At 31.8% G+C, this 144,179-nt stretch overlaps 1 protein-coding gene and 1 long non-coding RNA gene across 2 annotated transcripts; one reads left to right on the top strand and one right to left on the bottom strand.

Moving 5' to 3' along the window:
- The first annotated feature begins 35,347 nt into the window (after positions 1 to 35,347).
- On the top strand, positions 35,348 to 83,825 carry LOC111000968 (neuroligin-4, Y-linked). The gene is made up of 11 exons (XM_022270595.2): positions 35,348 to 35,480; positions 59,018 to 59,475; positions 60,801 to 61,018; positions 71,367 to 71,519; positions 74,235 to 74,435; positions 75,174 to 75,672; positions 75,958 to 76,048; positions 78,326 to 78,499; positions 79,142 to 79,293; positions 82,109 to 82,227; positions 82,364 to 83,825. The coding sequence occupies exons 2-11, from the start codon at positions 59,141 to 59,143 to the stop codon at positions 83,335 to 83,337; spliced, it is 2,916 nt and encodes a 971-aa protein (XP_022126287.2). The 5' UTR covers positions 35,348 to 35,480; positions 59,018 to 59,140; the 3' UTR covers positions 83,338 to 83,825.
- Positions 83,826 to 118,104: 34,279 nt separating this feature from the next.
- On the bottom strand, positions 118,105 to 129,221 carry LOC123689506. Its single transcript, XR_006750466.1, has 3 exons — positions 129,211 to 129,221; positions 128,716 to 128,719; positions 118,105 to 118,231 (listed from the first exon to the last, which is right to left on the bottom strand). It is a non-coding gene; the product is annotated as an uncharacterized LOC123689506 (long non-coding RNA).
- Between the last annotated feature and the right edge of the window lie 14,958 nt (positions 129,222 to 144,179).

The raw sequence follows: 144,179 nt of genomic DNA, 5'->3' as shown, positions 1-144,179 counted from the left end.
TTTTCGTCAAACATTCCCTCACGTAAGAATTCAATCAATTGTAAAGAATTTTCTTTCCCCTTTCAAAGCCGTGTGCTCGTCGCTTAAACCAAGTGAATCAATATTTCTTTGAGGTTTTGGAAATAAATACATGTGAAAGGTACAAAAAGCTATGAAAGGATTTAGTCTCATAACATAAATAAATGCGTTTGCACAACTAAAAGTATAAAATTTTTCGTTTAATTCGATGCATGTGCTTCTTCATGTAGTACCACTGGATAAACTAATTAAAAATTTATATTCTTTTGGCACAATACTTGTCAAATTTTGCCCTTAAATGACTTCATCTACTAATAAACGATTTTCCTATGTTGCCACACTATTTTGAAAATACTGCCTTGGTATGCTTTCATATAATAACAACTGCTTTTATAACGAAATAAATGTAGGAGAAAACATATAGTTATATAGTTACTCAAAAGACCAAATACACTAGCAATAGATGAACACACTGCAGATAAAGAATGTGTATTAGATTTACAACACATACCTAACACTTGTTTATTCCAGCTTCAGCTAAAGTTCCTTGAGAATTCAAACATTCTTTGTTCGTTTAAGTTATCCAGAACTGTTCGCAGCTCTGTAGAATTCCGGAAAAAAACGAATAAAAACTTTTGCTCTATTTTGATATTTTAATTAACTATAGGAGTTGTGTGACAGTACGTCAGTCCCGGATGTGCAGCAATTAATTAAAAATGTGCAAACTTGCTCGTAAAATAAAGAAAAACATTGTAAGGAAAATGGCATGTCATGGCATACAAGGTACCTACCGCCATTAAAAGTAACCATAGACAAATTATTGAATGCATACTAACAAAAAGCAGACAATGAAATAATCGCAGTGTGTCAACAGGAAGCATCCTAATTAAACTTAATGATACACGATATGGTAAATAACAGGAAAATTCATGAAAATTGTGATGAATCCCCGATCATTTAGATAAACTCGACGTATGGAAAACAGATTTGTCTGTCCTACATTAGAGATCATTAATCTTCATCACGTCTACCCTTAACCGGTTCTCAAATTGAGGAGATTGCTAAGTTTTATTTCAATGTTTTTGTTAAATGCCTGTAAATATTGTTACGAAGACGGGTTGAATAAAATATTTCTCGATTTTTCGATAAGCTAGAATGGTTTTAGTAAGCTGTGATATATGCCCTCCAGGAGTGGCCCTATCACATATTAGGAAATTATAATTAGCGTAATGTTACGTACAGTTTTGTATGAAAAAACCTTCTTTGAGCAGAAGGAAAGAGTTTACGAGTTGATAAAATTCTTCAAAATAGCTACAGTATTTTCCGCCTCTTTCTGTCGATTGTGTTTCCGCTGTGAGGAAAAGAGAAATACACTTTTTTCTGTTTAAAACACGCTAAAACTTCTTTATGCCTTATGGATAAGGAATTATGTATATTTTAATATTGTAAATAGGAAATATTTTAATGTATGTAAGAAATATACGCAAAATCACATCAGTAGTTGTGATTTCATAACACTTTTGGGGATGACACAGGCTATATTTATATCCAAAATATTATATATAATATAAATGTCCGAGCGTATGAAACCAGTACAGATGGCTAGTATTAGTATTATATATAAAGCTTCTTAAAGGGCTTAAATTAATGGTATGAATAACAATGTTTTTTTAAATAAACAGTCGAATTTCCGTTTTACTTACCTTGACAAGACTTGCGTGTCAAGCAAATTAAAACATTATTATACCAGAATTAAAACTGCGGGGATAATGTGCTATGCCCATAGCACACTAATAATCTGATGTAGACGATCGATCAATTAATAAAATGATATAATATCATAAAAATATAATATTCAAAACATATGTATATATTATGTTGCCCGTGTGTTAAAATTAATATCAAACTTTTCACATAAATTGTGCGAAAATAACAATTATTAGAATGTTATTTTCATGTTAAAACATTCATAACTTATTTCATGCAAAATTAGACCTTATATAGGTTATATAAGGTTAAAAATCGAAAGTTATCCTTAAACTTTATCATTCGAACCTCGTCTTTACCTGCGATTTTGACTTTGTTTGAGGCATTTAATAATTATACTCGTATGTAGATTATTTTATTTCTATAAATTTCAATTCAGCTCCTTGATATTTTAGAAATAGTTCTAGGTAATTTAAAATTAGATTATTGGCAAACACAGAGATAAGAAAGGGGTCCGTAAGACCCAAGAGCGCTCCATATCCACAGGCGGACTACCATATAACTACTAATAATAATTTTAACGTTAGTAATATAGTTATAATTTTAATAAAATTATAACTATATTACTAACAAATTATAATGGACATTAAGGACACAATTTTTTTATTTAAATTCATTTAAAGTATAGTCTTAAAATAGTTACATTAACTTATAGTGTCAATGCTTGTACGTAGTGTTGTAGTGTTCTTTTTTAAGTTTTACAAACATCACAAACATTTTGTCGGTAGTTTATATGATTCACCTATAACCTACACATTCTAAATAGGTTTTTATCACACAGTGTAATGTGATATGTCAAAACTTTTTAATTCAATTATTTTAAGGTGTGACGCTAGTGTCTAAATCAACAAAATCCTTGTGAATATTTTGTAATTACAGCGATGTGAGAGTGTTATCGTTTATTGAGAAACACAACAAATGTCTTATAAGATTGAATATTAAGTAGCAAAGTGCTTGCATGGCTGACGCACAAACCTGCAGGCCAATTTTGTACGTGAACTTGAAGAAGAAAATTGTTTTTTTTTTAGAATAAAAGTGTGGTTTGTATATAGTAACACCGTAAATTTAGGTTCATTTTTAAGACAGATTAAGTTTTAATTTGTTAATAGTTAAAATTGAAATTATGTATGTAATAAGCCAACGTGTATGAACTATTTCAATACTAGTAATAAATAAAAATTAATAGAGCTGACATAATAGTGGAATTCTGTAATTGATTAGCCTGTAAACATTGCGAGGGTGTGATAAAATTTTACGGTGACAATAATTAATTTTGTTTGTATTTAGAGTTTGGGTGAAGCGAATTTTATTGGGTGATGTTTGTAATTTGATTGAATTTCATTGTTTGTACTCTGCGTATTAAAACATTGAATTTGACGTTTGTAATTATAAATACTTAATTAGTTATTATGAGTTAGACCGTTAATTTCATTTGTAATTGTTGAATTTGACAAATTTGTACACCTTTGTGGTTTTGGTAATTGCTTTGTATTTTATAGGTATTGTTTTTATTAATCGATCTAATATAAAAGTGTTTTCATCCAATTACTCTTCTGTGTTATTGCGTTATTCTATCAAATAAAATTAGTAAGGAAATATTATGCTGACTTTCCTTTTTTTATTATTTTCCAGAGAACTGAACGCAGTACTTCTGAGTTGAATCATGAAATAGATAAGTACTGTAGTAAAAATAAAGGGCACTGTGTGATTAATCAACCACACTACATATATTTTGTATATTTAAGAAAATGAAAGTGAAAGAAAATAGCTGGGCAAACTCGAAGTTAGACTACCTGAATTAGGGGCCAGACCAGGCCTACAAAGCCCTAAGAAAAAAAAACATGATAAACATCACTTAAAGCTCCCACGTAAAGTACGTTTATTTAAATTCTGGCATCCGTCAGAAAAATGTAAAAATATGCGAACTTTCACTGAGCACCAGGTGCGTTTAAAAAAACAATATGATTTACGTTCATCCGGTCAACACACCGGAAGCCACTAAGCTTAATTTATATCAAAATCTGACATTTTCAACGTTGCAGAAACAGTCAGATATTGAATGGGATATTTTGGATTATCGAGATCTGCAAATAACTGATAAATTTTCAAACTAATAGATTCTGTAATACTGTTAAATAGAGTTAATTAATGCTGATTGGAGTTCGCACTGTTGAGGAATAATTTGTTACTTGAAACTACTATGAATGCGATACGAAATAATTAATAGAAACTTCTGTTTGATATAATCGTTATTATATATTATAACTAGCTGACCCGGCGAACTTTGTTCCGCCTTAATGGCAATAAATAAGCAGTTTGGGTTTTTTTATTGGAAAAAATACAAAAAAATTAAATACCTACATTAATCATTCATTATTATTTCTGTATTTTAGTACATAGGTTGCTTTTCACTTAAGTACCTTGTGATACACATTTTTTCATTTTTTGGTTTATTATCAGGCGCAAAAACAAACAACGCGGATGGTCTTCCGACCCGTGAACATGCCACGTATAATTGACCATGGGAAAAACATGAATGTTCTAGATTTAAACCACAAACTTTTAAGGATTGGCCTTGTAATTTGTTGATGGTCATGGCAAATGCAAGACGTATCGGAAATTGAAGTCTTTTAAATTCAAACGGCATATCGGTTGGGATCATCGGGATCCTCGGAATAAGAACTTCCTCACCTTTGAATTTTCCTATCATTATCGTAGCGTAAATTACATTGTTCTTCAATTTTCTAACCACCAAACGCATACCATTATGTAGTTCAGGTCATCTACATCTTTATTCTTTTTCTTCTTTTTTATCAGTAAGCAATGTAACTCTCATGTTTGTTGTCAGCTGCAGTTTCGTCACATAGCGCCATAGATTTGACGATTTGAGGCAAGCGTTTATTTCGTCGACAGCCGTAGATCTTGGAATTACTGGCAGTATTTGGCGGAAATCGCCAGACAGTAAAATCATTGCTCCTCCAAAACATCTCGATTCATTGCGTAAATCTTTTAATGTTCGGTTAAGTGCTTCCAATGCACGTTTATGCGCCATTGTGCATTCGTCCCAGATGATGATTTTCGATGCCGCTAAAACTTTGGCCATTGCTGAGTGTTTTGCAATATTACACGTTGGTTCTCCAATAGTTTGAAGATTTAACGGTAATTTTAATTCTGAATGAGCCGTACGGCATCCTTCTAACAATGTGGCTGCTATTTCAGAAGAAGCAACTGCAACCGCTATGTTGGATCTCGCCCGAACAGTTGCTAAAACTAATGACATGAGGAATGTCTTGCCAGTTCCACCAAGGGCATCTAGGAAATATAAACCACCATTTTCATCATCGTTTGCCTTCATTAAAGTATCATAAACTTCCTTTACTCGATTAAATGCGTCATTCGACAACAACAACAAATAGAAACATTCATCATTCTTTGGATGAACTGTATACATACGACCATACCGAGTTTTATAGTTCTCTTCACTGTTTATACGAATGGGCAATAGCACTATCATTATAATTAAATTGTAAATTGTAAAAATAATTAAACGTATTTATTTAATAGAAATATTTTGAATATTGATTTCTTACAAATATCAAATTGTCATATATACGTCATTACATAGCTGCCATTATACGTCAATTACATAGCTATCATTTGCGTTTTATTATTCCAAGTCTGATTCTTATTTGTTATACCACTTTTTATAGTGACTGACGTTTCATGTCAAGTCCCACGGGAACGCTGTCGAACGGGATAAAAAGTATCCTATGTCCGTCTCCTGGCTCTAAGCTACCTCCATACCAATTTTCACTCAAATCTGTTCTTTCGTTCTTGAGTTATAAGTGGTGTAACTAACACGACTTTCTTTTATATATATAGATTTTAGTACATAGGTTGCTTTTCACTTAAGTACCTTGTGATACACATTTTTTCATTTTTTGTTTTATTATCAGGCGCAAAAACAAACAACGCTGATGGTCTTCCGACCCGTGAACATGCCACGTATAATTGACCATGGGAAAAACATGAATGTTCTAGATTTAAACCACAAACTTTTAAGGATTGGCCTTGTAATTTGTTGATGGTCATGGCAAATGCAAGACGTATCGGAAATTGAAGTCTTTTAAATTCAAACGGCATATCGGTTGGGATCATCGGGATCCTCGGAATAAGAACTTCCTCACCTTTGAATTTTCCTATCATTATCGTAGCGTAAATTACATTGTTCTTCAATTTTCTAACCACCAAACGCATACCATTATGTAGTTCAGGTCATCTACATCTTTATTCTTTTTCTTCTTTTTTATCAGTAAGCAATGTAACTCTCATGTTTGTTGTCAGCTGCAGTTTCGTCACATAGCGCCATAGATTTGACGATTTGAGGCAAGCGTTTATTTCGTCGACAGCCGTAGATCTTGGAATTACTGGCAGTATTTGGCGGAAATCGCCAGACAGTAAAATCATTGCTCCTCCAAAACATCTCGATTCATTGCGTAAATCTTTTAATGTTCGGTTAAGTGCTTCCAATGCACGTTTATGCGCCATTGTGCATTCGTCCCAGATGATGATTTTCGATGCCGCTAAAACTTTGGCCATTGCTGAGTGTTTTGCAATATTACACGTTGGTTCTCCAATAGTTTGAAGATTTAACGGTAATTTTAATTCTGAATGAGCCGTACGGCATCCTTCTAACAATGTGGCTGCTATTTCAGAAGAAGCAACTGCAACCGCTATGTTGGATCTCGCCCGAACAGTTGCTAAAACTAATGACATGAGGAATGTCTTGCCAGTTCCACCAAGGGCATCTAGGAAATATAAACCACCATTTTCATCATCGTTTGCCTTCATTAAAGTATCATAAACTTCCTTTACTCGATTAAATGCGTCATTCGACAACAACAACAAATAGAAACATTCATCATTCTTTGGATGAACTGTATACATACGACCATACCGAGTTTTATAGTTCTCTTCACTGTTTATACGAATGGGCAATAGCACTATCATTATAATTAAATTGTAAATTGTAAAAATAATTAAACGTATTTATTTAATAGAAATATTTTGAATATTGATTTCTTACAAATATCAAATTGTCATATATACGTCATTACATAGCTGTCATTATACGTCAATTACATAGCTATCATTTGCGTTTTATTATTCCAAGTCTGATTCTTATTTGTTATACCACTTTTTATAGTGACTGACGTTTCATGTCAAGTCCCACGGGAACGCTGTCGAACGGGATAAAAAGTATCCTATGTCCGTCTCCTGGCTCTAAGCTACCTCCATACCAATTTTCACTCAAATCTGTTCTTTCGTTCTTGAGTTATAAGTGGTGTAACTAACACGACTTTCTTTTATATATATAGATTATGATCGTTTTAGGATATTAACATTGATTGTAATCATTAAGTATCATTTTTTGAAACAAGATTCGATTAAAAGTTAGTGTGACATAGTTTCAAATTGCTTCAAATTATTAATGAATATGTCGTTATTAATTCCATGTGTTTAAAAAAATATAGAAACTTTTCTATACATTTAAAAACCTTCGTCATATTTTTTTATGCTGGTAAATATTACGAGTCATACTTTTGTAAGGACTAGACATGCTGATGTCGTCACAATATGTATGTACAACATACACACTTGGGTAAACAGGAGGATAGTTTCATTGGTGCTCACCCGGGAATCAAACGCAAGGTTGAATATATCACAATTGCTTTTGAATTAAAAAATTGTATTCTGCCAAATGTTACAAAACTAATTGTTTAAGTTTCATCTTGATATGTCACCTGGAAGGTAATTTATTGTAGCCATTAGCAAACGGGGACAGACGTCCTAAGCTATGTTATGCTATGTTAGCTAAATGTAAGCCCTGTTTTAAGAAATAATATAAATCAAAAATTTATAAACGAAATAAACTAGTTGGTTAAATAAAGACTTTTAACCCTAGCAACTTAAGCGAAGCTCAAGTATAAAAGGAATTTTCGCCATTAATAACGATCATTTCTCTATCCCACTATGGCCCTGTCGTTATAAGAACAACTTAGCACGTACAAACAGCAAATCAGAGGGAAAGCTAAATAAGACAATAATCTACATCATAAACAGTTGTCCACAATGCGGGCGCGTGCGGACAAAGCAGAGTTTTCTAATAAATCATGCAGCGTTGTGGCGGACGGGCTTAGTGGATGTTCAATAGACGGTGGTGTAACAAAACTAATTCATTCAAAGAGAACAAATGCATGTCTTGTCAGGTTATTTAATGAAATTCAGTTAGTAAAGAGCAGTTTGCAGGCAGGTCATTAGATTTTAATTTGTTTACCTCCCTGGCCTGTGTGTAGGCACATTTTCCATTTCTTATATTGTAAAGACAAATATTCTTAAAATAAAATACTACTTCGTCTCGCGTGTTTTATATATATATATCACTACATATAATAAAACAAAGTCGCTTTCTCTGTCACTATTTCCCTTTGTATGCTGAAATATTTGAAACTACGCAACGGATTTTGATGCTGTTTTTTTTAATGGATAGAGTTTTTTTAATAATAGAGAGATTCAAGAGGAAGGTTTATATGTATAATAAAATTCATTAAATAGTGGAGAAGTGCTGTTATTTTTGAGGTTTCTAATGTGATGTCGTAAATAATTACATTTTTTCCGCTTACATTGCAAACGCAGGCTGAAGCCTAGTTTTATCAAAATAATGTACTAAGTATTTCACACATTGAAAAGGTCTTCAGAAAAGTCCGTGATGGTATATGTCTATCTCTTATGAATAACCCACATTTTTATATACAACGTTCACAGATATTCTGTAGTGTATTTAGTATCAGCATTGCACCCGTGCGAAGCCGGAAGAATAATAATATACTTATTATCATCAAAATACTATTTACTTAAATTAAAGAATAGTTTTGACTATTATCTTTAGATTTTCCTACAAATTACGGAAATATAATAAAGACATCATGCATATATATACTCAAAACTATGTTCTAATTCGACTAAAGACCCTTCATACCCTTTTTATCTGTTTCACGACTAAATAAATGTAATCAGTAATCTTTAGCCGCTCATCTACGAGTACAACATTTGCTTGTTGCGGTGTGAGTGTCAGTCAAATTCAACATTACAACTAGGCGGCTTTGTTCTAAATCACAGAAACATTCGCAGCCTCACTCTAAATGTTTGGTTGTTCCAACTTGTATAAACAGACGCTTCAAATTCTCAAATCTGTCTTAATTACTGCCCTAAGTACGCTACTTAGTTACTAATTAAAATTAAAAATATAACTTTTGTGTATTATGTTGTACTTACGTATGTCAGTGCAAAGATGGGGTGGGTGAGTGGATCTCTGGAGAGTATTTTACATTGTACCTTATATTTTTTATGAATAAAAAGCTCTTGTCCTATTCCTAATTACTTTAAAATTAAAACTACTTAAAAGTCTGTGGTACCTACTGGCGAAGTGTTTAGCAAACATTCAAGAAAACTGTCGAATTAGGATTATTGTGAATTAGTTAGCATTCTTTATATTTTACTCTCAGTTTGTATAATATTATTTTAATATATAAATTAAAAAAACTATGTAATATAGAACAATATTTTTTTCCCTTCACTCACTATGGTTGTCTGAAAAAGATCTATCGAAAGCGATAAGGCCGTCAGTTGCTCTCTTTTTCATTTAACTATGTTCAATTTTAATATTGTAATGTAATGAAGTGTTAGTAAAAATAAAAAAAATGAATAAATAAAACACTACTTTATTAGGAGCAGGGTAACAAATGATCCGATGACCAATTCTATGCGTAATCAATCTTAGTCAAATTTGGCAAGAGAGGGTACAATAAATTGAGATTTAATTAAAAACACTGCCGGGCCTTGTCCAAAAGGCGATTAAATAAAAAATATTAAAATAAGAATGTACTATTAGTAGGTTTTTTTATTTGTGTATATAATTTAGAATTATTTTAGATATCAGGGAACTGTGCCTTGTGGCTTCAGTTTGTGCAGATATCTTCTCTGATATCGTAGGGTCGATCCCCGGCTATAGGGCCGTTAGCTAGTTAGTTCTAAGCAGAATTTACTGCAATTTAGACCCCATTCCTGCCAGCAAAAGTAAGCATAGCTCACAAAAATAATAGTACATAGATGTATTAATTTTATTGTAGGAATCCTCGAAAAAATATCATATGAGGCATATTTATGCTATCGAGTTAGGGGAAAAACTCTCTATTCATTATATTATTATAATCTTCCTCCGGCAATTGTCCGTAGATAGCCAATACATAAATTAAAATAAATCTAATTTTGAACGGCATAATCAGGTACGTGATAGTTTTTCAAAAGAAAAATCCAATAAAAGTTAGAAAATCAAAATAAAATTACTTTCTTACCATCGTGGATTAGTCCTTTGACTTAGGAGGTAGGAACGGTATTGTTTTTTTAGTTTATTATTTAATCACTCAGTATATTAGTGAAAACAGATGCCAACGTTTTTATAAAATACTAGCGAATCCGACAGACGTTGTCCTGTCTACACGTCTTTAATTTCAAAATTTCAATTTTTAATAAGCCATTTTGATGAAAATTATTATTCAAATGTTATGACAATATCTAACGATCCAGCACATGGTCACACACGATATAACACAATGATAATAAGATTAAAATTCGAATATTATTTAAAATTTGACACTGCGATGGTAGCGCCGTCTGTCGGATCCAATGTAAAACATTCCAAAATCAACAACAACTAATAAATTGAAAATTAATTAAAAAAACATCGTCCAGTTTTAAAGTATCATCATACCCCTTTTTGTTATTAAAATAATTAAAACTTTATTCATTTCAATTTCATAAAATGATAAAGATAATTTCAATAAATAATAAATACTGTTAATTCATTCTCGTGGATTTAATGTAATATAAGAAATTTCTAACAATCCATTTATCAAATTAAAAAGTTTCCAAATTAATATGTATACGATAATACGTAGTAATATAGGTCAAAGTTAAAGCGGTGAATTGAAAATTTCCGAGAAAACGCAGCTTTAAATCTGTGAAACATTCTAGGAACTTCACTTTGTTTCCGCAGTTTATTTATTTCAATATTGTGTAAGCTATCCTTTTTATTTGATTTTATCACTTACGTAGTGTTCCGACCTGGATTTGACTTTGTATATAGAACTGCGCTTTTAAATATAACTTCAAATAGATCAATATCAGTAATTTTATGATGACGTATAAGTACTTGCCAATTGCTCCGTATTAAGTAGTATACTGTTGATGTCTTTTTTACCGAAGCGGGAACAAAATTGGATATAAAGAGATAAAAGAGTCCAATTACAGAAATTAAATTTTTTCGAATAAGGTTTTTGTAGAAAAGTAATTCTTACTTGGAAATGACACGAATGCTATACTCGTAGTCTCCAATTCTGGATATATCCAATGAGTTATTCTTATGTCAAATGTGCATAGAACATGCTTGTATAGGTAACGAAAAATCGTGTAGGCTGGCATGTCTCACCCAAATGTCTATGGCGTAACCGTACTTGCCAATAGTTCATTATTAAAAGATAAATAAATCTTCGATGTAAGAAAGGAGAACAGTTTATTTGTAAAACATTTATTGCGTTTTGAAGATATCACTTTTATAACACATGATTAAAATTACAAAATTAATTTCCTATATAATTTAATAACTAATAATTATATCAAAATAGACAATATTTTCCAGTAAAACTGTCTTCTATATAATCATACATAATACATTATTTCTGTAACTATTTATCCGTCATGGTCTCATTGCAACAAAAAGCGAGGAACTAGATTACTCCCTGGAGCCCCGCCAAGACTATGACTATGTGACCCAATAATTCTGCATACTGCGTCTTTGAGCTAAGCTTTATCTAAACCATGATAAATCTGACACATGGTTATGAAAGATTTTTAAAAACCAAATGAAAATAATTAATATTAAAATTTATGATATGTTAAAGAAATATTGTCATTGAAATAGACGATGTTTTTGTAGTAAAAATGAAAATCGTTTGCTACCTTGTTTCATCATCAGACCTGCCGTAATATTTGGCGCTGGAAAAGACGTACCTCAAAACATGATATGGACATATTATATGAGATGCAAATTTTTTTAATTTAATTTTTTAATAAAAAAAAATTACTTTTGACGTTTATTTATCCTAGTACCGTGCGTAGGCGTAGTTTAGCTCCTAGGCTTTAATAAATAATAATAATAATATAACAATACTTGATTTTAGACAGATTGAATATCTTATTACATAAAAATAATACAATATGTAATAAGATATTCAATCTGTCAATCAATCAATCAATACCTGAGAGCTGGTACCTTTCTCGAATTAAAGATCAGCTTCGGAAACTTTGTAAATTTGTTTTATTTTTCTTTTTATAATTTTTTTTATTATTACTATCTATGTAGGTTTATAAAATTGTATATAATAATTTGTTTGTTATATTTAGGTTTTAATAAAGGTTATATTTTAATTAAAAAAAAAACAATATAATATTAATATCTACAACTTCGAACAATACTCTGTACTTCGTAACGTACTTCTATGCAAAGTCATTTGAAATGGACGGTGATAAAAAATCTCAACACAAAGTAGTGAGAAAATATCTTCAAGGGAGAGATAGTAATGAAATGACTTTTTGTTTACGACAAAGCACACCCCAGGCTGAACTTCAATAGATGAAAAAACTTTCTCAGGACGTAAATTATAATTTTCTTCTACGAAAAACAAAAATTTCCATTTGCCAAAGCCGCGGTGCTTAAATTCTTCTATAAACAATGCGTCTATACTAATTAAATTAAAAGTTTGCAATGGGCTTGTTACTTTAGTGTATTATTTTTTATAACCAATTTGTTTGAAATCTCGAAACGCCCATATCACATATTCAGGAAGATCATTTCTCCGTCGATTACATGATCATTTTTTAAAGGTAAAAATTTGATGACATGTAATTTAAATATGGATGGTTTGGATCCACACTACTGATATTAGCTTAACCACCAGACCGACGCTGATTAAGAAGAAATTTGATAGCCTGGCCAAATTCTGTTAAATGAAATGCATTTTTTACAATTTTTGATTATTTTGAATTTGGAACACGATCTTAGATTTTGAGCCATTTCTCATATTTTTTCGTGTTCATTATCACATTACAATATACAATGGGGAGAAATTTTGAGTTGAATATTTTTTTATTTTTAGCTAAGACTTTAATATAATAATCATTAGGTATATATTTTTATATTACATTACTTCATAAAAAAATGCATTAACATTAATTTTGAAAGTCATACTTTCAAAACAATATATCCATTATTTTCATTAAACAAACTTTAAAATAATCATTAATAGCAATTATTGTTATGCTCGTAATTAAGAGAAAAATCTAGTCTTACCTCTAACTTTGATTTCATTTCCTTTGAGTAGAGATTCTTAGCCCGAGGGTTTCAAGTGCACATGCGCTAATGAAAGCATTAAGTTGGACCCTGATGACCGAGAGCTGATGATTTCCTCTCTTTTCCTCCCTAAACGAATAAGTATCGTAACACAGCAAGGTAATGCTGTCAACGTTAAAGATGCTGCCACATCAACCAAACATATCGTATTTGTTTTACTTTTATATTAATCTCGTTTTAATTATTATTATCATTTCTATTTAGCTTAAGAATATTATAAATATTTGTATGTTACAAAATTACTGGTTAACATTCCGTAAACTCCTTTCTTATATTTTCAAAGCAATAATTCGTTACTAAAAGCAAAATCCAGTTCTGCTAAATTCCTTTCAACCTTTATCTGTCCAGTTATAAAAGTAGTCATTTTATATAGTCATTAAACTAGACGCCTATTCCATTACGAGAGCTCGGTGTACGTTATGTGCACACGCATTAGGAAAAATTATGTTACTGCTTTATACTGTTGGGTCGAGTACAGAATGACTGTTGGAATACTATCATACATTTGGGTGTATAGTGCCATGCCATATTTCCATATCAAGGAGGGACTTTTTGTTTTAGTGTTTAATTAAAAGGTTTTTCCACATTTTAATCAAACATAGCCCGACTTCAAACAAACAAAAACTTTTGTCTAGATTTTCTCATGTATTCAATGAATTCAGTATGGATACATATACATATGTGTGCAGTGTTATGAATTTCTCCTTCTTATATAAACTTTAGTGATGATGCAAATTTCAGTGGTATTTACATAAAACTAAAGGCACTAATTTGTGACTATTTCTGTCATGAATAAAGTTATTATTATAATATAAACATACTAAACTATTTCTAACAACTATTAAATATTGTTAACTATGAGGAACCAGCTGCCTACTGAAGTATTTCCAAACCATGTTGACTTAGGGCCTTTCAACAAAAGAGCGTACCAATTCTTAAAATGCCGGCAATGCACTCGCGAGCCCTCTGGCAATTAGTGTGTCTATGGGCGTATCGCTGAAAAGCCTTGAACCTCCTGCCCATTTTCACCCTGTTATTTAAAAAAAACGTTATAGAAATCATGTAAGATATGTTTTTCTATTTATTGGCAGAAAAATACTCCTTTACGTTCGTTTAAATAATCCGTAGAATGCATAAGTTATTTTCATAGAAAATCACATTATTTCAGAGTATAAGATTTACTTCAGTTAGGATAATACTACTAAGGCTTACTAAGTTATGTTAAAATAGTTCCTCCTTTAACGATATCATACACTCACCCTTACATTACATTTTCTGCTCTATCTCAAGTGCTGTAATTTTCTTTTGATGAAAACAAAGGATGGGAACTTTTGTTTCTTCCGATTGCGGGTAGTTTTAAACTTGAAACTTTAACATAGTTTGTAAAATGTTATATTTCTTAAGCGCTTTCTCGCTTTGTTGTTATGGCTCGTTACTAAAAAGACAGTTAGTACCTTCCTTTTACACAATGTCAAAATAACAAAGTAAATGCAATAATATTTATGTGATTGGTACACACTTCGAATTTCTGTTTTACGAGGGACTGGCTTCTACAGTTGTTTGGACAATATTATTTACGTTAATTCTATTTATCATTGTTCATTTGTCACTTGAAGTCTTTCAAACTTGCTGGAGTTAACAAATAAATAAAGTCTTTAATGATCCTTCGACAAAAAATAGTAACAGATTTAATAAACCTCAGTTTACTAAAACGTAAAAAAGACATATTCCTAATAAAAATTATGCACTATCTAGACTATAATAAAGTTCCACTCTTATACTATCCAATAAACTTTCATAAGTGCATCAATAACAACCTTAGTAAAATTCATATTTGATATGCCGTTGCTCTACGATTTACATAGTGCGGCCAGTTAATCTCCTCTACCCCTCTTTAGGTTCGAGGAACATTACATGATCCTTCACACTATTTTTAGATTAAATCTTGTTGAAAAACAAAAACAAAACAAAAGTTTCCTTTATTAAGTAAATAGTCTTAAATCTACATTTTAGTACATCCCTTTTAAGTTCTAAAACCTGTGTTAGGGATGAACGCTCTTTCCTATATATTGATAATTAATCTACTTAACAAAGTTCTATAAACAAAACAGTGTAAGTACTTAAATAGTTAATCAAATAAATAACATATTATTAAAACCCAATATCTAACAAAAGTTTATATTAAATCGTAATAACTACACAATAAAAACTAAACAGAAAGATCGCACCATCGCCTTTTGATTTAGTCATGACATGATATGATATGAACTCCAACAGTTATTGAGTCTTAAAATATGCCTAAGTTTGGTGCTTCACGTAATTATGGCTCGCGACTAGAACTAAATAATGGCTTAGCTTTATATCTTTTTGTAAGTTAGTACGGAAAGGTTAAAATAACAGTTCTCGGGACATACTTTACTAAGAAACCTTTCATCCTACAAACTACTGGGGTAGAACCGCACTGAAAGGCACAAATAACAAATTATACGAACATTTATTTAGTCTTTTAGTTAAGTCTTGCAATTTATCAAGACAAACACGAATTTGAATGCATTTTATGATTTTAACGTCCAGTAACATGAATACATATCATAATATGTAATTAACTGTTAAAGTGTGTTTTAGTTTTAATTTAAATAAAAATAAATAAATCGAAATGATTCTATATCATTTCGATTTATTTACTAAGTAAAACTAAGATCCGCAATGTGTGTAGAACACAGTTTCTTATGCATGCAAGATACGTCTTCTACGGTTCGCTAGAGGGAATTTGTGTTTTCATTTCATTAAAGTGCATAATGTATTTAAATAAAATGTGTAATTTAAAAAAATACCACTATATTCAACAAAATTATGAAAATATGGGATATTCAGATATTACTAATAAAATAAATATAATGTTCTTTTTGATAAATAGATCATTTTTTTTAACATTTAGGAGCAGACTGCGGAGCTTAATAATAGAAATTAAATTTGAACAAAATAGGTTAATTAAAAATCTGCTCTATATTAATTAACTAAATTAAATAATTCTATTGAAAACCGCACGGTCTGTAATAAAAGATTTAAATTAAAATAAAAAATTTCTCGTTTCTTTTTCGAGGATGTTAACCTATAAGAACCTTCAAGAGATAATTACCAGATATAAAATTATTCTCATGAGAACTATTAAAATTGTTACGATTTTTTATGTCACTATCTAGTACTATAATATAAACATTCCATGTCCTAAGAATTGTCAAATGCCAAATTGTCAGCTACAATTGAAATTGGTATTTAAAACATGTTTGACAACCTATAGGTTAGCTTTGGTTGACGCACGTGTTAGTGAGATCTCGGTGTTTTTTCGGTGTTTCTGTGATTTTTCAAATCTGAAATAGTTGTTATTGTTGTTATCTAGATAAAACTAACTCTATTGGTGCTGGTAAAGTATAAAATTTATACTAATATAGACGGTAAAATGGATCTAGATCCTGACCCCAAGCCCCCCGACCCGGGAACCATTTCTACGTCTCGCAAACGACAAGGAGAGGAGAGAAATGTGCCTTCCTCTAAAAAAACAATTACGGATCCCACTCAGGCGAACCCGTCTGTTCAACACCTTTATGTCCACCCGTCCTTCTCCGATGGCCCTCGGTCTTACTCTAATGATGATAAAGGCCCGTTCATTATCCAAGTCTCCCGGGAAGTAGAGGATCCATCTTCCGGAGCCTCTTTACGTGCTATTACATTCGGTCAGTTTATGCATAAACACAAAATAAGCTCTGTCATACACGATGGCGTAAAAAACGTAGGCCGTAACAAAATTACAGTTGAATTCTCTTCTGCTGAAGCTGCCAACAACTTTCTGGTCAACCCGATTCTCGGTATGTGCAAGTTTAAAGCTATTATCCCTACTTATAATATCACCAGAATGGGATTGGTCAGGGGTGTACCGGTGGACTGGTCAATGAATGAGCTTGTGGATTCATTAGAGCTCCCTCCTGGATGTGGTGAGGTAGTAAAGTCAAGGCGACTGAACCGAAAATTAGTTACTGAGGGTGTCACCACCTGGGTGCCTACCCAATCCGTCGTCATTACCTTCAGGGGGCAAATGCTCCCGGATAAGATTTACTCTTATCACGCTTCCCTCCCTGTCGAAACCTACAGACTTCCTACCATACAGTGCCTAAACTGCTGCCGTTTTGGTCATATCAAATCGGCCTGCCGATCTAAGGCTAGATGTTACAGGTGTGCTCAGCCTCATGCAGGTGAAACGTGCGAAGTAACCTTAGAAACATCCACATGTTTGCATTGTTCCGGTAATCATTTTGCTTCTGACAAGGGCTGTCCAGAATTTTCTCGACAGCAATCCATAAAAATGGTGATGTCCCAGGACAATATCTCATACTTTGAAGCAGCAACTCAGTTTCCACCTGTCCGACGTTCATATGCTGAGATAACAAAAGAAATGTTTACCCCTCCTGCCTATTCCCCAAGATCATCTCAAAAAGCCCAAACTCCTACCAAAACATCCTATCGCCAAACAATTAATCGCTCTCCTCGTCCACAAGCTCCTCTAACCAAGGGGTACGATAGAACAGCTCACCAGGCTATTGTTGGTCAGTGCTCCTCATCCCTCCCAAACGGTTGTGCTCTCAACAGTAATGTTGACTCCCTTCCCTCTCAAGGCAAAATGTTAGAATTTATTTCTGAGTTCCTTCTAAGTATTGTTGCCCCATGTAGCGAAATTCCCCTACCGCCCAACGTTGCCAAAAACTTATCTCAACTCTTTAAATTATTACAAAATGGACCCAATAACCCTAATCCAATGGAATTGTAAAAGCTTACGCCTGAAAAAACATGAATTAATCTCCCTCATAAACCTCCATAAACCTTCAATTGTTGCCATCTCAGAGACTTGGCTGAGACCTGGTTCCCGATTTCGGGTGCCTGGTTTCTCCTGTCTGAGGGATGACAGGAATGATGGATATGCGGGCAGTTCCGTCTTCGTACGGCATTCCCTCCCTTTCTCCCAAATTCCTCTTCCTACCCTCAGTGAACAGATTAATGCTGTTGCTGTTCGTACCTTAGACATTTCTTTTGTATCTTTGTATATTCCTCACCCTTCTCCTTCTCTTCTTTCCGAGATACAATTAATTTTATCATCCCTTCCCAGCCCTATCATAGCCATGGGTGACTTCAACATCCATCACACTATGTGGGGGTGCCACGCTAGTGATAGGTTTGCTCCACTGTTGATTGACTTACTTGATGATGTCAATCTCTGCATCCTCAATGATGGCTCTCCAACTCGCAGGGTATACCCCAATCAGAATCCCAAATCTGCAGTGGATCTCACAATCTGCTCTCCTAACCTAGCCTCGCAACTAACTTGGAGCGCCCTTGAGTTCACCTATGGCAGTGATCATTTTCCTATAATTATTTCATTTAACAGCAAATCCTTACCCCCCTCTCACCACAACTCCCTATTAAAATATAATCTCAAAAATGCAAACTGGGAAGATTATGCTCAATCCGTTGATTGCATGGTGGACACTCTGCCGGGTTTGGAATGTGGAGAAAATGTCTTGTCTTGCTATGATCAATTTTTGAACTCCCTCATATCTTCGGCCGATTCTGAGATCCCCAAAAAACACTCTCCTAAAAATCATCTGCTTTCCTCTCCCTGGTGGGATGATGAATGCAGTGATTTGTTTCGTAAGAGAAAGGCTGCAGAGAAGGCTTACTCAGCCTGTATGTCTCAGGAGAACTTTAATAATTATCAAAAGCTTGATGCTAAAATTAAAAGGTTAGTATCCAAAAAGAAAAGGTCTAGTTGGATACAATTTTGTGAATCCCTTAGCCCTCGCTCTCCATCCACCATTGTGTGGTCAAGTGTGAGGAGATTCCGTCGTTCCCTGAACCATGTTGATCCTTCTTCAAATAACCCTTCTGGCTGGCTTAACAACTTTGCAGACAAACTGGCTCCTCCTTTCGTTCCCTATGTTGACTCATTTCTAAGTTCTACGCCAGTTTCAGCTACCGATGAAATGGATGCTCCCTTTTCCTTCTCTGAGCTTCAAACCGCTCTTAATGGACTCAAAGATTCAACTCCAGGGGAAGATGGCGTTCCATATTCCTTCCTGACTAAACTAAATGACAAAGCTAAACTTTACTACTTAAAAATAATCAACAAATGTTTTGTAACTGGTATTATACCGACATCTTGGACATCTCAAATAGTCATTCCCATTCTCAAACCTGGAAAAAACCCTTCAGATTCAAATTCATATCGACCCATAGCTTTGTCATCTACTTTAGCTAAAGTAACTGAACACCTTCTTAAAAACCGGCTGGAATGGTTAATGGAAAGTAGAAATATTCTCCCCTCCTCCCAATTTGGATTCCGGAAGGGTATGAGTACCACAGACAGCCTTAGTATACTGACAACAGACATTCGCCTAGCCTTTACAAAAGGGGAGTACCTTGTGGGTGTTTATCTTGATATTGCTTCTGCATATGACAATGTCCTACTTCCGGTGCTCAGGCAGAAACTGCTTAAGCTGAGTGTACCTTCGAGGATGGTTCATCTCATATGCAAACTGCTATTTTGCAGATCTATTCTTGTAAAGCATCAAAATACCTCTCTTCCCCCCAGACTGGTCTGGAAAGGTCTCCCTCAAGGCTCAGTTCTTAGCCCTCTGCTTTATAGCATTTATACCTATGACCTAGAACTGTCTGTTACCAGTTTTTGTAACATTTTACAATATGCTGATGATATTGTCCTCTATCACAGCTCAGGCAGTATAGGGGAAGTATCCTGCCGTATCAATTCTGCTTTGCATTACCTAGGCCAGTGGTTGTTTGACCATGGCTTGTCCCTGTCAGTGGACAAATCTCAGGCAGTGGTGTTTACAAGGAAAAGATACATTCCTACCCTACTCATTTCATTTGAAAATAAAGCAATCAACCTGACAGATAAAGCAAAATTTTTAGGTATTTATTTAGACAACCGGCTGAATGGAATTGCCCATTCTGAACACATCATCAAAAAATGTGAAATAGGTATTAACGTTCTAAGAGCAGTAGCGGGAGTTTGGTGGGGTGCTCACCCCTATTCTTTAAAGTTATTATATAATGCCTTAGTTCGTAGTCATATGGATTATGGTATGTTTGTTCTAGATCCTTTTAACAAATCAGCTTATGAAAAATTAAACAAAATTCAGTATAGGTGCCTTAGAATTATTCTAGGTGCAATGAAATCCTCCCCCACTAATGCTTTGCAGGTTGAGTGCGTCGATCCTCCGTTACACATCCGCCGGCAGTATTTATGTGACCGCTTTGTTAGCAAAATGCTACAGCTATCATCCCACCCTCTATGGCATCGATTATCCCAACTATCCCGTGCTCCTTGCACCCGCAACTCCTCTTCATATCTGCTAGATAGTTATCTTAAGTACACCAGCCTCCCTAACCCCCTGATATCTTTTCCAACAAATCCCCTATATTCTACTCCTTATAAAGCCCTGGTGTACAAACCTCCCATTATCACAGACCTTGGTCTGATCAAAGGTGCTCCAGATACCAACATAAAATTACAAAGTTACATTAATCAAAATTTGCAAAATCACCTTCTTATTTACACTGACGCATCAAAGCTGTCTCCAGATGGCTGTGTTGGTGCTGCCTGTTGGATTCCTCGCTACAGAATAATCCTGCAATTTAAATGTCCTCCCGAGTCGTCAGTGTTCACAGGAGAGGCCACTGCTCTATTGGAAGCAATCCTGTTTGCACACTCCCATAACATACAACAAACAGCTATTTTGACAGACTCCTTAAGTTGTTTAATGTCTATTAAAGAAAACCCATTTCGCAGCAAATCGCGTTTTCCCACTATTCTAAAAATCAGGGAGACTCTTCTCTCTTGCAATCAAAAGGGATTGTCTGTCATTCTAGTTTGGATTCCTAGCCACTCAGGTATTCCTGGAAACGAGGTTGCTGATTCATCTGCCAAAGCAGCTGTTGAGTCAGGTTCTTTAGATTATTTCAAAAATTCAGCACATGATCTTTGTGCTCTTGCAAAGACATATCTGGACAGAACCTGGAATACTTTTTGGAATGACTCAAAATCGGTTAAGGGTAAGTTTTATGCATCAATACAACCAAACATACCAAGACAACCCTGGTTTTGTCATTATCGGAATGCAAATCGCTCGATTACGTCCACAATCTCACGTCTGCGTCTTGGTCATGCTTGCACTCCTGTTCATCTAGCCAAGCTTCGGATAAGGGATCACTCTATCTGTGAGTGTGGCTTAGATGAAGGCACTGTATCTCACATACTATTCAACTGTCCTAAACTAACCTATCCTCTCTATGACGTCCTTCCCCCTAAAGTCCCCCGTCCTTTAAGTGTTAAATGTTTGTTAATGTTTGTGTTTAGTCCATATTGCAGATTTTTATGTAAATATATAGCAAGTAATAAAATTAAATTGTAATATATATATATATAAATTATTCATAAGTAGCAAATAGTATTTAATCATGTTTTTACTCATGTTTGTGTTGTCTGTGCTGTCTTTAAACTAGCAATCGAATTCCAACTATTTTTTTTAGTTTTTTTTTTAATTTTACCGATCAATCTCCTTCGTGCCTTCTCCATCTACACGACACTGGCGAAGTACCTTGCGCCCAGTTGGCACAAATTAAAGCCAAAAAAAAAAAAAAAAAAAAAAAAAAAAATAAAACATGTTTTAAATATTCAACATTTAAAGTCCCAAATAATACTTTTATCGCCTCACACAGCCAGCAGTTAGTGCTACTTAGCGGGAAATTCGAAAACTTGCAAAATGAGATGAAATTTATGCGAGACTGCTGTGACTAGGACAAAGTTATAGAAGCGGATCTTAACATAACTAGTAATAGTTTCGGCTTTGTCCGTAAAATTTATGATATTAATAATTAAACGAAACATGGAAAGAAAGCTATTCGTAGCAATCATGATTTTTTTACCTTTATTCTGACGTTGTTAGAGAAAAATGTTTTATCGACATCAAAAATACCAAACTAATTTTTTTTATGGAAGTAAATTAATAATTTACTTCCATAATTTCAAAGACAAAAATCAAATGGCGCTTCACACTTTTATGGTTACAGATTTGTGCATATTTTGTTGATACACTTATATAGAAAAGAAAGTGAGCGGGTTTTCGCGTCTAACGCAAGTCTTCAATTTGCTTTTTAACGACGTTTCTTTTCAGTATACACGCTAGTTTTAATCACTTAAATTAAAGATAAATCCTTAGTTTACAGGCGATGGCCTTAGCATTTACTTTGGCATTTACTTTAGCATTTTTACCAGAACAGAACAAATAACTAATTCGAAAGTAACGGCAGATAACTTGATAGGCCTTAATGGTTATTTGTCATTGTAAAGTTGTCATTTAATATTATATACTTAAGAGTTAAGTTTCATTAACGATCATATATTAAATATTTAATAAACATTTAATGTTTTTTCATGCCAATATCACTACATTCTAAAAATATTAATATTATTGTAATAATGGTATTGTAATTTCTGGCATGTGCTGTTCAATATACGAAGACTGATTTTACTTGCATGTAAACATTATTCAATGAAGTGCATTATCTGAATGAGGTTAACTCAATATTCATACAGAATATTTTAAATAAAGGTAATATGGAAAATGAAACGAGATAAAATTTTTCAAAATATAATGATTATGATAAGATTGAGAATTGTTTAAAAATAATCCGTAAAAGTGATTTTCAGATTTTTTTATTGATGTATATCTATTATTAATTTAATCGTTTTTTTTACTCTAAAAAAACCATTACGGTCTGGGTTCGGTTTTCAATATCTGTTTCGCCATCATTTTTTTTCTCTATAGTGATGAACCGTCTGACACACGCCGACGTTCTGAGGTCTAAGTCGGTTTCCTAACGATGTTTTCTTTGCCATACAGGAGAGTGTTAAAAGCGCACATGGACAGGAACTCAATTGGTGAACAGCCAAGATTTGGTCCACTATAGATTTTGGTAAATTATGCCGTCGGCCATAAAAACATACAACTGAACCTAGTTTAAAGAATATTTTGGAAATACCAGATTACATTAAAATTCGAATGCTTGTTTAATTTCATTGCAATTAACAAAACGACTGCAGCAGGAATAATAGCGATTGATATGTTTATTAAATAACTTGAAATATAATATTCCGCGCCACAATCACATCGCCGCCGCTCGAAAAATTAAATATTTATGAGGGAAATTCTGTTTTGTTGAAAAACCGATAACGTAGAGTTATGAAATTAACTGTTCGAAAGTTCGCCGGATGTTATAACTGAATATACATATGAGAAGTTGATGAGTTTACCAGTGTTGTTATTAATATCCCTTATTCTGAAGGATCCTCACATCACAAAGGCGTCAACTCAATAGGCAATGTTTATAAAACCTATGATATCAGTATGATGAGCACTATAAAAAGCTCTCTACTGACTGTCTTATCAAGCATTCGTATTGTCTATAATATAAGGTCAACATGAAAAGTGTGATAAGAATCGAATATTATTATGTGACACCGTAAAGAAAAAATACCTTTACATATTCATGGCTGGAAGTCTTCCACGGCTTGCTTCCCCGGACATATTCTTTTGCTATCTAGTAAACAGCGGGATCTACGGCTCGAGATCCTTCTTATATGAGTTGGCCTCCAATTATTTAAAATGAAATCTTACTCCTACCTCAAAGAACGTCAACTAAAATACTACCTGATATAATGGGCTGTGCAGCCTGCTTGTTGGTTGTCCCGTAGGCTTGTTTGATATCGCAAAATAATAAAAAATAGTTTTTTTTAAGTATTAATTATTGATTCTTAGCAAATATTTCTTAATATTTTATTTTTCTGAGCAAATTATTTTATTGTGAAAAGAAACCTCTTGTAAAACTTTGTAATTTTATTAGTTTAATTATGGTTGAGTTAATTGTTTTTTTTTACATAATAATTGAGTACTATTACTTGCAACGACAAAAATGGTACAAAAATAGATTTCTATTATAAAAAGCGTGGCTAATTCGGTCACATCCGTTTTATTACATACGTTTACATATTCTTGATTAGAATTCGGGGGCATCACTTGTTGCAAAAAGTATTCAATCGAAAAGGTCTTAATTGTGCAAAGTAAGGGGAAATGTATTTTTTGCTGACCATGATATTGGGATTTTTTAATCAATTTGTACCTGCAATACAGCTGAATGCTTCACCAATATGAAAATTTTATATTTTCAAAGGGACGTATTAATATGATTATTAAAAAGGGGCTAACGGGTTTTAAGAACTGTTGTGAACTGAACTGAAGTTTTATTTAAATAGTCGCATCAGAGGTAAGCCTTCATAATAATGTTTGAATGATAATTTTCTAAAAAAAAAAATACTTTAATATATAGAGCAAAGGTTAGATCGTGCAAAAAGTTTTCGCTGTTGGTATACCAAAATTATTACAGAAGTAAGCGTACTTATGTACATGTAAAACATGAATTTATTTATTACGAAGGTATCGTTTATAAGTAATACATCATTAATACAATGATCGTAAAAATCCTTGCAGTAGCAAAGTCATAAGATATTCTTTAAGATTAAATATAATTAAAGTTCCTTTTTAACGTGTTTTTCTTTAATTATAACATAATATTAATTTGGTTATAAAATGATTAAATAAAAGTTCGTGTATGTTAAAAATACAAAATCATATTAATATTTTTATCAGTTTTATTAACCACTTTAGGTCTAAACAAAAAAATGCTTCAAGTGATATTTGTAAATCGAAAAACAATATAATAATATAGAACTTAATATTAATATTGATATATATAAACTAGGTCTATATACATTAATAATATATTCATTTTTCGAAATGTATAATAAATAAAATCGCCTTTGAAAAAGTTATTAGTATCGCCCTAAAAGTTTTGTAGCAATATAAAGCTTTTATTTCCAGAAAGAAAAATCTTACAAGACGTAATGAGAGTTGTGATAAGGAGACTCATGTGCAATCTTGAACAAAATCGATAATGGGAAGTACTGATACAGACGACAGGAGCGGAAACCATTCTAAATCACTAGTTTATGTTGCAAGTAAATAGACTATGTATGAAAATCAACCTTTACACATTAAATTATTTTTCACTTTGTATGAAAATATTAAAGGCGAACTTTCTCCATTGGTGTTTTTTTATGCTTCACTGGAGAGCACACAAAATAATTTAATCATAATATTATTAAGTAATTAATTAGGTCTAGCCTTTTATATTAAATCGATTTAACAGTTCCCCGAAAACAAACTTGATTTTTAGCTTGCTTTAATTAATTACGCAAATAATTTAAGTAAGAACCATTGTCTAATAGTAATCACCCAGTAAATAGAATGTCAAAAATATTTATTTTATATCTTCTTTAAGAAGAAAATAATCCAGTAGACTATAATAAAATATATACTTTGAGCTTATATGACGTATCAAATGGTAACAATTATTTACTCAATCGCGAAAGCTCGCAATGTAACACAAGTCTTAAGACGCACCCTACAACGTCCCTGATTCGGTGATAATCGAATTTCTTTGTTGTAGCAACATGAAAAATCTTTATATTACGTTAAACAATTGAAACTTCTGCATAAAGGTACACAAATTACAATCGATAATAAACATCAAAATTACCAAAATTAACGTTAACGAAACTTTGTTTACTCAGAGTTTGTTTTACACTTATATCGATTACTATAATATACTTAAAGGAGAGAAATTACATAAAACAAAGAAATCTTTCTAAAGATATATAAACATCAATATATTACATTATTTTAGTAATCGATTATTCATTATATGTATCTAGTGCTTCTATAAAATTATATAAAAACGTCTAAAAATTCGGAAATCGTATTTTGTATACTCTTTTATATATCAAGTACAGATGCTTATTTCTATCGATGTAGAACTTGCTTAAACTAAAGACGATTAACATAACTCGAGTCAAAATGCTTTTATCAATAGCGTTACTTAGACTTTATATTTGATTCGATATCCTTCGATTCGAGTTGTAAAAATCACTAGTTACACATACAATAAGTCTAATAATATAACTATCCATTTCTGCAGTTCAAGCGTGAAACAACCCCAGCTAATATTAGAAATTGATTTTCAGTTTATTCTATTTGTGAAGAAAACATGTCAATATTATTACTAGTAATATAATGGATACCCAAAGTTTGAATGATAAATCACAAGGTATGGTAGGACATGCCGAGTAGTAAAAATTTGAAATGCATGCTCGGTATAGAACCACGTAGATACTACTTGAGAGATTATGCAATGCAATTAAAACAATTTGCTAAAATATTAAAGTGAAAATATATTAAATAGTGATATAAAAATGGTAATAGGAAAATGAGCAACACAGGGATTCCGAATTATCCAAACTACAAATTTTATAAATTATTTTGATGTTGTAATAATGTAACAACCACTATTCTATATTAAGCTGAAGCATTTAAAGATTTTGTGAAAAGTCAGGGACTTAGTTTATAAAATAAAGCTACCTATGATGAAACACAATGCCAGAACGCGTTGCCGGCTTTTTATGTATTACTTAGCAATTTTCTTCACACGCTTGTGAACTTTTTTATTTCATGCGCATATCCAGTGTTACTGGAAAGTCATTATAATTTAATAATTGCAATTATATATCAATATAAGTTAGTAACATGATTACTAAAATTTTAATATTATATTTATGAGTACATCATCTCTTACAAACAAAGGGTTACAATACATTTCATAGAGCCTAAATCACCCAGTTGTTCAAAGACATCAACAATTCCCATCAGCTTTAAGATTCATTCACCATTGTGCTCCGTAAGGCTCGTTTGTCAAAGTATTTAACTAGTCCCGGACTATTTGTCTATTTGCTTTGTCTTTGTGGAGTGAGGTGACCTATTGAACAAATTGTGTGACCGTATAAACCCGTTTTGTATAAAGGCTAGGCAATTACATAATTGACTATAATACTGTATTTAAAATCTTCTCGCTCCCACAAATGATCAAAGATATTAGAATATTTATTTTAAATGTTTCATAATTATTTTAAAATAATTTAAACTTTAATATTAACAAATATTATTAGTAAACGCTGTACTATTTTAGCTTTATTTCTGATGAGTTTTTTATTGTTGAACATATTGTTTAACATTCGTTAATTTTAATAAGTTTATATTTATTTGATTATAAAATGAATATTGTTTGTTTGTCCTTATTTGTATGTAAACACTTGATGTGTAGCCGTTGGTTATGACACTGTCTTATAGTATTAAGTTCATGATATTAAAACCCTCCATAACATATAAAAAACGGAAAACAGTATAAGAAATAAAAAACAATTAAAATTATACACTTTCATCGTAAGATCCTTATCATCTAAAATAAGATAATTAGATCTGACCAATGCATTGAAAAAAATTAAAGAAAATGGAACAATACAGGGGAGGATTTTACCCAAAAAAAGGACAATACAATAGACAATTAAACAAAAACTTTATTTATTTATTACAACTTATACTAACACAACTAACATTTATGAATATTAAAGTCAGAAATGTTAAATAACCATTTTTTGTATGGATACATTAATAAAGCTGTATTTATAATAAATTGAAATTAACCATTATAATCATTTGTACAAAGGGTTTCTTTAAAACACATATTCTAGTCTAATATATAAAATTCTCGTGTGTTTGTATATAAACTCATTAGAAATAGCTTGACCCATTTTCGTTAAATTTTGTGTGTCTCGGTTAGGTTTTCGAATCGGACCTCGTCTATTTTTCTTCCGCCTAAGGCTGGTGGTAAAAGGTCCAGTCTTAATTTTAATTATTTTGGTGATTTTTTAAATCGTTTTATGACACAGCATACAGAAATACATACAACACTTAACACCACCCAGGGATCAACCCCTAATGTTTAGTTATTTTTATTCAACTAAAAATAAATGTTTCCTACATGACAAATTAGCTATTGCCGGATCAGCTAGTAAGAATATACATTTATACAAAATATGTGAATACATTTTATTTTAGGATTCTTAGGTTGGCAATACAATAGATGGTGAATTAAGAGCATTTCCGGTTGGAGCTTTAGATATAATAACTTATGAGAGGGCCATAAAGCTTGGGGCAGTGCGACCAACAGAGACAGTGATAGATGAGACAATGTTGGGCTACTAATCGTGATATAGTTGTATAAGAAATTTTACTTCCGTTTTTCTTATATTTATTCACTTTGATCGGATTCTTTGCTCAATATTGTCTTTTATTAAAATCACTTTTTTACGGATTAAAGTAACGTATTATTGTATTTAAACATAATTTTAAACAAAAACATAAATTGCCAGATTTACGGATGCCTTAATTAATATATCAGCAATTTCTGATGTCTTTAAATTTTTTGGTATGTGATTGAACGTATAGCTGTTTTATGCAAAAGTTTATATGCATACATTTATATGTAAGAAATTCTGAAAGAACAATGAAAGTTACGGATTTTAAATATTACTTTTAGAAAGTGCCCAGCTTCGAGAGTAGTCTAAATGAATATAGGATTTAATACGACTAAACTTATAGTTATCTATAATGCGAATAATTGAAATCTTAACAAAGACAATTCCTAGTTCTACAAATAACATGTCATAAAAACATAATGGAATTCGATTTAATTCGAAATGTATTATAAAGAATTATAGCAAAAGATTCATATTCTCACTCATCCAACTACGATTTTTGTTTGGTACAACTGTGAGCGACTTAGAATAAAGCATAAATACTCTTTGAAGATAAAAAAAGTAATCAGACAATTAGCACTATTTGAATCCACTGATCTCTATCTTCATCTTAGCGTACTTATGATACAAACAGGCAAATCTGTTAATCTACACACAAAAAGACACGCTAAAACAGAAACGCTTATTGAGTTTTTATGAATTTACGAAACTTGTTACGATCCTATCTCATATAAAGCACACATTGCTTTACGCATTGCGATACGTGATATTGTATTACACAAGAAGGAAACGTTTTATACTAAATAGCATTTAGGAATGATTTACGTTAAATTCTGACAAACTATCGAACTTGTTTAAAATCACCGGCTAAGACAGCATACATGCGCTAATATTATTGCCATATATAATTTGTCGATACAGATTGATAGATGCAAATTCCCGAAATTGATTTGGATGATAGACTCAAATTTAACAGAATTGTGGAATGGGTATGCAGGAAAGCCATTCAGATATATAAGCAGCAGGCTAAATCTTCGAAGATCGAGTGGGGACTAAAGCAGCAAGTAATCAGTGCACTGCCGGTATTGAACCAATCATAATGAATGCGGCTGCGGTTTGGCCTCCGCGACTAATAAAATATGTGTACGCAAGCAAAAAAACCCATTGCGACAACGAGGCCCTTACTGCTCAGCTCGGGCTGTTATGGCGTGCGTAGCTGAGAGATTAACAGAATAATATTATATTAAATCGCTCTTACTACAGCCACAAAAAGTAAGTGTCAGTAAATATGAGTTGGCATGACGAGTGCCAGAAATAAACTGCGCAATTTGCGTCACTTGTTGTTGCCTGAGGGCGTGATATGGAATTTAAGGTACATCGAAAAATGAGTAATTAATTTTAATTTGCTCAAAGCCTTTTATTCTCTGAGGTGAGGCAAATCTCATTAAGTCTGGTAGGTTGTCTACTTGACTATAAATTTTAGCTAGTAATTAAAACATTAACGAATATATTAAGAAGCGACATATTTTTTTACACTATTTTATTGCAACGATAGGAAACTATGACATTATCAAAACTAACAATGTAAACCAGAAATAAATCATTTGTTGTACGTAAACGAATTTACTTTATAATTTTATTATTAATTTTATCCTCATTCATAAAAATATTGGTCGTGCATTATAATAATATAATAAGTAATAAGTTTAAGCACACGAAATATCTCAAAAGATGTTTCGTGTGCTTAAACTGAGATGCTAAGAATTTAATTAAAACGGTGTAATAAGAGTATCTCCGCATCTTCTACCGCATTTACGAAGGAGAGTGTTAAGACAAGTTATTCGGATTAATACCTGCAGCTTCAGACGTTGAGGCAGAATACGATATTCCACCCGTATCATCTTAAAGTCGTTCGAGAGCGTTATTTAAGCCATTTTTGCCTCGAACAACCTCTATGTAGAACCAGCTACCAATTTGTATAAATATGCACAAGCCTTAAAAATTAGCTTTCCAAAGAAGTTTCATTTCTGACATGTTTACTTTGTACGCACGCATTTTTTTTGTGTGGCTTCGATCCACAGGTGCATTTATCATTACCACACATTCTCTGATTACCGAAACGAAGTAACTATGATCTAGAACACGCCGAAAGGAGAAACACTAGAATTCTTTATACAAATTTATCTTGAAAATTTTGTCTTATATCTTGGTCGCACAAGACTTAAAATAAAACATCACTAGATAATATCATGTAAGACAACAAGTGTCGTAAATTTTCATGGACTAGTTTAAAACTTTCTCAAGCTATCATCTTATTTGCATTTAGTGTTTATGCATCTCAAGAGATCACTTAGAGAGGTTCATCTTAGTTTCGATGAGCAAATGGTTAGCTTGTATCAAAACTGAACTGTACGTACCTATAGTTAGTAGTTAGTAGTAGTAGTACCTATATCTTCAGCAAAGCAAAAGACTTATTTGTCCTAGGCTTAGTAGTTAACTCAAATAATAAACTTCACGAATTTAATAACTGTTTACATAATCATTAGATCACATTAAAAATTGTGAACAAAATAATTCTTTTTTTAAGGATTAAAATGGTGAAAAAAGGAACATATTGCAATGTGACGGCATGAGTTGTTATATGGCGGTCTTTCTATATAAAACACATTGAATAATAACGTCTTTAATAAGCTAAAAAATATATTTATTTATGTTAAGAAATTAAGATGTTATAGAGCTGGGTTTATCGGGGTTCGTGTTCCGTCTTTAATATCAGTACCTAAGAATGTAGCTGAAGGCATCAACTTCTGGATAATATATTCCTATATCATATACTTAATAATACATTAGAATGTCGTCAATTGTCCCGCTATATAACTTTTAATAACTAACCTTAAAATGTAATAACGAAAATATATTATAAAAAGGAGTCCCTTTAGTTAAGCTTCCGAAGATACTGACAGTGCTCCCCCTTTGAATAGCTAGACTAATTCTTTGTCCGAGGTAGCTGTCAGCTCTTCGGTCTCCAGCTATGCCCTACTGCTTTCGATTCCTCCTATATTTCATAATCACACAAAAAGTAATTATTTAATATACTTGCACTCCCCTCAAATCCTTCAAATCTTACAAAAGATAACCATAAACATTATCAGACATTTACATAGACATTTTTATAACACTGAATCAAACCGCACATACTTCAGTAAGAAACACAAACTAATATATTATTATCTCTGTAATATTAATGTTCAGGATTTAAACAGTATGATTTTAAAATTATGTTTTAAAAAGCTCTAAGGTTCTCTAAATAAATAAAACTCATAATCATTTTGAATGCTCTATTATAATATCTTTGTAGTTCAGTCGTGGCGGTGATTCCATGCTATTTTAAATTTGTATAGATTTTAATACAAAACAGATCCCTGCTCGATTTTTTTCAATTACACACAATGTAACAGATGACACTTTCATACGTTCTTAATTCGAATATTAATCATTTTCGAGATTGATTCAAAAAGTTTGCAGGCGAAATAGGCTCACACAACTTTAAAATGTAAAACTAAATTATCATACCATCAAGATGAATGTCGCCATTTTTTTATATTTGAACTTTATAAATTTATTTCAAAATATTAATACTATACAGACGAGAGCATCTAATGCGTACTAAAAGTCATCATTGGCTATTGAGAACTTTACATTTTAAATTGAATTTCATTTTTATTGAAGCATTTCCAAAGTTATTTGAAGGCTTCATTGTAGCCTCTAGATTAATTCTATTCGCCAGTGTCGCGAATATTTTACGATACTACTCAAAATTCTAGCGTGGGCGGAATTTTGATGGTGAGCTATTCACGTCGCGTTTTTCACTTTACCTTGCTATGGAGCGAGGCATTTATTTACTGATAAAAGTGTAAATATTTTGTACTATTATATATTTTTTCCATTACATGCAAAATTTTACTAAATATAATATTAATCTATGACATAAAATGCATTACATAAGTAATATATGTGATAATCATAATTATAAAACTTTTATTTACAAAGGTAGTTGGTACAATTACATCGATTGATGATTATAAAAGTCCGCACAAATTTTTATAATGTCATATAATAAGGACATTAGCATAATGTCACAATAATTATTTATAATTGGCGTTCAATTTATTTTTTAAACACTAGTACACGCTAAAAAGGCGCCTTGCCTCTAAACATTTATTCGCCTTCCCATTGCAAGAATTACCTAGAAAAACGCCTATTATATTATTGATCTTCGATTTATAAAATATGTGCCAAAGATAAACAAGTGCCTAAAACTCATGTCCTCAGATTTATGAAATATTATCCCATTCAAGGCAGTGTTAAAGGCATATTAACAGTGAATTAGGCAGTGAAGGAATCGAAGAAAAGCCGGCCTTCTTCCAGCATAGCTTAGACGGCATATCCAGCGGCATGCCTGGATGGATGCCTGCATGCATCCATGCTATCTTGATACCTTACTAACTATCCTCTACTTAAGTTAGTCCTTAGTTCTGCAACAGACTTGAATATTTTTATACTATGTTTGCTAAGACTAAGATAAATGTAAAATGTTTAAAAATGAGTATGTTTATATTACAATACCTTTTTCGGCATCTATGTCTAACTATCTATCTCATTTAATATTTAACTGCATCATTCAAATATGAGAAACTGGGACTGTTATAAAAATCGATCTTTAATCCCATAGCAACAATCCTCAAAGAAAAGAAATAACATATTTCCCGCACAATTTATAACTTTCTCTCATTCAATATGGTTTGTTTTGTTTATTGAATACAATATGCAATAGGTTATGATAATGTTATGATGAATGTTGGGGATAAGTTTTCTATTGTTTTCCAAGCTAGTTTGTTTTTAGACATGTGTGTGATATAGGTCTTACTTTATAAAAAATATTATATCTAAATAACAGTGAAATTTGGTTTGCAAAAATTGTTGATTTTCTTTCTGTTTAATGATCAAATCTTAAGTTTCTATTCTCTGTCTGCAAGTATTTTTTTTTCAATTAAATCATTTTGGTTTTATATTTTTTCTGTTACAGGAGCCAGACGGGCAGGAGGCTCACCTGATGTTAAGTGACACCGCCGCCCATGGACATTCGCACTGGCAGAAGGCTCGCAAGCACTTTACTTAATTATATTCTATAATTTTAGTTCCTTTTACAAGTGATCGTTACCGCCTCCGCTTCAGATGTTACGCACGTTGTGCTTAAACCACGGGTCTTGTTTTTGAGACTGAAACTTGTCGGCTTTTGCATCATATCTCCCTTGAGCAAAGGCCTTTGAACGCACTTATTAAAAATGTGAAATATTAAGTAAAACAACATTTTTGGGTTTGTAGGATCATTATCCTATCCTCGAACAAAAACGGCCAGAAATGGAGGATCATAATGTAATAAAGATTTGAAATTCGTGAACCCTTAATGAACGAAGAAAGAAATACTTCAGCTACGCTTAATCGGAAACAAAGGATTTGTATAATTACTGCAGTATTCCGGCTTAGGAATATTAATTACTTATTAAATTATTCTGTTTCTTTAATAAAACTAATTCCCAAAAGAATCTTAATTCAAAATCGAATTTGTTTATGTTTGAGTATAAATTAATTAAACATAGATGATTGAATTTTTTGTCCTTATCTTGTGTGTACTTTAATGTAAATAAATAAATAAATATATATATATATTTATTACCTCTTTACTATTTATAAATAAATATACATTATAAACACACACACACAATAAATGTATGTGTTTTTAATTCTACATTAGGCTTTTGCAGATTTTCTAAATTTCATAAAGTATATTCATTAATAATCACCCACTGTAACGATATTCATAACTTATAAATCCGTATCGACATATTTGTTTGAACTTAGAAAGCTTTCATCGATATTTATATGAAACAACTTAAAAAACGTTGACAGCGCTCAGATCACACACGCAAATATATCCCTTAGATGCAGCCAATATTTGTGTGTATATTTCTAAAGGCCGTATTTTTATAAGCTCGCGTGTGTGCGTGCGATACGTCACGTTTTGTTTATGTGTGCAACTTCAGCGTTCAACGCATGCGTGAGTATTTTGTAGAGGTTCTATGATTTAGAAAATAGATGTTTGGAAGTTTGGAATAAATTATTCGGTACGGTCGTCTACGTTGTTAGAATTTTTATAACTTTTTTGTGGTAAAATTTTTTTTTCATAATTTTAAAATACTAAAATTGTATTTTGCATAAACAATGTTGAGTAAAATATTTTGTTATGAAATATTTTAGTCAAATATATTCTCACAAAATCTCACTACAATATTTTACTTAAATACTTTTTGATTTATTTGGCTTATAATAACAACGTATTATAATTATAAGCCAAATAAATCAAAAACACTCCATTCATTGAATTAAATATAGCATGACCCGAATTAATATGATATTTGCATACCGAATGATAGACCATCGCCATGCCATTACGTGGTCACACTACCCAGCCTCCAGCGCCCGAAGAGTTTTCATATTGACCTATACGTAATACACACTTTCAGCGATAGAGCGAGATAGCCTGCCTCAAAAGCCTCAGCATCCATACCGTGTAACAGGGACGGACATATACTGAAACGAAACCGGGTTCACGTTGTTCAGTTAGCTTCAAAACCGTCGGATGGAGCGTCGCGTGCTTGACAAGAATTAATCGCGAGTGAATAAACATTAAATAAGTGGTGTGATTTGTACTTATCTGTATAAAATTGTGCTTTGTGTTGTGTATGTTTGTGTCTGAATGGGAATTGTTGCAATGTAAGTAAATTAAAATCGTTTTATATATCACAAGCGGCATTTAAAAATTACACTTTGGCCGATTTAAGAATACTCTAAGATAATCATTAGGGCAGTCAATTGCATACGTCTCCATTTGGTTGGACGTTAAAGTTTTACTAACCAAGACATGCTTCACTAAGTATAAGTAATGTTAAAATATTTAACCTGTATTATTTCATTACAAAAAAGGGATTTTTAGATCGCTTCGAACAAACAACTCATTAAGACTCAAGCCAAATTAAAATTTGATAAAAAAAATTGATCAGAATTAGGCCTCAATCATAGTTTAAATTTTGACTATGCTTTGCGGTAGTCAACATTTTTATTTTTATAGACATTTGCTGAGATTTGATCAATTATCTGTATAATAATTTTAATTAACTATAAATATCTTCAATATAACTACTAACTTTAACATATAAATTCTCATGAAAATGAAATTTAATGTTGGATAACATCAGCCCAAAATTTATATTAAAATTTCAGTCAAGTGCACAATTACCTTGCATCAATCTGAAGATGATTGATGTAATTCTCTATTTAAATTATACTTTGTTTTAAATCTTAGTCCACACAGCCAGTGTGAAATGGCGGTACTTACAGATGACTGAGCTTAATACGTTAACTATACGACTTAATTCGCTATTAAGCGGATATGATGATAAATTGTTTATTTTATTTATCTATATCAGTCCTAGGGCTATAAAAGTACACCTCTAAAATTGCAAAATATCTATTGTATTGTCTATTGATTTGTATTTTCGTTATTCTGATGATATGGTATTTACGACTCAATTAAACATAGTAATTCAATATAACCCTACGTATTTGCAATCACGCTGCATAATGCATTTCACATAAATGATTACATGCAGTAAGTTCAAGTGATTTCAACTCACAGCCGTAATGAATACAGGCAGTGATTTTAAAAAATGAACTGTATGAATTATATTTACAGAACGAGGGGCATGTTTTCCAGTTCCAACATCACCTGTGTCTATGTCGTAATACATAATAATATGACAGTATACTATATTAATTGTCATATTCGATGTGACCTACATTCACAGGTAATAAATTGATGTTGAGTCGGGTCATTGCGATCAGATTTACGTATTGGTAATAAGATGAAGGATAATTGGCCGGATATCAATACATTACGTTCAAATGTTAAGGAGGAAACTCTACTTTCGTATTAAACTTCTCCGGAACGGCTTTCCTGATACCATGAAATTTTGTGTGCATATTGGGAAGGTCTGAGAACCGGACAACATCTATTTTTCATCCCCCTAAATGTTAAGGGTAATCCACAATTATTTTTTTTCAATTTTTTATAATGAATTTTCAACCCCTATTATTTATTTCATTATTAAAAACTTATGTTGTGAACTCTGAGGTTTATACAGAGACAAATTCTACTAAACTACTAAACAGGTAGGCTCAGTAAAATCTCATTAAGGAGAAACGAAGTTCGCGGGGGCAGCTAGTGTTCTTATATTGATATTGATAACAATAATTCCAGTAGATCTCGTTTGGCACAACAACTCAAAGAAATTAGGTTTACAGATGTATGAAAATTTAACAAACGCATCAGGCTAAGATTTTAATAATTGTCGAAACGCCTAATCACCAAATATTTTTATTTCCTTATTAATTTTATAAGTTTTCAATTTGTAAGATTACTATAAAATCTCAAAAATTAACTGAGAAAAAATTCTATTTGTCTGACTTCTACTAACATTTCATTCAATAGTCATTTTTATGCATAAAAGTTTATTTACTTTTGTCACGGCACAAAATACCAGGAAATCTGTAACAAATCTTTAAATCAGTAAATGTTAATAACATATTCTGTCTAATACAAATGTTGTTGAAACTAAACGTAACTATATATACGAGATATAATATATGACAAGAATTTGCTCTTTCAAGCGGATTGAAACTATAAATAGTATTCTAGTTTATTCAGGCTATACAAATCACCAAAGCAAAGCGACCTGTAAACGATCAAATTGAATGAACAAACTCCAATTTGAATTGCGATAGTCAAGTGTCAATAGCTCAGACGGCCTAAAATTGCTTTGACAGCCGTATTGAGAAAGGGCTGCCTCTAATTTAAGGAATTGTCATCGATAAAGCCCTGAAACCGACTTCGAACAGGCCGAAGAAAGGGCAAGGAATTCGGAATATAAATCTTTCCCTGCAAATTACTCACGATAATTTTAAATTGAAAAATTCCATTCGATTTTGCTGATGTGTCTCAATGGGCGGGCGTTTATTTCAATATGCTTAACGATCGAGTTTCGGAGAGGAAAAGTTAAAAAGCTAGCAACGCACTCGGGAGCCCTCTGGTATTGAGAGTGTCCATGGGCGGCGGTGTCACTTAGCATCAAGTGAGCCTCCTGCCCGTTTGCAGAAGAATAGGGGTTTAAAAAAAATATGTTTAACCTAAGAGGCATATATACTCCACTATGTTTATAGCTTACGACATTTTGCTTCAACACTTGAAGTTGAGTTAGAATTATTTTCGTTATTTTCACTTGTAATTAATATAATAATCATATAACTTATTCATACTAAAAAGACTTTTATTTATTAATATCACAGAGATCGTATATTGTTTTGATAAGTTAAGTAGTATATATCACAAGCGCTATAGTAGCTTTTTAAGACCTTATGCATACTACTATATTATGAAGCTACTATATGCAAACATCTCACCACGAAACTCTCTCAATGCATACACACAATTGCGCCCAATAGTAGTTCTATTATATGATATAAATCAATTCTTAAATTATTATTTTTTATGTAAATATTTGGATTGTGTCAAGATTGTTTAGTGTGTTAAGTACACATATAAATATACCCTGTATATGTACAACTATTTATTGAAATTTGGTGGTGTCAGAGAACACTACGAAACGGAGAAAAAATTAAAATGGACAAATAACGAAATATATACTTTCTCCTATGGTCGGAATAGAAGAAGTTTCTAGAAGCTTCATAAAAATCAGGTAGATCGATTAAAGGTAGAACGGATGAAATATCAGGAGGGGACTGGATATTGCAGGCGCAAATGGAGATACGTAGACTAGATCAAGTGTTTACTATCAAGAAAGACGGGTTTCACAATTTCATACTTTAAATTGTAAACTGATATTGGAACAAAAGCTTTTTCAATATATTTAGTAATTTAACTATTTTCCATTTAACTTATCATTTGGATAAATATTAAAAAAAATTATTAACACACGTGATTTAATAAAAGTATATGCCCAGAGGGTATATATACTGGGTTGTGCGAGTGTATTTCTGATTGACGTTAATAATTACTAAAAACATAATTATTTTATTTGTTAAAATCTACTGGCTTTTTGTTTTACCCTGCGGCAAATATATGTGGACAGCTTAATTTATTTGAAAAATCGTTATACACATATATGTACTAAATGACCCCAAGTTCTAATCAATCTTAAGAGATTTATATGTTTAACATATAAGTATTCAAATTTCGAGTCATTATCATAGCACTATCAATTATATGTTACACCATATATGTTTAATTAAATTTAAGTTTTGGGGCTTAAGGTATTATATTAGTCAATTTAACTCGTTTAAAGATGTTTTAATTGTTTTTATTTACTAATGTTTATTTCAATTTATAGCAATTTAATACTGTGTGATTTATACTGAATTAGAAATATGGCAAGATATAATCTAGAAAACTGCAATTTAATAATACTTTTTTGTAATTATGAAATTTTTTTTAATCTTGTAAAAGTTATGTAACTCGGGTTAAATTTATAATTTATACGACACCATATTATAATATTTTATATAATTAATTCCTGTCGATAGAAATCTAACGTTATGATACCAAATAAGAGAAACAAAAGTATTTTTAATGGCTGGATGCTTCATTTTAATGAGACTGTACGGTTCCTTGGTCATGGGTATAATTTAAATTATAGGTAATATGATATTTACTATACCTTCGTTCAATATGTTAGAATGTCTGCGTCTGGTATTCATTCAGTGCATAACTCCAACGATGTCTCGACGATGATGATATTTGTTTTATAATCGACGCGCTTATAAAACAAATTGTTACTTTGTTACATATACCGTCAAGTTATGTAAACTTAAAGAAATAAATAAAAAGGAAATTGAGCGTAGTGCACAAGTCTTAGCTCATACAGAGACCTAATTGAGAAAAGAGTTTTTTTTTATTGAACTCATCTGTTAAGTAATACTGCCACCCATGGACACTAACAATACCAGAGGGCTCGCGAGTGCGTTGCTGGCCTTTTAAGAATTAAAAATTGTCTTGTAAAATGCTCATTTGTGGAACGGCGGACGTCGAGGTGATACGGTTGGAATTTCGTATTTTGCTTCGACGTCCGATGATGAAATTATGATAAAACTGAGCTGTAGGTATTAATCCAAACTACTATTAAGCAAACAACTTTTAGGAAATATCCTACTAGTAACTGTGAATTATTGGTAATTTTTGAATATTGCATATAAAATCACCGTTTTGCTTATATGTAAATTTAATACAAGGAAACCAATTACAGGGGATAGCATGGTGTGGTCCAATATAAATTGGACTTGATCCATCCCTAGTTCCGACCCAATTAGAATTTCCCCATGCTAGGGGGTTAGGGCTGTGCCAACATGTACATGCACTGTATTAACATTTTAATGTTTCCAAAAATTTAGAAATAAAAAAAAGAATACGTATTTTGCTTCTTTGCCTTCGTAATTGTAAAAATAATATAATTGTTTTGTTAATAATTAATAAAATGAACTTAGAAAGAAAAATCGCATCTACACACAAATGAAATGAATATAAAAAATACCTGTCAGGGTTTCCAGCTCTTCAATTACAAACATAATTATATATTCATAAATATATATAATTTAATTACATCTTTTTTTTAATATTTTATATTTTCAATACGTCTTAGTGTATGAGTGAGTGTGTGGGTCATGATAGTGACTGAATAAGTATGTGGGTGCAAGTGAGTGGGAGGTTTGAAACAGCATATTTAATTTATTACAGATATAGCATTTAATATTTATAGTAACAAAACTACGAATTATGAATAATTATTATTACAATAAAATATAATGTCTTATAATGTGCAAATTTAGTTTTACATAAACAAAATGCAATTTTTTACAACCCTACATTTAAATTGCGAAAATTTGCCTCAACTCAGAATTAATCTTAAATAATTTATGATTTTTCCCATCGACCCTTCGTAATCAAACATGCTGTCAAGTAGGCGGGAATTATTTTGACATGAATTCGATACACATTTATCCTCGACATTTTAAAATTAAGTACGGAATTGATAAAGATTCTAGAACTTCGTGTAACTCTGTGAAATGTATTCTATGATTTATGTTAAAATTTGAGACAAGTTACTAAAACTTTCATCTGTCAAATGGCCTTAACTTTGATGAATGAGACAGCCATTCTTAGATTATTGTTAAGGAAGCTTATATATTTTTGATTAAGTTTAAGCTATAAACAACAGACCTCTTTTAAACAACATATATCTTAAGGATATAAGCTAGCAATGAATAAGGATTTTATATCTTTGAATATTAAAGCACCAATGAACATCAAATAAAAGGAATAAATCACGATAGTTCCTTTCAAATAAAAATACATAATAACATTCAAAATCTCTTTTCGAATAGAAAATTGAATTAATATCGCTACAAAGAACACTAAAAGCCCACTTGACCGTTATTCCGATTTTTCGTTTATTTCTAAATATTGGATTCGTTTGAAGAATTTTATCAAAAACTATTCAATAGTGTTCTACTTCATATAATAAACAATGACAGAACGTAACGACTGTGAGTGTGACTGTGATAAGTGGTTTGATGTAAAAACTTTTCGCTGGCTTATTGGAAACAATTTTATAATAAAAATTTTCATTCATTGAATTTCTTCGTCACAAAGTTACAAGAATTCAAACAAAGCTCTGTTATATTTGTTTAGATAAAATTAAGGTAATTTAACCGATCATTTACATGTCTTATTTCCTCAATAATATATACACAATATTGCATCAATCATAATCATTACCCCTTGATAAAGTTTAATTAATTTTGCTTTATTTTATAAATATTTCATTTATAATTAAAAACTAATTATGACTTGTATATACAACACTTTATGTTTACAAAAAATCATTACAAACTCATTTGAAACGGTCAGTAAAATTAATAACGTACAAAAGGGATTTAACCCTTCAATGGATGAAGTAAATTAAAACCGTGTTTTTATTACGTATAGCATATTGTATTATAATATAGCAACACGACAATTACGACGAATATATTATTTTACCTGTGCCTTACTTTGTTATTATATTTTGTACTTGTTAGCAAACAAAGCCTTGCCATAGAGTTTGACCGTAGTAAAAATTAATCATAATAATAATACAGAGAATTTCAGTCCAGAAATGTTTAAAATTGTGATTATAGTCTTAAAACATATTCCGTTACCAGTTTTTTTGTTAAAATTGGCTGTTATTTATTACAAAAGACCGACGTGTGAAGTCGTATGGTAATTGATAGATGAATATCTTTTTAATTCTTTTTATTATGTGACTACGACCTAAAGTGCTCCAAGCCTTTATCCTCATTGGAAATCAAACCCACAGGGATGGAACGTATTATATCAAACTATTCTTTTGATAACACTGCCATTTAGGCCCGGTCAGCCAAAAAGTACTTTCATACGCTTTTGAAGAAACGTGAATAAAAAAACATACTAAAGTATTTTGGTACACGAAAAAGTAACATCAAAAAACGATTGCCGCAGCTTTAAAAAATTAAAATTATATGCAATCTTACAATGTACACATAAATAAACCATATTCAATTTCAAATTCGCAATAATTTTTCACGTATAACAGAGCACGAATTGAATTTTAAGTACTATACCTACTACTATCAATTTCAACTCATATTAAAAGCAAACTAATAACTCAAACGTTAAGCTGCAATTAAGTTAAATGCAAACGAAAAAAAGCAATATTTCACGATTTAGCAAAACAATATTTCGTATTCGATCAAATATTTGGCCAAATTTTATGTAAATCTGAATAGTATGTTTTAGAGGAAATCTTTTTTATCGACATACTTTTATAGAGTTTTCCTTTGTTTTTCTCTTTCCGCGGTTTCCGAAATAAAAGTCGCTTTTTATATTGCGTCTGAAACTGTGATAAGTTTTCGTTTAGTTTTATTATATTCTTAAGTACTTAAGGTTTGTACCTTGAATGTAAAGTGTATGTTAATAGGCAATAATTCTAAACCCTTAATTTATAACATAACAGAGAAATATAAGAACTTGGTAGATAAGATTCTACTTCGTGCTTCAGGTAGCTAGAGTCCAAGAGTGTACGCCGAATAGGAAAATAAGAAATTATTTTTCTAGATATTCAAGCTATTATTTGAAGTGAGATTAATTTGATATAAAAATAAAATAATAATGTGCGTCATAGAAATAGCTGAAAGAAAATTTGTCAATTTACCCCGGACGTAATTAGTTGCGTGTCTAAGCGTACTAAATTCCGTTCCATTTCGAAGTTAGGGACCATTTCCTGACACAATGAACCCAAATTCCGATAAACAAAATGTTTACGTAAAAATGGGAATTTAATGCGCAATGCTCGTGCTTGTACAATGAATTATATAAATCCTTAATTTCGTCTTTCAGACTTTAAATAGAATTTAATCGTCATTTTTTCATGGGCTTGTGAATCTATGTAATTGAATTGAGTCATACAATGTTAATGTGTTATGGCTTTATATTTGTGACTTTGATAGACGTAATAATCTCATTTTTATTAGCTTTTCATTCTACTTAAAGCACTAGGTATACTCCAGCACAAATATAATCTGTATTCCTTCTTCCCAAACAAACAAAATTGTTAAGACATTTTATTAAAATTATTTTGTCTAATTTACATGGTGTTTTTAAGTTTGAAATTTGAATGCTTCTTATTTTCATTTTCATTTTAGAATTTTGTCCATATTGATGAGGCCTTATTAATTATTACCATATTTACTCCGCGAAGACATAGATTCCTAATAAATCTTAATTAGGCGCGATTGATACATTAATAAAAAACTCTTTATATCTGAATTATTATTATAGTAGATCGTGAAATGTTTAAACATTTCACGCTCATTCATCTAGATTTGATTATTTCGATGTTTCGTGCGCTTAATAACCGGCAAAATTATCACTTTGATAAATGAAGTCAATGTTTTATTATTTATAGAACAGTAATTTAATATTATTCCTTATATTTTAGCGGATTTTAATAATTAATGAAGCTAATATATACATATTACGTGTTTCAAAAATAGGTTACAAACTTCCGAAATTTGGGTTAATATTTTATGAGTCTTGTAGTTTTGTTCTGAATAGGAAATGTGTACAGTACATTGGGTTGGCGGCCATTTTTTTATTTTTATTGTGGAGTTGGGTTATTGTCTAAAAAATAGTCGTCCCATTTTCCCTTTGTTTCGGAAAATCCTATCTTTACAATGGATCTAGGCCTGTATTATTTTAAAATGGAATATTTTTAGTTACAATTCGTTATTTAGTAACGTAAAATTGCGCTAATTTTTATGCGGCTACACTCCGCTTAAAAAGTGTAAGATTTCGCGCATTTTAAAGATTTGTTTTGAAAGCATCAGCTGGTTGTTTGACAGTTTCTCTACTTAGATAAAGTATTACCCAGTTAATATTTGTTAATAACAGTTATGAAGCTGGAAGATATAGGTTTTTATTTGTATAACTGCCCTTTACCTTGCTCATGAATTAAGTTTCTTTTATACCTTATAGATTAAAGTTTTGGAGTGAATTTATTGTATACTAAAATTAGATAAACGTTTCAAGTTTGAAGCTAAAATTAATAAACATATATTATTTCACCAAAAAACTACATCCAAATAACTACATAATCGTGTTCAATCGGTGGTTATAAATGGGTTTACTTCTTCTCAAATAGTAGTGACATCCGGCGTCCCCCAGGGCTCCATTCTTGGGCCGTTGCTCTTTTCCTTATATATTAATGACATATCCAAATGTTTCTTACACTGCAATTACTTGCTCTACGCAGACGATTTAAAGTTATACAGAAAGGTAGTTACACTTTCTGACGTGAAACTTATCCAGGAGGATCTCGATAGGCTTGATGACTACTGCCAAATAAACAAATTATTCTTGAAATATAGTAAGTGTCAGCATATCGTGTTTACAAGAAAAACACATAACACAATCACCGCCAACTTCACACTTGGATACCATGCCCTCGAACGTGTGCGGTCTGTAAGGGATCTTGGTGTCCTTTTTGACTCCAAATTAACCCTAGATAAGCACATAGGCTTAATTATTAATAAAGCCTACCGCATGTTAGGTTTCATAACACGAGTCACCAGACCCTTCAAAGACAAAACCACATACATCCACCTTTATAAGACGCTCGTGCAATCCCAGTTGGAGTACGCCTGTCCCATCTGGAATCCGCATTACGCTATATATGTCGCACAACTGGAGGCTGTACAAAAGAAATTTTTACGCATTTTAAATTATCGGATGAATAGTAGTAGGGCTAATTACAAGGAACTTTTAAAAAAATATAAACTACCTTCTCTGAGTACTAGGCGTAATCCAATAGATTGTGTCACAGTGAGAAAAATATGCGTAAATGAAATAAGTTGTTCAGATCTCCTTGAACTCATACCATTTAATGTTCCTGCCAGGTCTCTACGCTTACATAGAACTTTTAATTTTCAGACTCCCAGAACCAACATTGGGTTCCGCGAGCCTCTTCACAGGATGTGTTCTTCTCTAGATTCAATTAAAAACATTGACCCTTTTTCGCACTCCACTACTGCTTTGTTTAAGAATAAAATAAAGCAGCTCTTAATGTCAGTCTCTTAAGTCTCTGTCTAATTATGTGTGTTGTTGTCATGTATTATTTTTATGGTTGTATAAGTGTAACCTGTTGTGGATGCATCCAATGTGTTTGTATTGTGTTTTATTTTTGACTTTGTTTTTATTATAAGGATGTATCTGTTTGGTTTCCCAATAAATAAATAAATAAATAAATAAATAAATAAATAAATAAACTCAGTTTGAACACGTAACTTGTAAAATGAAATTGAGGCAAACATACAAAAGTTATTATTACTCTTATGCATTTGCAATGTTTACGTACGAAATGACCTCGTAATTATTATTTAGAATAGTTATACCATTGGTAGGAGTATTAAAATAACGCAGAGATTTAACACATTAACAGGAAACGTTGAAACGAATCAATTTAAAATCTTAAATCAAAAATGTCGTCGCAAGTAACAATTGAACTTTTAAAATTCATCAACAATCAACTTTTATTTTTCACTGTACGTAAATGGGTAAGGTAAGTTATTAGATACTGATTTATAAAGTTTTATCTGTGCGTTTAATGTGAAGTATATTGTTAGGACAGATATTGCTCGGGATCCATTCTTCATTCAATTAAATATCCAAGGAACGATGTAACTCAATTAGGAAATTTAATTATAAAATTAATTTACGGAAATGAGGACCGCGAAATACGATATTTTTTATTGAGTTATATTTTAATTATGAATTATACAATTCTACATAGTTAACTTATATAATTATTTATTTGGACAGTGATACCTACGTCGATAAGAAAGACACCATAAGCTTCTAGAGTTAACTAAAACCAAACATCAAACTCATTTAAAATTAAACACGAAAGCATGAATATATATTGTTTGATCCTACCAAATGAATCCCTAACAGAAAATTAACGATCGCAATTAAAAAGCGATCTTAGCATTCGATTCAATAAAGAAGGCACATTAAAGTGATACTGAACATAAGCTTTATCCAGCCATCGGGAGCCTAAAATTTATCCACGTCGATACCAAAATGGAGACCATTAATATAGAAGGTCGTTAAGCCGAGTGGATAGTTTTTCAACGACACAGATTTTCAGAAACAAAAACGTAAAACCTTGTTAGAGATTTTTTACATGACAGCTGGAGGTCCGTGTTTTTGCGAAGTACCGGCTGCTTGGATATTTCCGTGTCGAGTTTTCTGCGATTTTAGAGTTATGTCCGTGACTGACGAATAGGATGCGATTATCCATTGAATTGTTATTTCTTATATTATGTCTTTATAGATTTGTGAATGGTCATTTTATGACGATTTTCGAGATGGAAGTGATCGCATTTTTTTTGATAATTTCATGATTGTGTACCCTTAAAAAACTGGGCGAGCCATATTGTTTATTATAACAAAGACTAAATAAGACTGAAAACGACAAACATTTAATTACTATTTGTAAAAAATTAGAGACATAACTGGGTCCTATAATACATACATATGTAAAGGGGAAGTTACATACATCACACATTATTACTAAACTTATCACTTACAGGCGGATTTTGGTCAATATTAAAATTTATTCCGCAATCCGCACGATTTAATTTGTAACTGTTTAGTCAAACTACATTTCATATATCTAATTGAATAGTACAGCATTCAAAAACAAAATTTCTAACTTGGAAATAAATTAATAAAAGATTAATTAGATATATTTTTTTGACACATACTTATAAATTATACCAAGAAACCAAAATTATGACGATTAACTAACTATATGTTTATAGCACATGTATCTTAAATAATAAAAAAAATAACTCTTTCCATAGTAGCTTATCTAATAAAAAATAAAATACACAACACACACAATACACAACACGCAATACTCGTTTAGCAAGTTTGCTTATCTTTCTGATGCCGCGTACAAATTACTTGAAGAAGTCTATTAGGTATGAGGATGTGCAATTATTTAATCAATTACAGTCTGAAATTCGCAATATCAGAGTGTTTAACAAATTCAAAGGGGCATTAAAGATACATGTCAGAGTGAACCCAGTAGACTAAAATTGGGACGGCTAATGGCGACGTGTATCTCACTCGTATATACATCTTAAGTTTCTCATGTAAACAAAATACATTTTTGTAATGAGAAATAAAGGTCTTCAAACATTCATAAAATAAATATAGCATAATTTTTATGTTTTTAATTGTTTACCTCTTTAATCACGCACTGAATCAATTTTGATTCAATTCTTTTGCCCAATACACGATATACAATAGACGTTTGAAAAAAATATTTTAATACAAATTTAACGTAGTCCTTTAACTATGGAATTATTTGTTCCTGATTACTTACTGTAAAATGAAACTACAGCGTTGTCTTGTAGTTTTTTGCAACACTTATAGCAGATATTAAACATTTAATATATTCATAAAACACTAACAAAATGTAAATTCGTTTTCTAGGATTCTCAGTTTATTTTAACTCGGCTTGCTTCTTAAAGTATTTTTAAAAGAAATTTTCTTCATCACTACACAAAAGTTTCATTTCAGGTTCTTAATAAGTTTTTAAAATATAAGCTTGTGGTGATAATTCACTTAGCTTTTAGTTTATATTAAATTCATACTATGTGTAATAATATCAATATTATATCAAGGCAAAACCAGGCGGATAGCAATCTCTTTCAAGTAACATTTTATTGTATCAATTATTTAAACATCCCTATAAGACATGAGCAGTGTTAGCCTAGTGGCTTCAGTGTGCGACTCTCATACCTGAGGTCGTAGGTTCGATCCCGGACCAATGGACTTTCTTTGTATGTGCGGATTTAACATTTGCTCGAACGGTAAAGGAAAACATCGTGAGAAAACCGACATGTCTTAGACCCAAAAAGTCCACGACGTGTGTCAAGCAGTGGAGGATGATCCAGCCTATTAGATTTAAAAAAATGATCATGAAAGAGATTCTGAAATCTGAGGCCAGGACCTAAATAGGTTGTAGCGCCACTATTTATTGTATATATAAGATATTGCTTCTTGTTCTAGTAATGGAGATTCATTTACAGTTTTTTAGATTCTGTCTTTGTTTATATTGTTTTATAAAGCAGGTGAATGAACCGAAATACTAATTATTGACCATGATTAATTTTTTATTTTAATTATAATCCCTAACTTAACACTTAAACATCTCTACGAATTGGGTGATAGAAATAAAATCTTGCTATAAGAAGCATATCATTCTCCTTTCAAACAATGTTTTTCCGTTAAATCTTTCAAAGAAAATCTCAGGAGAATGTGGTTTTTCAAAGGAAAATGATAATATTATCACGTTTTATTCTTCACATGCATTCCGAATCGTTTCGGTCAGGTCTTTAGGAGCCATTGAAATAGCATACCATTTATTTTTATAACATCGTCTACGTTTATAGGAAAATAATCCATATTTACTTATTTCATTTCAAAGCAATCTCGTACAATTGCATGGACGCAATTAGGCCTAAAATTGTTTCCCTTTCATGTCCTTAAATAGGAAATAGGAGGACACAATTCGGATATTGGCTTTCTGCCAAAGTAGAATTCGTTACTATACTTTTATTTCAAAGAAATTTGCGTCTTTTACTTTAACCTATACTCGATTATATAGTCAATGATGGTTTTGTAAAAAATACTTAATAAGGTTTTGTTTTATTAACTTCAGTATTAGTATCTTAGTTTTATAGTTCTGAATTTATGGTGGCATCGTTCGAGCATTTAATTACTAATAAATCCCATTGGTGCTACATTCTTGGCCTTAGATTACCGTTTTTTCCTAACAAACAAGTAGGAATGTGATACACATGCTCAATTCTTGTGTCGGCCAAAGTCATGCCGGATTCCTTACGATGTTTTCTTTTACCGTACAAGTTTTCCAGAATTCAATTGGTGTACGGGATTCTGTTCTTCCACTTCAGAGATGCGCACGCTCAATTTACTAACTAGGCCAACACTGCTCATCTAATTAATTTAGTTGGTCATACAATAGAAGAGGCAGAATTTCTCAAATTCTCGCATAAATTTATATCTAAAATATTTTACGCCTTAGAATAACCCTTAATTAAATTATGAAATCTCAATATTATGAACCCTTTCATTTTAGTTTCTACACAATAATGTCTTTGAAGTCTAAGAACCGCAACTTCCATTATGCTATTGAAAGACTGTCTGATCGAGCTCTGATTTAATTTTATCTAAAGATACATTGTATTGTGGGTGTTGACAGCTTAATGCACTACGTAGGCATTGAATAGTCTAGACGTACATTAAGAACACAATGCACTGTTATTTTTTAATTTTAATACTTTTGCTGGATAAATAACTTTTACCTACGATATTTAAAAAAAATGGAGTTGGCGGAAAATATTGAACAAACATCTCTTAGACCGTATGCTCAGTGAGTAATTAGACTCATTATTATAATAAAATAGTATAAATATTCAGAATAATCAACTGATATTCCATTTAATGTTTTCTTTACAACTTTTTGTTATAAAGCACTCTCCTAACCGTTAATTCTTAGGATTATCTTCTTAGCACACACACAAACAAATGCACCTTCTAGCCGACTTAAAATTATTTAACTGGTATTGAGCAACATAATACATCTGGACTATTACTACGTACTGATGATTCATTGTCGCGTGACAAATTGCACAATCTTATTGCGCCCGACAGGACAAGAGTTTAGAGAAAAGGGGTTGTACGCAGCACGCTAAAGATGGCGGCTTTCGGCATTACAAAGGATCGGGCGGCGGTTATAACATTTTTTAATTATAATTGTTGACAATATTGACATTTCTATACAAAAAGTACATCTTTTATGGAAGAAATATTCGTTATGGATTCTATACATAATATAGACGTCGCAATCTCCATAACGATAACATAATCTACACCGAGATTCATCAACCGATAGCACTTTAATTTATTACAAGCCTAAAAACCACGATTGAAACTGTGTACACAATGCTTTGAAGTATTGTTATTATTTTGTTATTGTCCGTGAATCTCTGACATAATATTTTTCTTTGTATATTACAGTTTTGAATACTTTATTATTATATATCCAATTACCAATCATCTACTATTTATATGACTTAAATAAGGTGGTTATATAAAGAAAACTAAAATTACAATGATAGTAGTAAAATAATATAAATCCTGATTGCCTTCGTGTCTCCAACGTTTATATGTTTCATTCAACTTTTATTAATAAGCTTTGTCAAAGTAAAAACTTTATCCAAACAATTGCGCGCAGTAAAAACTTACTGTTATTAACAAAATGGCTCCAACTGGAATTAATATTTACCGGTTAATTTTTAGATAAACGGTAACCGTTTTAGAACTCTTAATATTGTAATTACTTTTTTACAAACAATAAAACAGCGCTATAAGCCTAAAGTAAGGCTTATTTTGGTTGCGCGTTTTTTTTAATTTAGGAAATGTTATGTGTTCGTTCGCCGTAGGAGTGAAGGTTAGCTCTTGACGTAAAAAAAATCTTGTGTGCCGTGTTATGATTAAAAAGCCGGTTGTGGTTTTATCGTCTACCTTAGGATTAAGAGTACGACACAAATAAGCAGATTATTAGAGGTGCAACAAAAGTATTAGCACCTGAAAAGTAGCATCTTCTTTCAACTGAACATTGGGTTTTAGAATAAATAAGGTTTTATTCGATATTTAAACCGTTGACTTGATAATGTTAAGTGTGTTTGAATACGAGACCAACAACTAAAAGAAGCGGTTATTTGCATCCATTAAACTACAAGATTTAACAGCATCAGTGACTAAACACTACTTACAACAGGCAAATAAGAAAAATATGTATTTAAACTTCCACTATTCCATATATAATTATATGCTTAATCGGTTATAGGAAAAACTAAACACAAAAGATTTGTGACCTACTTATTTGTATAAAATGACGTTGAAATATGTCTGGCCTATATCCCATTGAGAGTTACTAACCTTTTCTATATATTTTTTTGTAGTATTAAAGAAAAATTCTTGATGAACCTGTGTTTGTAGGAATTTTTAGTCTGTTTAATTTAGCTAGTTTAATTTTCTAAACATTCATCAATCAGTGCATTACAACTTTTTCTGTCTTATACAAATATGAAAATTTTCACACTTTTCCCCCTTAAGTATTTATCTGGTGTCAAAAAAAGGTTATATCGGTATTAAAACAAAATGAACCAGCCAACCAATAGATTAATACACACTATGGTTTGTGAATCACACGCATAACTGCGAACTAATTTAAGTTGAAAAAAAAAACAATTATATAATTATTTCCAAAATATAATATTACTGGACAAATGAAGAATAATATTCACGAAAATGTTGTCCTCCATTTCTCCTGCGTTGATTTCTTCAAGCAGTGAGCGTTTCTGTTTATTAATTCTACGCCTACATTACTCAAAACAATAGACGATCTTTATTTGACAAGAAATCTTCATTCGGGACAATGTTTCCATCAGCTTTGAAGTAATTGTGTGAGAGCTTGATGTTTTTAATTGTTCTACTTAAAATGAATAGTTATTAGAAATGTTAGTATTTTTAATCATAATCTCCGAGACTTGCTTCATTCAGGGTTTCTGGTTCGATACTCGAAGTCACAAATAAAGACTTGTCACCTGCCTTATTATTATTTTTTATTATTAATCATACAATCAGTCTTTGCGACTATAATTAGATACGTTGAGTGCTTTGTTGCCTGCCTTAATAGCTAGAAATTTTTTCTACATTATTAGAAAACAGTGACACGAGTGGGTGATGTTTTATTATTTGTGAGTGCGTTGCTGGCTTTTAGATAGTACTAATATAAAAATAAAACCTGTAGGGCACCTGCTTAGTATATATTTAATTGCTTTATAAATATTTAGATGTTCCATTTAAATACGAGAACCAGGCTACTGGCGCCATAAAAGACAGTTTAAAAATGCTATATATATAAGGGAAAATCACAGTTGCATAGACGTTAGTTGTGTGTTGTAATTACAGTATTCAGATAATTTCAAATGAAAAAAGTCTTTCAGAGTTGCCAAGTGGGCCCGCGGCGTCACGCCCTTTCATAGTGAAACGGGTCAAGAAACAGGCTAGGGTTGGCACCATTCAATTATTCAAAATTATAATTCTTATTCTTATATTTTATACAGTAAACATTCTATGTGGAATTCTACTATGAAAAACATCAAATTGTCCAGATTTAATTATAGATATAATTATTATATAAATATAAATATAATAAATTTGGTATAACCTAAACCTCTGTTCTTAAGAATAGTTCAAGGCATTTTTAGATATAAAAAGTTTGTAATTAATTCAGCTAGATTTTAAGTTAAATGATTATGTATATTATACAAAGCCTCTTTAACGATTAACTATTATTTGTAAATTTTCATAGTAATATAATGCAGAGCATAATAACCTTTAATTAAGTAAGAATCTAGCCGTTCATTCTAGGAAAATAATTGCATTAATTAGTAATATTTGATAGTGGCAAAATGTTGGCAACCCTGCACCTACTCACATTACTCTGGCCTCATTTAAGACAGACTAAGCGGTTTTAACGGAAGAAATTTTTATAATCTCAGCCATTTCTGTTTTTGTAGCGAATGACAAGTAGCCATCGTTAGCTCAAATTGACCTTGGCCCTTGGATCACTTAAATGGTGTGATGAAAACGGTAAAGGTTTTTAAGCTGCGGCAATTTATATAGTCTTTAATGTAATAAACCTTTGCTCAATTCTGATGACTGTGAAAGAAACTCCAATTAATTAATAAATTGAAATTCTCTAGTTTGTCACAAAAACACACAAAAAATATATAAAAGAATAAATACAGAATTAATATTTTTGACCATCATAGAAATACTTAAGAAGAAAAAGTGTGAACATTTTCATATTTTTAACAACTTTTTTGCACTGCATCTGTTAGGATAATTGCACCACCATACTTCTAGAATGCAATATGTTATGCTTTTTGAAAATACAATTTTTATTATAATCATCCCTTATTCTTTCCCAAAGTCCAATATCGGCAGAATTTTCCAGATCCAGTCTCCAAAAACCAACCCTGGCACCTCTCATTCGTATTCTTCACGAATATAACGAAATTAACCGGTAGAGAGAAGTTTATTAAAAAAATGTTAAGTACCTATCTGATACCCCACCCGATAGTTACACACAATCTGAATGTTGAAAAAATATAGAAATAAAATCATTATGTTCAATTAGTGGTCCACCTGAATCCTGGAACCAGCTCAGGGGGCGTCTTGACCCCCATGACCACCCCCTTAATTCGCCATTGCTGGAAGTGAAATATTTTAATTAAATTATCAATTCTAAAATGCAATTGTCATGCTTTCAGAATGGATGGCTTGAAACATCTCTGATTCAAAGCATAATATAATTATGTGATGAAGTTTAATAAATAAATAGTATATGTTTAGAAAACAAGTTATTCGGGCAATTCAATATGATTGATTGTAAAAGCGTTATATTGTCCTAACAACTCGTAGGTACATTTGTGAATTCACTCCATCTACCTTCAAGCAATGAATATAAAAATGATCTCATCTGATGCTTAGCCCATAGACATCGACAATGCTACAAGACGATGTTTAATTCTATATTAGATAAATTAAACTCAGCTGTCATTATACATTATATTAAACACGGTAGTTTTCAATACTCATAAAGACTACAACATAGAGGTAATCTGTAAAGTTCCCAAGAGATCTAAGCTAAACGATTTCTGTAATTCAATTCCCTTTCAAATGATTGATGATAAATATCACTTTGATATCAAGAAAGTTTTTGCTGAGTTGTTTTAATTCACTAATGGGTACTATCGTAAGTTAAATGAAGATAAATATGTTTATAAGCTCTCTATAGAAATGTGATTAGATTTACACTTTACTAGTGTAGGCTTTGTTATTTTGTTCCAATTTTGAAAATTATTTTCGTCATTATACCTATATATAAGTCTAATGAACTGAGTTATAAATTTTACATGTATTTAGAGAAATTCTAAAATGCATTGTTTGTTCTAACAAGAATTTGTGTTGTATGCAATTGTTTTCGCAATCATATTTACTCTTGCAATGTATGCACGTTTCGTCAGTTTTATAAGTGTATAAAACTGTAAGATATTAGCGGTGTGTGATTTTAATAATACCAAGTTTTAAACTCCGAAATGTAAAAACGTATTCTTAAAATGATAGTATAGTAGTCCTAGTGATCTGTATTTTCACTTTGTTATTTCAAATACTCAGTAAACTCTAGTTTAATTGGCTTCGTTGGTAGTTTAATTAAATACGAATGAAATTTAAGTGGATAAATTTATAATTAAGAATAATATTTGCTTTATAACTGTCGCACATATTTTATTTCATTATATCGTTTGCATTATATATTTGGGTGTTCTAATTGTTTTCAATAAGTTTCAATTCAATTATTTAGTATCAATAGTTGATAATTAAATCTATATTTAAAACGGTAAATAAATACCAGTATTAAAGAATGTTTGGCATTCTAACTGTGCAAAAACGACTATTTACTCAGTATTAGCTGAACACAACACTACATCATAAAATTCAAGTTAAATCTTATACAAAATATACACGATATTAGAAACTAGGATTATATTAGAATCATATATGTGTCAAAAATAAAATGTATTTATTTTCTTGTCAATACTCATTAAATACAATATTTTCATAAACATCTTTATGACAACATTAATTTTTAATTATTAAATACAAAATTTTATCTTGAACGTATAATTTCACTTGTATTGCTCCATCAAAGTACATAGCCTACGCGAAACTTTGCTATGAAAGCTTACTGTTATGCTTTGGCCTCATCACTTTGATGGCAATTAGTGAAGCGGAAATAAAGCCCATATTGTACCGAGAATTACTCTTGTCCACCCGATACGGTACTTTTGCAAGCTTCACCTGTCTCGCAGAATAAATGGGTAATTGAATGGCGGTCGCCGATGCCTGATAGATGGCTATTATTCGTGAAATTCGCTGGTTCATTCCACTTTAGGTTGAAATTTATATGAAATAGCAACTTATAGACCAATGTGAATTTTGGAAATCATGAAAGTGATTAACAAATAAAAAAATTAGTATGTTAAACATTTTAGTATGATACTGAGTAACATACTAAAATCTATGTTATGTTTGTTGGTGCAGCGTTCAGAATATGGTCCTCATGCCATCTCAAGTGTCAGGTCATCAAAGGCTCGTCAATATTTAAAGGGTTTTCTGAACAGGTTTATAGAGTATGTTGTCAAAATCAGCATCAACAAATAGGCTTTGAACTAACTAGTTCACTTCAACTAGGCTTGGGGAAAGCATATTGATTTTCTTCGCTTCATTTCGAGTGCACATTGATAAAGGCGAATATACGTAAGTTTTAACGCAAGAAGAGCTTTCATTAATAAATTAAAAAGTTCATTTCATTACATATAGCAATCGCGTTAGAACTCAGAAAAATGTTCAACTAAATCGTCTATTCGTATCACATACCAACTAGTCAATTCATTTATTAATATTTAGTTATATAAGTCCGTGTTTCTCTCGATAGATGAGTAACAGTTAATCTATATACCATTTCAAATAATTAATTTAATCATAATCCACACCCAGAAAAGTACACAGTACCTATTAGAATTAAACATCAAAGCGTAATAAAATAAACAATTCAAGTAATTCAAATGAGGCGTAGTTGGTGACCTTCGAGGTCTTGAAGATAAAACAATTTACGCAGATGCTTAGAATCGTATTTTTTACGCCGCCGGAGCGAATAAACCCAGGCGAATTCGAGTTAATTACAAAGTTATATCGTTCTGTGTACTAATTACAGTTGAGAATTTAATTGCGACATTGCAAGGCAGTTTAGTGAGAAATTTCGAGACTGATCGCACACTTTGCAGCGCGATTATCATTAAAGTTTTGAGACTGTTTCAGTTATCTGTCTAGAGCACGTGCTTCTTCATCATTTTAACAATTATACGTAGGCGTCTTAAAGGTTACGTGATGCAAATACGAACTCAATTACTGAATAATAAAAAGACTAGACGGAGTTCCCAGCGATGGCCAATAAGTATAATAGGTTAGAGGTCTGTTCAAAAGTTGCCCAAACGAAATTCATACTTACATCCTATTGTTAAACAAATGTAAATGAAAACTCCAAAGTACTTGCAGTAAATATAGTTTCTTTCGCATCTGCAGAGGTCCAATGTAGGGAACTAAAATTTTGAAACATTTTAAGCTATAAACTATCAATAGAGCACAGAGACATATATTACTTATATTTTTCTATTCATGAATCGATAGGATATTTTATTTATTACTGATTACTATATGAATAAAGTATTAATGCAGTAAAGAAAATGCTTAACAAAGCGCATGCAGTTTGTTTTTATTATAATTAAAATAGTATTCAACATTTGATGATTTCGGGAACTAAGTTGCCTTTTACATACAAAAATTCCGGGTTATTATCCTGTTGTATGTAATAGACAAATAAAATGTCTTTAAAAATAAAAGCTTCAAACAATGCCTCTGACATACCTTTCCTTGATACAGTTACAAGCTCTGAATTATTTATCGTAAAACAAAAGATATCAAACATGTACCGAATGAGGCTTCATAAAAAGGAATTGCTCGTTGTCTATTCTGTCTTGTAAATCAATATCGTATACGGAAAATAAAAGCTGTATCGTGTCAATTTAAGAATGAATGTTAATAAACTTGCATGTAATGACTCTTTTTAAACTCCATCTATCTCTCACGTACAATTAAATTGATATGCGAATGTACATAGGGTACATAAATATTTATTAACAATTCAAGAAGAAACCTAGATACCCAACTAGAAGATAACCACGCTTGGAAATAGTACTAATATAATTTTTTATACGTGTGTGTGTGTGTCTTGGCAATAGTACTAATATAATGTGTTAAATGTATAGTATAATAATTTGTTTTGTTATCTTGAAAGTGTTGTGAATATGTGTGTAATGGTGAAGGTAGTAAATCACAGAAAAGTTTTTTATTAAATTTTTTACTTATGTAACTTTATTGACATTGTGGTTTATGACGTTTTCCATTGAATAATTATAACGTAGAGGGAGGGTAAAAAAGTTTTTTGCCAGTTCTTCTCAAAACAAGGTCTCCTGGTAGTTTTGCGAACGGATGGCTTAGTTTTGCTCTTTCGCGAATTTTGTAAAGGTTTTTGACATTCATAAGCATGCCCTAAGACGCATCAAAACTGAATAATTGAATTTTGATTTGATTGATTGATTTGATTTAAGAAATCAATATTTTAGATTTATTTGGAAGTGCCATCATTGAAAGACATCTGTGTAATTTGACGAGATATATTTAATTATAATCATCATATTGTGTATATATCATGTATAATGGTATGAAACATAGAATTATTCATGTCGTTCATAGCACACAGACGGTTGAAATTCATGAACGTATAAATAATTTTCAACTTTAACATTGTTAATTTGCGTCGTAATAATCTTATACACTTGCAAAAATTTAAATTTGAAACAGACACCGGAAGCATTGTGGAATTGAATTACTGGGTTGTAGCATAGTCGTGAATAACTTAGTAAGAATGAAAAATTAAATACGACGCGATCATTAAAATACAACGAATGAAAGCAACCGAAACGAGTAACAAAAAAGAAACGTATATTTTCATAATAAATTTATATTAACGAGCGTGTAAGCCCGTGAGCCTTTCCGGCTTAAAGAACCTTTAAAATTCACGGTAGAACGTATTTATGTAAAAATGTATTGTAATGGTATTGTATTATATCACTATAATCATATTTCACTCTGCGGCTATAATGTTAAAAATGTGGTGCGTGTTCCAAATATTGCGTAAACAATTATCATTTCAGTATAAAAAAATCAGTGGCGCTACAACCTTTTTAAGTCCTGGCCTCAGATTTCTGAACATGTTTCATGGTCATTTTTAAATCTAAAAGGCAAGTAGGTGATCAGCCTCCAGTGCCTGACACACGTCGTCGACTTTTTACGTCTAAGACATGTCGGTTTCCTCGCGATGTTTTCCTTCACCGTTCGAGCAAATGTTAAATGCGAAAGAAAGTCCATTGGTATACAGCCCGGGATCGAACCTACGACCTTAAGTATGAGCTTCGCAAGCTAAAACCACTACTAATACTGCTCTTTCAGTAATAAAAATAGAATATAATCATTTCAGTAAACCACAAATAAAATTCAAGACTTCCCAATATATCATTTAGTAGCCTAAATACTATCAATTTGTTTCTCAGAAACTAAGATAATTTTACAGTGATCCGAATAAGTTTATATACCTTCAGACGTAATAAACAATCATTATAGTAACTTGAATATTATAAGTATTAAACTGTCAGAGAACAGAAACAGAGAATATTACAAAGTTATTTTAATTTTCTCAACGAGGATTTACGTCAAACTCACTAAACCCTATCGCCTAACCGATCTCTGTTTATTGTTGCAGGTTTCGCAAAGTGTCAGATTAACGTGAACACCCCAATCAATCAAAATGCCCGAGTGACAAATGAACACATCCCCCAAAGACGCGTAGACAGAAATGGGTCTCCAAAGGTGATATCTACAGAAAATGGCTTCACAGAGACTGCCATTACACCTCTGCAATTCAATTAAACAGTATTTACAAAAAATAAAAACGAAAACAAACTTTAGTGACATAAAATTAGAGTTGAAATTAGATTGGCAAGGGAGGATAATATTAGTGTTATTGATAGTGCTACTGTTCAGTGTGACGTCAAGTGGTAATAGTTTTGGTAGGAATTCTATGCTGAGGACAAGAATAATTGGGACCCGGTACGGTAAATTACAGGGTGTGATATTACCCATGGATCAGCACAAGTACTTGAAGCCAGTTGAGGCTTATTTGGGAGTACCATACGCAACACCACCAACTGGATCAAACAGGTAATAAAACAACGCTACTATCACAAGCCTTATTGTATGGTGCTTAAGATATAAATTTTATTTCCCAGCGAAATTCTAAGGAATTTTTATTATAATTTTAACGTTTGTATAAGAGGATGGAGCATGCGGCAGCCACACTCCTGCATCTAGGTATATCATTGAAAAAGTTTAAAATTCAAAATCAAAATCATTTATTCATACAGGTAATACAATGTACACTTATTAACGTAAAATACTGAAATGCTTCTAATTTTTTCATATAATGTGAGTTCTGAAGGGCGTAGGACGGAAGAGAAGAACTGAGAATAAACTCTCCGCCACTGTTTTTAATCGCCAAGTTTTTGCTTATACAACTTTTGTAAGTAGCTACAACCCTACACTATATATAGTTACGGTAAACTAGAAGTTTATTAAATTGAATATTAAAACATCCTTTAATAACTTTTTACGTAAAGTCCATAATAAAGTCAAACGAGAAAGATCCATTATAAGGTTAACATCTCATTATTTGAGTTCATGAAATTCCAAACAAAACAATTTAAACTTTAAACAAACAACTGCAGTAGTTTTATTGTTCTAAAGACTTGAATTGAGGTTTATGTACAAGCATTTGCTTTATTTAAAATTATAAAGAAATTGGTGGAAATATTATTTAGTAAATATACTATAATTAGTTTAGACGCGTTTAAGTTTTACATACATTTTGTGTTACTCATACATGAATATTTTTTATTGTTAATCTGAAGACTTGCCCTCATCTAACCCAAACCCAACCCTTTAGACTTCACAATATGGCCAGTTTAAGAGAAAATGGCTTGTCCTATACGACAGGGCGCGGCGACATTGAGTTTCTTAAGAATCTCTGGCGAAAATGTTCTTGGAAACAGTGCGTAAATCCGTAGATTAGTGACCAAAAGTATTACAGACCTATATATTATAACCGATGGTGACATTTTGAATAAAATATTTTTTTTTTTGCTGAGACTTTAATAAATACGTAGGTATTAATAATAGTAATATTTTTTACTTATTACATTACTTCTTTAAAAATGCATTTCAATTTGTAACTAACTTATGTCTGGACTAGGAATATAGTACAAATAATAACGATCCAACTTTAAAATGTAGAATATTTCAAATTGAATCGATCCGTTAATTGAATAGCAATAATATATTTAAGAAAATTGTACTACATCTTAGCTGCGTCAATCACGCCATGAGTTTCAAAGCCAGTAAATATTCTGCGACCACTGTTAGTTATATAATATATTTAGATAGATTGCAAACGTTAATATTTAACCTATTTAATGTTTCTATATTGACAGATTCGCTCCAACCCGCGCCCCAGCTCCATGGGACGATGTGAAAACCGTTGACCAAATGGGTCCAGTGTGTCCCCAACGGTTGCCAGACATAGATAACGAGACACTTGCCTTAGAACGAATGCCTAAGGGCAGGCTCGAGTACTTGAGAAGGTTACTACCGCGACTGAAGAATCAGAGTGAAGATTGTCTGTATATGAATATTTATACGCCGGTTCAAGGTTAGTCAGCTTTCAACTTTAGCTCAACCTTGCCATTCTTAGGTTCTGTTTCACAATGTATGGATAAAGTACCAAATAGCTATGCAACACATAAATTATTTGAAAGATAAAAGTTCCGAAGAAATTTCGCGCTACCTGACGCAAATAAGTAATAAATTGCTTATTTGGAACTTATCCGGACATGAAACAGACCCTTATAGTACTGTATGTGGTAAAGACTAGTATATTTTATTGACTACACAATTTTAGGCAAACTAAAAATAGATAAATAGCTAAATATTTCAGCGTTAAAATAATGAATAACCTACGAGGTTCTTAAATCTAATTATTTATTATTAGAAATAATCACATATAAATAGGTATATAGATTTATATGTCTTCTAACACATTACTAATTACTATTCTATATCTTGTTAATTTCGGATAGATATCCAATGTAAAGATATACGTTATAGACATAATATGTCATTGGATATAATAGAAAAGATTTCATATGCATTTTGTGTGTCGATTTAAAAGTAGTGGAGTGTTGAACAGTATGTAAGTAAACTATAAAATTGTGTTTATTTGTATAAATAGCAAAGCAAACAATTATCGTTTAATCTAGTAATAAATGATATTCGTGTTATTAACATATTAAAATATATTGTCACGACCCTTGGACTGCATGATTATTTTAAGTTCTACACATAATTATAATATACAGTAATTATGAACTGCACATAAATTATTTGATTATAACTTTTAATTACAAATTTCGAGCAAAGGATTTATTAAAATGCTTTATTAATATGAAAAGCTGATTGTTTTGCGATAAGTTATTCACTCTTTTACGTAATTATATGCCATTAAGCGGTCATAAATTATAGAAATGAACAGCCGTTATTTCGGGCAAATATTCGCTTTATTCAGAACTGTGAAATTTCCAACGTTTTCATAGTGCACCTGTTCTTATATTTCTCAAGTTTTATAAAGAATTGAATCTAGTAGAAATTGTATCAATAACTTGAAAACATTTTTGTAAACTCAAACATTTTGTAAATAATATCAGTATCCATTTTTTTATATTCATATATAATGGAAAAGGAATTAAAATAAGGAAGACTTTATTTTAAATGACCGTCAACGCACTCCTGAGCATCTAGACGTAATGCAGGAATATATAGATATACTAGCCACCCGCCCCGGCTTCGCACGGGTGCAATGCTGATACTAAATACACTACAGAAAATCTGTGAACGTTCTATATAAAAATGTGGGTTATCCATAAGAGATAGACATATACATACCATCACGGACTTTTCTGTAGACCTTTTCAATGTGTACAATACTTAGTACATTACTTTGATAAAACTCGTAGGGTTCAGCCTGCGTTTGCAATGTAAGCGGAAAAAATGTAATTATTTACGACATCACATTAGAAACCTCAAAAATAACAGTACTTTTCCACTATTTAATGGATGTTATTATATATATAAACCTTCCTCTTGAGTCACTCTATCTATTAAAAAAAAACGCATCAAAATCCGTTGCGTAGTTTCAAAGATTTATGCATACAAAGGGACATAGGGACAGAGAAAGCGACTTTGTTTTATACTATGTAGTGATACATCACGATATCAGCTAAGGAATATTAGCGCTTGACGTCTCAATCCAGGTTAACCATTGTTTCATCATTTATACGTCAAGGCGATAATTTTATTTCGGAAACTCAAAAATATACAGTACGTATATAATACGTATTCAAGGGAGGCAAGTTTGTGCTTCGATTCAGTTCTAAATACGCCCACGAAGAGCTTATTAAGTTCTATTAAGAAACATTTTACTTTTCTATTACAAATTATATTCGATTTAGCATTGAGATACTGGGTTCATATACATGTACCTGGTGCCGATCTGGTACATACCTGGTGCCTCGAATCTACGTAGATTTATGAATTAAATGTTTTAATACATTTTGCTAACATACTTAAAAGTATTTTACTAACAATATATGGAATCATCTGAATTAATTTATTTTTATTCTATTTATTTGATTGTTCATGCTAAAGCAATATGTAAAAAGTTATACACATCTATATGAAGTTTCACTTGTTTAGCCTATTGCGCATAGGCGTATTAATAACATCCATTCTGCTAATTAACATGCCTCATGAGCACGACACTCTATACATTCTCTCACGAACCCACACTTTTTATATATAGCTTATGTTAGTGAGTACGTAAACAATAAATAAATGTATAAGTTATATGTTAACATTTTATTGATAGAATAAATATTGATATCTCATATTTCATTAATGGCAAAGCCACATCGTTACTTGATATTGAAATTGTTTTGTCGGTTCAACAGATCAGTAAAATTTAGGTCACTGGAGCAAACAACCCTTGTTTATTTTATCTAGTTTAATTAATATTTGTTATTGTTAATCTTTAATAGCTAAAGCGTAGTAAGATCAAAAGATATTTCTTTACACACTGTGCAATAAGTAAGCAGGACTGGAAAATTATTGATTGGGATTTTTTTTAATAGAACAGGGGGCAAACGGGCAGGAGCCTCATCTGATGTTAAGTGATACCACCCATGAACACTCGCAATGCCAGAAGGCTCGCGAGTACGTTGCCAGCCTTTTAAGAATTGGTACTCTATTTTCTTGAAGGACCCTAAATCCATTATTATTTATTGTTATTGAATTTAACAGCCAGGTGAATGATCTTAGCAATTCTAAAATTCCTAAGAGATTTTCAATTACAGGAACATCTACGAACAACGTACATTACTACGTAACATATATTTTCATTTCAATAGTTCTATAGAAAGGTAATAAAACTTAGAGAATAATGAAATTTCAAGAAGCTCTTAGAGAAACGAAAATTTTAATCACAATCTGACTCGCCGCAGACCAGTCGACATAAATAACAATAGCCATCGTCTTTATTACGTTTTTCATATTGTGATTCATTTTGAATGCGGAAGTTTAAATTAGGTTATTTATTTATGAAATTTAAAAAAAAGACATTGTTATTGAATTAATAAACGGTTTGACATTCCGTCACCTTACTTTGCAGATGCTATACATTGGTTTAATAATTCTTGATTAAAAATAAATAATGTATCGAAATTAGTTTTAATTTTTTTATAATAAATCTACACGTTTTACCAAATTCTCGCAAGTCTGATATATTATTAAAAACGATAGTATATGATTATATTATTAATGTGTGAACCGTAATTAAAACACAATTGTTTTCATTTCATATGCGGCATATCTGGAAGTAGGTATATTATGTAAATATAAAAATAAGCTCCTAATGACTTATTTTTACAAATACTTCTCGATCATTGAAATATAGTATGCTAACGCTTATACATCTATACTACAATCTATAAGGCTTAAAGTTTACAATGATCCCAATCAAAAGAAATAGTTAAGATACAACGAGTGTTGGCAAGAATCGCTTTATTATTATAATTAAAAAGTCAGTAATGCTGGGCAGACACCACACCCACTTAAATATACTAGAAGCCCAGAATTGTGTCATACGTGGTCTTGACAAAACACGAAATAGTGCTTCATTTGCATGTATATGAGATACATACCGTGCAGTCTGACTGAATGTCCACATTATTCATGGAGTCATGAATTATTTCGGCTATCTTCATAATGGGGGCGCTCTTAGGGAATATCCTTTACTTACATCTTATTTTTACAGATCTTTGTATTTAAACGTTTAATATTGAATAAAATAAATAATTGAGTGGCACTACAACTTCTTTAGGTTCTGGCCTCAGATTTCTGAATCTGTTTCATGATCATTTTTAAATCTATTGGGCAAGATAGTGATCAGCCTCCAGTGCCTGACACACGTCGTCGACTTTTTGGGTCTAAGACAAGTCGGTTTCGTCACGATGTTTTCCTTCACCGTTCGAGCAACTGTTAAATGCGCACGCAAAAGAAAGTCCATTGGTGCACAGCCCCGGGATCGAATCTACGACCTAAGATATGAGAGTCGCACGCTGAAGCCACTAGTCCAACACTGCTGCTTTAATATTGAAACGGCGTAGAATTTTGATATTTGTGAATGAAAAGCATAAATACTCGTGAATCGTATTCGGTGAAATTAATAAAAAATATGTATTTATAACGATTTTTACTATCAATTGTACGATTGACCTATTTTCAAAGTATATAGACAAACTATGAAAGAATAATAGTTATGCTGTTTTCAGCTGTAGATGCTGAAGTGGCCACTTCAGCAGTAACAGTTAGCACCTAAATCAATTTAATGTTACGATATAACTATTATATTTGCACGAAAATATTAAGCTTTGAAACTTTTATCTTTTATTGTTTTAATAATTATATTGAAAGATACAAATGTTACTAAGACTATATTGTAACGCATTTACTATGTTTCAAAAAAATATGTGAAACTGTATTGTATTGTATAAATTATAAAAATATAGAATATATTATATTAAAAATCCAGATTAGGGGCCGTTTAAGTATTACATAAACAAATGTCCTGAAGTTTATCCCCTCTTCCTCTTCTCAGTAAAAGTAAGCATGTGTGGGTAAAATGTGTGAAAAAGTTGACAACTTTTGAAAACTGTTGACATAATAACCAAATATATCCTTATACCCTTTACGTAATAATAACGGCCCCTTTAAAAAAAACTACATAAAAATTACAGAAATACAAAGCCTTTTCCATTATAAATGCGAAATCCCCGCTTAAGCAGTGACAATAAAACGAAAACCTATCACACAATGCACAAAAGTCGCATAAGAATAGTTCGTATCATTTTCCGAATCGTAAAGCTAAGTGAATGCGAAAGTAGGTTGAATTCAAACATTTTAAGTAATAGCTACTCCACTGTGTTTGTTTTGCTTGAAGATATTCCAAGTGGGCCAAAAGCCAGTCACTACGACGACTTTTTATATGTCTCAAGTTCTTTGATTTTCTATTACTATTTAAAACTTAACTTACTGATATTAGCAGTCAATTGTAAAAATATGTTCCCTTTTATCACAAACACGTATCTTTTATAAAATATATACGTTCATGAGCGAGATGTTGCAGCTCCTTACAGACATTGTGTAAAAATAACTTGGCGATTACAAAGCGTGGCGGAGAGTTTATTGCCAGTTCTTCTCTTCCGTTCTACGCCCTTGATTTGAAAACTGGCAGTTAAAACAATACAGGTAAATACAACCCAAATGTTTTAAAACAATTTGAGCATTTAAATTCCCTTTTCCCGTAGCTTCTAACGGACGTTTCGCCTTTTAGAACAAAAATCAATAATATTGAAAAAATTCTAAACGTTTTCGTCAAATATTGACTGCCGTTATTCAAATACCAAAGTGAATGTACATAATCTATCGTATCGGCTAAAGTTTTTTATTGCCAAATATTCCGGTGCCGAAAGCTATCATCGAAATAGAAACGTATTTCAAACGCTTGATTTGATATATTGTTCACCGCAATTGAGAACAAAGTTTTGTATTTCAAATTGGAAGATATTTGTGGTAACAAAACAAATGTTCGGGTTTCATTATCATTATAATTAATTTTAAATTAAAGCTTTCGAAATGAACGTTTGGATTTTAGTACGTATCGGATTATATTTAATATCAATTGCGTGATTATTGTTTCAGTGTTAGGAATAGATAGTCTTTGATTTATTCATATCATATAAAATATATTTTATTCTCATTTATCAACATAACTTTTACACATTTAAAGGAAAACACTTTTTAACGCACGCTGTATATCACGTGAAACGTCGAATAAATTTAAAATTATGTTTAAATAATTTTAAGTTTACAATTAAGTATACATAACTTCAATCCGTTAAAAAAGTGTTTTTCGTTTAATATATTTTATTACATTTATAATCACGAACATCACCATTGTTACAATTTTACTAACCCTCTTTTGTTTTGATTTTTTAGTTAATTAAACAACGTTGTTTTTTTTTTTAACACAAATCATAGACGAATTAATTTTAGTTATGCAAGTAAACAGATTAATATGAATAATTTAAGTAATTTACAGAAATGATTAAGTACGCACATTAGTGTAAACTCGCCTGGGTTAACGAATATGTTTACAATTATTACACTACTTAAACAAGTATAACTATGAATCTTCTAATTACTAAGAAATTATTGATAAGTAATTTTGTACTGCATTATTCAAATACGAAATGCAGTGAGGAGTAGTTTCAGAAAGTTTCAATCCAAATGGTAAAAATCAATAGTCATATTGCGTTTGGTATTTGCTGGTGTTACGATGATATTCTTTACTTAACTTTTAATTTAAAAATTCTTATATCTTGTTAACCCTTAATAACCTAGAGTTTCAATTTTGATACTAATATTTTAAACCGAATATTCACATTACTATTAGTTTTTTTTTATATGTTGGCTGTATGTATTTTACTGTTGTATAGTATTCTATCCAACGAAATTTAAAAAAAAAACAAATGTCATTATTGTTTTATTTTATCTGTGACATATTACTTGCGCGGCAAAGTGAACAAGTAAACACATTTTACTAAAAGTTGTGTTGAATATAAATTTGATATATTTTCTTTTTCTGAAGAATATAAATACTTTTGAGGTAAGTGAATACATTATTTTCCCTATGATATAATTATTTTTAGCAAATGCATGTTTTACTTGAAGAAATTTGTGCTTTTTTTTTGGTATCAATATTGATACTTCAGGCATTCCGCCCTACATAAAACCTACCTACTAACTCTTTAGCTATAAAACTTTTTGAACTTTCGTTTCATATTTTTTCTGCATAGCTTGGTGTGTGAATTACTTTTGTTTTTATTTATTATAGAAATTTATCCAAAATGCGGCCAGAAGAGATTGAGAACATATTGAAGCGGTTAGAAAATGGTGAAATTTCGGAAGACGATTCCACCGACAATGAAGATGACATAGACTATTATTCGAGCCAAAGAGATCGTCTGATGGAGCTAGATGATGAAGAGGATGTAGGTAATTTTCCGACTGACCCAAACTTGGATGCAGATCCGCCTGCAGCAAACGTAGATACCGACATGCAACATAATTTAGAGACTGTTGAACGAAACCCAACTCCTACAACCAGCAGCCAGAACAACCTGCAAACTGCACCTTTCAACTCTAGAAACTTAGTGTGGAGAGTAAAAAATATGGATTTAGTCCAAAATGCTTTCCAGTTTGCTGGAAATACTGAGTATTCACAAGAAATTATGAACTTAGACACTCCATTTCAGTTTTTTTCTTATTTTTTCGGTGAAGACATTTTGAGATTTCTAGTGGACGAGTCAAATAAATATGCCTTCCGAAAGAATCCCAACTTTACAGAACCTGTAACTGTCTTAGAATTACGTAAATTTATTGGAATTCTTATTTTTACTAGTGTATATCATTATCCTAGTGTCCGGTCATACTGGTCAAACATTACAAAGTTTGAACCCATAGTACAAACAATGAATCGCAACAGATTTGATAAAATTAGAGAAATTTTTCACATGAATGACGACTCTAAACATTTGCCCATTGATCACCCCCAGCACGACCGACTGCATAAAGTAAGACCAGTGATAGACTATTTGAACAAGAAATTTATTACTTTACCATTTGAGCATCGTCTATCACTAGACGAGCAGATGTGTTCCACAAAAATGAAACATTTTATGAAACAATATTTACCCAACAAGCCCCATAAGTGGGGATTCAAATTATACGTGTTATGCTCTCTGTCTGGTTATGCCTACAGTTTTGAGATTTACTCGGGAGCTAAGGACATGGACCGTTTACCTGGCGAACCAGACCTCGGAGCTGTGTCGAATACAGTTATTCGATTGCTACGACCAGTACCAAGGCATGTCAATCATATAATTTATTTTGACAATTTTTATACGAATATTCCTCTGGTACATTACTTGACCAACGAAGGTATTTATTGTCTTGGAACAGTACAGAGAAACAGGCTTGGAAAGTCGTGCAAGTTGCCGGAGAAACGGGAGATTATGAAATCCAACGTACCCAGAGGAACATATCACGAAAATGTGGCCTCTCACGAAGGCCTAGAATTGTCGGCCACAAGTTGGAAAGACAACAAACAGGTATTATTACTATCCACGTATGTTGGCGCTGAACCAGCGGATACTATAACCCGCTACGAAAAAAAACTAAAGGCCAATATTCAAATATCATGTCCTCGGGTTGTAAAAGAATATAATGCACACATGGGCGGCGTTGATTTGATGGATAGCTTCATTGGTCGATATCGCATTCGCATAAAGTCGAGAAAGTGGACAACGAGGCTCTTCTACCACTTGTTAGACATGACTGTCATCAATGCTTGGGTACTGTACAAAAAGGTAAACACAAGGAAAGGAAAACTTCAGAAGAATATTATGAAGTTAGCAGATTTTAGAACTGAGCTTGCCGATACTTTATGTAAATATCAAAGTCACTCAAAAAATAAAAGGGGCAGACCCAGTACCAACAGTCAACAAGACAATACAGTACCCTCTAAAAAACCCCGGACAGGTGCACAAGTACTACCCCCAACTGACGTGCGTTCCGATTGTATTGGTCATGAAAAAATATTTATGGAGTCTAGGAATAAATGTAAATTTAGTAATTGTAGGAAACTTACCTCCTGGTTCTGTAAAAAATGCAAAGTATCGTTATGCGATAATAAAAACAATCGATGTTTCGCATTATTTCATGCATAGGTCATTTAAGATTTCTTTATGGCCATAATGCCTGAAGTATCAAAATTGATACCCGTTTTTTTTTTTAAATAAATATGTAAAATAAATATTGTGATTTATTTAGCTATTTTTCCCTTCATCTAGACCCTCAAGCAAATACAGTAATATTTAAAAAAGAAGACTCGCGTAAATCAGGCTACTAAGGGTTAATAATGCACAACGGCAAAATTAATCTACCAATCGTCAAACACTAAGATCTTTTAAACTACACTTTCATCATCATCATCATCACTAGGCGTTTTATTTGGTCCATTTCTAAACGTCGGCTTTCCCCATTATGCTCCAGTTTGTCAGTCAGTCTAATGTATGCAAAACCGTAATTTAACAGTCGCTTAAAATAATCTCATGAATAATAAATTAAGTGATACTGAGCGAACGCTGTTAGATGTATTAATTACTAATATTACATGATTACCTAGAAATTATGGCTAAATAATATAATAAAAGGAAACGATAACATAGTAAGGTTATTAGGTAGCTTGGAACTTTTCAAATTAAAAGAGTAATTAAATTCTATTCATTTATTACATAAATGAAGTTTTTTTGAGTAAATTTTATTTTCGCTAATATACCAGGGCATGTCTGATATGCTATTGCCTTCATTCAATGACATATAAATATATAGGTCGCTATTTTAGGGCACAATATTTCATACTATTATAGTGGCGTGTGTGGCCTATTATTCACCGGAACAGTTTTAATAGAAAAAGTACAATAGTAACGTATACGTAACGTAATTTATAATGTCTTTTGATTAAAAATATAAATTAATTTAATATATACTATGGTGCTAGCTCTAAGATGTCTCGATATATTTTATTTATACCTAGGTTTCATCTTAAATGCTTTGCGAAAGTATAATCTCATCTCATTTCATCAATTAAATCTTTATGGATTATAATTTGGGGTGAATCCTTAGTGAAAATGTTACACTATTTTTCGTCTAATTTTTCAATAGGTTTATTATATGTTAATAAATAATGTAATATAGCAAAACGCACTTGTCACAATTATACAATTTTAAGATTAGAAGACGTACCTACATAGCAGTGTTGGCCTAGTGGCTTCAGCGTGCGACCCTCTTACCTAAGATCGTAGGTTCGATACCCGGCTGTGCACCATTGGACTTTCTTTCTATGTGCGCATTTAACATTTGCTCGAACGGTGAAGGAAAACATCGTAAGGAAACCGACATGTCTTAGACCCAAAAAGTCGACGACGTGGCACTGGAGGCCGATCTACTACTTGCCTATTAGAGTTAAAAATTATCATGAAACAGATTCAGAAACCTCAGGTCAAGACCTATGGAGGTTGTAGCGCCACTGATTTATTTATTTTATTTAAGATTAGAAGACAATTCGTAAGTAAGCCTGCTTGTAAAAAAAATTGTTGAATAGTATTTTTTTTAAACCTGTATTATTTTCCAACATTGTTTAATATATAAATGTGTTAATTTAAACTATGTTAATAGTTGACTTCATACTGTTTTAGTTACAGCCTGTATGCTACAACTCTCATGCTGCCTAATGTCTAATACAACTAACGAAGCCTTTGTTTCAGTTGGTCCGACGTTACTTGCGAAGTATCCCGTGGTGATTTTCATACATGGCGAGGCTTTTGAGTGGAACTCCGGTAATGTGTATGATGGGTCTGTACTGGCGAGTTACGCGGGACTTGTTGTTATTACTATAAATTACCGGCTGGGTATATTAGGTATGTATTCATTTTATGTTTAGTATTATTAATATAAAATTGTTCATTTGCACACTAAGAATACATTTAATGAACTTATGAATAGACATGGAACACAATTTGGTATTTTTATAAAAATACTCATGATATTAATTCCATAATATAATAAATATCAACATTGCAACAATAAGTGGCGTTTGTCATTTCAGTAGATTTGATAATGATAATTTCGAGTATTTTAAAGTTATAAATAAACCTCTTTAGAAGTCTCTTGCTGCTGACTTTATTATATTCAATGAATAAAATTTCATTTAAATCATATGGTAAACATAGGAGTTGCATTTTGTATATATAAAACTATTTTTGTATTGCTTATAAACAAAAACTAGAAACGTGCGGTATTTTATAAAATTTTATGGACCCAATGAGAGTCTAAGTGCGGAAACTGAGTCCACTAACTGTTATTTAATATAAAAGATTTGCATGTATAACTCTTAATGTATTTTCTTTAATATTAAGCGTTTTGTTTAATACGCGCTAATCTGGCAATACTACGCATAATAATCCGATGGCCACACTCGCTCGCATAGTGAAGGAAATAATAGAAAGAATATTCGTGTTAGCTTACTTTCCTATTAAGGAAGACCAAGGGCCATGCCTAAGACAAAAAAAATTCGGCGTGTATCGAGCACAGAAGGCTGAGGCCGACTTGCCTATTAGAAAATTGTTATAAAAAACATACAGAAATCTGAAGTTATAGCGCTGTTTTTTATCTTTTTAGGGTTACGGGTAAGGAATATAAAATATACTTATCAATTAACAACTAATTGTAAATTTTGAAATCTATTTAAACTGTATTTATAATATCATAGTAATTGGGATAAAATTGTCTCTAGATAAAAATAAGGTATATATTACACATTACACAATAAAATGTATACAAAAATTACTTTGATTTTATACCAACTGGATGTGATTAATCAATTTGCACTGTATTAACGGAAGATTAATTAGATAAAGTAATTAGTAGTCGACGGGACCTAATTTTGTCCTAATGTAATTAATTTTGTTTCCGCATTGCGCTAAATTTAACGAATTATTATGTAATTATAATAAAAAAATTGCCACTGAATTTATTAATTGTAGGAATGTAATTAATTAAAAATAAGTAAATCTTTAAAAGGTAATTGCATTTTATATAGAAACTAGTCATTTTTCGACTTTATTCGATTGATTTTAATTGATGTAGTCTTTAATTTACTACTTAAAATCGAAGTAGAAGTTAATAAGCAATAGTTTTTATACGTTTTACTGTATTATCTCCTACACTTAACATAGTACATTAAAATTCAACGTTGAAGCGTGCTATATATTTTCATTGCAATATATTTTAAGTACAGGCACTGTCGCGTTTTGTAGTTACTCCAAGCACTCCGCTCAAAGCCATACATACATGAAAATGTCGCGATAATGAATTCATTAAAATTTAAATTACTTCAGTAAATCCATACGAAAGTATGTCGTATGTTTAGCGACATATAGTTCATATTGGAATAAAGTGCATTAACATTAAAGTCACTACAAGAAATGTTTAATTAAGCAAAGTGAAACGTGACGAAGCCATCGTTGAAGAACTTGCATAATTTTATTGAACGCTCAAGAATAATCAAACTTTCTTTCATTTCAATTTTTTCTACTACTTAAGGCGCTTCAAATATACATACATAAACAACGGAATTCATGGAGCCTTGTTTTAAGGGAAATTAAATGTTAAACCTTAGGAGGAACCTTATTTCAATACAAAAAATCATAAAACAGCAGTGGCGTGATTACGCTAATTTAGCAATCGCTTATAAGTGATCTCTTTCAGGTAATCCGTAATAAAAATAGCCGAAGAAGTGTTTAAGCAGATAAGATATGAAGTAAACGTAATAATCTTATTCATAAAAATATTATAAACAATGTCATTTTATGTTAACAAGTATTTTAAAAGTCTTCACTTCGTCAATTTTAAGCAACTTTCTATCTATTTGTGATTTGTGAAATTATAAAATTTATATTTTCTTTTATTTTTGTAATTGTGCATATATTTTTATGTATTTTACAACCTACCTAACCTAACCTTACATTTCAGTATTCCTTATTATTATTTTAAATTTGTAATTGTATACATCTATATTAGTTTTTAAATTGAACTATGCACCCCTTGATATGTCATTTTTCTTACCGGTGTTGCTTAATTATAATTTCTTAAGAACTCTTAATTATAAATTAATCCTTTTTGTAATAAGCCTCTTACTACAAATAACTGGAAATGCTGTTCTAAGGTTCTTACTATATCGTTTGTTACCGTGTTAAATGCGCCTCATCCATTTATAAAAGGAAATGTTTCGATAAAATCTCCTAAGTGAAATTTTTCCTCGTGGGTAATTTATTTTGCTTCAAGACGGGTTTTTATTACTTTAAAGATAAAGGTCGGGGATCATTTCCCCAAAGAATCTTACAATTTTCACTACCGTATGGTCTTAATCATAGTTTTTATCGGTATATTAAATTCTACACAGTACATGTACTAATTATTTAAAACAAATACTTCAAATTATCAACAGTCGTAGACAACGTAGTACATCGCTTAGATGTTTAACTGAATTTCTCATGTGTGAGCATTTTCTGCGATTCGGTTTGTACCACTGCGTCGTTCATCGATCATATATTATATATTTATCATCTTTTTAGGTTTTCTAAACGCAAATCCAATACCTCACGTAAGAGCAAGAGTAGCAAACTATGGACTGATGGACCAAATAGCCGCATTGCATTGGGTGCAGCAGAATATTGCACTATTCGGTGGGGATCCTGGAAATGTTACCATGCTTGGTCATGGATCCGGGGCTGCATGTATAAACTTCCTCATGATTTCTCCTACAGTTATGCCAGGTTTGTACATACGACCCAAAACTTATAAGACAAAAATAATAAGATTTGTGTATTGTTCAATTGCTTTAATAATAATTGAACATAAAAAAAGCAAATTTGTAATATACAACAAAATGCCGAAAATTGAGATTCTATTACAGGTGTAATAGAATCTCAATTTTCATGAACATATGGTTCAAATGATTGATGATATCATAAAGTAACCTAGAAATAACAAAAAGTGAATTGTTTTGGGTTATAATGATAGTTGACTATGTAATTATAGTAACATGAGTACCTCAAAATCTTTACGAAAAAGATATAAAGCAAATTCAGTAATAGAAAAAATATAAATAGGCTATATTTATATTTTTTAGCGTAGTTTCTTAGATATAGTATCAATTAGATCTACTACGATTACTAAAATCTGTGTGTAAAAGTTTAAGTGTATATAATACAAAATTATATACACGACGCAAAACTTTAGCGAAAAAATAATACGATTTGTATATTTTTCAATTGCTTAAATGATAATTGAACATATGTAATAACATATTATCCGTCTGTTATTTGCTATTTTGATTAAACATTACTTATATGAAAAGATTCTTTACGAAAATCAAAAGTGCTGATATTTATTGACCTTGAGTAAATATTTAAGTTTTGCTTATTTTTATTTTACTAATAAATCTACTTGTCTTAATACAAAGAAAAAATAACTTTTTGTATATAGTTTTAAATAGATATTTTTCTGTTTAGGTCTGTTTCACCGAGTAATCCTACTATCAGGTTCAGCTTTAAGCTCTTGGGCGTTAGTGGAAGATCCTGTGAACTACTCCGTCCAATTAGCTAAACAATCAAACTGCACCTTACCTGAGGACATCGTAAAGGACCATGAATTGATCGTCGATTGTCTCCGAGAAGTGCCCTTACAAGAACTTATGTCTGCAGAAATAAGTACTCCGAGCTACCTAACAGCTTTCGGTCCCTCGGTCGACGGGGTTGTCGTTAAAACCGACTATGCGAAGGAATTGCTAACATTTTTCATACCAAACGACCTACAGGGTTTCACAAGCGTTTCTGGAGTGAACAATTTTAAGGCGGACAAAAGGAGCGGAGATAGAATTTTCGGGATAAGAGGAGGACAGAATAAATATGATCTGCTATTCGGCGTTGTAACGAGCGAGGCACTCTGGAAATTTTCAGCTCAGGACATTCAGAATGGTTTTGAGGGCGAGAGGCGGGATAGAATAATACGGTGAGTGTGTTTGGGTAACAGATTGTTTGTTCGTCTTGTTAGCATGTTTCGTTGTGAATAGGAAAGCATTTTACATTTTCCTCCCCAGTGATTCGGCCTTTGCCTCCGCAGGGATTTATGTAATGCATACTGTATGGAAATGGATTTTTTTATATAAGTATAATATATGTTACTGATGTGAATTGAAATTAACAAATTAGACACTTTATTCGAAATATATAATGTTAAATACTAATACTAATAATGAAGCTACTGAAGCATATTTATTAAAGTTTTTTTTTTTAGGACGTACGTGAGAAATGCCTACACATATCACTTGAGTGAAATATTCTTCACAATAGTCAACGAATACACGGATTGGGAAAGAACTGTTCAAGTAAGTGATTTTTACTTACAAGTTTTGTGTTATTTAAGTGAGATACACCTGAAATTTTAGAGGTTTAGTTAGTAGTTACAGTCACACAACAATATCTTTTCACGATTTCTGGAGCTGTTTCGTGTTTTTTTCCTTATAGGCAATATATGTATGTTATTACAATACGTGATCAGCTTTCTGTGCCTGATACACACTATTTTTCAATTTTTTTTCCATTTCCTTCATTCCTTTATTTTTCATTGTACAAGAAGGTCCTATTTGGGCACAAAGAGAGACAAGTCTGATCACCTGCTTGCCTATTAAATATACAAATGATCATGAAACAGATACATAAATTTGAAGCCCAAATTTGCTTCCACCAAAGCGGATTCTTTGAATATGAAATCATCGTTACGTGTATAGTGGAGTCCTTAATGGGTCTAGCAAAAAAGGTTGTAGTGCCACTGAATTTTTTTTTTATAATTATAATAATAAATAAGCAAGGTCTCTATGACCTACAAACAAAAATATATCCTTTTTTCTATAATAATCTTTATTCAACAAATCTTCTACAAGCAAGGTATATAATATAATGATGACCGAAAGTTATCTATCGATTTTCGATTACTTAGCGACGTGATTGGAAAGCAAACTTGTAAGATACATCAACCTGCCGAAAATTGAGATTTTATTACAGGTGTAATAACATGTGGTTCAAATGATTGATGGTGTCATAAAGTAACCCTGAACTTACCTCAAAATAACAAAAGGTGAATGTAATGTGTTACAATGATATTTGTTCCTAGAAACAGTATATATATATATATAACAGATATCAATAGCTCTCTACTATAATTATTAAACTAGTTTGAAAAAATATTCTTGAACGCAATACTTAATACTTTTTAAGTAAAGGTTACAATGTGTGACACGCAATACTGGTATACTATGAAAGAAACAAACAGAAAATCGATAACCCAGTGAGTCTGCGACAAATTGAAAATTGATTTGATGGAAAAGATTCGACGAATGATACAAATTCTATTACATTAAAGGAGGAAACTCGAAACAAAAGTCATTTGGGCCAAATCACATTTATAACAAAGAATAGTATGAAATTACATTAAGTCAGACTCGTAATAAATATAATCCATGTGTAATACAGATTTTGTTAAATAAAAAATATTTGTGTGGTGTACAAAATTTGTAATAATCCTTATTTCTTCTTTCGTTCGTTCGTTCTTTAGTTCTTTGATTTCCATACTTAATGAGACAGAGGATTTTTGAATGCGTTTTGGCTAGTTTATGCAATTCCGTAATGGAGATGTGATTGTCGATTACCTGAAAAATATCCTATAATCATATAAAGTTATGTTGGTTGAAGAAGAGTTTTCAGAGTCCAAATAGTAAAATAACAAAATTAGATTGATTAAAGAAATAAGTAATGAGATTTCACTTAAGTTTAATAGCTCAAATTATCTCTGAGCGGTAATCAAGCAGATTAAGTAGAAAGTGTGGATGCTTTTCCAATCTTATTGAAATACGAAACCCATTCGTGTGTGCTCATTAGATCTCCAGACGACATTTAGAAATGTGAATCCGTTTACTTACATTTGAGAGATTTCTTGAAAGCAATTTACTGGTTTATTTGTATTTAATATACAAATTTGATAACCTGGTCTAATTAAATAATATGTCTATTGTCTATGTCTAAAGAAAACACTTTTTTACCGGATTGAATCAAATAAAATCAAAAATCATTTATTCATATAGGTAGCATAGCAAAGTAAAAAAAATTATAAAAAAAAGCTATGTATATATGTAAACTTATAATTATTTAACATAATTTTAAATTTATTCGACGTTTCGCGTGCTTTACAGCGTGAGTGGTCACGGTGACTGAAGACAAAGGGTTTTGAATGTCAAAAAAGTATCATAGCTGTAGATAGTGTATTATCTGTATTTATTTCCCCGGAGTTGGTATCGACTTAAAGATGAACGTGGTCTATTTTAGGGCAAAACATTTTTCGCAAATTATGTAAACACATTTTAATGAATGAAAAATTAAATAGTACTGGAATAAAAAATAATTTGGGTTAATAAAAATAACCATTTGTGACTTATTAGAGCTATTTTACACTCGTAAGACTGAGTGCTGTAATGTAGGTGAAGTTTGAAGATAGTGTAAACAAATCAAATAATTAAATATATTTAAATCATTTAAATGCCTGACCAATTGTGACATTATTTAGTTGTATCAAAAGAAACTTTTAAAGTATAACATACATTTTTTAACAGCATCCCATTAATACACGTGATGCGGCAGTGTTGGCATTATCCGATGCTCAATATGTGGCCCCATTGGTGCAAACTGGAGATTTCCTTAGTGTGGCAAAGAGTTCGCCAGATTCTGGGCCCAATGCGTTTTTCTACGTCTTTGACTATCAGACTAAGGATGGAGACTACCCCCAGGTACATATTATATGATACCACCAAGATTGACATAAATCCACAAAACAAAATCTTAATATATAAATCTCCTGTCACGATGTTTGTCCGCGATGGACTCCTAAAGTACTTAACCGATTTTAAATTAAAATGGCACACCGTGAGTAGTCTGGTCCTACTTAAGAGATCGGATAGCTTAGATCTTTAATTATAGTCGCAATTTTATTTTATTGCAAATTATTTGTTTATTATTTGATACAATTCTTACAGATGGCGCTGTGTTAAAAGTACCAACATTTCACATAAGTTCTCCTACCGTTTCCCTTGAATAGTTTACTACTATGTAATATAACAAAAACCTCAGCCACATAAACGCTTGGCCGAGTCTGCTAGTAATATATTATATAGGTTGTTTTTGAGTTAGTCTAAATAAAAAAAAGTTCTTTAAGACATGATTATATGTGATGACTGTACAAAGAAATCTACATACAACTGACATCTTTTCTATAGCTGATAACATTTACCGTCTGCATAATAAAATGTTACTTAAAACTTTGAATCAATTTCAATTTCTAGTTAGATTCAAAATATTCTTAATTTGAAGTTTAACGTAATATGTTTGGAGCAAAATTCTTGAAAATATACTAACCGAATATCCCATTACAGAGAATGGGTTCAGTGCACGGTGAAGAGCTGCCTTATCTATTCGGAGCGCCTCTTGTCGACGGTCTGGGACACTTTCCCAAAAACTACACCAAGTCTGAAGTGGCCTTGTCTGAAGCTTTCATATTGTATGTGGCTAACTTCGTGAGAACTGGGTGAGTTTACCCCGTTTTTCACTCGATCATAAACATTAATTTAAAGACAATAATGCAATTCTGTTACCTAATTGTCACGGTGATATATGATTTCTAGTATTTAGGTTTATATAATCAAATAGTAATTTTAAATATAAAAAATATATTCAGTATATTATTTTCAATGGTGGGTTACAAGTTCCTATGAATCAAATACGATATCAAGTACGAGCTTATTCTAAGAGTTTTTTATAAGATTAATTGCAATTTCGCATTTTCTGATATCTCTACAAGAATCTGGGTTATAACTAAAAGCATTAAGAATATAAAATGGTCTATGTAACATATTGCGGAGAATGCTGTGGTAAGCCTCGTATTGAGGTTACCAAGTGACACATTGCGTGCCATATGTTAGGGACCGCTTGCGGAAGGAATTGACTTTACAATATTTTTACTAGACATTAAGCAGATTTATATCACAATGTGTTTGTAGCTACAGTAGCTTTAAATATTCACAGTAGTAAAATTGAGCGGCGGTATCACTTAACATCAGGTGAGCCTCCTGCCCGTTTGCCCCCGGTTCTATAAAAAAAAAAGAAACTAAATCCAAAAAAAAATCAGTTTTGGGCTAACTATGTCTGTCTAATTGTGGTTCGCGGTAAAAGAAGTAAAATTATTAGTATAATTTATATTTATAATTCAGTCTTTACAAGGATAATATTTTATCTGATTCAAGATATATTTATGACGAAAAGCAACAGAACAAAGCTTTCATTAAGTCGGTAGTTTGCAAAATGATTGCCATATAAACCTTATTTATCAATCACTAACTTGATTATTTCGTTGCTTAAATAATTTAATAACTATCTTAAAGTTTAAAGTTAATATATATAAAAGTATGTATGTAAAATGATTACATATTGTATGAAATATTACTTAAGTCTACACTAACTGTCGAGGGCGATAGGTATTAATTAAATGTTATAATCAAATAATCAAATGATTAATAATGTAAATTTAATATAAGGTTTCATAAATGAAAATACTTGGGTCCTATTTTGTTCGGCAGAGAGACGCTTTATTATGATCGTGAGTTATGATATCTTTTCATACTTATTGATATTTAATTTAAGCTCACGGTAGGTTCGACCTTATAAACCTTATGGCTTTCGATGTCTTATATTATTATGAATTAAATTGTTTTCTTTCGACCTTACATTACTATTTTTACATTGTTATGCATTACCAAGTGTTGGTATGATATATGTATACGTAGTGTAAATTAAGTAACATTAGTCATGACTTTTTATACGATTCGATGTATATTGTATACATAAATATTAGAAATAGTATAATATGGAAACATCACCTTTAAATTCTGCTAAAAATAAAATTACTTAAAATTATATGATATACTAAATAAATACTATCATTAACATACTAACTGTTAAGACACATCGTCTATTATCTACGTAAGAAATATAAAACGTCCCTTTGTAGTTCGCAGTATATCATGAGTATTATACTATATTATTTATATTCTAGTTTACCAACAAAATGGACCAAGGAATTCACATTACACCCTTGAGAGTACTTGTCTCGTACACAGACATTTGCAATTTAGAATGTATTTTAAAGGCTGCACGCTAACCGAAGATTCCTTTGTTGCCCAGTAAAATAGAGAAATTCATTTGGGACATAGGTAAAAAATTTTAGGAACATTACTAAATCGGCTAAACATTGAGAAACAAATTCTATATAAAACTTGTATAATATAAAAGCAATAACTGTGCTCCGGTTTCGATTACAGAATCATTATACTTGAAATTGTTTAATACTTATCGAATCACATGATATAACAAATAATATCCATTGGGACAGATACTTAGTTTTATTGAGCGTTTTCCCCGAGATAAATAATTATACGGTTTTTATCTACGTATGTATTAAAGAAATATTTCGCTATGGTACCTTAAATTTAACCTGTATAAAATCAGTTTAACTTATTCCAAACGGAAATAACCGCATCCCAACCCCAATCTTGGCCACAGCATTCCGCACTGACCACTTTTACACAACTGTTGCATAAAACGCTTCATATATTCTTGTGAGACTAAATTGCCCTGTACGACGTTTTGACAGAGATATATTTCTACGGAATAACGCAAGGGTTTGGTAATTCCTTACCAAAACCTTGATTGATGTCTACTAGCATTCATTCGTTAAGCATTCCGCTCTTATTTACTTTATTATTAGGAAATTTTATTTAACACTTTTAATCAAGGCAATTTTTGTGCGAAAGTCTGAAATTAATATAAAATATTTAAACTCTTAACATTATATTAAGTTTAGCAAAAAAGCGAAGTAATTTATTTATTCACACTTCGTTGCAAAGAAACACAAATAACACAATACATAAAAAATACAAGGGGTGCAACGGGTGGCCTAATCGCTAACAAGTGATCTCTTCCAGGCAATCCTAGTAAGAAATTTAAAGCAGTAATGAGGAATAAAAGATTTTATTTTTGTGTATTAAAAATTAAGGTCGTACTACTTAGTTGTCTTTCCGATCCGCAGTCGTAGCTAAATATGAATAAACTCAGTATTTCAGTGCTTCACCGATTTAAATCAACTTGGTACGATACCAAAGCTAATATCTAACTTGAAACCGAGATGCTTCAAGCTTTAAGCTGCATTAATGACTATTTTAAGCTTAAAATTCGAAACAATTTTAATTTACAAATAAGTGTACGACTGTAAGCTGCAATTGGAAATCCAATTTAAAAGTCTGCTCTCGGCTTACAACGAACTTAAGGCTTTATTTTCTCTTTTCTAGGAATCCTAATGAGGTCCAGCGACAAGAGTCGGTACTTCCGATTTCAAGGGAGAGGAATAAATACAAGAGCATCGTATGGGACGAATACGACACTTTGCATCAAAAATATTTAGAAATAGGTACTAAAATGTTCAATTGAAACTGAGATTCCAAACTCAAATATTATTTAACGAAACAACTACTTCCGCCGGAAATTAATGTGTAAATGAGTCATGTATACGTAAATACGTTTCCTTATCCAGACTTCTATTACAGGAATGAAGCCACGTATGAAAAACCACTACCGAGCTCACCAGCTGTCCGTCTGGTTGCGGTTGATACCGGAAATCCACCGAGCTGGCATGAAGGACGTCATCGCAAAACACAACCTATTCCGAAACCACAACGACCCTGAAATGTACGATGGCTTAGTTCGGGCCGATCCCCTTACGCGGGCGAATTACTACGACCCCACATTGGAGCTCTATCGCAAATCCTATAATGTAACGCTCGATATACCCACAACCACCATGGACACCCACGTCACAACTTGTATCAGCGTCATGTCCGCTCGCCCCGGCGCCCCTGTCACTCAAAGCCAACCCAACAATTCACAAACTCAAGACGTTTCTAATTTAGAAGTGGCCAGCTACACAGCTTACTCAACCGCTTTGAGTGTAACAATCGCAATTGGCTGCTCTCTGTTAATCCTCAACGTCCTAATTTTCGCCGGCGTCTATTATCAAAGAGATAAGACAAGATTGCAAGTTAAAGCTCTTCAACAACAGAAACGGAATCACAACTCCACTTATGATACTTCGAAACATCCGCATTACTTCGTCGGTCATTCCCAGAGTTCGAGCACGATTGTCGATATCGACCATCAAGATAAAAACGCGATCATTGCTATGACAAATCGCGTACCCCACTTTACGAATACAAATTGCCCGAACGTCTGTCACACGGGGATTCAAATGGCGAGTTTGAAGACAAGCCCCAATCGAGGCCAGTGCACTACCTTGCCGAGAAAGGTTGGGTTCAGTTATCAAAATCAGATTTGCAACGCGTCGAATTGTATGACATTACCGAAAAATGCTACGTTTATGAGTAGTGGCAATTTGCCGGATGTTCAGGCTCAGACTGGACAATCTCAGACGCCAGGAAATGGTTCCATACAGCCAACATCGCCTCAGCATTTTTCTCAAAAGTCTAGAGTCCCACAGGCAGCAATGTCTGAAATGAATGTATGAGAAATGGAAGATATTTACAATTATGTGTAAAAGTGAATTTAGTATAATTAGGATCACTGCTATACATAGTTGTAAATATCGTTATGCGTCTATGTAAATAAATATTATTGATGCTTCGATTTTCAATAGTTGAATGTTCAATCGATCAATAATTTATAACTCACTATTTTTTAAATTGCTATTAAATGTCTCGTTTAAATTAACTAAGAAGTGTCTTCTTTTTACGCTGATAAAAATCTTAAGTCTCTTTAGACTAACATTTCTGAAATACCTTTGACGTAACAACATTATCGTATATGAACATTTGCGATAAAATTACACTTAATTATTGAAAATCGTCTCTAAAAACATAAATTTTAATGTTCATAGGTTAAGCGACGTCGTTTAATTTTATGTAAATACATTCCATTATGAATGGATCAATAAATTGATTTCCGTAATTCAAACCTCATATTACAGAATTATAACTTAATTGATTCACAAAAGCCAGGCATGAGAATGGTATGAGGATGGAATAAAAGAACCATTGAAAAAAACAAAAATAAAATACGTTTATTTTGGAACATAAGATCATCATGGTATCACTTATTCCCCGTCATTAAATACGAGCCTGTTGGCATCCCTACTCATCGGCAAAGAAGACAGAGGGTGTTGGCCGAGAAAAAAAATCTCGGTACTTTTTAAAAAAAAGGAAATCATCAAACAATTCTACAATATTTAAAAGAAATATAGCAAATTAACTAGAATAGTCTCCTTGGCTTACGTATACACCATCAGATGATATTCGTATGAACAAATACAATACAAGTCTAAGTCAAGCACTTTTACTATAACTTATACCAGATATCTAGATATATTGGTATCCCAAATGACTTTAAAATGCTACCCCATATTCAGTGATACACACCCTGAATCCATAAAAGTACAGTATTACGATCGTAATGCAAGTAGTAATAGTTCTGCCATTACAATCCAGATGACTTTCCTGCCCGATATCTAAAAAACACATCAATGATGAGTGTAATTCAAATGAGTTGCCGGTAGACTATGAACCTTTAAGCCGTGTGTTCGAATTACGACTATGCATTTATAGATTGTGATTTATATATGCGCAGTCACTCATACGGTGAAGAAACTTTCTTGCTTGTAATGAATTACTTAATATTGTTGAATGAACGTAAAATACATACAAAAACCTTCAAATTTTATTGAGATTTGTAATTCTTTTAGTATTTTACCTACATAATATTTTACTACTTTGCATTTTTATGGGGAAACCGTATACTCTAAATACGATTAAAATAATTGTGTCGTCTATGACTGGCTTTTGTGTACACACGCTATAATAATGTCATTTAAAATGGCGTCATTGTAAATAAACTAGTATATTAAAGACTGTAATAATGTAAAATTTATGTATAGTATGTAACATTTTCTTGATTTATTTCCTATCCAGATTGAGATTTCATTCAACCAAATATTTACTTGATGTAACCATTCGTGTCTTCATTTATTTGTGTTGTGTAATATATAAATGTGGATTTCGTGTTATTTCGCGTCTGGTCGTTAGGTTTTTTACACATGTAGCGTTTCGGGGTAATTATACTTCCTTTTAAATTATATTTGACAAGATGTATTACTATATAATCAGAATCAATAGACTGTTTTAAATGACCGATGAATGTATGCTATGGCAATTTCAGAAGTACTTCTGTGTCCTACAAACCAAATGCCAGCTGTCTACAATATCTTAGTCCGTGGTCGTTATTAAATATTTATATATTTCTGATTTGAGGCCTATGTTTAGCATTAGCTGACAGGCTATAACAAACAACTTCTATTCTTAAATATATTACAATTACATTCATGTTTCATATTAGTCTACAATCTTACTCGTGAACGCTTTATGTGAAAAAGCCTTAAACATTCGTCTTACTTTCTATCATAATAAATAACAGTTATGAAATCTTATGAGAAGTATCAAATAAATTATTAAGATATAATAAAGTTCGTGACAAAAATATGAATTTTTATTTTCTCTCCTTCGCGAATATACAGTGAGGAGGGCGTGGTTTATAAGGCTACAAAAATCTTCCGGAAGCGATTCAGACTTCATAACAATTACCTTCGACAGAGAACAGTTAATATTTTTATGGAGATAACTTTAATAGGAAAAATAGCAAATAAGAAACGTTTTAATATATAACTAATCCAAATATAGACTAAAAGTATTAACAATAATTTTAATTGTAGTGGTTACATATTTATATAAAATTTACAATTAATCTCATGAAAGATTAATGATACCTGACTTATCATGAACAAAAAATACACTTTCAATGAATACACTCCTCCTTAAGCCAGTACACCACATTACGCGAAACGATAAAATACCTACTTTGAAATAATTAATCGATATTTATATAATGTGTACCACTGAATAATTACCATATTATGGTGTATCCGTAAAACATGGTAATTCCTCTAACTATATCATAGATAATTCAACGATAAATTAATATTTAACATCGGCTAATCTCATAATTATAATGATCTAATTATCTGTAACATGCAAATCCCCTGACTCTAATGATGATCTCGTCTATCACAGCCGATTTAAACTCATAATACTCGATAATGGTTGTATTATTATGTTTTATCAGCAATTTTGGGTTAAACTCCACTGGATGCTTACAATAGTTGCTTATTAATGAACTTATACGGACGTAGTTTAGGTTGAAATCTTTCGAATTGAATTATTATTAGTTCACAACAGTGTTGAGTGCTAAACATTGATGTGATGTGACAGATCACATTGTATTTCTCTTAAAAGAGACTGAAAGTGGTGTTTTTTTTTCAATTATTAATTATCCTTTTTAGTCAATTAGATTAGACATAATTTACTCTAAAATCTTAAATTGAGATAGATATAATTGCCATATATGTATTTGTTATTAATAATCAGATGAGCATTTGCAAAAATTCTCGTAGACAAAAAACGGTGAAGAGTTTTCAGCATTCGGAATGCGGAAACGACAAAACGATTGACAAAACACTTTTCGACGCGACCGTATTTCGCACATTTTAAAATTGCGCTTAAAGAGGGCGTCTCACCTCCAGGTACGGAAATATAACAAAAAATATATAACGTATAGTGAAGATCGTAGATAACTTTCAAAGCCTTTTGAAAAAATAGCTCAAAGCACTTAAACGCAAGAGGACGGTCATTCCTTTTAGAGTGACGGGTTTTTTTACTTGTTTCGGCTAAATCCTCACTATTTCTCATTTTATTTGCCAATAGCTGTCATCGTTTGAAAATGTATCACCACGAGTTTTGTATTTTTACGAACAACGGTTGCACGTATTTATCAAAGGATTATCGGAAGTATTGTTACGTTAACGTTTGCAATATTGGCTAGCTTTCTCCTGCAGTTGCACTTTTAGAATAAATAAATAATAATAAATAATAGTGATTATTTATTTTAAGTACATTTGCATTCCTAGGTGTAAGATTTGGAAACCCTTTTAAGTAAAAAATGTGTCAGTAAAACCTGTGTCAGGGTTCCCAGCTCTTCCATAAACAAACACGCCTGAATGCATGAGTAAGTGTGTGGGTGCAAATATGTGAGTGAGTGAATCAGTGAGTCAGTGAGTGAATGATAGAGTGAATGAGATTGTGATGACAGAGATGATTAGAAGCTAAACAAAGAATATCGGTATAGAAGTTAATATTTCAACAGAATCGGATTTACATCTCTCTCTTTTTCCTGGATGGTTTTAAGTTTATGGATGAATGAAAGAATGTGATTCTACAATTTACGTTTTAAAATATACATTATCAGTTATACAGGGACAGATAATTAAATAAATATATACCTATTATGTAAACACAAAATACTTTTGAATTGACTGAATTTTTAAATATTTTATCGTTATTTTGCGAAAAAAAAATTTGCATATTGAGAATTTATGAAATAGAAGTTTTGATATTGGCTATTAAATTTTATCGAAGGCTTTAAGTTCAAACGTGATCGCTAAAGGCTGTATATAGATCAGAGGTCACGCTCTCAATTTCCGTGAGACGGAAATTGTTATAGAAAATAAATAAAACATATTTATTACTGAGAAGGATAAAGAACTTTGACTTATTCAGTTAAAAGCTATAAAGTTAAAATATCAACGAAAACAAGTGATAGTGTTACTTATTATGCAATCAAAAACATAACTTTTAAATAAATCAAGTGGAAAAAGAACGGCATCTTTCTTGATCAGATTGCGAGACAGAGACGAAAGTTAAACGTTACAATATACTTAAAGGTAAACTAATCAGTGACGCACTACTTGGGCTGTATGTATCAGTACGCTTTTTTTCGTAGGGAATTGCCTCACGAATACCCTTTTCCGGCAAAATCGCCTCGTGGAGGAGGTTATGTGGGACTCACCACGCTCACGGCGGCGTCTTACGGCGTTTTACATTTTAATGCAATGCACATTTTAGTACAATAAGGGCCTGTTTCACAATGTATGGATAAAGTGCCAAATAGCTATGCAACACATAAATTTTTCGAAAGATAAAAGTTCCAAATAAGATACTTCGAATTTCATGACGTATAGCGCTATCTGACAGTCGTGAAACGCAAAAATACTATTTATCATACCAATAAGTAACAAATAGCTTATTTGGAACTTATCCGGACATTGTGAAACAGGCTCTTAGAGTACTAACTAGCAGGTAAAACAACAATTTTGCAAATGTCTACTTAAAATTATAATAGTTGTCGGCTCCTTCGTGGCGTGGGAGCCGTCAATGAGAGTACCCGTGTGCCTTCACAGGTGGTATGATGTTAGCCAGGCTCGTACAAGTTACGTATACGTACGTACGTACTACGTAAAGTTTTGAAACTCTATCTACTACTAAAAAGTAAGAAAAGTATATACTTTATATACAAAGGCACTATAAAAAATTTAAGTGCTGTCAGTTTACTGTACTAAAAATTGAGAACTATGTAATGGTGAGGCACAATTCATTAAAGTTAATGAAGTTTTTGCTGGATATATCTGAGCGTTCGCTGCTGACCCGAATCGCAGACCCTCAGGCAAACTAAAGAGTACTCAGCTTTGCTTCGTATGCAAGTTCATTAGGGGTGGCGCATAAGTCTTTCATTATATCTTTATTCTTCGTCCAAGGCCATTTTATACAAATTTATTTTATTATACAGAGAATATGTATACAATGAAACTACAACATGGTTTCCTTTACATAAACTAACCTACAACCTACTAAAATATACTATTAAAACGAGTCCCTTTGGGCAAGATTCTGAAGATACTGGCTGCGTTTCCCCTTTGAATAGCTAGACTAATTCTTAATTGACCTAACCGATTGTGTTCTTTCATGTTAATATTATTCCATTAAAAGTAGAGTTTTTGTCGTAAACACACCAGTGCCAACAGTATTGAACACATGAAACTTAGGTTGAAGGAGCTGTAACACTACCTAACAGGTGAATGAAAAGCTTACGGCTGGCGCTTTTTTTTTATTTATTACGGGCCTGAGGAAGCTTTTGTGACTTCCTGATATTGTTTAAATAATAAAAGATAGTTAATTTTTAAGATAACTAATTATTAAGACGTATACTTTTTCATTATTTAAATCAGAATTAAGTCTCACATAACCCATTACATTAATCATTAACAAACATTTAAACATGCCAATTAATTATTTCGTACCATAAAATATGTTCCTAAACGAGTTTATCAACTCTTAGAGTAGGTAATTGTAATATTGTCCAAAACGTAACTACGTAAATAGATGTACATATTAAAAATATATTTATTTGTGAGTATAGACAACCCTACTTACAATGAGATTTATAGCAGTATGTATGGGTATCTAAAACGAAAGATTATTTTTATTGATTCATTGCAGATAGTTTTCATATTTACCAGATATTGTAGTTTAAACTCAAACATGCCAATTTGTTAAAGATTTAAAAAACAAATACCACCATTTTTTACTTTATTCTTACGGTAAACATATGGAATACATCTTTTTTATGTAATAGGAGGCAATCGGGTTGGAGGCTCACCTGTTTTAAGTGATACCGCTGCCCATAGACACTCGCATAGCTAGAAGCTGATGTGCGTCGCCGGAGAAATGTAAAGGATATTTGGTGCGTATATTTTTTTGGTCTCTGAGTACCACTGGGATTGCGTGGATTCGGAATCACATTGCTACGAGATAAACAAAATAGTAAGTCTAATTACACTCCTTTACTAAACTAGGTACTCTTTTGTCTATTTCTTTCAAATAGTTTAGTTTACTGTATGAAGAAAAGAAACAGATGAATGAGAAGTTTTGACTCACTTCAATTGGACTGATTTTTTTACAAGAAATATAAAATTTATTTCAAATTCTTGTATGTTTAATATTATGATGATAGATAGAAGATGAAAACCGATGATATCCCCAATTGTAAGACCATATTTCTTTTGTTAGGAGTTCTTAGAACCTTCTTGATTACAAAGTTATTAACTTTGTGAACAGGCGGATTTCCCTTACAAATACATACGATATCAAATATATCCAATTAAACTTCATCATAAGTCAGTTCTACTTCGAAGTAACTTTAGCTTTCTAAACTCAGTAATTCCATGTATTTCATGTTCCAAGTATTGTAGACATGTAATACACTCACACTCAAAAATTCTACAGTTTAAATGACGTATATAGACGCAAAACAAAGCGAAACAAAACACACACAGAAAATGGAACCACACATATAGAAATGGCGATTCAGGTGCTACAAAGTAGGTATTCTTACAAAGTGTGGGTGCATCCTATTCAAGTGGGATGAAATTATCATGATTGGACAGGGTAGAGTGAATTATCATAGTAAAGTAAAAATAAATTAGTGGCGCTATAACCTCTTTAGATTTTGTCCTCAAATTGCTGATTCTGTTTCATGATCATTTTTAAATCTAATAGGCAAGTAGGTGATCAGCCTCCAGTGCCTGACACACGTCGTCGACTTTTTGGGTCTAAGAGATGTCGGTTTCCCAGGATGTTTTCCTTCACCGTTTGAGCAAATGTTAAATGCGGACATCAAAAGAAAGTCCATTGGTGCACAGCCCGAAATCGAACCTACGACCTCAGGTATGAGAGTAGTACGCTGAAGCCACTAGGCCAATACTGCTCAACGAATTATCATAGTAATCTAAATAAATTAAATTACATAAATTTAACAAAATGCAGCCTTTTTTGTAACAATATAGCTGCTAGCGAAGTGAAGACATAGTAGGTCATGTACATGACGGTAGTAGGTGCATGCATGTGAGTGTCTCTTAGGAAGGAACGACATCGAAAGAACATAAAAAAAGACATACCAGAAACTAACTTAAAAGAAATAATGTTTTATAATAATTTCAGAAACATCATCAACAGAACATTAGTAATTCTGAATAATTATATTTACATTCACAAATACTATTTATATGCATATATACCACGTCTACTTAGTCGGAGAATTAGCTAATAATAATACATATTCCTAGAAAAATATGTGCTGTATAACGCCTATACATAATAGGATTAAATCAGCGAAGCAACCATGCATATTACAAAAACATTTTAAAAATATAATACCATGACATCCACCCAGATTTAGATTTTTAACTATAGAAAGAAATGCAAAGCAGAAATATTAATGACGTTAGTGATATGATAGCAAGTGGAATATTATAGTAATTACGAAGTTCTAATTAAATTTCATGGTATTCGCTTTGCAAAGAACGCGTTGCGAGCGACGAGTACTCAAACGAGAAAGTTTTATTAAAATATTACGCTTAATACGTCCTAATCTATACTTAAATTAAAAATAATTTAATGAGTTTGTTATGTCTTTACATTCAACGATTATGATTTAGTTCAATATATTGTTTGGTTACTGTAAAAACCTATCAACCGTATTTGAAAACAATGTCTGAATTTGTAACATATCTTGAAAAAGCTGTTGTATTGCGGAGTTTTTAAATCCGAGACAACTCCAAACATATTAAGTATTATTGTTTATACATGATTAATATTTTTGTAAATGCTATTAGACTATATATTCAAGGCTTGCGGCACCGTCGTTAGCTTTATAATCTGCATATATTTCGTGTTTGCATAGTCTTTCAACATTATTATACATAATGTATTATCGTACTTAATTCAATAGTGAAATGGACGATCTAGCTGGTATGTAATTTTGAATTTTATTTAAAATATGATCACCCCAAATAAAAAACTAATATAAAAGACCTCTCTGCAGTAATATAAAAGATTCCTGTATGTAAATCACGACAAACAACTAACCGCAGACTTCATTAAAAGTTGCAAAAAGTCGTCCCAACTCAAACACAACGTTAATCTGTTCTTAGCCGTTTTATGATTGTACTTTACAGAGTTTTGAAATTACTTTTAATATTGTCCTTTTAATAGGTCATTGTCATGGTACAAGAATTAATTCATAAAGTTTTTACGCTGCAACGTCTGAGGGACTATGATGATTATTGGGTGATGCATAAGATTCACGCGAATTGGTGAACAATCGTCCCGCCTCACATTTGATAAGGCCGATATGTTACAAAATTTTAATAAATCATTTTTTAAATTAAAGATAAATTGAGATAGCATAAAAATACAGTAACAGTTTAAAACTGTTTAATTACATGTAAATAAAGGCCTCGTAACACATTTATTTTTAATTTAGACCCCTAGTAGACGATTAGGCACGCAATCAGGCAGGTGAGTGTCACATCGCCCCTAAGATTATTTGCTTCAACTTAGTTCGAGTGGGCTTGACGTCTCTTACCAGGCCCCGGAGACAACTACTCTTCACGATGCTCCGCACTGTGCTAAACATGCTACGGATATATTTGACAGTTCTATGAAAGATTTTTTTATCTGCAATCTGTGCTCGAGCAAAATGTTGGAGCGCGGATCCCGGGCTACTCTCGAGATGATCTACCGTTTGGTTTTGTTCTTCAGTTTTAAGCTGCAGTTTTAAGTTCAAAAACTGCGTGGCCGTGGCCGCACTGCAACACATTACTATGACTATTAAATCTATATTTATTACAGAAAGCAAGTTACGAGTATGTGCTGTAAACTACAAATAACAGTACAGAGATCTTTTATATTTGAGAATTAAACTCTAAATAAATAAATCAACAATGTAATGCCTTACTTCAAAATATACATTTAAAAATTATTTTTTAGGAATAAATTCAATCTAACATTCAAACGTCTTTATAAAATTCAAGTCAATTATAATCGTTTTGCAAATATAAATTTATATAAGCATAAAAGATGGCTCAAAATCGAAATTTTTCAATATAAAAAAATTACAACCTTTTACAAATATTCCCATTAAAGTCAAGCGAATTTCGACCGTAGTGATTCATTTCATCTGAACACCTTAAATTTTCGTTCATTTTCACGTGAACTTCTAAGATATCTCGGGAGGCAGGCCGCCTATAGGGTGAACCATTTCATATTATATTAATTTTAATTCAAAATAAATTTATCTTCATTTCAACCTATATTTGTGTACATATAATCCTCGTATCGTTTTGTAAGTAGCAAATGCAAATTGATAAATTTCTTGTGGAATTTGCTAAATATAAAAACTACGAAATTATCTTAATTTTTTTATATATAAAATAATAATATTTAATTAATTTTCATATTTATTTGATATAAAATAAAACTAGAATCGTCATAGTATTTCGAAAAGTCATTTCAGATATTTTATTCCTCTCTTTAATCAATAGCGAATTTCAGGTATAAACGCTACGAATTAAACTAAGTTATACAAAAATAAAATACTTTATTTCTGTGTCCATGACCTTAATGAGAGCTTACCAATTCTTAAAAGGAAGGCGACGCTGTAGCTGTGGTTGTGGCTGTGAGCAGCTCACTTAACATTTGACACCGTTTAACATTTACCGTTTCACCTTGTCCTAGAAAAAAAATCTAGTAATTAGGAAAGTTAGTGCTGATTTATTTAAGTTAAAGTAAAATTAATATTTCAAAAGTAATTTTTGTTTTCACGTCAACAGGAATTTACATGTCCGCGACATGAAACAAGTTATCAACAAACCATTGCTCTGTCTTTTATATAACTTGATAACAGAAAAATAAAATCATCCTGTTGCTTCACGTACGGAGCGATCTAAATTGAATCGGAATTGAAGCCTCATACGAGAACCTTTGTCGCGCCTGAGCACCTCAACATACACACAACCTAAATATATTTTATATATTTAATTTCTTTTTTGTCTTTACAACAGCTTATGGTATTGTAAAAATAAATAAGACTTTGAGTAGTAGTGGTAGTAGTAAAGTACATCTAATACAAAAGATAGTTATATTAGTAGATAAGTTTGTTGTTTAGACCTTGAGGTCATGTGTTAGGAGCTTCGTTATATATATATTTTACCTTTTGTCATCTGTTATTTCACGGCACACACACACACACACACTTTAATATAATATATGAAACCTAAAGAGGTTGTAGTGCCACTGATTTATTGTTTATGTTATTGTTAATAATAATTATGACATTCAACACGTAATCATTATATTATAATCATACTGCGGCTAATGCTCTATTATAAGGTTTTGAAATGCAATAAATTTTAATATTAATTTGCATAAGTCACGTTTTAATGTTTAGTTTCTATTTCATGGCGGGAATTAATTTCCATGACATGTTATAATGTAAATTACGACAAGTTATTTGTATTAACTTTAAATGTAACATGCAACTGTTTTAATTATACGTGCAAGTTACAATTACTTCACAGAAATATTAAATATACGGGACTTCCGAATATATTTAAATTAATCATACATTACAAGTACATAAAGATCATATACGGCTGATTTTTATAAAGTACGGCAATGTTCCACTTCATGTTAATTTTAAAGATGTTAAGAAAAAAGGTTTTCATGCAGTATTAGTATGTAATGTACATAGATAAGGTGTTCAACTGTTTTTTTTTTACTGAACTATTAACAAATAAAAAAATTACCAACACCACGCATAAAATAAAAAAAATAATCAATGCCGCTACAAATTTTTTAGTTCTGTACCTCAGATATATCTGTTTAATGATCATTTATTTAGCTAATATCCAAGTAGGTGATTAGCCTCCTGTGTTGTCGCACGCCTACGACCTTTAGGTCTAAGGTATGCCAATTTTCTCACGATGTTTTCTTTCACTATGCGAGCGAATGTTAAATACGCACACAGAAGAAAGTCCATTGTTACATAAAATCTTTTTTTTTTATTTCAATTATGTATTTTTAATCTGGAACACTTATATAATTTTTAAAACTTCTGTCGATTTTACACCAATTCACATATGTATTCGTGTTTATTATCAAATTACAATATGAAATGAGGTATTAAAGAAAATACGATTGCAGTGATCGCCTTGAACAAAATGAGGCCGTCGGTCATGTCACAGACACGTCAAAAGTTAGCTATTAGCCTTATAAAGAAAGCACTTTTCCAACGGATTGAAGATATATATTATTATAAATGTATAATTATTTTAAATAATTTAAAAATTTTCCTACGTTTCGCGTCCTTTACAGCGTGCGTGGTGACGGAAGTCAGTGGTGACGGAAGTCTCGGAAGATAAAAATCTTTAAATGTGTAAAAGTTATGTTAATAAAAGACAATACTATTAGCCGTATGTTCGTATACTATCAACAGATACAACAACACTTTGTCTGTTGAAGAATGTTAAATACGCACATAATAAGAAATTCCATTGGTGCACAGCCGAGGATTCAACCTACGACCTCAGGGTTGAGAGTCGCACGCTGAAGCCACTTGGTCCTCACTGCTCAACACCACGCTTATTGTAGGGGAGCCCACGATGCTAAATGAAGATTTACTCGAGCGTCGTAAAGACCTTAGATGATAAGAAAAAAAAATTATTACGTCTACATATACGAAAAAGACTAGATTATATTATATCGTATTAGAATTTGTTTTTGTGAAAATAAGTAGACTAATAGTAATTGTAGTGAATTAATTTAAAATATATTTAAAGCAACAGTGAAATATCATTTTTTTGGGATAAATAAAACTAATTATAGAGGGTCTCTAATATTTTACAAAAGATAAAAGAAACGATAAATTACGAGGTCGTCATAAATTTGTAGGAGGTCAAAACTCAAATAGTTCGGATGAGCTAGTGCCTAGATTAATCCCATAAATCGTTTAATATGCCAAAATTGTTCACCAATTTAGCACCTAAAATTCTGGATGACATTGGCTTAGCATATCATTTGTATGTAATGACAAAACCGATAATTTGCTATCAATATTAACACTAGGTGTTTATGACAAAAGCCAGTTAATGACGGGTTTACAAGGAAAATATGAAGCATTAGCAAAGTATGATGTTGAACGTGTTAAACATCTCAACCCTCAGTCCATTTCAACCTTAGTTATACGACTTTTACCATTGTAATTATTATTTTTTATTATTGATACTTTCTTAATGTGAAAGAAAAACCAGTAAATCGTGGAATTGTAATGACAGTGCTGTTTTTATTTGTAAGATCAGTAGAAATATGTGGCAATTGGTACTACACTGAAATATTAATAACTGCATACATTTAACAAATTACAGAATTTGAATTATCGCCTTATTACATAGATAGAAAATAAATTCATTTAGTTTCTTTGATTTGAACTAAATATAACATACATACATACATATATGATAACTAATTTTATATAGTTGAAATACTTCAAGTATGTCAGAAATCTACTTAATTATTATGGTTCAAATATTTTAATTTCATTATTAAATTATCTAGATAAACACTAGCGGCTATTAAAACACAAGACAAAATTATAGCGCGTTTCGCTTAAGTATCAATGATATATTATGTGGAATTTTTCGGACTAATACCTTCAGCTGAGTTTCATCATCGGACGCCAAGGCTGAATACAAAATGCCATCCATATCAACTTAATGTCCGTCGTCCGTCATCCGCGACAACTGAGCGTTTCTCCAGGAAGTTTTTGTCGCGCACCACCACTTAGTGAAATCAGCTGCCCACTGAAGTATTTCCGAAACAATTCGATTTAATATGCCGCTTCAATAAAAGTGCGTACGAATTCTTAAAAAGTCGGCAATGCACTTACGAGCCTTCTGGTAATGTGAGTGACCATTTGCCATCTGCCCGTTTGCCTCCTATTACATAAATTTATGTTATTGATAAGATAAACCTAAACCTATGTTTTTGTTTCGAGTCTGTTGTGTCTACCTGCATTTTTGTTATTGTATTTGTTTTTGAATTTTTGTATAGGTACCTTCTGTGCGCTCTAGTAGTAATAATTATTTAGTCTCTTGTAATGTTTTTTTTCTCAGTAAGCGAATTTTTTTTTTTTTTATTCCTATGAGAAATAAAGTTATTCTAACCGTATATATTATTATTACCACTATAAATATTATTTTATTATTACGAAGTACGATATTAGTGTTACTTCCATTATAAGGCGCATAAGATCGTTGCTGTTAACATCAGATCGTATAAGTCAAATCGCAATCGTAATATAAAAAGGCTCTTAAAATTTTTAATTCACCACACGTACGTTGATATGAAGAGCTGGCGCGCACAAATATTGTGTTGGCAATAAACTCGCTCGCTTACGAGTGCTGCAGAGATAAGTGCACTTACACTTTACTAAGTACACTTATTGAAGTTAGTTATGAATTGGAGCTGATTTATACCAATCAGTGCACGCATATGTATATTTTCAATTAAATTCCAATGGCAAATGAAATTGAGTGTTTCATTTTCAATCTTGCCAGATATGAAAAATACATTTTATTCCTGGTAAATTTTTTGATTGCCATTTTAACGCTTAATTCGTGCGTTCAAACCAATTCCAATGTATTACCTTTATGTTCTGTGTGTGTGTAAGCAATCAAACGGCATGTCGAAGACACACAATCGACATGTCGAAAACAAAAGACTGTCTATTAATATTAATGATAAATAAATAGATAGCAAGTGGCTTCTAGTTTTGGACTTGCTTTCTTACTTTAGCTACGCCGACGGATACTCCGTAGCATACTGGCGTAGCAAAAGCTACGTAGGACATGATTATAATATAAATCATACTTAAACCGGTAAGTACAGGTAGTACTATCAACAGACAGATTCCCGCTAAGACTCTGTCAAAACAAGATCAGAAGCTCAGTGCTTATAGTCGATTTACAGGACATGCCCTATATCAATGTAGTAGTAGTAGTAGTAGTAGTAGTAGATCAAAACACATTCTGCGATACACAGGTGAAAAGCAAAAAAGCAAAGAAATGACCTATCTATTGATGATAAAATTTTCACTATTAGCTTCAATATTATTATTAACTTCAATAAGCAAAATGATAATGTGTATGTTCACAGTTCTAAAGTAGCTGTTTAAGTGGTTGTAGTCATAATCTTGCGTTAGTTTGGTTTGATGAGGCGAGTATGTCCCAATACTATAGTTTTGTGAAGAAAACTACTTTGCTTTGCTTTGCTTTGCTTTGTTTAAGAATAAAATAAAGCAACTCTTAATGTCATAACTTTATATTACTTTTATGTGTGTTGTTGTCATGTATTATTTTTTGTATCATATATAAGTGTAACCTGTTGTAGATGCATCCAGTGTGTTTGTATTTGTTTTATTTTTGACTGTGTTTTTATTAAGGATGTCTCTGTTTGGTTTCCCAATAAATAAATAAATAAATAAATAAAAAGGAGTGAAAACTTGCCAAAGTGTATCAAAGACTTTATTAGTCTTGTATTATATTGCACCTCCCATCATTAGACCTCTTAAAAATATACTAGCAGTATTGGGCACGCACGAACTACTCAAGCCTGGTTTGAAGCCAACATTCCGGACTTAATAAGAGCTGAAGATTGGCCCTCATATTATAGCCTAGACCTAAAGCCTTTAGATTATTCAAATAATGGTCAATTTAGAAGACGTGCTCTAAACGACATGATGATATTGAGTTATAGAAGTGACAGCGACGGTGACTATTTCGAATATAGTATTTTGCTGAGACTTTAGTAAATATTTATAAGTTTTATTAATATTACATTACTTCATTTAAAAAAATGTATTCTCATTTGTATCAAAACTTATGCCTGCACTAGGTATATTTTTCGCTCATTTTATACAGAAATGTCTTTCAGAACCTAATATGAGTTTCGCAAATCGAATACGAATTTCCTTTTATCTCTAACCTATAATAACATTACTTATAATAAAAAATACATTCTTTGTCCTTCCATATCGAAACTAAAGATATTTTAATAAATCATGATACCCGAAACGGTTATTTTGATAAGCTAAAATCGGCCCATGCCTCAAGGCACCCAAGAATTTTACAAACAAACTCGATTCTCTTACAACTTTGACCCTGGAGTCTTATGAATAATTCATTCAGGAGTTTGGGGTCATAACTGATATTAGAGGTCACAAAATAGTGGCTTAGCTGTATCGTATTTTTGGAGCGTTATCACGTTATTTAAGCCCCTCCAACAAGGTTTTGCTTTATGTGAGCAAACCTTAATACAACATTTCCGGGTATACTTAATTTTTGTTTGGTTCACGAGAATCCACTTAGATTTAAAAGATAAAAAAAGGTATTTGTTTAAAATCTTGGCATATAATTTCTAATTAAATGTTATAGACGAAGAAATATTTCTGTACTGTAAAACTAATATTGACTTAACAATATGGTGGTTCTATATATTGTACAAATAGGATATTTACTAATATTATATGTGCTGCTATTTTCTTTATAATAGTTTTATATGTACGGGTTAAATCAAATTTGGTAAGTAAAGCAAGAGTTCAAAAGCTTTAAGAAAAACTTCTAAGCTTTTGTTGTGAGGTGAATTCTCTTAAAATATTACGACAAGTTAAGGCTTTACAAGCGAAAATCCAGTTAGAAATTTCCTAAACATGGTCTCGTGAAAGTATTTCAATGTAGCGTTGTATCGGAAGGCAGGCCACGGTAGGTTATTGAAATTCCCAGCGGTACTGCCTGGTGATGTTTTGACTAAATTTGTTTACTTTACAAGGTTTAAGGCGTGGCAGCGGTAAACGGATCGCAATGTTGTCTTTACTTTCGAGATTTTTATCACATCAAACTAGTTTTTAAATTATAAATTATTTATTATAAAATGAAACCAGTTCGTACACAAAAAAGTCAAAAATTAGAAAAAAATACAATTACTTTACGATTTTATTCCTCGGGGCAAGCGAAACTATAGTCCCTTTAGAATATTCAAAGATTATTTGATAACCATCACCGTGGCCATATCTTTGATTATGGTTAAAATCTAAACAATACTAAAAGTTTGTATAAAAGTACCTAATTAGAATAATATCTAAGGTAACTTTGAAATACGTGAAATGAAAGTCTAGCAAGATATTCTTCAATACATAAAGTGAATGTTTGTTGGTACATTATTGCACTCCGCAAATGTCCAACTAAACCTTTTGGAGCCCAAAGCTTTTGAAGCTTTCGAGCTTTTATTGAAGTCTAAGGAACGCGGCCATCTTTGATTCCAGCGCCGTGACATAAAATTGTAATTCAAATGAAATTTTTACTATGTTGAGCATAAATCCGACTTTGAAAACGTTACAATGAATATTTTCTATTACTGTAAGTGTATTTCAAAACATGCATGCAAGGAGTTGAAGAATGTATTAAAAAGAAGTACCTAAATTAAATCCTTGCCAAGTTGGAACTTTACCTAAAGTGGGAAAAACCTTTCCAAAATAACAATATCATCATAAAAGTACTTAAAATTCCTCGCACAAAACCCCTTCAAATGTAACGTTTTAGTAGAAATATCAATTCTTACATTTATATTTGTGCCAAAAAGCTATCAGTAATAGCGTATATTTAAGCCCAGCTATCGAAAATCGTGTTCGTTGAAAAAAGTATTAGGAAATACTTGTGTCAGTAGCAACAAGTGATAAGAAACTGCGAGTTTAAAAGTAAGGTTAATTTACTATAAGGCTACTAATAAAATAAAAAAATAAAATAAAATACGTTTATTTTGGAACATAAGATCATCTAGGTATCACTTATTCCACGTCAATCAATTAGAACCTGTAGGCATCCCTACTCATGGGCAAAGAAGACAGAGGGTGTAGGCCGAATATATGTATGTATTATAAAGTTGTTGAGTCTGCAATCACTAGAAGAATCTGAAGTAAGCAAGCAATTGGTGGCGATGGTGTTCCATCAGATGTAGAAAAATATAGTAATGAAAATTGAAAAAATAAAACTCACACAAACTACACAGTTTTCAGGCAGTCACAGAAATCTAAGGCAGTGTTGAGTATCTGGTTATGTAGTAGATTGGACGACATTGAGAAATCTTGATTAAAATCAATTTGAAATCCGTGGTCTCTTATACCTTGCATTACACACACGTTCACTATTTTACGTAGAATGTTGGCTCGTTTTTATAGGTTACAAGACAAAGTGCCTTCACACTGTCGGTTCCTTGGCTAAGAATCTTTTTCTTGATTGTTTCTTTTGTCTTGAGTAAGCCTTGTAAGTATTGCTACACAATTTGTTACCATTAATCAACTTTTGAACGACCCTTGTATTGTTGATCGTCAATTCGATTAACGTCATTATCTGTAATGCGGAATTTCCAGGGTTATACTAGCAGTAATCAACAAAAATCAGTAATGTTCTATAAAAAAAAAACATACAGCAAAAATATTACACTTTACAGTTACCACTTAAGAACGTTAACATTTTATAGTACATTTAAAAGTTGATCAAGGACATGCTAAAATACGAATGAATAATGAGCCTAGAAAATTAGGATATATTTATCCATCACGCTCAAAAAGGCAATTTTTGCAAGAACAGCCATCTGTCTATTGGTCAGTGTGAAGGTCAAGAGGAAAGTCATCTTAAGTGATTTTTTCCGGTATTGGAATACCTTTCCCAGCAATTTTGCTGATTTTGTGAAGGCTGAACAATATGATGCGTCAAAAATGTTTTCTGAGAATCGCATACATAGTTTCCCGTTATACGTAAAATAACATCCAAACAGCAGGGAATTAAAATAACTGATATTTTGATAATCTGAAAAGGGCATCGGATTGTAGATTTCCCCTTTTCAATTATAGTAAATGGTAGCGTACTTTATGCATATAGTAAATAAAATTATAAGTTCTCAAAGGGTAATGTAAGAGGTTTATCGTTGTTGAAATAAAAAAAAGCTAAAATACTTGTTAAATTTAGACTTAAGCTTAATGTATGTCTTAAGATTACTGACAATGAACATTACGGAAGGTATAATATTGATGTAGGCACTTATTTGGTCCTAAGCTAACACGAACTCTCCTGCCATTATACTTAATTGAGCAATTTTCCTATACATATTAAATCTATACTCCAGTACCTGTAGTACAAGCTGCTAGGTTTACATTATCCTGTATAGCAATTAAAACCCATATTAGTTACTTCGCTGGTTCTCTTGAAGCTTGTGAACTTTATATGAAAGCAAAGATCAGAATATGTAAGAAATATTTATTCTTATGTAAATGTAAAATAAATTATCGAGATAACGAGCTTTGTATTACATAAAGTAAATATTTATATTTTTGTATGAGATTGTTTGTATCTTTGGGTAATATAGGCTATATTTACAACTTATTGAAAAAATCAGCAGATTAATGTCGGGGCAGACCGTTAGTAATAAAAGAAATATGACTTTTTCATACCTATTTAATTATTAATACACAAAACATACAGCGTTTAAATTTGAGGTTTATATTTCGGATAATAATAGACTATGAACAAGACGTTCTTTCTTTGATAAATGTTTTAGGATAACACGTATCATTAACAAAAACGAAGTAACTAGGTTACAGTTCAACGTAAATTTAATATTAAAATAACGAATCGACAATTAAAATAATTTCTTAGAAGTCTACTTTTCCTTTTATCGAAATTACATTTCAGAATTTTCTCTGTTCCGTTTGATCAACAATTTTAAGTATTGGCACGTGCTGAGTGTAAATATATTTTATTTCAGTTTTTCAGAAAGTACATATTATTTCATTTGATTTTTAGATCATGTATTAAAACGCATTATCTGATGAAAAAATACAACTTGTAGTTAAAGTTATCCTCGGTTATTTTTATTGAAACATCTTAACTTTCATGTAACGTTGCATTTTACTATAAAATGTTATTGGTTCCTTTACAGAAATTACCTACTTTTTTAAATTATATTCTAGACAACACGCGGAGTTAAACTAAATGTTCCTTTACGCAAATCATTTTTCATAAATTTTTAATTTAAATCAAATTTTATCTTTATTTTTATCTATATAAATAAAAAAAATTGTGGCTCTATAAGAAAACCATATAGTCAGAATAGTTGAAATGATTAAAAAATATATTTATTACAGTGTATTAATAGTTACGAACAAAAGATAACGTTTTTTTAGTAATCGTTACAAACAATTACATATATCATTAAACAGCACGTTTCCTTTGTATGACAATTATTGTAAGGACAAAGCCAAATTATATGAAACTATAATTATACTGAAGATCAGCTTTCTCGAGTAAATAATTAAATTTTAATTGCAATTAAAGAGTAGGTAAAAATGTCTTGAAAATTACTGGACTATTTCAGCTGTCGTATTTAATTTAGAATAATTTATCTTACAGGACTTGTGCTATAAGTTTTGTTAAATACTGTTCAATAAATTTTTCCTATAAATTTCTTTGTGCTTCTGCATAGAATCACAAAACTGAAAACTAAAATATATTTCAGAACCAAACCGTATGTCTATTTTGTACAATATATCATCAGATGTTATAAATCAAATTATGATTATTATTCAAAGGTTTTTAGCATTGCTTTGGAGGTTGCAGCTTTTTACAATCATTTTGTAATGTTGTTTTATAGTTTTACACAATATTTTCATCTCACGTTTAATATATTATGTAACACAAATAAGTACTTAATAAGTAGTTCAGTTATTAATCACATAATTATCTTCTTTACCTAAATTATGGTACCTATATGAATAAATTATATTTTGATTAATAATTAGTACCGTTCAGTGAGCTCTCTCACTCCGCTGGCTTTGAGATCCAAAATTAAGTAGCCAATCTAAATCAATTAGTTATTCGGATTCGCCAACTCCGTTTCTCAATTATGGTCTCAATGAACATATTATACGATGAAATTAGAAACAAACCCTTTTGTCATATGCCATTAGAGAATTATGAGTCTCTTTCTAACCCTTGGGAGTGGGAGGTGACTCGTCTTGAGCGTTGCCAATACATAAATCTTCGTCCAATGGTTTGACAGCTCTTACTATATTTGTTAGATTGACGTTCTAAAATAATAGATTCACTGATCATATTTATTCAAAATGTCCAGAAAATTTTAGCAACGGTTCAGACAAATTTCGCGTTCGTTTCATAAACTTGGCACTTTGCAAGAATGAAAGTTTTCAGGAAAAGGCTTTTTGCCTCACAAAAAATGGAAAGCTAAAGTATAATGTAGACACATATTTTCTAAGTGTACAGTAAATTTTTGTTTCTTATAAATTGTTGAGTTCACATCCTTTTTTCCACCATCAAAAATAAATAAAGAATACTTTTTCTTGTTAAATAGTTTCTATTTCAAATTCTGTATTTTTCTAATTTGTAGCGACACCTAAGAACTGCGCTTACAAATCACTGTAATAATGTCATGTCCTAAAATGCGCTAAAGAAGTTAGTTATTCCGGCCCCTACAGATATATATACCTTCCCGACTTTAGCCACTGGTGCTTTCTGTCAACCACTGATTACACTGAGTCCAGGAGAAACAACCACCTTTCTCCCTCCAATGATTAGTATTTTTTTTAACAATTAACAATACAGCTTAATAGAATATGTTTAATTTTTATAAAGTATTAGCAATTTCACGGTAAGACATAAGGCTTTTTTTAGACTAGATTATGCATATACACGTCAATATGTTAACCTTCTTTTACAGTCTTTGTAGTCGGTTATAAGTAAATAAAAGTTACTCTCTTCAAATTCTATGAAGCTTGGTTATATTTAAATTGAATTAAGGAAAATAATTAAGCTATGTTTATGTCTGTTTTGTTTACCTTTGTTTATTAGCTAAGGAATAATTATTATATTTAAAAACATTGTTTAATTGAAAGTTCTTAGTAAATAAAGGAAATAGATTTTCTAAAAATAATTTAACTTTTTTTGAAGCCGGTTTATAATTTATAGAATTCTTCTTTTTTTAAAGTTTGACAATGAGAGCTGACAAGTTAAGAATAAAACCTCTAGTGAAGTTCGTTATGGAAATAGTGAAGTCTCCTTTTAAATCTTAATGCAGCTGGCATGTTAATTAAGAAAACTGAGTTTGATTTCAAAACGAATAATTATAAATCTAAACTCCAGTTCCATTTACGAACTTCATGCATAGTTTTTCTTAATAGCAAAAATGTCGGTCTACAAGAATAAGGTAAACAAACAAAATGTATTCACAATGTAAACAAATCGAAGGAAAAAGCGTAATCGGCCTCACAAAGACAGCATCATAAAATAAATTACTCTTCACAAAAGCGATCGGACATTATCGATTCATTTGAATCACTTCGAGTCTTTTTCACTTAGAACTCTCAATAATGTATTTGATAATTTCCGTTCCGTCGCAAAAAGGTTAAAAAAACGTTAAAGTGTTATTCTAAAAGCATTCGATATTTTTATCGTCATACGCTTGGAACGTTCGTATATAGAAGGGACTTTTTATGTCACTATAAACCTCGTCCATAACGGACAGACGTGTTTTACTGTTACTGCTATGTATAAAGAAATGGAACTTCGTTCAATGTTGACATTGAAAGGAGATTATTGATCCATTGCAATTGTGTAGTTACAATGTCATACATTTTATTTGCCGTTATCTATTGAACGTCGAACGGATATAAACTTTATTAATAAGCTATGTAACTGGAATATGGTTATTTTAATCGATGATGACAGAAATGCTATTATTTTAAGCGAGGTATACTCTCGCTTACTCTGTGAGGTCATCACCATTCATTTTATCTTTTCTATAACATTGTTACAAAACTTTGCCATTTCAGTTTAACAACTATTGCAAGCTAACCACTTATTTGCCTTAAAAGAAAAGCATTATTGAAACCTAGTATTCAACCAAACACAATACATTACATTTATACAAAAGTAAACCTATTTTTTCGGCTTGCTTTGGTTTGCTTTGGTTTCTACTCTATTGTAACCCATTTGAAAATGGGGACTTTTTATGTATGATCTGTATAGAAAGCACAATAATAGACCCCTAGGTGCCCCAAAACCCATTCCAATGTTATCGGCACAGTTGGTCGCTCCTGTTTTTTGCGATACCAATTTGAGGATTTACGCACATCAACGAATACAAAAGATCTTGCCAAATATTTTGATATGGTCGATTGGTTCTTATAATTTTCTGCATGAGTGGGAAATTATAAATTTATAATAACTTAAAATCTGTTTCCAATTTCAAAGCGATTCCTGTTCATTAATTTTCAAAGTTAATTTGGCATAATTTCATCTAATTGTTCAAAGTAAAATTCAAAGATTAAACGTAAACTAGCTGAGTATATCTTTTATTTGTAATTGAACTCCTGCTATACGTTTACAATAAGATTAGAATTATTATAAATAAAATAAGATCTTAAAGTTTGAAATTGTGCTTAAGGTGTGTACAGGGTAGTATTTTACACATAAAACTGCGAATCCATACTTATTTTAAATCCCTGCACTAAATTATTTTAATCATGTATTTTCTAAATACTTTTTATTCATGTATTCACTAAATTATTTTAATATTCTAATGTAATAATGTAAATTAATACTATTTACTTATCCTAGACTAATTGATATTTAGCAGCGTTGCATGCATGATGAAAACCATAACATATATAATGGCAAATAAAACATTAATCTTAATATTTTCTTAAATTATTAATCAAATATCTGTTATAGGTAAATTACGCTTTAATTAAAGATGAAATAATTACTGTCGTAATAAAAAAGATATTGACAATTAACTGAACGTTATTTTTTCTTTAATATGATTCTTTACGTATTCTACGTTATTAATAATTACATACCTACATTATGGGATTTCATATTTTGCTATTCAATAGCGACTGTCCGCTTTTCCGAAATGGATTAAAGTTTTTTTTTTAGTTCATGCAATTTTTCCAATTTTTCTCTACATTAAAACATTTCCTTCATTTGAGTTTATTTGACTTGGCCTTATCGCAAACAAACTATTTCTTACAGTTAATCCACGTTTAAAAAAACCCCGGGAAAGGGAAGCGTAATGTAGGTCGAGGGTAAAATACAAGAATCAGATAAATAATGATCAAAAATCAACTTGTGAATTTCACACGTGGTACCTTTTAGGTCTAGAAACTAGGTTTATGTTTATTTTTCGTAACCATTTGTTTTTTTTTAACAGGCCTCATGCTTGACACATTTAGACAACTCTAAGGCATCCTGGCATGAATTTTTTGAAAGTCGAACTAACGTAGAATACCTCCCAAGTTGCAAATTGTTGTCGTGTCAAGCTGTCTTCAACATTTCAACACTACGAAATGTGTTCTAGTATATGAATTTTCTGGTGCAAAAAATATTTTTCATACTAAGACACGTTACAAAGGAGTTCCTTTTCGGACTTGAACACAATGTATGCGATTTTTCCGTGCCGAAGTTTTAAAACGAAACTTCACGTGCTATTTGGGGTGTTGAAACATTAAGCCGAACTCACTGTTCGGTATGAATTGTAACGTGTTATATTTTGAATAAGGTATTGAAGGAAAATATAATCTAGCCTAATTAGTATAAATAATATAAGAAAAGGTACAATAACACTACTTTCAGTCGCTACGAAGAAGATATTATAATGTTCTTGTGTACTAAATGTTACAAATTTATTTAAGCCGCTAACACACTCGTAAGCCTCTTTGTAATGTCCATTGGTCCGTATGAATTGATATGAGGTGACCCTCTTGCCATATTGCCCCCTGTTCTATAAAATTCAACGAATTCGACAGATTTACTCATTAGTCATTCCAGGTAGTAATGATGATAAATATATTAAACAAAGTTTTTTCATTCACTCATCGTCCACCGAGTGTTCAGAACTAAGTGAGCCTTTATTGCTAATAAAACAAAAACAAATATAAAAAAGGGTTTTTATTTGATTAATTTAAATTAAGAACATGACGAGTACAGTAACATACAGTAGAATGTCGCCACACCTCTTTATTTAGTATGTGCCTGAACTGCACTTTTATAACGTGGCACTGGTTGGCCTGTCTTTACGATATGACAGTTATTACTCTAGTCATAAAGACTATAATAGACTGGCAGTATTAAGGCCTTCGTCAGGTCGTTAACTAAATATAATTTCCTCGTATGTGACTAGCAACACGTTTTCCGTTATTTTCTGGTGTATGCGGTTCAATTTTGACCAATTTTTGTCCAAGAAATATTTTTAATGTGGGTAAAAGACTGTCTAACTTTGAATTGCAGCTAAATATAACATTTTCTTGTAGCATTTAATAGTTTAGTTATAGCGTTAACTATATACATGGAAGCGATTTGTACACCTGATTTTGATTAGATAAAGCATTTCACAATTTTTTGTCAAGGAAAATATTTTAATGTTGGTAAAAATAGTGTGCATTTCAGCCGAAAATTACATTTATTCTTTAATGATAATAGGAAATCGAACCTGGAATCTTCAGATCAGATACTATATTTGAACGATTAAATAATGTCACTATACAGATATTTGTATTTTTTTTACTAAATTCTAATAAGTACATTTTTAAAGAATATTAGTAAATTCATCCGGTCAAAAAATATGTTAAAAAACATTTATGTATGAGGTTACATCTTCCGTCTATCGGACACGTATTTTATTTGCTATACAGTTCCTGTATTTCATACAGATGGAACGTGCATCGTCGCGTTTATATAATCGATAAATAAAATGTAACTAGGTTTGCACCTTGTGGAAGGCTAAACTCCTAGCTTGAACTACTGGAGAGTTGAACAGTTCGTTATAACTATTACAGTTTGATTGAACTCCTTTGGAATGTTAGAGTTGTACCTAACTGTACTTGGAATTCTGATGTATTATACAGATGCTTTATTTATAAAAAAACATATCAAAATCAATTTATTGCAAAGCAATGGCGTAAGTCATTATTACTATCTACCATTGAATAGTCATTAATTTTCTAATCTAGCAACATTGGCAAGTCAAATGAACTACTAGTACTAATACGGATTTGAGATGTTTTGACTTTGAGGTTGGTTAAAATGACAGCTGCCAGTAACGCCATTGCTATGATATGGTCACTCTGACAGGCATCACGCACTGTGCACCAACACAAATTACTGTGATAACTTGCAGCTAACAGAAATTTTCTTATGTAACATAAGACGAATAATAACATCAGGTGAGCCTCCTGCCCGTTTGCCCCCTGTTCTATAAAAAAAAATCTCATATACAATATAATAGTATTTACCTTTTAAAGTCCCTGTGTATTATACAAGAGTAACAAACTCAATTTTATCTTTATGGTAATCTAAAATAATTGATTTACGAACAACGGAAAAGGAGTTCCTAAGTAATAAATCAAAACTTCGATATCGTGCACTATTGACTTAAAACTAAATACAGCCTACAATTATATAGTGCGCAAGTTTGTGATCCTGTTGACTTAACTAACTCGGTAAACTATATTGCACAACATAACCCATACTGGATATACTTAAATAATATATTTTTCTATATTTATGCGTTATACTAACTAAACCAGTATTTCATTCTCTACTACCAGAGTATGAGGTTAGATGTAATTCGTTCGTTCGATCGTGATATAATGGGACCTATGTTCAAGACGATTTAATGAATTTTACATACGTGCGAAATTCATGAATTATAATTGGTTTCTACTGCGCTTGTCTTATGATTGAAACACGCGGGCACCATGCAACCAATAGATATTTCTTGTGTCCATGTTTTTTCATATCCGTGATAATATAACTGAAAAACATGCCCAAATGATAAATAAACTGTATAAATTAAACTTCACATCTAGTTCTATATAACCCATGGCACCAGGCGCGCACCGATGCAAAGCTAACAACAAGTAATTTATCGGTCCTCAGTGCATCGACTCGGAGACTTTGAATAATATTATACGAAGATATTATATTTCCTAGAGTTGTGCTTTTTGAAAACCGCACCCTTTTGCGAAAGGGTGTAAAGGGTGTGAAGCTTTCATAAATTTGTTAATTTCGGAAGCGTCGTGTCTGAAACTGGAGGTATAGAAGAAGACATTACCTCATTCGTTGCCAAAGCCCGAGCAACCTCCGCACAACCTGTACGGCAGTCATGGACGCGAATACGCCGTGCCATGTGAAAAAGGGACGCTAATCTATAAATAAATTACGATTATTATCGGTAATTAATATACATTATCTATGATTTAGGGATTAATATTACATCCATAGACGTTGCCAAAATGGTAAAATAAATGATATCAATATTTATATCATTATCCCTGTCGAACTAATAATAAATCTTAAATTTTTAACAAACTAAGTAACTAGCTTCATTTTGATAAACCTTTCACTTTATTGTGTTTGGTCATCTTTTTACTAATAAAAGATGGAAAACTCGATTATGAAGAAAAATATAATAATTATTCGGCCCCTAACCAGGTCCCAGGAACATAGGCTACCTTCTCTAAATGGGGGGGTTTTCACGTTAACTTCTGTTAGGCGCCTCCACGTTGCGGGGCATCGCTACTTCCAGTAGGCCGGACAAAGCCGATGAATAAGTTCGAATAGGGGGTCAGCTCTATGGGGAGCCCCCCCATAGAGCATATCCCTAGCTAAGGATATCTATGTATATATCTATACATAAATGCCAGGGTTAAAGGTAAAGTTTAACCTTAACGGTGGAGGGCATAGACAGCTATCGGTACGGCCAACGGAATAGGTAAGCGGAATCCTTATTCCTGGATCCTAATGGAGGGCGGTACCCAGGTGAGGTAGAAAGTAATGGCATGAGACTGCAATTTTTCTTATATCGGTTTTTTTATTATTTACCAATACTGTTCTAAAAGAGTCAGATAATGCACTTATTATAATTATATATTAATGACTTTATAACGCTTAGATCACATTGATCTACGACGCGTGGTACAAAATTATACAGCGTATAAAAGGTAGCTAAATAATAGCTCCCATACACGCGAAACAGACAACGTACATTACATAACTCAGCTTTATATTAGTGATTGATGGTTATATGTTCCGTTTTAGCATAGTCTGTAATTTATGCGCCGTTTTTTTCCATTTCAGTGATCAAACAAAGTATTTATACAATGAATTACATTGTAGTAATGTAGGGTATGCGGAAAAATAATGAAAATCAATGTGTTGTTCCTCGGAATCAGGAGATTTGATTGCATTGTTTTACAATACAATCAAATCTCCTGATTTACTACATGCACATAAGCTATACTTCCTTTCACATACGTTTGAACAGTTTACTACTATGTAATAAAACAAAAACCTTAGCCACAAAAACGCTGGGCCGAGTCTGCTAGTTGGATTATAATATATAGAAATAAATATAACACTACATAGCACTCATTATATTGAGTGGCAATACTTTACATTATATTGAGTAGTGACTTTTCAATGAGAATGAAAAAATAAGAAATCCCTTGAATATTTTTTAATAAGTAATATTCACATAAAAATGTATAGATAATATCTGCGTACAACTACTTTAAAACTATGATATCTTTTTCCAATTCAATATTAATTTGTTAAAAACGTCGGCCAATAAAGCTATTAGATATGGACAGCCCCAGCATACGGTTCGTTTGTAGTCTGTTTACTTGTTTTTCCTATTTTTTGACGACGACCAGGTTTATCTTCTTGTAATATCATTTGTAGCAGACATACATCAAATGCCAATAGTTTAATACTTTAAGAACCAATTTCATCGTAATATAATTGAATTAACAGTGTGACCTTTCGTTTCTAGGACTCATTATTAATTAACTTACATCAGATTCTCGCGACCTCCCGGGAGTATTCAATATGCAAATGGTGCTGACACAACGCCTTAGTCGACGAAATTACCGTGACAACTGGTACATCTTAATTAAATAATTACAGTAAATTATAGTATACCTAGTCCAGCCATTAGTTCTGTTACAAATGAAAAACTTTTTTTTAATGAAGTAATGTAATATTATTAAAATATATACATACCTATTTAGTAAGTGACAGCAAAAAATTAAAAAAAACATTATATGCGAAATTACCATCTTCGCCGTTTATACAGGCCTTTAATCAATGGATTTACTCACTGTTCAAGGAAAATTACGCCACTGCTTGCTCCAAAGTTTCTTTGATAGACTCAATGTTCCATAAAGAGAACATGTCCTCTAAAACTGACCATAATTTTCACTCTAAAGCATTGAACGTCTACGCTAGATGAGGGCCAGTCTTCAGCTCTTGTACTTGAAAAGTCTGGAACGATGGATTCTAGCCAGACTTGAGAAGTTCGTGCCTTGTGACCTGGTGAAGAATGCTGGAATGACCACGATATACTTTTTAGAAGACTATTATTAAGAGCTTTCACAACATGATCCAAAACTGTATCTTGATATACTTTGCCTGAAGTTTTCACTCCTTAATTAATAATACAACCTGACCAAACCATCACTTATGCAGTATTATACCATTTAGATCACTTGAGCAGCTCCTATAGAACTGTGTGAATATTGTAGTGTTATTCAATCGTGATTTTTTTTTATGAATATTTCTGTGCTTTTCTTGTAATTGCACAATTCTAGAAGGTACTAGAGAAGGGAAACGTCAAAAGTAGCCGAAATTGACGAGCATGCATGGTAAGTGGTAGTAGAGAGGTGGTGGTAGAGAGGTATGTCAGGAACGTAGCAACTGGAGATCTGCAGTTTCTTCCTAAAAAATAAAAAAATGAAGGAAAAGTAAATGAAACAGTTTATCTTAAATGTGTAAGTTAAGAACGTTTTTAGGAACTACATACATTCACTATTCTGTACATGTATACAGAGTAATATTCAATTCATAGTCACGAATGTAGTGCAAGGAAAGGAGGCTTTACTCTATACTGTATACTGTATATATACTGTCAGAAGTAAAGTACTTACATTTTACCAATAAAAAAATAAAACAATATTGTCACAATGTTATAAAGCAAATATTATTGTTAAGAATAAGTTCGTAACATTTTAGGTGTAATAAAACTGTCATATGAAACCTGTCTTAAAAATAAATGTGCAATTACATAGACTGATGACAGATTAACACATCCACAAAGTATAAGATACGAAGCGAAAAAACTCCTAACACTTGTCGCGACCTCAATAAGAATTAAGTTTTTGATACACTTAAACATTTTTAGTAATATCTTGTCTTATCACTTTACTACAATTATCATAAATTTTAACTTTATCTGATATATAATAAAGAGCAGTGTTGGCCTAGTGGCTTCAGCGTGCGAGTCTCATACCTTAGGTCGTAGGTTCGATCTCCGGCTGTGCACTTATGGTCTATCTTCCTATATGCACATTTAACATTTGCTCGAACGGTGAAGGAAAACATCGCGAAGAAACCGACATATCTTAGACCCAAAAAGTCGACGACGTGTGTCAGGCACTGGAGGCTGATCACCTACTTGCCTATTAGGTTTAAAATTGATCATGAAACAGATTCAGAAATATGAGGTCAAGACCTAAAGAGGTTGTAGCGCCACTGTTTTTTTATATAATAAAGAGTTAAGATTCTCAAAAAGGACAGTGATAATAATAATATAAAACAAAATTTCTTGGAAATACGAGTAATATTCTTTCCAAATAACATACCTACATAGAAATATAAGTAGATGAATACACGTGTTACATTATATATTTATTTATTTATCGCCCGTATATGGCCAAAGTTATACTGTAAATATACTAAAATATATAAATATAAAATATTAATTATAAAATAACAGAAAACACAATAAAATACAATTAAGTTACTAACAAACTTGCCAGTAAATACAATCCTTTAATACCCTCCAAGTGTACCCTCAAATCAGATTATACTACCCCCATACGCTTACCATATAGGACGCTATATTAAATGACTATATAAAGTAACTTATACTACATTATTTAAAAGCCCTTATTTAAGTATTTTTGTATCTTACTTATAAACTAAGTGTATCACAACTTTAACCCGTACAGAGCGTCGAAGCGGAATGAATCTTTTTTAATATCGCGCCTCTGAATGTGATAGCACCCTTTACGCTCCCTGTTTCTTGGTACTTTGTGCGAGTGTGGAACCCTTCACTCTTGATTAGGTTTTAGTACACGTACTTTAGTTCTATTACGACGTCTTGTATGCGATGAAACTTGTACCATTTTAAGTAAGATTTACGATATTATCTCAACAAGATGAGTAAGAACAATTTTAGTATGTCCTTTAACAGTATAAGACTATAATGCCCCACGACTGAGTGCAGAATAAGTAATGAGATTTGTCGGCTCACTCAAGTATTTTGACCAAGAAGAAGAGAAATTCCTTAGTAAATAGCTAAAACTTAAGGCTTTCAGATTCCGCACGCATTTCAGGTATTGCAGCGCTAACCAGCGCGAACAATACAATATTAAGTCTGGGCTTCCATCGGTTTTAGGTTAAGGCATGGCGATGGATTCACTACGTGCACAGGAGGGGAATCGAACCTACGACCTTAGACATGTGAATCACACGCTGAAACCATTTGCCCAACACTGCATACTAACCTATTCTCCAAAGGCCGCTTGCGAACTTTCTGGCAGTGTGAATGTTAATATGTAGCGGCATGGCTCGTCCATGACGTTAAATGTCTAGAGAGCATTTTCTAGGTCTTTGATAAGTTGGTACGCCCTTTTTGAAGTTCCTAGCATAGATCGTACTGCTTCCCAAATAAGACAGGCGGGTACTAGTTAGTATTGGTGCATACGTATATTGTAGTGATTTGGTTGAAATTTTCATTGTCAGTTTTTCGTAGCAATATAGAGTAAATAAGTTATCACATAACTTTACAATCTTCCCGCTCGTTCGCTGTGGAACTGCTAATCCATTTAAATTTAAACGTATAATCTGTGGTCTCAAACCTCCAAGGCCCTGCCGTCTTTCTAGATGATATTGCGAATCCTTTTCGTTATTATCATGACCTCTCTCGAGAAAATCGGATTGCAGAGTTCAATTTAAATGTGATAATTTTATTGCATCATATTATTGAAAACATTTATACTCGTTATGATATTTAACGTGCAAAATGTTACTGCAAAAGTTACGAGTCTATTAATTACGTCTATTTTCATAATATTACGTGAATAAACTTTGATTTGAATATTTGTAAATCAGAGACGTAGAAAATGTCGTAATAACCTCGTATGTACGATTTCTTTAATCTCTTTCCCTAAATTTTCATAACCGTTTGTGTAAACACTCACCAGCTTACACAGGAATTTTTTAACTAGAAATTCTTATTTATATTTTCTTACTCACAGTAGAATATAAAAAACAAAAGCCAAACGCCCAAAACAAAAGCTTTGAACAGAAAATGTTGTTCAAATGTTTGAAACAATATGCCAATTCCAAAATCATTAGGCAAGTAGCAAAAACTTTACCCTTTATTTAGCAAGCGTACAATTAGGGTAATGGTGGCATTACCGGGCAGCGGGCGACCCACGTATTAATTCTGGTCACTGCTGCCCGCGCTATCTGTTGCGTTGCGTGCTGTATTTTACTGCCAATACTGGGCATTTGCCGGTCAAATACGCGAATATTTTACTTTAGATACGACCAAAATGTGGCTAAAGGTTTTCAATAGGAAAAAGATAAATATATATTTATGTATACGGATTATATATTTACATTGTTATAGTCCATACGAAATTACATTGGTAAATTTAAAATGGTTATGAAACGATGATGAAACATTACACTATTTTCTGTATTAAGCGATATCTAAGTCTAATCATTCGACAGATGTGAGAATAAATTTGCACCTCAATTTTCTAATTGAACAGAATCTTAAGAGTCTTACCGTTTTAACTAACGTATTCAACTATCTATTCAACACAGCCTAAACACAAATTGACAAAAATAGACGAAAAAGTATATTTAATAAAGTAACAATGAGACTGATTTCGTTTAATGAATAAATGTGAATGAATCTTTAAAATCAATAGAATTTGCCTCATTATTTTCGTTTCGCATTGTATTGTGACCTAACATTATCTAATTGGGTTTATGTAAGTTGTGTGCTTAAAACGATTAACATAATCACTTTACTAGTAATTAGATCCCTACTGATTTGGATTTCAATACTTAACATGTACATTTCCGAGTGCGTTGAGACCATTGCACAAATTATACCAAACTAAGCGGATCAATCCACATTTGTACTGAGGTATTGATGCAAACACTAGTACGGATTAGCATGAATTACGCAGTCTACTGCACTGGACTCGTCTGAGAATAATTTAAATGGCTTGCGGCAAGTTTCAAATGTATAATCGTCCTCTTTGTGGTGTTAAAATCTATGAGTATGGTACAAAAAATAAAATAATATGTACGTCGTGTATTGAGCAGAATATCTTTAAAATTATTTTCTAGTAGAGCTCAGAGGTGTTTACACCAATGGAATTATCAAACATATATAGAATACTTATTTAAAATTTAATATATTGTCGACAGCTTTTTATTTTTAACAGTATCGATGGCACTGAATTATTTAAAATTACCCACAATACTAATTAATAAAGACGTTTTAACTTTGCAAAACTTTGTTAATATAATACTCCAAAGGTTGATTCAAGCAGAAAAACGCAATGGCAGTTATTTTGAACAAACCTTCAATTTAGTATGCTGCTAATGATAATATTAGTATGACAATGATTCAGTCCAGAATTTCACAGCATATATTCACAAAATTAAATTATAATATCTAAGTGATAGTTAGCCGGTGAACGGTTTATTTCAGCTAGTTAGACAAATGCCAGAGCGCTTGTACAATCGAGATAATGGTCCGTTTCGTTCAACCAGCGCCGAATTAGTCCAATTTGTCGACGGACCGCGAGCCTTGTACAGTCCGAGTCACTTGAATAGCCTCACCCCTAAATTTTGGAATTTCTGTATAAATATGAACGAATATTATTTTCATACTAGTATTAATTAGACTTCATGCGCAGTGCATTACGATACAAAACAAAACACGTACGAACCTGCACTGGAATACCGCGCCCCGCGTCGGTGCGACATTTCGTCCGCGTCACATGATTAGCCTCAGTGCTATTCGAACAATACTCGCGTGCGTTTGTTTTGGTTTTTTGGTAGCAATTCTTTATTTAAGCGTCGAATATTAGGTATATATTTTTTTCGAAGTCTTATTCAAATGTTTAGCTATCATGGATCGTGGTCGAAAAATAAAAAAACCGAAAGAGAAAAAGTGAATTTTTATTTGGATCAAAAACTATCTCACCGTGAAATTGCAATAAAAATTAGTCGCAGTCTTAAGGTAGTTAATAAGTATGTGAAAAATAAAGAAAACTATGGGAAAAACTATAAAGGTCGTACAAAATTGGCTACTTCGTCAAGTGAACGTCGGCTTATTTTACGTGCAGCATCTAATTCTTCCAAGACAGCGCGACAAATTGCGAATGAAGTAAACACCAGCGCATCACTGTCTACCGTGCGATGCATTATAAAGTCATCACCAAACCTTAAACGGCAGAAAATCAAGAGGAAAACTCATTTGCGCGATCAATATCAAAAAGCCCGTTGTTACTTGCTAAAATACATATGTCTTGGAAAAATCAAAGGCATAATGTTGTTTTTAGTGATGAAAAAAAATTCAGTTTAGATGGTCCAGATGGTTATTCATATTATTTTCACGATTTAAGAAAAGAAGAGCGGGTCATTTGGGAGGTCGCTCAGTAATGGTATGGGGGGCGGTTTCTTATAAGGGGCCTATTCCAATTTCAATTTTCCGAGGCAAACAAATTCAGCATTGTATACTAATCTATTAGAAGAAAAGAAAAAAAATATTTTTAAAATTTTAAAACACCGGAACTGGATTTTCCAAGACGATAATGCCTTTATACATGCGTCACAGGAAACAAAAGCTTGGTTTCAAAAAAGTAAAATTGAAGTTTTAGACTGGCCATCGAACTCTCCGGACTTGAATATTATGGAAAATATTTAGGGCTATCTATCTCGCCAGATATATGCCGGTGGACGCCAGTTTAATAGCAGCGCAGATCTTGAACAAGAAATTCATAAAATTTAAATAATTTGGATCAAAATTACATTCATTCATTATATAGGTCTATTCCCGAACATATTTTTGAAGTTATTAAAAGCAATGGAAAGTATACAAAGTATTAAAAACATATTATAGCCTTATTTATTTGTGTTTTATTTCACTGATGCTATTCAAGTGACGCACCATTTTCACTACTTTAGTGTGCAGTTAGTACTATTTATTTATCTTATTTTTACTTTTTATGATTAAGCTATAGTACGACGCTAATTAAGTTTACTTATGAAGTAAAACAGGCAACATTGAATATACAACAGAATTTATATTAATTTTGGGGGTGAGGCTATTCAAGTGACTCGGACTGTACTAGTATATTATATTTATGCTTTGACCCGCTATATCGATGTTCACTGTATGTCATACGAGTATTACATTTTGTTCACTTTGAAAATATTTATGTCTATAACTGTAAAGAGTTTTGAACCAATGTAACTAACCTTTATGTCGCGGGATGAATATGGATTTTTTCTGTTTATAACTATATATAAATATTAACGTTTATATCATGTTTTTTACCTTTAAAATTTAATAATTAAAATATATTATTAAAAGGAGTCCCTTTAGGCAAGGTTCCGAAGATACTGGCAGCCTTGGAATAGCTAGACTAATTCTTTGTCCAAGGTAGCTGCAAGCTCTTTGGTCTCCTGTGATGTCGGCTAACCTTTTTGATATTTCCCTAAAAAAACCGTATAGCGCTAGGACCCCACGGACCAAGAGTGTCGAAACCGAATGGGACAAAATCATATGATTCATCACAGCCGCTGCACAAGCCGCGGCTGTGATGAAGCTTATTCTTATGAGATTTCTGTTTAATATTTCTTCTTACTGTAAAAGTTAGTTTGAAATTTTACGTGTATGAAGCATAATTTCATTATAAAAACTATATGAGAAGGTGCAATTTGAGGCCAATTACTTGATAAATATTAACGATAGGTCATCATGCAACATTTCTGTACATTTTTAATTAATTTTTATAATAACCGTTTAGCACTGATTTAACAAAAGTACTTTTTCCTCTTCTGTCCTCGTATGTACGCACTACTACGTAAGCAGTAGTCATAAAATACAACAGCTCTCACCAACTTCGCTGTAAGGATTATCAATAAACAAAGGAAATAGTAAAACAAATGCATGTCGCAGAACAAGCTTATTGTCTTGATAATTCAAGGATCACTCCTCCCTAAGAAGGCTTACGTGAAGAGCGAATAAGAGACTGGTTCTTTTGCAAGATGTATATAATACTTGAATATTTAAATTATTTCCATGCTGACTACTTCCAATGATTTCTTTTGCGCTCGAGTGATTTTGAATTGGACTTGCGTTGCGAACTTGCTATAAACAAAATTAAGTAATCTATATCGTCAAAAATACTTATGTTTCTAGAAGGTATTATCATATTAATTGAAGGAAAAATTAAGTAACCTATATCATCAAAAATACTTATATTTCTAGAAGGTATTTTCATATTGTTATATCTGCTCGTGCCAGCGTGCAATAGAAAGGAGTATTCTTGGAATTCAATTACGCGACACAAGTAAAAGTGAATATATTCGCAGAAAAACCAATATTATTGACGCTGAGCAATAAGCCCTAAAACTTAAATGGAGATGGGCAGACCACGTTATACAGATGGTCTAAATCAGTAACTGAATAGACTGGTCCAAAAGGAACAAAGAACAAAGAAAGACCAATAGAGCGATGGGCCGACGGCATCGAGAGGGTAGCTGGAAGAAATTGGATGACGATGGCACAAAATAAATTAGGATGGAAAAAGTTTCAGGAGAACCGGGGCCGCATTTTAGATAAAAATATATTTTATAAAATTTATCTAAATAGGATGTAGAAGAATAAAAGCTTGTTACTATTATTATTTATTTATTTTATTTCGTAATCCTATTATTATTATCATATTTTGAGAAAATAACAATTTTTATTTGGTTGACAGGCATTGAATAGTTGTTACATCATTTTAGTATGTTGAACTACACGAATATACAAACAAACGTATTATTGCTCTGCGTTTACAATCATTATGAGGGCTATTGAGGAAAGTACATTTTGGCAACCGCTGTTTGTTGCCATAACAACCGTGGGAATTATCGCAATTTCACTGATAAGTACGTATTTTGGGTAATTTGTTTTCATGCTTTTGTATCGTGATGAATACATACAACTCAAATACTTTGCTCATTTTAAATCAATACCACCTTATCAGAGTTGACTATTTGTCATCGTCACATGAAATTATTACTGAATAAATATTAAATGCATATAAAAATCTTTTATATATTTCTGTCTGTTATGCTAGAAATATAAATCTACAATATTTGATGTTATGTTGATAATGTTTCAGGTAGTTAGAATAATAATAATAAAACTTTATTCATAGCAATAAAGTTGTGACAAAATGTATCTAACGCAAGTCCCTAAAGAGAACCCCTGTGTTGAGGGAAACTAGATTACAATTATTCCGTGGTACATCGTGTATGTTTAAAACAATTATTTCAAGAAAAAAAAAAATCAGCCTACCTCGTTATATAGTACTAGTAACGAGGTACGATATAATTATGAAAACTATATTTGACTATTATTTTTCGCTTTTTTAACATACGACTGCGACATAAAATGTCATAGATCTTACCAACTTTACCTGAACAACCGTAATAAACCTTACCGTAGTAGAAAATTATATGTAATGTATGTGGACTCTCATCCCAATGATCGTAGGTTCGATCCGCGGATATACGCCAATGAACGTATGGTAAGGGAAAACAACATGATTTATATATTTTTTTTATTTATGATGTAACCGCCTTGCCTAAGAAACAAAAAGTCAATGTTGTGTGTCAGGCACAGAGCCAACTTGAATATTAGAAATGATCACGAAACAGATTTAAAAATCTGATGCCCAGATCTAAAAGGCGCTTAGCAGCCTCTGTACTTATATGCTAACCAAAATATAACTTAGAAATACGCAAATAGTCGCATTTTATTGTTATTTATTTATTAAGGGATTGTAGTTAATAAGCTGAACTAATTTCAAAAATCTAATTATATGAGTGGGTTTAGTTAATTAGTTCATTCAAAAGTTGGTTTTGCAAATTTAATAACAAATTTTACTAGAATAAGTTCATCGGTTAAGAGATTTCACTAAAGCAATGCAAGCGTTTTGTATCTTAAGAATTAACAACATTTAGCAAAGTGAAACTGATACTAGAGTAAATCTCAAAGCAAATGTATCTAATTAGAACTCCTTTGGTGACACTACACTCGCGTTGCGGTAAACGTTTTCCGAAATCCTTTGATAGTAATCCGCATTTAATGTCTGAGTGGAAAAAAATGGTCTGGACTTTTATACAAAACTTAATTAAAATTTACGTAACCAAACAGGTCAGGCAACATGTCTAAATGTCGTAAGGGAACGAAAATATTACTAGGAGATTAGCATTGAAAGCCAGAAAGTGGCGACGTGTGTCTGACGTTTCCGTTCTAAGTAACAGAAGATCTTTACCTTAACGTATTTAGTTGCAAGAGTTAATTGCTACAGTTTTGGATGTCTGCACAAATAATTAGAAAAAGATTATATTATAGCCTCCTTTTTCGGACAAGACAATTTTTTTTTCTTTATTTTTCGTATATTGTTCTTTTTTCCACTTTTGCGTGTCCGTTTGCTAGGTGGCAAAGGCCTCCACCAATCTTTTCCATTCTGGCCTTTCTTTGGCCACTCTATCGCATGTTGTTCCCGCGACTTGTCTAATGTCGTCGTCCCACCTTTTTTGTGATGTTTGATCCCAGTCATGCTCTTTCCATGGCATGTTGACATATGGAGAGTTTATTTGGTAAAGTTTTTTGTTAAAGCCCATGTTTCGCCCGTAGGAAAACGTATACAGGCTATAATTTACACGACGTCTAGAGAGATTTCATATGGAAGTCTCATATAAGCGTCTTAAAAGTACATAATATAACCACGAAACCAATAAACAGGAAATCATAGATACGAGTTGGATAAATTACGTTTAACTAGAACGAGATGGGACGCTCGATGTTATCTATGACTATTATGCTCCTATTTTCTACCATTGGATTTTTATTTTGTAACATGAAAAATGAGCTTACGTTATCTAGTATCTAAGTTTTACAGATCTATTATGCTTAACCTAACTCGAGAGGTTAAAAACCAGTTCGTTCAAAAGTCGCTATTCATAACTGTTCACAATATGTCTGGATCTCATCTATGCGACGAATCAAGGTGATCCTAAAAAAATTGTTCTAATATCATCAGTAATGTATACTAACAAATTCGGTTTAATACATGCAAATATAGAGTATTAAATTGTTATTTGTCAACTTGAGGTTGTGCGCGTCCACTGACCACGACCATGGTCAGCACTTCAAATTCTATAATAATATTTATTAGAGTTATAAAAAAGTTATTTTTTTTATATTGAACAGGGGGCAAACGAGCAGGAAGCTCACCTGATGTTAAGTGATGCCGCCGCCCAAAATCAAAGTTATCAAATTATTATTAAAATTGTCCATTAAATTAAAATCTGTATAACTAATGAGTTCTACAGATTTCTATTTTAATTGCCACTAAAATAAAGGGGTAATATAAAACATAAAATAAGACCAATACCACCAAGTTTATTATAAATGCAAATACCGGCAATAATTTATTTAAACGAAATAGGGACAAACTAATAGGTTATGAATAGAAATACTTTTGTCAATAAAAATGGAACCATCCCTGTAAGTGACGATAAGTGCCCATAAGTAAAATAAATACTTAGATTATGTTTTATAAGAATCTTACTTGATTACAGCACAATTCATATAAAAACTCATAGACATACCCAAGATTATATATGCGTTCAGACAGTGATTTCATACTAAAGTTATATTAAATTTATTCTGTGCACCTCGATACAAATTACCTTACCAAGAATTATTTTCAAAGCCTTAATTCTAGTACTCTAGTCATGCGTAATACAATGAACTCGACTCTATAATAGAGAGCTTAATGTCTTTACATCCAATCGAAAAGGCGAATCTTTAAATATATTTGAAGAAGCTTTCTGAAATTGAAGTTTAGTTTATAGAAATGATCAAAGATTTTATCTTAAAACATTCTGTCTTTCACATGGCTTTATCGTATTTCTCGTTAAAATTAATTTAATTTTTACGGTTTTTGCGTTTTCAGAACCCACTTATAGATCAAGTCTGCACCAATTTTACTCTCTGTGCACAATTATCATACGCTGATCGAAAACTTTGAAAAAAAAGGCTTGTATGAGACTCATGAATTGAGTGATATAAAATAGGTTGCTTCAAGCACGAACTATAGATGAGAACTAATTTGCAGATTAAGTCAGAAGCATTTAATTTTGTAATAATCTAAGCGGCCAAGTAGTGTATCGTTTATACAAACAAACTAATCTAGAACGTACATTCCCAAGGAAATGCAATTAATCTTAGCTGGCTGTACTTCATAATTCAAATGCACCACACCATTTGCATGAACCAAACTAGATTTATGTGAATGCGTCCTATAGAAATCCGGTTCATATAAATTTTCCTCACAAATACCTCGATTCATTTAACTTCGTTGATTCCTTGGAATCTTTTTATCGGACAAATTGACGATCGGTTGGAGCAAATCGTCAATTCAGAGATATTAAGTATTAGCTGGTCGCTTTGATTCGGTAGCTTTCTACAAATTTAATTCATATTAATACAGTATGTAATGTTTGTATAGTAAATTCTTGTATTCATTATCATTTTTGTAGGGTATCTATTAATATCTATCACACAATACAATACCATCCACAGGTACCCAGTACAATATTTATTTTTTCGAATCAGTGCATATCTAAACATCTCTTCCAACATCAACCAATATATGAATGTCCTAAAGTAAAAAAAATACAGTAGCTCTATAGCCCTGGCTGACAACTAGAATGAAGATTATTTTATTCTAATATTTTTTCTTAATAGGCAAGTAGGTTATCAGCCGTCCGTGCCTGACACTATAAATAGATATGTATATATATACAAATAAAATTCAAAGAGTATATTGAAATGAATTGAGATACAATGAAAAAGTTAATGAATATTAATTTGTATTCTTAATTGTGTAGAAGTACTCTGAAACCTTAATACATTTTTTTATATACATTTACAATTTTATTTATTGCTAGTGCTGCTTTAAATATAAATACATCTCGTATTTATTTAAATCCCTATTAATTTTCTCACAAAACTTCATACATTTTTGCGAATATATTTTATATAATATATATTATTTATATTTAAATAAAGTACCTACATACATACATAATAAATACATATCCTTTTTATTCTCATCAAATGCCAACAAAGGCACTCTGAACAAAGACACTGATCAATTACTTCGTCGTGAATTGTAATCAATTCCCGAGGCAGAAGACATATAATTGTTTTGCCATAAGTAATTTCCACTAAGATATAATGTTCCTTTCCTAAAGCATATACGAAATAATAATGTTATATGCATATACGAAGGAACTCATCGAACTCCATTCATTAACATGGTCGTACTTTCAGAAAACTTATTTTAAGTTTTTTTAAATACACATTACGACATTATCAATATTTTTTTTTCATAAAAACGTTTTCAGTGCCAGTGGTATTTATGAAACAATTGAAATTCCAACATACTAGTGATATACGAAGAATAATTTATATTAAAATATCACCATTGAAATTACTTTTATAATGAATAACCGACTTTATACTCTGAATTGAAGCACAGGTTATCATAATCATCAATAATCACGGCTTCACGAGTAAACGGGTAACAAACCAAAAATAAAACTTTCACAAAAATAGCGAAACCCCCAAAACATTTTTTTTAGTTTCGCAATTTTTATGTTAAAACAATAAATATTCCTCCATGAATATAACCGGAGATAACCATACAAATTTCCAGTAAATCATAAAACGCTAAGTGGGCTCTCGTACGTAACAGTAACACAGCGATTTCAACAATGAAATCGGGGATTTCCCTAAACTATAAAACGCGTCGTAAACTCGCGGACAGATAAGCAATTATCTTTTGTTTATAGCACCATCCGGCTTCGAGATTGGAAGAATTTACTGGTTTCAATGCAAAAGAACATCGTTATTCTAAATAACAAAATACTTATATGATGTCGAAAGAAACTCGCTGTCAAAAGACGTCTAACAACACTACAGTTGGGTGGCTGATCGTATGTGTATAAGAGTTATTACGATATTCTTGGTGGCTTCTGAAATACCATTACAGTAGACTTGTTGCTTAGTGTCTTATAGCTTCCTTAAGCACCATTGTCATAGGCCATGGCATGTAAATAAACGTCATTGGGCTGATAAATTAATAGTCCATTTTAGGCCAAATTAGGTGCATATCTCGGAAAATCGACATACCCAGTATATTACCACATAAAAACTTGTATTTTGGCATCTTAGAATGACTGTACTATAAGATCTTCAAACTCTTATCAATTTATATCCGTTGATACTTGTAGTTTATTCGATTGGCGAATATTACTACAAATTAACGAATATTTGAGAGTCTATAGTAATAATCATTATAATTATATAACATCAGAGGCAAATCAGTTCATATAGTTTACATCCGTGTTTTTTTCGTTATGTAATTATTATTAAATCTAGAATTTAAAGACTATTTGGAAGTCATTAAGAATAGCGATTCCATAGTCATGATTATTAAAAGTAATTTATTATGTCGGAAAAATGGCTGCCATTGTGATTATAGTTATTTGTAGTGGTTTCTAGACCTACTTAGCCTATATCTTTTTTTTCCCACCCGTAATTCTTACGCCATTATTCAGCTACCCACTTCTCTTCCTGCGCCATTATTCAGCTACCCACTTCTTATGACTCTTGTCGTCATAAATATATTGCCCAAATCACTCTATCATATATGCACATAAAAAAGATCTTTTGCTTACGTAGCTTAACTTTGCTCAACCTAAGATATAGGTTTCTACAAAAAATTATCGATCCGAACTATTATTAAATTTAGTTTTCGACTTTCTTTCATATAAAATATAGTTATTTTTAATAATCTTCTTATTTAAAAATAAAATCGCCTCTCGTTAACTTGATGAATGTGGTAATAAAATACTGGGCTTCCAGTTGCGTGGTATACACGCATCATTATATTCGTCAATTTAATATAAGTTCTGTAATTGCTTTTTATATAATAATAAAAAAATCTGTTTATAGCATATTTTCAAACAGGTGCGTTAGTAGTTATTGAAGAATAGTTAAAACTTACATCTATCAAGTACAACAGTACACTTAAGGACTAATTTACTCTTACCTTACTATAATCTAGATTGTGTTTGTAGATTGAAGTTGTATAAGACATTAATTATATAGCTTTAATTTGTATAATTTTATAAGTTTTTTAGTATTCCCTAAAATTATCATTTTTATTAGAATTTAAATAAAAATCCACGCATTTCTTCATGTGGCGCAGACAAACTTAAATCGATTCAACTTAAGCCAACTTTGTAAGCTTGTTATAACTTCCTATTGTGAACTAATTAGTTCAAAAGACGTGCAATTTAGTTTGACATTTTAAATTAAATTAAAAAGGAACTAGACAATGTCTGATTTCCGTTTAGCTTGGTTGGTAGTAAAATTATTTAATATAAAAAAAATTATAAAATTTAATAATTTATTTTAGAGAATGTTAAAGAATCTAAGGATGTAAGTAACAAAAAATAGTAAAACTAATTGGTTTATTAAATTTCACCGATAATTAACTTGTAATCTTAATATACAATCTAGGTAATTTGTATAGAAATTATATATAATTAATTAAGATCGATTTTCAAGTGAAACTTCTCTAGGTACATGAGGATAAAATTTTCCGAACATCATGAAGATGTGCGGCGATTTTGTTGAAGAAAAGAGAGCGATTGAGAGAGACTGAGAAAGGGAGATCGAAATATATATACACGCTTTAGATATTAGAACTTTAAATGGAAATTCAGTCGCATGACGTTATATGCAGTAATCGCAGATTTTGATTATGCGATTGAATTTTAGTTATTTATACTTCTCATTAGCACTACATACAGTGTGAAAATTGATATACAAACAGTGATCATATACGGGTACATGATCATATTGTATTGGGACTTTTGCATTAGTAATAATTAATTTACAAAGAAGTTACCCTTGTGACATATGTACTCAAAAGTTGTGTCAAAATATTATCCTAAACGTCACCTTGAAACATATAAGCATAAAACCTGCAAGGTACCAAAACTAGACTGAGAAACTTTTAGTTATTTGTTGTATTTCTCAAGGGCATCACTAGAATTTCAGATTATAATAAAATTCCCTACAGCCCTCTTGTTCAGTTTCAATAGCTGTAAAGAAAAAAGAGAATCGTATAAATTGTGCATTCATCGTTGTCTTGTGTTTACAAGAACAATACGCTTGAAATGTATGTAAATGGGCATTGAATAGAGAGGGCAGGGCCGCACTTGCAGGTCTTCTGTAATCTTCATTGGATTACAAGGGCCGTTGTATCATAATATTAAAGCATTAACGCATTTTTATACTGTGAACTCAATTCCTTTCACGAGACACATTAAAAGGGTTTTACAGGGCTACAAATTTATGATGTTATTGAAATGAAACTTGAAACCAAACGTTTCTGTGTTAGCGCTGTCTATATGTATGTCTGTTTATCCTTCGATTTTACTCATTAAGTAGATGCCCATACAACTTTCCATAAAGTAGATGCCAAATATCTTGTCATTCACTATCATTCGAGATGATATACCGCCTCTGACAATATTACGATAATCATATTATATTCATATAATTAATAATAAAATCCTTTAAGTCGGGTTACAATTATTGGAGGCCTTATACTTAACTTACCCAGGGCCTCTTTTAAATAAGGCGAATCCATCTCGTTGACCTAAAAGCGAGAACGCTCAGAACGCCTCAATGTGATTGCAAATTGTTTATCTATACAAGCCTCCTTAGCATGCATCTCACGTGAAGCCTAAGTTAGGCGCATCTCACTGCGGAAATTACGCTTTAATAATTTTCTTTGTCATGCGGTCGTTTAGATAGTCGTTTTATATGTAATTTTATACTAGAACTATTGAGATCGTGGTCTGAATAAATAAGTGTGTAGGGTTTTTATTTTTATTTGAAAATAAAAGCACAGTCGAAGCAAACATACTTGAAAGAATATTTGTTAAATGTTTTACTTAGATTTTTTCTAAGCTTATCGCCCTTAATTTTTTATAGTCACCAACATACTACACGCACAAATCAACTTAGCATCTGCGTAGAATGTGCTGTACCTCCCACCATACCACATCACCAACCGCTCTCGCCCTTGACCCGATAGTAAGATCTGTAAATTAAATACTACGTTTATTAAAAAAATAACCTAAAATTATATTTGTTTTATTAACCTTAGGATATAGAACTGTTACCAAAAAACATATATATACATTTAATTAAATTTAATTGAAAAACGATATTATTATTAATAATCAATAGATACCTACCATGCCAGTATCGAGGGACCTAAAAGATTACTTTTTATGCAGTTAGTACATCACTATGACGTCATTACAGCGAGGTGCCTAGTTAACTTCTACGTGTAGTATTTAAAGAATGGTCGATATATAAATTAGATTATTATAACATTTTCAATTAAAATCGTTAATAACGGGTTTAAGTCCTTTACTTAAGGTAACGGGAACTACAATACTGTGTAGGTTTAGCTGAATTACAAGCGTTTACTTATAACTTTATTCCTTTTATCAAAATCTAACTTATATAAACACACATTCCGTGGGACTATATATCAGTTTTAGGCAAAAGCTAGTTTATACAATTTAACATTTTTTTTATTACATTAGTGGTAGTTGCACAGAAAACAAAAAATCTATTGTTTTAAATCCGAATGATAACTGCACATTTCACTGCTAGGCAGCTCATTATCAAAGTGATTTAAGATTTAATTGATAATAAAACGTTGATTGATCAACCTAATTTGGACTTAAACAAACAATTCCTGATGAACGTTAGCTAAACTTGTCATCAGGGACCGATCGCATATTTAGTGTGTTTAGTTTCAATTACTTCCAGTTATAGGCCGCTGCATCAATCAGCTCAAGCTTAATTTGTTTCTAGTTAATACTTCTGTAATAAACAATTACAGTTCCTTCAAATATAAATAATTTATTTTGTATTAAAACCTTTAATTGGATCGAAATTATTAACTACTAAAATTGTGTCTTTATCGTCATCTGATAAGGGATTGAAATACGATTCATACAAATATTAAATCAAGAAGTACAATTTCTTCGATAAAAATTACGAGCTATTAAACTCAAACGTGAGTATTGTGAGTGTAAGTGATCTGCTCATACAGGCATTTCTTAGTCACTATAATGTTAAATTAGTATAGTTACTTTGCGTAACTAACCGCTAGTGATTGGCTTCAGTATTAAATAAAAATTTAAACAGCATTCATTTTAACGTCATTATTGCTGGCGCAACGACCCATAGTAAATCTTGGCTCTAGAGGCAAGAGAACGCCACCATCGACAATCTTGCGCAGCCACTTGTCAGAGCTACTTCGTTCGCACAGGTCCCTATCAGGATATCTGAGCCGATCGACAGCCAATTGTTTCTCTTAGATATGTCTTCTTGACACCCGTTAATTAAAATATAGGCTTGCTAGAACTAAACTTTCAAGAAGTATTATTACAATTATGTATCTGTATTTGTATAAAAATTAGCGCCCATTGACTCGATATGCTTGGCCATAATAAAACAATGCTTAAATAAAACTCCTGGCTGCCTTGTAAAATGCCTCCAACGATTTTGTTGTTTATTTGTGCGCGTTAAACGGTCGAAGTTTGTGAAATGGCACACCTGTCAGGGAATTTGTCTAGGAGTCCTGAACTGAGTGCCCGAATCATCACGTCTCACCGGCTATGATCCGTGATTGTTTAGTCTAAGTTAATAACTGCCTGATTCTTTGCGTATTTCAAAACAACGAAAAATATTACTTCTGTGTATTGTTTTTTGTCGTGATTGTTCTTGCGTAAGTTCGGAACGACTGTACCAAACTGATTTTTTATTATTATTTTGTGTAAGTTGTTATCAGGACAAGGTAAAAGTAAACCTTAATATGTGATAAATAGTGAGTGAACGAGACAGTGATACATCTTAATTATATACACAAAGCAAAGTATATAGTATATTTATTGAGAAAGTCTGTATAACATCGCCCTACAACCGAACCAATTAATCAACTTAATTGATGTAAGGTGTGACACGTGACGCTAAAATCCTGATAATTTATATTACGTCATACGTGACACGTTCGTCAAGCGTACTTTTCAAATAGAATCTTCTGATTTATAATTATAAGCCACAGCACACACGCATTACATGCTTGAGACGAACCAAATGGGAAAAGGAAAAAAAATATACATAATATAACTTTAATTTTTTTCTCTTTCATTATTGTTATTTTGTGTGTTTATGTGTGTGTGTTTTGTTTGTAATAAATAATATGTCTATGTCTAAATCTCTCATAACTTAGACCACACGAAGTGAAGCTTTACCTCACGTATTCAGTACTGGACTCGAATTTACATATTGCACCATACATTTCTATACAATACATATCCGATCCCTCATATTATACCATTTCGCCTTTGAATCGTCTCTGAATGGCAAGTCAGCAATTCTTTTGAGCTATTTTGTTCTCACCTACATCGATTAACATAGCAAAAGTTTCTCGATCGAATTGACTTTGATATGTAGTCTTTTGTATTGGAATTCATAACACGAGTATTGAAAAATCGTTGTTCGCGCTACGCCATGTCATATCTTTAGAAGATAATGCCGCCGTACATTCATCGTGCTATAACAATAATTTTTGAATCGTAATCTTATCATAATTTCTCTAAACATTTTGAAGATGTAGATTTTTGTATAGTTTTAGTCTAAACATCCAATCCGATCATTCCGCGAAATAAGTCTGATACCAAGTATTTTTAATTTAATAAAAATGCGATCATTTAAGCAAATATATTCTAAACAGGTATTACAATATAGCTTTATGTACGAATATTTGTAGTTAAATTCATAAATAAATAAAGTAATATTTTCCAAACATAATTAAATAAAGTTAAGTTGGAACCAGGACTGGCTGAATTTCATATATCCTGCTTGCAACAACTTGAGCCAGCTGCCTTTTGTATGAATAAATAAACCTTCAGCTGGGGTTTTTATTTACAACCAAAACAATTGTAAATACCAACATGGATTTTTTACAGAGGCTTGCCAAGGCTCGCTCTTATATATTGGTACATAAATAAACATGAAACATAATATAGAATGTGACAAGCGCGTATAGGCAAATATAATTAATAGGAAATTTTAATTCAAAGTGTGAAGGGAGCAACCTTTTTAATAAAATCCTCAATCTAGAAACCGATGAGTCACGGCCAAAACGCGTTCCCCTGAAAGGAGGAAATGAGGGACAAATGGCATGATGGTAGGTATATCTAGAGTTAACGAAATTAAAATTTCGTTAAAAGCTTAGGGGTACCTGATTCATAAGTATCTTAAAAGCAAACGATATATCAATTAATTTTCTACGTTTCTCCAATTCCAAGAAATATAATTACACAAATAATTATCATTCCATTTCAACCTCATTTAATATTACAAGAATTCTTTTGAAGTTTCTTAATCGTAGTAATACCATACATCTTTTCTAGTGCAAGAGCTCAAATATATTCAAACATAATATCTGGAAAACCTTCACATTTCCATTTCAACGTTTGACATTACAAACGTATTCAAGAAATACGAATAGTCATTGAGGTGGATGTTTCGATTTAGCTGTTATGCAAGAATACTTTTATATATAACCTTCTTAGAGGCAATCGGCTAAGTGCTTGCTGGTAGGAAAAAAATCGATATATGATGAATGACAAATGAATAATAAATTAGAATACGGATTAGGCACAACATAAACGAAATATAAAAATATTTCTTAGTGAAAATAATACGTTAATTCTAATGCCAGAATAAATGTTATTGCCTTTGAATTTATATGACTATTTTATATCAATTTCCTAAATCCCTTTGTTTGTCGTATTCCTGTGTGATAAATCTATATATATAAAAGAAAGTCGTGTTAGTTACACCACTTATAACTCAAGAACGAAAGAACAGATTTGAGTGAAAATTGGTATGGAGGTAGCTTAGAGCCAGGAGACGGACATAGGATACTTTTTATCCCGTTCGACAGCGTTCCCGTGGGACTTGACATGAAACGTCAGTCACTATAAAAAGTGGTATAACAAATAAGAATCAGACTTGGAATAATAAAACGCAAATGATAGCTATGTAATTGACGTATAATGACAGCTATGTAATGACGTATATATGACAATTTGATATTTGTAAGATATCAATATTCAAAATATTTCTATTAAATAAATACGTTTAATTATTTTTACAATTTACAATTTAATTATAATGATAGTGCTATTGCCCATTCGTATAAACAGTGAAGAGAACTATAAAACTCGGTATTGTCGTATGTATACAGTTCATCCAAAGAATGATGAATGTTTCTATTTGTTGTTGTTGTCGAATGACGCATTTAATCGAGTATTGGAACGGGAACGTGAATATGATCACCAGGAATTAGATTTAGTAGTTCAAACGAATGTACCCCTGTTGAAATACCAACAAAAGGAAGTTTATGATACTTTAATGAAGGCAAACGATGATGAAAATGGTGGTTTATATTTCCTAGATGCCCTTGGTGGAACTGGCAAGACATTCCTCATGTCATTAGTTTTAGCAACTGTTCGGGCGAGATCCAACATAGCGGTTGCAGTTGCTTCTTCTGAAATAGCAGCCACATTGTAAGAAGGATGCCGTACGGCTCATTCAGAATTAAAATTACCGTTAAATCTTCAAACTATTGGAGAACCAACATGTAATATTGCAAAACACTCAGCAATGGCCAAAGTTTTAGCGGCATCGAAAATCATCATCTGGGACGAATGCACAATGGCGCATAAACGTGCATTGGAAGCACTTAACCGAACATTAAAAGATTTACGCAATGAATCGAGATGTTTTGGAGGAGCAATGATTTTACTGTCTGGCGATTTCCGCCAAATACTGCCAGTAATTCCAAGATCTACGGCTGTCGACGAAATAAACGCTTGCCTCAAATCGTCAAATCTATGGCGCTATGTGACGAAACTGCAGCTGACAACAAACATGAGAGTTACATTGCTTACTGATAAAAAAGAAGAAAAAGAATAAAGATGTAGATGACCTGAACTACATAATGGTATGCGTTTGGTGGTTAGAAAATTGAAGAACAATGTAATTTACGCTACGATAATGATAGGAAAATTCAAAGGTGAGGAAGTTCTTATTCCGAGGATCCCGATGATCCCAACCGATATGCCGTTTGAATTTAAAAGACTTCAATTTCCGATACGTCTTGCATTTTCCATGACCATCAACAAATCACAAGGCCAATCCTTAAAAGTTTGTGGTTTAAATCTAGAACATTCATGTTTTTCCCATGGTCAATTATACGTGGCATGTTCACGGGTCGGAAGACCATCAGCGTTGTTTGTTTTTGCGCCTGATAATAAAACAAAAAATGAAAAAATGTGTATCACAAGGTACTTAAGTGAAGAGCAACCTATGTACTAAAATACAGAAATAATAATGAATGATTAATGTAGGTATTTAATTTTTTTGTATTTTTTCCAATAAAAAAACCCAAACTGCTTATTTATTGCCATTAAGGCGGAACAAAGTTCGCCAGGTCAGCTAGTATTTATTTAAAGAAAAATCATACGACCCGTATTTTCCAGCTTAAAAAAATTTATACCTCGTATACATAGATCTTGAAGCATTTATCCATAGTCCAATAAAAACTACTTTTTACCTCAATTAGCCAGCTTTATTGGCGTTCTGACAATTTTGCTCGTTAAACTTTTCCGGAGCTTGAGGACCCAATTCAGTAATTTTATCCTCTCGCAATAGTCTTAGCATATTGAACGATTTCAAAAGGCAACGAATATATTAACCTAATTAATTTCCAATACTGAATCAAGAGAATTTGTACAATACAATTTGTTCACTTTTCTATAATACAGTGAAATGGCAAATATCATTAAGTTAACAATTAAATTATTTAGTTTGTGCCACAAATATTCAAATATTCCAAGGCTAGCAATTCCTTGCGGTGCCGGTGTAAGCTTCTATGAGCAAGTGTACCTGCCCGTTTTCGTCATGTTTTATAAAATAAATATGTTTCTATTATTTACCTTAGAACCATACTTTCAAAAACTATTAAACGCTAACCTAAAATATATCTCTTTCAAATATTTGTAAAACATAACCTAATAAAATAACATAACATATATCACGGAAAACGTGATACAAACTACTGTTAAACTTAATATTCCTTATATAAAAAACAAAATAGAAAACCTATGAATGTTATTAATATGTTTAACTTATACCACATTTAAGTAGACAAAAGCTAAATAATTATAAGTTCTTTTTAAACCCAGCATCCGAGTTATTATACAGTGTACTGCACCGTTATCAATGATTACATGTATGATAACTTTGTACACTTCAAAAGCCAGACTTACATCAAACGGGGCGGGCTCATAAAGATTTAAATTTAACTTCGAGAGTTCATTTTAATTTACCCCAAGAATTGTGCAAACACGCCATCGAATCAGTTGAAAGTTGATTTCATCTTAGCTAGTTGAACCGCGAGTTCTTGGTAAACTTTTAAACAACTTAAAAAAATTAACTGACTTTAACCTCGCAATTGCTTTAGCGTCTTAGAATCTAGTTGTTACAAAGTTTAAAAGCAGACCATTTCATGGGTTCGGCCGACAAATCATGTTAACTGAACATTTTTGTTACATGTGGCAGTGTTTGAATACTTATTTTTATGTGTATTTTTAGACTTTTATATGTCAAAAACTAGTACGTTTTGACATGCGAGAGTCATACTTAGGTAACTAGTTGGCTGGACTTGAGCCTGCCCTTGTGATACTTCTGATTCCGCCATCCACTTTCAAACAACGGTCATCTAGACGCACGTTGTTTCAAGTCCCAGTGCACTGGATTTGGAGCGTTGTTTCTTGTGAAAACAGCAATGGAGTGTAACTCCTTGCCCCTTTCCATCTACCCCAAACTGTTTAATATGCAGTTCGTTTTTATTTATAAAACAAGGGGCAAACGGGCAGGAGGCTTACCTGATGTTAAATAATACCGCCGCCCATGGACACTCTCAATGCCAGAAGGTTGAAGTATATGCTCGTTGAAGCGGCGGTTAAATTGGCATCTTTTGCATAGTATCTTCCAATGGGCCACATCTCGCTTAATCAGGTGGGATTGTTTCAAAACGTCTGTCCAGTTTTGTATAAGAATACAATTACACTTGGCGAATATTCAAATTAACAATCTTGGCAGTGGTAAGCCGAAAACATCTGCATTTACGTAAAAAAACTGTCCTCTAATTATGTTTTTAATTATGATAAAAAATTGCTTAAATCGCAATTTTAATTCCTAGTAATAACTAAAACATTTCAAATTTTCGTGTAAAATGTATGATATTTTTTAATTGGAATTCGCTTTCCCTAACGAGGTTTGATCTAAAAGAGTTTGAATGGTTAAACTTTTAAATTAAGATTTAAGTCGTTTAATAAGTTTTTTAAGTATAGTTTAGTATTACTAATTAGTCTCAGTAATTCACTAAATAATAATATATAATCATCAAAGTTATTTTGTTTTAGCTTAATAATTGAAAATCTAATAATTCTCATTTTGATTAAAAGCGGTTCAGCCCTTTAGGAGTTTAAATAACAAACACACGCATGTGTTTTTAGCATTAAACTCATTTCTATAATATACCTAGATGTTTCTTGTTTTTACGACAATATAATGCGTAAAAGAAAATAACTCCTAAATATTCCCTTAGTATTTTTATCAACTCGCAAAAATCTCAAAGCAATAATTCTCAAATCCCAGCGCTAAACAACAAATTGCGTTTGATACAAAGTATCAAATTTTAACAGGTCATAAAAACAAAATGGCGTGCCATTTTTATTTTACTCAGTAAATAAAATGTTTACGGGAGTTTCATTTATACCTGTTTGCTTAACACTTAGCTTACAAATAGAAAAATACATTATAAAAACGCTGTCACTGCAAAGTTTTTTTATGTTACAAGACGTAGACGAGCAGGAGGCTCACCTGATGTTAAGTGCACCGCCCATGGACACTCGCACTGCCAGAAGGCTCGCAAGCGCGCTGCCAGCCTTTTAAGAATCGGTATAATTATAATAGCCGACGAAGGAACAGCATTAGCCAGTAGTTAAGCACATATGTCTATTACTTAAGGTGGGATCCAATAGATATTTCCATGTGCTTTCCATGTGTTTTAACAATAACGGAAAACCCCAGAAGAAAACTCATATAAGACTCACGTCATGTCAATTGTCATCATATGTCAGGGAATTACGCACTAAGTCTTTATTGTAGGCCTACATCTCAGCAAGAGTATCAGTATAGGTTGTTGATATTACTTGAAATAACAGCAGACGATCTCTATGTTAATTTCGGACGACCAATTAGTTCTATTAGATAATATGAAATACGGTTCAACTATCAAATATCACACAAAATACCTTATATAAAACATTCTAAAATATTGAATACCAAACATTTTGTGGTGATGCTTCATACCTAGTACAAAGCCATGTAATTAAATTATATTATGAGCAATAAATTAAAAACAAATGGCACAAAACATTCGATCTATCCGTTTGCAATTAGTTGAAATAATTAACATACTGAATGTATTGGACTATCACGAAGTATCTCGTGCTACAAATCACTATTAAATTTGTTGTTGAGTTATAAGCGATAAGCGATGCTCTGATAACTTTTGGCTTTACTCAAACTCAAATCTTTATTGAATTCCTTATATTAATATTTACAAATGACACGTTATAATTTATTACAATAAGGGCCTTGGTTAGGCATAGCAATGTTGTGAGTTTTGCTCGACCATAATACATTACTATTCTTACAAGATACATTATTATTTGATATAGTTGCTTTGGCTTCACATTGTGAAAAGAAGAATGTACTTAAATTATTAATAAACGAAATTATTAATCAATTAGTTGATAAAAATTACGAAATAGATAAAGCACAGTAGAAATTCTTAAAAGCACTTTATACACTACAATTAATTGCCCATACAAATTATTAAATGTATTTAGTGTATTTTCATGCTAAACACGTGCATGGGTGAAATAAGCTAATATAAAATTTTGAAAATAAAGTTATTAGTATAACTTCTAGCTTCTTTCACTTGAGCTTCACCGAAACTGAATCTGAGGCAATATATCAAGCTACGCAGACATCGGCCCGTTTTAATGAATTGCCTGCAACTTGTCCCGGCGCGCGGGTATCTGTTTTGATTTACACAAACTCATGATAATGTTTCAACAGCAATGAAGAAGTTATCCATTTTGTCATATCAGATATTTTCGCACGCCTATTGGTTAAAAATCTTCGATAAGATTACTACTTACTGCTGTAGCTTAACGGTGAGTACAGAAAAGTTAGGGATATAAACGGATAGTTCACGATTAATATTTTTATTAATAGGGATAAGGTCATAGTCAATATAACCATTTCCATTATTATTAAATGTTATAATTTTCAGAAATTTTATAATTATCAGAAAAGACACTCGCACAGAGTGAAGTGATTATTATTTCCGTACCAGTATGTTATGGTATGGTTGGTGGACTATTCAATAATGAAAAGGCACGTAATTAGTCTTCTGTGTCTGATAATGTCATAGATGTTTCTAAGACATGCTGGTTTTCTCACGATGTTTGCCTTCATTGTAGTAGTGTCTTAACAATTATATATTACTACTATTAAATAGTAAGTGTAAATTGGTCCTGTAATCAGGGTTGAGAGGCGCACGCTTTAACCTGGGTGTTGCTGTGTTGGCCTAGTGGAAGGCGCTAGTAACCAATAATTACCTACATTTTTTTTTCCAAAATGTGCTTAAAATAATCCGATACACAAAGCTTTCACTCACCGCTTTATCCACTTGGATATCAATTATATTTTGTTTAACAATGAACGTTAAATTTCATTTACCTTACCTAATAGCCTTTCACAGAAACGCGTTCTATATTTTTCCAGTTTATCGCGTAATTTGGGAGCTCCTATTTATAATGTCTCGGCGTGGCGATCAGTCCTTAGAACGCCTTGTCGTCCAGGGGAAGGTGGAAGGCGCTAGACCGCGCGGCAGGTCACCTACACGCTGGACTGATCAGATTAAGTCCGCCGTAGGAGAAACACTGAATCAGTGCAGCAGGATGACCTCCAATAGGCAGCGGTGGCGGAGCGTCGTGAAGCGCATTACATCTGAGCCTTCTACTTCTATTACATAGCGATCACGACCGTTCTGTCAAGAGCGTACCGAATGAGAAGAATTTATAATGTAACGATATGCATGGAACCATAAAGCTAACATAGTTTTTCCTTTACGCAATGGCTTTCTATCGTTAATTTATTTCTGTCACTGAACAGGAGAATGTCCATCGGATTAGGTTTCAGAAACATTAGAGGGGACAATTAAGCAAGTGGCTTGGAAAACCCGATATTTCCACCTACACAAGATAAGGAAACGTATATTTGTCTAAAATTGAATGAGGTTGTTACATTGTCTTTGGTTTAAAGTTTACGAGTATAAAGTAATTTTATTATATAATTTCTCTTGATGTTCATGAGTTGTGGTTTCAATTCATTTTTTAGCAATCCTGGTCGTGGTCAGTCTCTCTCTGACCACCTATATATGTACATGTGTGTGTGATATTATGTAAAACATCGCATATCACGTTGTATGGTATTTTTATTCCTTGTGAAACAATTCCTGGTGCACAGCAGGCGATCGAACCAACGACCTCTGGTATGAGAGTCACACGCTGAATCCACTAGGCCAACACTATTTAAACTATATAATTTTTAGGTAACAATCGTAAATCTAAAATATGATATTATTAAAAATATTATAAATTTGATTATACAGCTACAACAGTGGTTTATCAATTTCAATAATAGCTTTTCACCTTGTAAAATTTACCAGCATAATTCATAACCCTTTATATTTATCTTAAGGAAATTCATCAACATAATAAGCGCCATCTGTGATGTATGACAGTTTACGAGGAGGCGTATATCACTAATTAGTTTACCTACCTCGTAGGCTTAGTACATGACAGCTGCCCACCGCTATCAATGATAGTTTCGCAAAGTTAGAAATTCCCAAAGATTTTAATCTATTTCTAAAACATTGTTCTATAAATTGTTTATTAGTAAATGATAGCCTGCCGATTACGATCAAGCGTGTTCCTCAAAATTTGTGGTTGTATTACACATCAGTCAAATACACGCTTTGGTCTATGTGATAGTCTACATTGTTATAGGACCTTTTAAATAATAATGAAATGAACGAATTTCTAAGAAAAATATAGCATGATTAACAAATTTTTCACAAGCACGTAAAATTACTAACTACCAATTCAAGCTTTGTATAGCTTGAAGATTCGTAATTCTAAAAACCTTATATACTCAAATTCAGTAAAAAGATTTCTTAACTTAGTTGTGATGGCTTCTGGCAGTAGTTGACTGCGTTAGAAAATGAAAACACTCAAAATACGTTGTTAGAAAAAAAGACAGCACTGCTCCAAGGTAAACGAACTTCATAATAAACAAAAAACACACGTCAGACACACATAACCAAAATAAGTCTAAACCCAATGGAATGTTAGGGGCTCAAAACGCATAAAATCTTGTCGTTCTGAGCAGTCGAGTATAATGCCTATAAATAATAATATCACTCTTATTATATTTCCCTAAGAGTCGTTATATTTCGGACGAGCGCTTGTTAGGCTTACTATAAGATATGAGCACAATTTGAGGGTCCTCATAGTATTCAGAGTTCTTTGTACCAAGTCAATTTCAGCTTAGCTGATAGAATTTGTCGAGTAATAATAAAATTGTAAGAGGCTTGCAATTGACCTACAGTTGGTTTTTCAACTAAATTATATCATGCTAAATGTATGCATTTGTTGGCGATTCAAATGTAAAGTAATCCAGGTCTATATAGCCGTGACAGCTACACTATATAGAGACTGGTTATTTATGATCAAGTTATTATAGCGACGAAGTGTAATGGGTAAATTATTACTTCTATAATAATAATAATAAAAGCCCTTTGTTCGCTGACCTTTTTAACTTACATGATATTCTTATAAAATAGTAGTAAGTATTCTTAAATCTGCTTCACAGCAAAACAATAAATTTAATAGTAACCACTTTGGTCCGGTTGTCTGTCGACATAGGCCTCCCCCAATTGTTTCCACGCCTCTCTATCCTTGGCAGACCTTCTCCATCCTTTTGGTAAGTCGTTTTCCCATCTAATCGTTTTCTTTTCCCGTTCCTGGGGTACCATTCTATTACATCCTTGTTTATTATTTATATTAAATTTTAAATAATAAATATATTTTTACAAATTGTATATTATACAAACACAATTGTAACGGCTACTTATCTGTCCGTGTCCCTGTTGTAAAACACCAATAATAGTATTATATATATCAAATATCAGGGACAAGATAAAGAGGCAAAAAGACAAGAAAAAAGCAACTTCATATTTTAAATTTAGATAAATACGTATTTGGATGCCAATAAAAATAATGATTCAAGAACGTATAAACCTTTAACAAAAGTTTTTACTTAATGCAAATAGTTCTTATAGTATAATAAAAATATATCACGGAAAAAACTTTAAATATCTAGCGGCAGTAACTGGAATGAAACTCAGCGATATTTTAACCAAAGTTACAGTGTAGTAAAACTAATTTTACGGTTTTAACTGTGTTTGGAGCTGTACTATGTAATTGAGATTTTATTTTAAACTCATATAGGCTATTAGCGGAGTACTAGAATAAACAATATCGCGTAAAAATCGCCTTTTTTTCCATATTATAGATATTTTCTGGGGGAACAGAATTCTTCTGTTATTTTGTTGTAACATATTGTATGATAAGTGTGTTGTTATTTTTATAATAAGTTATAAATTACTCACTTCGCTGGCTCTGCTACCAATGTATCCTGTCTTCTCAACTTGTAATATCGACCGCTGTCCTGTTTGACTGCCTCCCAGTTCCTAGCTTTCAGAGTACTTAAGATTGTAGCAGTAGTACTCTCTTACTTTTGGCATATTCTTAAGTGGTAAAAATATAATATAAGCAGTGTAGCACCAGATGTAATAAATTTGTGGTTTTATTACCCTTGCTTTACAATACTAATTATTCAGTGGCGCAACTACTCTTTAAGGATTCGCATCTGCTCTTTTGGTTCACTTTTGTATTGGCTGGAAATTGATCATTCTTCCGAGCCTAACTTACATCTTTTTAAGGTTAATTAAATGTCTTAACCATGGGAGCATAATTAACGTATAGACACAAAATTCCATTTGAAAACGCACCAAGGAAATAAACGCTCACTATCAGTGGCTTAACCACAACGCTTCTTTGTTTTATAATCAATCACGTTGTTTTTGATAGACATAATTACCACATTTGACAGAAAATGCAAATAGAACAGATTTTACGGTCACAATTTCATACAAATCTTGAATAAAACATCGGACAAAGGTTGAAAAATTCAGGTTGGACTGCATTTAAAATTATGAAACAGGCATAACATTAATAAAAGTGGAAGAACAATGATCGCGACCGACATTAGACTGGGTTGCCCCTAATTAAAACTGGAAAACCATCTTAGAACAATGCTTTTGTATTTGTTGTCTTCGTAATTTGTACTCGACTTAATTAGTCTATTGATATAATTTTTCATCTAAATACAATAATTTTATATAATGGCGTGGCATAATGAAACTTTATATTGTGAATTATTGTATGGCTTCTTAATTATATATAGTAGGAACCAAACTTTATATAAACGAGAATTTGATACATAATTTATCTGACGAATGTGAAGGGTCAGAATTCGTGGTCACCGAAAGTTTGACACATTATGAACGATAATAATTTATACCAGTGATTAAAATAAGCTTTGTTAATTTACAATTTAGACGATAGAGTTTTAGAAAGATAGATAAATGTGACAGGAAGGACACTTAACCATTTTAGTGTCAATAAAAGAAACTCAATATAATAATAAAAACTATAATAAAGCCACTTTAATTCTATACTATAAAATTGAAAATCCGATGGGAAGTTAACTTATCATACTTATAAGTGTCTATGTCTACGTTAGTTATTGTTACTTCTATTACTTCGTGCCCTGCAGTATGGACCTATTTTGAGTAAAAGCCTACTCTTGATCTTTCCATTTGGATCTTATCATTGCTTTCTCCACCCATTTCTTTTTCCCTACCTTTATGATATCACCAAATTCATTTATGAACTTCCCACATTTCTTTTATCTTTCGCTGTAGTGCATTACTGGTAATTCATAATGTACTAGTCAATAGTACTGCTAACTAATGAACGTATAATATTCATACTAGTGGAGGATATAAGTAACGTGTATAAGGACAGTATTAAGTCGAAGTATGTTTTATATGCCTCTTCGGGAAACAGACGACGGTTTTTAAATTAAACAAAATTATTTATGAATCAATTATATAAACGTAAACATCTTACAGGTTTTACAAAAACAGAAAGCCTACGGGCTAATGAATAACAAAATAAAGAGAAAATTTATATCCAGTCTGAATAAATTTTCCTCTTTCCTCTTTTAATTTTAATTAAATTAAATTTTTTTTTTTTTTTCAAAACAACTGTTTTATTTAACTTGTAACCAACAGCGTTACACATAATACGCACACAAAAAGTAAAATTAAGTGAATAATTTTATTTAAACATATTTACCTAAAAAGTGTTTGAAATATTCATAATAAGTACCTACGTATTATGGAGTATGGGCCAGCTATGTACACAATGTAGTATTAACGTGATAACAGAACAGATGTTCACGACTTAAATGTAGGGTAAACTTTTAGCATAGCATCTGACGAGAAATCATTTACATCATCAAAGAACTTACCACTGAAGTATTATCGAATCAATTCAACTTAGGGTCCTTCCAAAAGAAAGCGTACAATTTCTTAAAGGCTGACAACACACTCGCGAACCCTCTAGCATTGAGAATGTCCATGGGCACTTAACATCAGTCAGCCTCATACCCGTTTGACCACAATTCTATTTAAAAAAAAACTAGAATTCAGCTGGGATGAATGCATCCAATGCTTAATACATTTGATATATATTTAATTATATTAAACAACTAATACAGCTCTCACTGCGAGCTAAAGGCCCCATAATGGTTTAGCTTTTCAACAATTACTTAATCTTTAAATAAAATTATCTTAATCATGACTTAAATATGTTTTAAACTAATTACGCCATCTATATAAATTTTGATTTTTTGAATGTATTCGTTTTGTTTAATTGTAAATTACTGATCGTGTCGCATGTCTCTAATAGGATTAAAATTGCTGTTTACTAATAGCAAACAAATGAAATGCGCTATCGTCTTTTGTTTTACGTGTCATGGTTAAAAGGTGAACTGTGATCATTTGATAAAACATGCGCATCAAGCTAACACCCCTACTTGTGTTGATATTAAAAATAAATATTAACCCAGTGCTAAGCATGACACGTTCTTGGTCCGTTTGACCGAGAAACCTAGTTTTTTCTTGTTAGTATTTTAATCTTGCATAAATAAAACTTTACACTCTCAAATCACAAACCCTAATTGCGCTCGCTTCTCGCCAGCTGCTAAATTACACGCAAATATTTATTTCACGCACGAAACGTAATATTAATCATTTGTTTTAATTAAAGCGATATGAGATTGTTTTAGAAATGTAGTACGTGAATACTAATTAATGTTAGAGAAGCATCTACTGATAAACATGCTTCATTCTATCAGTAGACGGCATGGAAGCCTGGTTATCCATATCACAGATTCTTACCTAGTTTGGAAACTAGTCTCCCAATACCGTCACAAT

The sequence above is a fragment of the Pieris rapae genome, chromosome 10 (assembly GCF_905147795.1).
Source record: "Pieris rapae chromosome 10, ilPieRapa1.1, whole genome shotgun sequence".
Lineage (NCBI taxonomy): Eukaryota > Metazoa > Arthropoda > Insecta > Lepidoptera > Pieridae > Pieris > Pieris rapae.
The sequence above is the reverse complement of the archived record's forward strand: the minus strand, read 5'-3'. Positions and strand labels throughout refer to the sequence as shown.

Excerpts from the sequence above, each read along its gene's own strand:
- LOC111000968 (XM_022270595.2), top strand. The coding sequence starts at position 59,141 with ATGGCTTCACAGAGACTGCCATTACACCTCTGCAATTCAATTAAACAG. Across the intron at positions 74,436-75,173 it reads TTCTCCTACAGTTATGCCAG|GTCTGTTTCACCGAGTAATC; the intron begins GTTTGTACATAC and ends TTTTCTGTTTAG. Across the intron at positions 75,673-75,957 it reads AGGCGGGATAGAATAATACG|GACGTACGTGAGAAATGCCT; the intron begins GTGAGTGTGTTT and ends TTTTTTTTTTAG.